The following is a 144,179-nucleotide window of genomic DNA, read 5'->3' on the forward strand; positions in this document are numbered from 1 at the left end:
CATTTGTTATATATGACATGTACAATGTGCTTTCTATACAGACATAAGAATAGAACATGTATCAAAATGTTTTGACAGAATAGGAAATTTCCCACATCTTAAATGTTCAAGCCTTATTTTTAATGTTGCAATAGTATCTTGTCACGTTGTTTAAGTGAACTTTACTTTGTTAAAATTCCAAAATGTAAAAACCCGATACAGCAACTCTCAAAACAAAAGAGAATATACAAAATTACATGACTGGAAAAGCACTTCATTCATTACTGCACGTGTATTTATCCTTTTACATAAAGGGGAGGTAATAAAAAAGAACGGACTAAGCAATGCGTTTTACTTTGTGAGTCATACTTAAAATACCTTTGAAAAATATGTTATTAATAAATTATCAAAAATAAGACTTAACTAGTTATTAATATATTTTATGTTCACAACAGTTCATGCGGCAGTCACATAATAAACAAAGACATTATGGCCCTTTAAGAAGTTAAAACAAATCGTTTTTATACATTATTTTTGCATGTAAATAGGTATTTCAGGAACAGTCGCTTGAATATTACAAATAACAATAGGCATTTAACAATTTATAGAATAAATAATGTCGAAAATCTTAAAAATCCCTCGGATTTAGCCAAAACAGCGGTTCTGAGATATATGATTTTTGCGACGGACGGACAGACAGACGAAACAAATAATAATATGCTTCATCCAAAAGTTGGTCAAACATATTGTTTTCCACTGCACCAATATATAATTAAAGTCAAGCTTCAAATTATGGGGCTAATCTAATAATTATAACCACAAGTATACTGTTCATAAACGGCATTTTTGACGTACAGACAGACGGATTTACAGACAGACGAACGTGAAAATTGACATTACTTCATGCAAATGCATCACTTGACTCTAATAAATCAGTTTACACATAAATATGTAATAAGAATAAGATAAAAACTAACTTCTACTAAAATAGATATTTGTTCTAATGGCGGCCATTTTGAATGTTCCAAAAATAGAATTCCAAAGAGCTGTGACCTTGGCCCTTACAGCCAAAAGTCTTGTATTGGTCCAAACTACCTTTGTTGAAAATTTGGTACTTTTGTCCGGTCTGTATAGATTTTTTCAAATTTTATGAAGAATTAGAACTAAGCTATACACCTAAAACATTCGTTTACTGTTAAATTGATCCTGACTAATGAAATTATTTGCTTCTTAGTAACATCCTTAACTTTTTGCCGGATATATTTCTTTGCCATTCTATGTGGAAACAGATAAATATGATGAACAATTGACTGTCATGTCAATCAGATACAATATTTTGTTTCAAAAAATGCATAAGTCAGAAATCTACTTACTTTCGGTTAATTTCGCAAGACATGGCCTCTGCCATCTTGTCTCTTCTCGGAGGCGAATGATGACTTTACAACGTGAGAATCTCGCTTTTTTTCCAAAATGTAATTACATCAATAACTGATAGGCCTATTTGCTTAAGGGTATGTCAAGCAAGTTATTATGGTCTTAAATTGACAAGAAGTTTTACTGGAAAATGATAGGACAGTTTTGAAATAAGCACCTCGTTATTTACACATCGAGGCCATGTTTTTCGCAGAGTTTAAGACGAAAAGGTCATTTTCAGAGCGTGAAAATCTTATCATTTTGAGTAGGTGTTGACGAACAACAGTCCCAGACACAATATTTAACACCTTTAGCAAGTTTTAAAACAATTTAATTCATGGACAAGACAGGTTACTGTGTTCTGCAAGTCATTTCAGCATAAAAGCCGGTAAAATACGTCATATCGGGCATATTCAAATCAATTTATTTAAACTTCTAGAGCACAAAATCAAAATAGAATTATTTAAGTTTTAAAAGCCATCATGCTACACCGAGACCTGTCTAAGAAAAAGTTCTGTTTACCCACAAGTTCATGTTTTGGAATCGCTTCATCTTTTTATCGTGCCCAATTATCCAATTGTTATGTACAACTACAACTCCTAAACGTTCTTCTTTTGAAAACTGACTGAAATATTGTTTTCCTGATGGGAACATTTTGCTGTTTAAGGCTTTTATGTTTACGGATGATTTTCTCACCAACCTGTTAAATATTGGTTGATTCCGATTAAGCTTATCTCTTAAGGCGTTCTCCCAGTTTTGTATAAGTTTCAAAGTTTCTTTATTACTTTTGATGGCCAAAAACCCTGTGCAGAAACTATTATTTAAATCCAACTGACTCTTTATATCAAAATTGCCTTCTAGGTATGGCAAAGGATTTTGTAACCAAACAGTGTCTAGGTCAGAGTAGATAATGTTAGTTCCATTCTTTAAATACATCAGAATATATCTTGGTCGTGCTGAGACCATCTTCTTATACAAAGTACTACCATAGTTGACGGATTTAGTGATTGATATATGTTCACTTCTATGCACTTTAAATGTGCTGTCACTTAAATTGGTTAGTTTTTCAAAGACGACATCATCTTCCGCAATAACTGATACTGGCAAGGAAATACCAAGCTTCTTAAAATGCCAACGCCAATTTTCGAAAAAGTCAAAGAAACCGTTGTTAACTGTAAGCAGTATGGTCCAGTTATTGGTCACATTACTGGCTATGTTCAGTCCTGGTGTAATCGCAATATCTGTCTTTGTTTCTTTACCTTGTTCCATTCTTGTTTGTTTATATAAATTGATAATGAAATGTGCTTGTTCATTCGCACGTGAAGCATTTGTAGTCCGTCTTTGTATTACCTCTACTGGTTTTCCAAAGACTTTTATGGAAAATTCATGTTCTACTTTACGTTCAAAGTCATCAACAAATACATGTGTACCTTTGCTTCCGAGTACCCTCGAAGTGTAGATTGACTGATATCGTCCTGGTCCCTTTTGACAGCAACCAAGAGGAGCATCAATGATTATCACGTGCCAGTGTGTTTGTGTTACAGAAGCTGGCAATTGATTACTCAAGTCCAGCTCGGACCATATTTCTGGACTGTTTATATATTTCATAAATGATTCGACTGTGTTTGTCGTATAATGTACACGATAGACTTCCAGAAATGAGTATTGTTTTACAATTTTATCGTACCACATTATACCTGCTTTCCGCTTAGGAATGTCATCTTCTATAAAAACGACTTTTCCTTTTGTACTGTTGTGCCAATATGGACTGTCGTTTCCAAGTCCCCAAACCAATAAATTCCCCTTTTCTGGTAGAGTCTCGGTTATGATTCTGATTTGTTCGCCACTCATTTGTATTCCATACGCTATTCGACGTTGTTCTGTGTCATTGGAGTAAGTTCTCTCTTGTGAGACGTTACCATTATATTCACGATTTTGCGAAGAAGCCTTTAAATGAATTTGATTATTAATGTTATAACCGTTCTGTGGTCGTTTAATAGTATCATTAAAGTTCCGAGCAATGAGAACAATACATGGCACAAAAAATAGATAAAACAAAACGTTTCGTTTTCCTAATTTCATTTTCACAGTTTTATATCCTAAACATCACTTGTTATCTGATGCAGGTACACAAGTAGGACTGTAAACTGATTTGTGAAACCAAAGCCCCACTTTAAAATGTCTGGCTTAAGATAGTTCATGTATTTATTTTATTGCGCAGTGGGCGTGTTCTATCAATGATACATGACTGAAATACTGCTAAAACGACGTTAAACCCAAAACAAACAAATATCAATGGTTAAAACACACCAACTGAGCAGTATGGACACTTTTCTTGCATTTATTGTGAATATTTGATTAATCATATACATCTAGAATAGCGCTTGTCAGGCAAATTTTTCTATGATGATTCAACGTAATTTCTTTTCATCGTCTGTTATTGTATTATCAAATGATACAGTCATGCAGTTTGCTAAGTGCTATTAAGTTTTAACCACCGCAGAGCCAGCTTAATATTAATAAAGTAACAAAACAATTATAACTGCTGGTATTCCAATTAATCCTTGAATAATCACTGAAATACCAAGTGTGTTATATACGCGACATAGTCAGACAAATATTGATCTATTTATGGAGTTATTAGATTTATGAGTAGTAGGCACCTGGAAAAAAGTACCATAAAACACGTAATTGTTCAGATGGATACATGTATACTATTTATTATTTTACTATTGTTATTATCATCGTTATTATTGTTATTATTGTTGTTGTTGTTGTTGCTGCTGCTGCTGCTGCTTAATATTAAAGATAGAAAAACTGAACATGAATGAAAAAGTTGCTTTCATTTTTGCAGTATCTACGTACTCGTTATTGTATAATGTACTTAAATAATGCTAGTAATGAAATACTTAAGCAAGACTGTTGCAGTTACCTCCCTTGACTTACATTAAATAGCTATGTTTTAATAAATTTTATTCGGTTTTAGTTAGTTTGTATTAAAGTAAAGATCTATAAATATTACACTTGATTACGTCTTGATTCATTATTTCAGTTCGAATGATAGCACATATATAATAGCACAAAACATGGTGTCAGAAACACCTAAATTTATTTTTTGGATAATTTTTAGCATCATTTAGTTGGACTAATTAGTGACAGTAGAACTTGTGTTGGATATACATAAAAGACATAACTTCCGAAAACAGATTTAAGCGTAGTACCCGTATCCACAATGGATTTGGATTGGAGCAACCCAGATAAAACTTGAACATTGCAGTTTGATATTTTGAGATCCCTTGAAAAAAGAGACTTGTGCTCATATAACCTATTTACTTCTCTAGATTTGAGTCAAAGGGCATGTCATCTATAGAACATTTACAGTAACAAAAGCTGAAAGTAAGGACATTAAGGAAATCTGTAATAAGATATAAGAACATTTACAGCCCCAAAACTATCATGCTTTTGCAAGATACAAATTCAAAAATGAAATTCAGGGAGAAAAAAACAATAGAGCAGTTTATTACCAAATTGAACAAAATCTTGCAAAAGACTGCAGTTTCGCACACAATGAGAGAACAGAAGAAATGATAAGAGATAGAATTATGTTTGGCGTCTCTTCAGACAAAACCCGAGAAAAGCTAAATAGTGCGTGAGAATAATGGTCGAAGCAATCAGAATATACCAGAACTATGAATATGCCGAAGAATAATCATATTCAATGAACATACTATTAGCAAGAAATGTAAAAAAGCAAAAAAGCAAAAAACCGAAATATCAACCACAGCGAAAAGAGGCAAGCCGAAAAAAAAAACAAATCGTGAAGGGGTGAGTCACAGTCATTCAAAGTGACAACGTGGGACAAATAACATAGAAGAACAAAAATGAGGGAACTATGGTAGAAAACATCCTGCAAAAAATGTCCAGCTTCTGGAAAACAATGTAACTATTGCAAAAAGTGAAGTCATTTTGCTAACATTTGCCGTGCTGTCAATGTGAATGACATAGAAAGTGCTGTTCTTGATATGGATGCATATGAGACAGATTTATTCATTAATAGTGTACAATGTGGGCCGGTGGTCTAGTGGTAACACGATTGACTGTCAATCTAGAAGTCCGGGGTTTGAATCCCGGTCCAGGCACTGGAAATTTCCGAGATACTCTTGAGTGTGTCCCACCTAACTTAGAGGCCTGTACTGGTTCTTCCCAGGAAAGACGGTTCCGCGTGTATTGGTGCTATTCACCGGGCACGTTCAAGAACCAGACTGTCTATTCGCAAAAAGCTAGGCTAAGTTAGCCTGACAGGTCTGAATCTAAAAAGTTCTCTGTGTCTGTTCTGGGGGCCCTATCTCACTCTGTCCCTCTGGTCAGATCGATCTGTGTCTGTGCTAGTAGAGGATAAATTTCGCGCCCTGTGTGGGTGCGTTTGCTATTTGTAAAGCGCCTTTGAACGTGTTTATCATGAAAAGGGCGCTATATAAATCTGGTATAATAATAATGATAATAACAGTAATATAATGTCATGTCATCTTAAACATGAAGAGCTTTATGCAGAGTACTGTATCAGAACAGCTAGAAGAAATAAATTTTAAAGCTGACACATGTTCTCAGGAGATCAAAGCTCCTTTAGAGAGTAGTGCATCTAGGCTAACTGCATACAATTGCCATAAGCTACATGTAAAAGGGTGCATTTTATTTCAGTGCAGACAAATTGGCCTTGGCTTAGCACAAAATGTAACATTTCATGTCGTAGATACCAGATCACCACCACTACTCGGTTGTCAGTCAAGTTTATATTTCAATAAGCCTGGCATGCTCAGTTGAAGAAGGGGTTTCAAATAAGACCACCCTTACTAAAAAATCTGTGCTTACAGATTATTCTCATGTATTTAAGTATATAGGATAACTGCCTATGAACTGTTCAATTAATTGATCCAAATGCTGCCCGGATGTGCATCCACCCCGTTAGTTAACCACAGCATTGCATGACAAAGCTAAGGCTGAGTTGCAGCGCATGGAAAAAACAGGGGTCATAGCTAAGGTCATTGAGCCTACTTCCCGGGTCAACTCCATGGTTGTTATGGAAATATCAGAATATTTTTAGACCATCAAGACCTTAATAAGCACATTATTAGGCCTCATTATCCCATGAAAACTTTAAATGATAGTTTACCAAAACTTGCCAATGCAAAAGTGTCACAAAACTAGATGTAAGGTCAAGAGTTTGGTCTGTCTGATTAACTGAGGAATCCTCATACTTCAAATTCAACACTATGAAAGGCAGGTTTAGAAATTTGCGCGTCCCATGTGGTCTTAAAAACTCCGGAGATGAGTTCATGAGGAAAATTGACCAATGCTTTGAAGGTCTAGAAGGCGTAGTCACAAATGTAAAAGATATACTGTGTTATGGTCGCTCTAGAGAAGAGCATGGCTGTTTTACAGCGAGCAGCTGAAAATAGCATACGCTTTAATGGGGAAAAATTGCAAGTTAGTGTGCCTGTGGTTACTTACTTTGGAAACGTGTTAAGTTCACAAGGTTTGAAATCGTGTCCAGGGGCCGTATTCATAAAGCATCTTAAGTATAAGTATAAGAAATTGATTATTTACTTAAGTATTATTTAGGTTAGAAATTTATTTTACTTAAGTATATTTGTTATTCATAAAACAATTTAATACGTAATTTTTGTTTTTTATTGTGGACGAAAACATTAAAAAAACAACATTAATTTCAGACAGATACAACATGCACAATTATGTTTAAAGTGCTTTTATCTGAAAACAACACTTTATCGTACTCACCACGCTTTTTTATTTTCTGACTTAAGTCATTTCTTACGTATCTTAAGTTTTAGATGTTTTATGACTAGAACTTAAGATTTTACTTAGACTTAAGTTGAAATCACCACAAACTTAAGTAAAATCTTAAACTTAAGTCAAAACTTATACTTAAGATGCTTTATGAATACGGACCCAGATAAGGTCAAGTGCATATTTTATTTATTAAGTGAATTACCACTGCATGTACAAAGCAGTATCCGGGATTTCGGTTGTAATAAAAGGCCTATATCCCCCTAGCATATGAAATGAATGTGGCAAATAACAATGCCTACAATATAATAAATCAATATTTAAATTAAAATAGAAAATAGAAATATTACACACGAAAAAGGCAACCTTCTTACCTTCTTCTGGCGCATTTATCAAACTAAAAACAAAAGGAATTTTCCACGCGATGTCCGAAACAAATTGCCTTATTTTCTGTTCTTTGAATTCTTTCCTGTTTGTTTTATTTTCTATTTTTCTAGTGAAACATAATTTTGCTTGTTTGTGTTTTTAAATTTGATGCCATTATTATGCGCCAGATCAGATATTAAAAATAAAAATTTGATATTTTGCAAATCAGAAGTTAAAAATCGTCATTTACGATACACACTGCACTCACAAGCGTGAGGGGGCAAGCCAGTGAGGACCGCTGAGGCATTGACCCCTACAATGGTGACGAATGTTGAAATTTTGTCAACAAAGATCACAGTATTACACAGTAAGTGCCTAATCAGTTAAGGATCGGTAAAACATTGGTACATCTGATTTTACACGCAAAATTACGTATGAGCAAAGTAAGTGCTAGGTAGGTGCCAAAACAGCTAATAGAAGACCAAAAAGGCGTCCCGGGTGACCATAGCAAAAGAACATTTGGGGCGATTTAACCGCGATGAAAACCGTTTTTGCATTGACACTGGGGATGAAGTGTGGGTTTCATTACCCTGAACCTAAAACAAAAGCTCAGTCAAAGCAAAGGAAACGAGCTGGTTCCCCACCTTCCAAGAAGTTTAAGCTGTCTCCCTCTGGTGGCAAGGTTTTCTTTTTGGGACTCATGTGGAATAAAACTTGCTCATATTATGCCACCAGGTCAAACTGTTACTTCTTTATACAATTCATAAGTATTTTTGAAACAACCAAAGAAAAACTGAAAAAGGTTGTGTCCCAGATAAAGCCCAGAAAATGTCTTTCTTTTTCATGACAATGACCCCTTACCCTTCCCCCCCCCCCCCCCCCCCCCCCCCACCACTCCGCCGCACTCATACTGTCTGATCTTTATTAACTTTCCAGCTCGCTAAAGTGGTGATTGTTTTCCCATTCTCCGTACAGTCCAGTCTTTCACCGTGTGACTTTTGTTTGTTTTCAGAACTGAAAAAGGCTCACTGGAAACGAAAATGAGACCAGGGCTTTTTTGATTTCAACTGTAAATCGGTACCTCAGCCGTACGTCTACTTCATGGTTTGTATATGAAATCAAAAGCTTCCACGAAAACGTGAAAGGTATAGACGTAGGTGGTTAATACTTTGAAAAAGAATAAAAGGGTTTTTTTGAAAAATATTGAACGGTTTTTGAGAAAGAGCAAAAGGTCCGGGTAATTTCCGAACGCCCCTCATAAAACCGAACAAAAGAGAAAGACATAAAAAATAATGAGTCATTTGCTTGCCGTCCTATACCCTACATTACCTTATAGGTAAATTTCCCCATCCTCAAGTTACAATAACAGAGATGGTACTGACGGTTATCAATCGATAACTGTTGACGTTATGAGGAAAAGACCGGACACCTGAACATACACAGTTACACTTTGATCATCACATAAACAGTTATAAAACATCATGAAAAAAAACAAAAACAAAAAAAAAACAAACAGAAACTACAAAAAATAAAATGAAAATGTTGCTGATTCGTTTTAATAGAGCCTTTCATGGATGGTATTGAAGATACAAGATCTGATGTTTTGGATCTTGGAGGATATGAGGTTTAGTCCGAATTACGGTTACTACATTTGTTTCGTATTCTTGCTTTAGGAACCTGAGAAGAAAGGTAAAAGGAAGGAATTCCAGGCGCTTGAAGTTCTGTTTAAAAATATATCTAATGGCTAATATATTGTGTCTACATTGCTGATGATTCAAAGGTTTGATATATGACGGTATTACCGATTTAGCCAGCGTACCATAAGTAATCTGCATTGTTTTTTCAAATTATAATTATTTGGTCCCTTATACAGTATTTGGATATTGCTCACCGAGAGAACTGTGTAATTCTCTGTGGCTTTATTTATCAATCAAAATTAAATATTGTGTATTAAATTAGACAGTCAAACCAGGTTTCCCGTTTCAATTTAACCTTGAATATCTTCACTGTGCCGAAACCTCTAACTGCTGATATATATTTTTTGGGGGTTTTGGGTTTAACGCCAGTTTTCAAACAGTATCTCAGTCATGTAACGGCGGGCAGTTAACCTAACCAGTGTTCCTGGATTCTGTACCAGTACAAACCTGTTCTTCGCAAGTAACTGCCAACTTCCCCACACATATGGGAAAATTAGACCCATCGTGAAAATCACCACAAAAGCCGATAATAAGTTCGGCCAGGTAAATCTGCTGTCGAGACTGTTCGGTAGTTTTCGGCCTATTCCGTATTTTAGGCCGATGTCTAACCCTTCTTCGCCAATGTACCGTTACATTAATACTTTTGATCATATGGATTTAAGGTAATTCACAGTGATTCCTAAGATGAATTAGAAAATAGAAACCTAAATGGTATTTGGTGGATTAATCAGAATACCATTTATAACGGTTTTCTCAACAAACACATTATTATAAAACCGAACAATCACTTTGCAAAAATAATTTCTACTATCTTACAATCAAACGGAAGCTCGCTTTTATAATACTTTGTCTGATGATCATGATAAGGTTTTAAATAGATTTTTGTGTAATCAAATAACTGCACATTTATTATTATGTCGTGAGCGGTGTCCAACTAGCTTAGAATCTTATGCCAGCTCGAAGATCGAAATTCAATTTCTTAACTTATTGAATTTTGATCCTAAGCTACACCTGAAGATCGAATAACGTCAAATTTTAAAATCGCTTTTAATTTCGGGCCAGCTCAATGATCAAAATTCATAATATTCCAAAAGCCAAATTTCGATCTTGTATTGAATGAACAGCCTGTTCAAAGATTGATGTTGAATTGACAAAAGCCAAATATCGAGCAAGCAATTAGTGTTGAGCCATCTCGAAAATCGTACTTCAAACTTTGAAAAGCTGAATTTCAGTATTATTCTGAAACAGCGATCTGCTCAAGATCATAATTCAAAGATTAAAAATCGTGCAAGATCGGATACATCGACATTCAAGTTTTTAAAATTCTAAATAGATTATTCCCGGTATTATATTTCAAGCCTTCTCGAATTTTCAAAGCAATCGAATTTAAAACTGGGATTGAATGTGAAACTAACTTTTGAAACAGCTGGATTTCGATCTTGCATTAATTTTATTTGCGAGCGGGCTCGACGTTTCGAAAATCTAGCACTGCATGTCGAACAAGTGAAATTTATAATCCGAATATCGAGCAGGTATTGAATTTAGAGCCAGTTTAAAGATCGCAATTATTTTTTTTAAAAGCCGATTGACTAGAAATTCATGCTAGCTCAAAATATTTAGTTTATTTTATACTAATTTGTTTTAGCTCGATTGTGATGAAAGCTTCAAGCTTATTGTAACCACTCTCGAGTTCGCTTCCTGGAAAATCCAGTACTGGTGTCATATGAGATGTCATGGTCGTGACCCCAGTGGGACTCGAGCCAACGACCTCTGGGTTGAGCAGCCGACACATTATTCACTAGAATACCGCTCCACTCAAAATATTTGAATTTCGATCTTCCTGCTGGCTCTTATTTCAATTCTGCCTCGAAATTCGACAATTTCTGTTGATTTTAATTTCGATTTCCGAGTTTGTGCGAAATTCAATGTAAGCGAAATTCAACGTCATCCTTTCGAAAATTTGAATTTTGATCTTATACTTCTAACTTGCCCAAAATATGCCGCCTCAAATATCAACGTTTTGAAACTTTTAAGTCTTTTTCCTCCTTACACGCTCGAAATTTAATTCAAGCTCGAAATCAGTTCAATTTTCGACAGACCCGATGTTCAATGACAGACATAAAGTATACTAAAAAAAGACCATTTTCTTTTAAATTCATTTTAAAAATAAAATATTCATAAGAAAGAAAATGCATTGAATATTTTCACATCGTTTGCAAAGCTAAAATACCTATAAGACTTTTCCCATAAATTTAAATAAAGTAAAGGGCTCCTTCTTTGCGCTATATTAAATATTTTCACTCGTGCGAAAAACCGATGGGTCTAATTTTCCCATATGGGAATCAGAGGTGGAGGACGAATGATTCCAGACACAATGTCTAACTGCTGATGAAGCTATATTAGAATTAATTTCGTGCAATGAGCCATCGTTGCTTAATGCAACGCCTAAGTATTTATAAACATAAGCTAAACGGGAGTTCTCAAAATAAAGTGCTGGCAAATACAGGTTTTGTTTCGCGTTGACTTTAACAAGCCATTGTTGCCTAATGTGATACGATATCTAGGTCTTCATTGACGTTTTCGTTATATGATTGATATTAAAAGAACTGATGATTTGAGACAAGATTACAAAGATTTAAGCTTATATGCAAAATGTTGTACCAGTACGAATGTGTGGTATTATTCAAAGCAGCATTGAAACTAATCTTATTGGGTTAGTGGACTTGCTGTGAAATATGCATGCTCAATTGTTCTGCTAGTCTCTTTTGCCGTTGCTGATCTGGTATATTGTGATGGTGAATAGTTCTATAAATTCTCTCTATTTATATAATGATTTATAATGCTATGCCAATTTGTTTTCTCGCAAATACCACGTATGGGAACATCAACTGTTCTGAATCTAATTGTTTCACTAAATGCAAACTATCTCTATAGATTCAGTGGATCCTCGAGATCCAGTTAATTTTCAGAGAGAGAAAATATAGCTTCTCTGGTCCCAATCGGTAAAAACGATTAAAATGTCATGCTGACATGTGAGGCATGATAACAGAGGTTTGAGTACATATACAAATGTTGAACCAGTGCGAATGTGCAGTATAATTCAGGTATGTATATAAAGCAGCATCGGAGGTAATCTTACTGGGTTGGTGAACTTGCTGTGAAGTAAACGCTCGTTTGTTCTGCTAGGCGCTTTGTCATAATTTGTCTGGTATACTGTGGTGGTGATTAGTTCGTATTAATTCTCTCTACTTGTATAATAATTTATAATGCGAACTTCCTCGCGGATCTCAAGTACGAGAAAGTCAACTGTCCTGAATCTAATTATATCCCTAAATGCAAACTAGCTCTATAGATTCAAAGGATCCTCGAGATCCAGTCAGCTTTCAGAGCTTCTCTGGTCCCAATCAGTAAAAACGACTGAAATGTCACTGCTAATTTGAAATAATTATACCGGAAATCAAAAAAGCAAGTTAATGAATGATAATTTTATAATGTATACAAGTTATATACCTTATCTCCTAATACCTTATCTCTTAAAGTTACCATTTGTAATATAATACAATGCTTATTATATGTTTACTAAACATATTAGCCTAGTTTGAGATTGGGATTTGATTGCTTATTTTACTAGAACTTCAAGATTAAACTTCAGTTGAGACTGACCATTAACAGTGACAATCAGTTGAAAATAGTCGTTAACTTGACATTTGATTTTAAACATGCACTTTGAGTATAAATGACAAATAAAGTTTCATATTTAAATTCAGCTAAGACGGAAAACATTGATGAATATGAGACCTGATGTGGTGTTAATTTTAGTTTGTACATCAAACTTGTTTATGTTTTTGTTCCTGAAAGGATTTCGAAGAAAAGCAGACTGTAGAAAATGTCTTTAAAAATCAGTAGCAGAATGTTTTGGAGGGACAGACATACAACGTAGATGTAAGTGAAATTAAACTCTTAATGAAATTTTGTTCGCAGAAAACTCTTAACCTATACGACCAAGGTGATGTAGAATGTAGATACTACATGTATTCTGTATACAGGAAACGCTGTAATACTGAGTTATTTTTCAGTATGTTTTTTAAGTCAAATCGTTTCTAGGGAAAAAAAAAATTTCGAAGAAAAAACACTTTTACAATATTGTAGCTTGTATTTTGTTCAAAATAAACAGAAAAAGCCGAAGCAAAGATCATTCTGGTCCAAGTATAAGTTTGGTCAGACAAACATTCTACAAAAGAAAGATTAATCTTATCCAAATGAAGTAGACGGCTGATAGAGTTATGTCCCCTGTATTGATTAAGATACTTTACAATAAATACAATATAGTATGTATATAATTGTGTTACATGCGTGAAACCATATATAAACTGGAAGTCGCATTATGAATACCGAAAGAGAATGACGTACGTTATACAAACTGAGTTTTTGTCAAACGTCAATTATTGCTGATTTTGGACATGATCTTATTGTATTGGTTTGTGTATGTGTCAATATTATGATTACTTTCAACTGATTATTATGACAATGTGAATTGAACTACATATAATTTATGTACATTTGTATCATTATGATAGGTTGAAAGAACTCACATTTGTTTTATTAGTAGTACAAATTCAAAGTTTAGCTAGCAGTACATTTATTGTATACTACAATGTTGTACCAAATTCAATACTGTTTATACACTCCAACCCGTTTATCTGTACGCTGTGAATGTGAAATTCAGGCATAATATCCCGTAAGCAAAAGTATTACACTAACTTACACTCAGTTTAACAAAAATCATGTCTAATGAAATAAAGATAAATTAGCAGTTATAAACTCATTTCTACAATACATTTATAAAAATAGATAAAAGAGTTACGAGTATTTAGAGAGTGTGTAGATCCTGCAAAAAAGGGTTATTTGCGATCTCTGGTATACAATAATAATAATAATAATAATAACAATAAATAATTACGTGTTTTATGGTATTTTCTCCACGTGCTTACTACTCATGAATTTTTATTGCCTCTTAAATAGATCCATAATTGTCTTATTAGGTCACTGATATAATATATATTTCAGTGAGTATACATGGAATAATTTGCGTACCAGCAGATATACTTGTTACGAGCGTTATTGGGATGTGTTGTAAAACCTTACGAGTTCGTATACAAATGATTAATTAAATATTCACGCTTGTCAATACTCTACTGCTCAGTGGGCGTGTTTTAAGCATTGATAAAACACACCTACTGCACAATATAAAAAATATGGAATTAAGAAAGAGAAAATAGAATACAGATGAGTGCCGAACAAATCAGAACCATTAGCGAGACTTTACCAGAAAAGGGAAATTTATTGGTTTGGGGACTTGGAAATGATAGTCCATATTGGCACAATAGTACCAAAGGAAAAGTCGTTTTTATAGAAGATAATATAATGTGGTACGATAAAATGGTAAAACAATACTCATTCCTGGAAGCCTACCGTGTACGTTATACGACAAACACAGTAAGATCATTCGGAAAATATAAAAACAGTCCAGAAATATGGTCCGAGCTAGACTTAAGAAGTCAATTACCAGCTTCTGTAACACAAACACACTGGCACGTGATTATCATTGATGCTCCTCTTGGTTGCTGTCAAAAGGGTCCAGGACGATATCAGTCAATCTACACTTCGAGGGTACTCGGAAGCAAAGGTACACATGTATTTGTTGATGACTTTGAACGAAAAGTAGAACATGAATTTTCCACAAAAGTCTTTGGAAAACCAGTAGAGGTAATACAAAGACGGACTACAAAAGCTTCACGTGCGAATGAACAAGCACATTTCATTATCAGTTAAAATAAACAAACAAGAATCCGACAAGGTAAAGAAACAAAGCCAGATATTGTGATCACACTGATATTGAACATAGCTTAGAATATGACCAATAACTACACCGTTTACAGTTAATAAAGGTTTCTTTGAGTTTTTCGAAAACTGGCGTTGGCATTGTAAGAAACTTGATATTTCGGTGCCAGTATCAGTTGTTGCAGAGGATAATATCGTGTTTGAAAAACTGACCATTTTAAGTGACAGCACATTAAATGTACATAGACGTGAACATATTTCCATCAATAAAGCCGCCAACTATGGCAGTTTGTAGTCTGAATTAGATGTATTTATAGAATGGAACTAACGTTATTTGGACGTAGACTATGTTTACTTACAAAATCCTTTCTCTTATCTAGTTGGCAATTTTGATATACGAAGTCAGCTGGATTCAAAGAATAACTTTTGCACAGGATTTTGGGCGTCACAAGTAAAAAAGACACTTTTAAATCTATACAAAAACGGGAGGACGCCTTAAGAGATACTCCTTTGCTGAATAAACCAATAGATGACTGGTCCCGTGAGGATAACAATATTTTCAAAAGAAGAACGTTTAGTAGTAACTGTTGTGGTTGTACACAACAATTGTATAATTGGGCACGATAAAGATTTATAGTGATTTCAAAACTTGTGGGTTAACGGAACTTTTTCTTGGACAGGTTTCAGTACAAAGAAATGTCTTCTATAATTATAATATTATTACAGGCAGTAAAATTGCATTTATACAATATATAATGTGTATAATTATAAATGTGTATCTTGAGCTATGTAGATATGGAGGGTTTCCGGGGGAGTGACGGTCTAGTAAATAAATGTGTAACCTTTTCAATATAAAGGTCGAGTGTCCAAGCTCTACAAGGAATAACTTCTCACAAAGTAAGAATAACAATACTACATTTAGTACACACCCCATTTTCATTGTTATAAAGGAGGCATTAGAAAGTCATTAATTGTCAGGAAAAAAATATTTCTACACTTAATGTGTATAAAAATGATTTATTACATCACCAGGAAAAAGATACCCCCATTACCAAATTGTAACGCCCGGAGTGAGGCTCGAACCCACAAGGCTGAGAGGCAAGTGACTCAAAGTCAGCAACCTTCACCACTCTACCACGGAGACCCCAAATTTGTAAGAATTACTCATATACTATTTTGACTGTAATGACAGAGACATTAAAACTTGGTTTTAAAACTACACATTAAGGTAAGAAATAGCAATTCTTGTGTTTTGAAACTTAAATGTTTGAATGCAGGAAGTAAACCTTAATAATTCTTTTTTTCTTTCAATGTATAAATATATATTATGTGTAAATACTGGACACTTTGCAATTCTAATCCATACACCATTTGAATGCAAATTGGCATGTATGATTATGTACAAGTATATGACTAAACGATGGAACTTTATGTCATTTACTACACCTAGTTAAATTTTATGAATACATGAAATGGGCCGTGGCATGAGAAAATCAACAAAGTGGCTTTGCGACCAGTATCCGCGCAGTCTGATCAGGATCCATGCTGTTCGCTTTCAAAGCCTTTGCAATTAGAGAAACCGTTAGCGAACAGCATGGATCATGACCAGACTGCGCGGATGCGCAGGCTGGTCTGGATCCATGCTGGTTGCAAAGCCAGTATGTTGGTTTTCTCATGGCACGGCTCAAATAGATTATTATGTTTACAAATTAGAATATACGTGTTTCTACAATATAATTTTACAGATTATATAGTCACAACTTAAAAGATAGTCATATAACTTTAATAATAAAAACATTTTGAAATCATAGCATAATATATAAAATGATTTTATTTTTATCTTTTCTGATAATTTTGATTTTATCTGGAAATAAATAACAAAGTTTAAATACCTTAATGTCTTTAACGTAACATATTGACACAGAAACAATACATCCAGTCTATTTGAGCCGTGCCATGAGAAAACCGACATAGTGGGTTTGCGACCAGCATGGATCCAGACCAGTCAGGATCCATGCTGTTCGCTTTCAAAGCCTACTGGAATTGGAGAAACTGTTAGCGAACAGCATGAATCCAGACCAGACTGCGCGGATGCGCAGGCTGGTCTGGATCCATGCTGGTCGCAAACCCACTATGTTGGTTTCTCATGGCACGGTTCATTTATGTATATTTGTGCTTATGTTCCTTCATTTTTTTCGTTTCGCAGAAGGAGCACCATTTCAGACTATAAAATAATACTCATTACATTTATATTGTATTATATAATGATGACCATCTATTTATTACATACAACTAATATTGAATAACTCTTTTTCGACACTAAGAATTACATTCTTCAACAATTCTTACACGCAGTATGCGTAGCACAGACATATTTAATGTACATCTATGGGGCGCCGTTTTACTATCTTCTAGGCATTTTTGATATCAAGAAATGATTTGATCTCTCAAAAATTCGATTTCTTGATATCAAGAATTATTCTTTTGATATCAAGAAATGATTCTTGATTTCAAGAAATCGAATTTTTGATATCAGGAAATCATTTTTTGATATCAAGAAATGAATTTTTGATATCAAATAATCGATTTCTTGATATCAGGAATTCGATTTCTTGATATCAAAAAAGTTACATTTTTGATATCAGGAAATCGAATTCTTGATATCAAGAGATCATTTCTTGATAATTAGAAATACGGGCTATTTTCTGATATCAACAATTCGATTTCTGGATATCAAGAAATCATTTTTAATTCGATTTCTTCATATCAAAACTTCGAATTCTTTATATCAAAAATGGTCAGTATTTCTTGATATCAAAAATTCCCGCCTTTCTAACAATAGACATGCAATTAGGGATAATCCCTAATTAATTTATTCAGTGCGGGGTATGGAACGCCTAGACTGTCTTGACATAATGATTATCAGTTTGTCATGTGCTTTTTCCAATATATTCGGTACAAATCATAATCTTTTTTGTGGATAAGGCAGTTTGTTATGTACATTTACTACTTTGTCCGGTACATTTCTTAGTTTATGCTGTGCATTCACTAGTTTGTGCTGTACAATTAATAGTTCGTCGTGTGCATTTTCCAATATATTTGGTAGAAATTATAATTTGTCTTGTAGACAAAACTGTTTGTTATGTACAGTTACTAGTTTGTCCGGTACATTTATTAGTTTGTGATGTCCATACATTAGTTTGTGCTGTCCAATTAATAGTACGTTATGTGCTTTTCCCAATATGTTTGGTACAAATCATAATTTGTTATGTAGATAAAACAGTTTTGTTAGGTACATTTACTAGTTTGTCCAGTACATTACTTAATTTGTGTTGTGCATTCGCCAGTTTGTGCTGTCCAGTTGATTGCTTAAAAATATCCGATTTCATATGAAATTAAACAACGTTTACCCTTACAATTTTTGCTTTTACAAGTGAATTCCATGCGCGGATTCAGACAGTCTAGGCGTTCCATAGTAGGGATTATACAATTCTATATGATCCTGTTCAATCCATCTATATTTAGATAGGGAAGTGCCGAATTTTTGATTTCAAAAAATAGGCTTGATTTTGATATCAAAAAATTGAATTCCTGATATCAAAAAATCGAATTTTTTGATATCAGAAAATCCATTTCTTGATATTAAAAAATCGAATTTTTGATATCAGAAAATCCATTTCTTGATATCAGAAAATGAATTCTTGATATCAAGAAATCGATTTTCTGATATGTAAAAATGTGACTATTTTTTGATATCAAGAAATGACTTTCTGATATCAAGAAATGGAATTCTTGATATCAAGAAATCGAATTTTTGATATCAAGACATGATTTTTCGATATCAAAAAAATGCCTATAAAATAGTAAAACGGCTCCCCATATACATCTCTATGTTTATAAATGTTTATCTAATCTCGCTATTTTTTACAGACGTAATCCTGTTTCATTCCGATTCTCTCTATATAAATAGTGCATTCTAACAAGCCATAATGATGAAATTCACAGAAATAATAGGTGCATTTTTTTCTTCCAATTTTCATCTTTTTAATACACAAAAATATTAGGGTCAAAAGGTACCTTTTCTGCGACTTAAACTATGGCGATACGTAAATGAAAATAAATGAGAAGAAATATTCATCAGAGATTGGTCAACATAGTCTAAGTCCAAAATCTGGTTCATCATTACATCCACGAATAACAATAATTCCATCACCACTACGTACTTATATTAAATGAATGCTGTACGCTTAAAGCCCTGCTCTGTGGCTATTCATATTTTATTGTGTGTATGTAGCCCATGATTACAATAGGTAACAGTTAACGGCCACGCGCCACACTTTATTTCATAGTTCATAGTCAGGATTATCATGCTTTTTCAGTGACCATTTAAGGTTAAAAGGTAGGACTGGAGCAGGTCTTTAAAATGTGCAATTGTGAGGCTGTATGGTCAGTAACGAATCAAAGATACAACAATATTGCTTTACAGTAATGGACCCGTAATAGTGTACCTCAGTTTGAAGAGTATTCAATTCCAATACCAGAAACCTATTTTGACTAATTTTTCAGGAGGGCGTAGGTTCAAGCCGCACTAGGACCAAACATTTTTTTTCTTTATATTTCTTTTTTTCTAGTAAAACGTTTTTCAAGACTTATTATAAATTTATTGTACAAAAGTGGAGATTTTTCATTTGATAAGCCTTTTCTGGCTGTTTAAAATGGAGTTTACCTCTGATACAGAAGGGTGCAAGGTTAGACGTCTTTGAAAATACTGAGTTACATGGGGTAAAAGTTCTTTATTTCACCTTTACTCTTTAGTTTACATATTGTGGAAGAAATGTACATGTAGGTAGGGTTTACTTCTGCCCCATGGTTAATTTTGAAAGTAGAGAGCAAAATTTAAAACAGTCTCACATGATTCGGCCATAATTTTTTTGTGCTGGAGTTAAATTTCTGTCCGATTAATACCTTTAACTTGAGGCTCCCTAGTAAAAATGTTCTCGACGGTTTCATTTTTGTGTTTTATATAATTGTTTACCAATACTTTGAGTTTTCTTTTATCAAAATTGTTGGTATAATGAACTCGCTGCGAATATTTTGTACAGTGGTTATTACTTTGAAATTTGTCTCTTTTTGAGCTAGAAATATCATAAATTATACAAACTTTAAAAAACGACACGTTAAAGTTGTTTAAAAGATGCAACACAGTGCGAAACAATGTTAACTTTAAGACTGTATCAAGTTAATGCAATGTTTTAAACATTACTATTACGGGTTCACTACTTTAAATACTGAATGACAAAATCTTCCAAACGATGAAACTTGAAAGCACTCGACAGAACATTAAACCAATCAGCGACCTTTAAAAACAGATCAATTGCAGTAAACTCACCAAAACTTGCTCTGGCGCTTGTCGGTCAAACCTGATTCATTTACATATCAATGACGCATTAAAATTTGAAGTTTCAATGTAAATAGTAAAGGTAATGCGTAGATGTTACAGTACTTCCTTTAAATCACGATTTCGCCACAATCTTTACAACAACGTTTTTAGATTTTGTTTATAATTCATTAACTGCTTCTATATTTTTAGAATATGGACGCTTCATTGAGGGTGTATAGTGTTCTACAATGCGTCTGTGCTACAGCATTGGGGCTCACACATAGAACAAAGCCTCTACCATTGTTATGAGAATGTTTTGCAGCAAAGCAAATTTAATACGCCATAAGTCATTTTTTTATTTTCTAACTTATAGTTACAAAATAATATATGGCATTGACTGAGATCCATATGCAAGTTAACGGACCGGACAGACGGACTAAAATATGGACCAAATGGAGCTAATAAGCTGTAAACTTTACATGGACCGTAATTGAATTTAGAGTGTTTATAATTTTACCATATAAAAGTAAAGTTGAAGAAATGATATCAAAACGGTGACTACCGAAATACTCACGCCCGGGACATACACAAAGCCTGATTTTATGGAATTTTGTTGATCGATATTATCAATTAGCATTTTATATCGAACTATACAGGCGGTTTTGATTACTGTTTTGATTTATGCTACCCTTGAAAACGGCTTTTTTTTTTAAAAAAAAAAAAGCCGAAAGCGCTCGGATTTATAATCAAACTTTTGACACTGTTTGAACTTATATTTTTTCATTATCTCTGTATATATATATCTACGACTGACGGATAGAGAATTAGATGCATTTGTAATCAGATAGCTCAATATGGTTCACGGCTGATCATACATATATGTATCAGATAGTATAAAATAACAATGCATTTTAATTATTGTGTTTTACATGTATACAGAAGCTTGTACATACATAAACACTCATATAGTAAATATCAAGAGTTTCTAAAAGAAATCCCGATGTTTTAGAAGTCACGGAAGAGGTAAGCGTGGATTGTGGTTGTCACATTTCTCCGGCGTAACCGCACTGTTTACCTTTGGGTAATAAAACATGAGCGATATTAAAATCATTTTGTCTGTGTAAAATTGACGAAATTAACAAGTGTAAATAGGTAAAACTGATTCGACAAATTATTATGATACCACTTCCTAGTATAAATGAAAAATTATCTTTCAAAGTTTTAAAAATTGGAGACTACATATGATGTTAAAATAAGCTCATACTAGTTCAAGTGGCTTAAAAGCAGGTTTTTGTTTTTTTAGATATCACTTAAACACAGAGGGAACGAATTGTAATGATTTTTGCTGCATTATATGTGATTATTACTTGGCCTTATATATACAATTTTAATTAAGTAATATAGAATTAGAAAGGTTCTCTTAAAATTAGTCACAAAACTGAAAACATAAAGCTTTGATTTATCAGTATAAAGTTGTTTTTTATAATTGATATGGAGTAATAAATATATGCATCAAAAAACTTCCTGATTCATAATGTGTCCAGATTTGGCTAAAAATAACCTTTCTTTCAAACTGAAGTTTGGTCATATTATAAATACTAAAATATGAGCTATTTGTTTCTAAAATATTTTTAAAATTCCAAATCAAGAAAAAAAGATGAACGCGTCGGGTATCGAACCCTTGGCTGCCGCGGCAATAAAGACATTTTCCAGTCATCGTAACCAATAGCGCTAAAGCGGAATTAGTGAATTATGACTTCAAAATATAAATACCTACAACCGAGACAGTTTACCTGGAGTAAAGCGTTACAAACGCTTTTTGATTTTCATCGTAAAAAGTAGTAAAAACAGCAAATTCTCATGTGTTTACGTAACATATAGTTTATCAGTAATTAAGTTTTAAAGCCTTCTAAAGAAATATAGCATTTATTTCCAAATATCTAAAAAAAAATTTTTTATTGTCGAACGATCTGGAGGTCAGTCCCTTTAAGTGGGATAACAATTATATGTTTTATGGCACAAATAATTTTACGTTTATTATTTCTTTCGGTCAAAAATTATAGACTTGAAACTGGTTCCTAAATAGGTTCCTAAAACAAAATGATCTATATATTAGATTATAATGTTACATTTACCACGCTGGTTCGTACAGGGGAAATAGCAATAAGTTGAAAGTCACACCTGTCACTGTTAAGGCAGGTTACTTCATGATTATTTACAGATGTTCTGAACCACGTTATGCGGTGTTTCCAATAGCTATTAACTTAAAATTTAGATCTAACGACATATTCTTAGTTATCTAAAAATATACTGAATAGAAACCACTATTATAATAATTCTGAGCTAGTTAAATGAATGGTTACCGACTTCTATCCGCCTGGCGCCTGGCATAGTGGTAGGAGTTGGGAGGTAATTGGTACGCGCAATAAAGGTGTCTCATAAGCCAAATTGGCTGGCCCTTTCAATAGGGGTGACACTATAATAAACAAGACCTTTACCTTTACGTTTACCTTATATATTGTTTGAATTTCTTGAAATGGACCGAAAATAAGTGACATAACGGGCTTTATAATCTTTGAAGCAGTTTTCTCAAAAAGTGAAAAAGGACAAAAATCACAATAACAATCAAGCGACAGTTTCTTGCATTTTATAAATTTTATATAGGGTGGTCCTTTTCGTATAAAGTGTTTTACAAACGTGTCTATTAGCCAATAAAATTGATTTCTCGTATCGATTAAATAACAGTATAATGGAAAACTGTGGCTACACAGTTTAATGCAAGTAGCAAATTGTGAAAATGATTTTAATAAAGAGAAAATATTCATTTAATTTTGTATTTTTAGCATTTACTATTTCAACAATTTGGTATCTTGCTGATACTACTTATCGGAAAAAAACAGACAGGTGATTTTGTTAATAGCAGTAGCTGTTTGCTAAAGCAAACTGTCGGTGGCACCATTTCTGATATTTACATGATAAAGAAAGTCCCGGACACCCGACGAAAGCCAACTTATAACGGGACTATTCTTACTGTCAACAATGGATTCTTTGACTTTTTTCAAAACTGGCGGTGGCATTTTAGGAAACTTGATATGTCTGTGCCAGTATCAGTTGTTGCAGAGGATGACATCGTGTTTAAAAAACTAACCAGTTTAAGTGACAGCTCAATTAAAGTGCATAGAAGTGAACATATATCCATTAATCAAACTGTAAGCTATGATAGTACGTTGTATAAGAAAATGGTTTCAGCACGACCAACATATAATATGATGTAATTGAAGAATGGAACTAACGTTATCTACTCTGATCTAGACACTGTTTGGTTACAAAATCCTATGCCTTACTTAAAGGGCAACTTTGATATATGGAGTCAGTTGGATGCAGAGAATTATTTGTGTACAGGTTTCTTGGCCATTAAAAGTAATAACGTTACTTTAAAATTTATGCAAAAGTGGGAAGACACCCTACAAGACACACCTATGCTAAATCAACCAGTATTTAACAGGTTGATGAAACAATCATCTAGTATAAAAATGAAAGCTTTATACAGTAAAAGGTTTCCGTCAGGAAAACAATATTTTGATCAGTTTTCAAATGAAGAACGTTCAGAAGTTGTGGTTGTACATAACAACTGGATAATTGGGCACGATGAAAAAGTCAAGAGATTTCAGAACGTGAACTTGTGGGTTAACGAAACTATTTCATAGTTTTTGATATGAAGATTTTTGTAATTTTGCTGCAGTCGGTTACATTCCGTTAAGTTAAACATAGATTAATCAGATTCTTGTTTTCCGTACGAAATTTTTTGTAATATTCTAGTGGTCAAACTGTAAGCTACGATAGCACGTTAAATGAGCCGTGTCATGAGAAACCAACATAGTGGCTTTGCGACCAGCGCAGGCTGGTCTGGATCCATGCTGGTCGCAAAGCCACTATGTTGGTTTTCTCATGGCACGGCTCAAATAAATGGTGGTTAATCAGGTTCTGATGAAATAACGAATTTGTTTTAAACTTAAAGATCTGCCTATATACTTCTTTGTGAGCACTTAGCGCTAAAAACATTTCTGGTGATGTTTTCATTTTTTTTTCTTTTCCTAAGTATCCTGGTTGCCCAACCAAGTCAGAGTTACTTTAGCACAAAAATGAATTTGATGAACATACTTTGCCATAGTACATTATTCAATACACATACGCCGAATATTGTATTTAAATTGTATTTTAAATACTTGATAAGATATTTTTCGACAATAAAACATATTCTAATATAATATATTTCAGATCGGTGTACTTAGCTTGGATCATTGACCGGAGGAATATTCTTCGGCATGAGTGATTAAATTTTAAGAAGGACATGTATATATCTAGCTGAAATTCAGAATCCGTGCAGACTGTACTTGGTCTGCATTGGTCGCAAAGGCAAAGTCACAAGCTGCGGCAAGTTAATGTGAACATAGTTAGAACATTTGAAATGGCATTGCATTAAGTTCGGCATTAACTGCCTTTTCAATGGATAATAACTCAACATTATTTTTCACCAAACTCCACCAGTCACCACCTGCTACCAAACCGTTGCAACAACACTGTTGATTCTTCTTGTTTATGAGTTGTTTTATGTTATTTGTCTTCACATTTCTTTCAGTTGTATTCAATGTTACTGTCTTGTAATGTTGAAATGTTCTTTTCTTCGGACGGTTTTGATTATTTTATTTTTGGTACTTGGTGTAAATTATCTTCACCTGTTTCCGCTTTTAAAATTACATCTTATAACTATATGATATTGTTTTCTTTATGTCATTTTCCCCATTTTCAGTTCGATGTTAAAGTTTCTTTGATCTATTTTTGAGGTAACGTAATATTTGTAATAACAAAATATATATGAGCCGTGCCATGGGAAAACCAACATAGTGGGTGTGCGACCAGCATGGATCCAGACCAGCCTGCGCATCCGCGCAGTCTGGTCAGGCTCCATGCTGTTCGCTTTTAAAGCCTATTGGAGTTGGAGAAACTGTTAGCGAACAGCATGGATCCTGACCAGACTGCGCGGATGCGCAGGCTGGTCTGGATCCATGCTGGTCGCACACCCACTATGTTGGTTTTCCCATGGCACTGTTCGCTAACAGTTTCTCCAACTCCAATAGGCTTTAAAAGCGAACAGCATGGAGCCTGACCAGACTGCGCGGATGCGCAGGCTGGTCTGGATCCATGCTGGTCGCACACCCACTATGTTGGTTTTCCCATGGCACGGCTCAATTATGTATTTCATATCATGTTGACAAGAATTCAGAAAGGTCCATCGCTTTTCAGTTGTTGTCATTTTAGCTACTTGTAAATACTTGTAACTTCTTTTTTTGGTTAGACAATAAATTAGTTTCAAAACACGTCAGTGTTTACAATAAATGTTATTTTCATGTCGGTAGGAATAAGTTTGATCAAATTAACGTTATTGCAATTCTTTTCTTTCATTTTGAAGTAGTATTACATATTCCTGGTTGCATTTAACTTTATTTCTGTCTATTTTAAATTTTATACATCACACTTTAGACAAATCTATAGCAAAAAAAAATAATATTAGTTTTAATGTTACCTAGGATCCCATTGGAAATAAGCCTTCTGGGTTTTATGGCTAACCAAGGTTATAGCACATTATTATTCAAGTTTCATGATGCTTTTGGATTTTCTCTTATCATCTTAAAAGGTATCACAGTTTTACAGATTTCGACAGATTTAGGCTATACCGGTTTTCCTAGATCCCTTACCAGTATTAATTGTTTTATGTTAGAACTACGAAACTAACAGACAACTTCCAAAGAGGAATCAGCGGGGGAATGTTCTCTGTCATTCGTCACAGAGAAAATACTCACCAACCAGTATTCGAACATTCGACCTGTAATTGAAAATATTTTGCTGAGCTGACTGAAGGGACAACTTTGGGATTGAACATCAACAGTTCAATGTTTTCTGCTTAAGTCGGTGCTAGTAGTCTCAAGGTGTGATGCAAGTTTCATTACCTCTCCTGAATACTCAAAAACGAACAGTCTTAGTCTGCAAATACTTTGTTTGGCTGCGTCGTACACTTTAACATGATGATATTCTTATATACTTTTTATACATCAGAGCACCAATATTTAAGTCCATGGCAGCAGCAAAAGCGTTTTCGTACTTGGACACAGTCTTATCATTATTTCCGCTCCTTTAAGAGCATGGAGTCTATTCGAATTTTCTATATAACAATGTGCCGCTTTAGTCGACGCAACGGGTCGATGGGGAGGGGGAGTGCTTGAGCGGTGTTTGTGCATTTCATTACCTCTTATAAATAGGCTCATTCAAACAGGGTCTGTTTTTATTTTGCTTGGTTGTCTTTTATTAAGATCTTGTTATGAATTTGGATACTACTTTGAAAATAGAATATAATTATAAAATTGTAGCTATGTTGCATGATTTACTCAGCGGTAAAAAAAAACAGAGACAAATATCAAACAGGGAATGCCACGTACCAAAAACGCAGCCTCCACAAAACGAAACCCACAGCACGCAGACGCGCACACCACAAACACACGCACACATACACATACACGAGCGCACACACAAAGCCAACACACCAGGACAAAACGAACGAACAAACAAAGGAACACAGTGGGGCACCGCCTTGGAACGGTCAGTGGCCAAAACACCACTGGGGAGCTTAAACCGGTTTATGGTGCGCACCCAACCTCACTCTTACCCCCACCATGTTCCAAAGACACGGGACAGTGTAAATAAAAGTAATCCCCTCCAGGTGAATCTCTAACACACGTAATGGAAACAAAAAGACATGGCATGTAAAACACAAAAATGCTCGTGTATAAATATATAAAAAGCAAACCTATAGAACCAAAAACGCATGTACTCAATGCCTTTTCATAAGACAGAGCAACAAGAGAAACACCCTTAAGGGCCCGACGAAACAGGCCAGAAGACAGATATCAAAAGTTCAGTCCTGGTAGAATTTAAAAACTGCTTATCATAGTGTCCTCCCCCCTCTTCCGTCAGACACAATCAAAGAGGGAAGCGTAGTGTACAACTGTAAACGGGTTGAACATTAAACATGCGGTATGTCTCAAAACAGTTGGGTCGTAACCACTTTTAATAAAACGTTTTATAATTTTACCAAATACATTTGGAAAATTACCATGACTCAAGATCATACGAAGTTTGTAAACAACATCCCCATAAAAAACGGGTTTAGAAATACCTTCTCGCAGAAGTGTCTTTAAATTACTATTGAATTTTAAAATTAAATAAGACTTTTATATGCTATATTTCTACATTCTACAAAATAGCGAACTGAGAGACTTTATTCCTACCTTATATTTTGCTATGTCGTGCTCTACCTTTAGATAATTGATTGAGCATATTAGTATACTGTTGCCCATTTATATTTCGGTAGCTTTGTTTCACGAAATATGTGGAAATGACGAGTCACAAAAGTGTTTAAATCCCCTGCACTTTTCCTATTCAGAGAATAGTACACGTAGTCTGCGTTCAATTTCAAAGCGGTGTCCCTATTTCAACTTGCTTTAAGTCCGTACATTTTACATGATAATTTTTATTTTTCTTTGCCTTTCTTGCTATTACCAACACCATCCCCGTGCTATATTGTTTATTCAATATAACAAGTTTATTTGTTATAAATGTAACTTGTAGACTGGTTTTCTGTTACAGACGTTACTTCATTTATGAAGTTTCTTCAATTACATAGAGTGAGTCTATTTGCATTAGAAGTGCTCAACTGTATTATATGCATACGGATATTTTCCTTACTTGTACGTAGACATAGCAACCACTGCAATATATTGTCTCCCACTAAAAGTGCCAATAGCACAAGAAGTTATTAAACATTAGTTAGCATGCGTATAAGATTACAAACCGTTTAAACGTGAAAGTTCAAACTTATTCATCATTAAAAACATTTCATGATATATTTACTACCAGTTTTAAATATCAATAAATCCATAAGGATCTTACATGCCTATCTGTTTAAGACTGGGTTATCCCTAACCGAGGGACAGTGCGGAATGGAAAACCGAGCGTTAGCGAGGTTTTTAATCCACACAGGCAGACATGTTAGATCATTTTTCTTGCCTATCACGTTCAAAATAGATCGTGAAGACAAATAAATCTGGATATTTCCTGACATTATTTATAAAGTTTATGATGTCACAATAGTACCAGTAGGCTACTATGTGACGTCACCTTAGTGCACGCTATTTTAGACAAGGTTTTTCTCTAATGAAAGACAGGAATATCTATCCCCGGCGCGTGCTCGGACAAATGTATACTTTCCCCGCTAGGTAGGCAAGAAAACCCCTGACCAGTAAAATATGTAATAGTTATAGTATGTGTGAGAGTGTGTTACCAGGATATATCAGAGCTAGGGGTACATCGAGGGTATTTTTCTTTGCACATATCGTCGAGGCCGGTAGGCCGAGACAGATATGTGCAGAGAAAAATACCGAGATGTACCCCTAGCTCTGATATATCCTCGTAACACACGAGCATTACATATTATAACTGTTTTATCGCATAGTTTTATCATTAAAATTTATATATTATTTTCATTTAAATTTGTTTATTATTATTTTTACTCTTTTGATTCCCTTTCTGCGCCTCGCTGACTGAAACACTAAAGCTTCTGTTTTAGAAAATGTGTTCCCCAGATAAAAGTATCCAACAGATTTCTGCATTGGTTTTAAATCTTTGCATTTCATCGGCCAAACATATTGTAAAACTTGTTGTTTTGTTTGTAAAAAAAAAATCAAAGAAAAAGAAACATTTGAAAAATCTCAGAATTTCATATATTTCATATGATTGTATTTCTGAATTTGGCGATAACTATCGAGTTTTTGAAATATTCTAGTTTATTTATTCTTTTACTTTATAAATGTAGGTGTTTGTGATAATTCTTTCTCTGTGAACTGTAAATTCGAGCTAAAGTCATCTTTTCCTTGAAAGGAAAAAATTAATATACTCCCTCGATAGGACCTCAATAGAGAAAAAGTGTTGCGATATATATCGGAACAGTTTTACTGTGCTGATATTTATCACAACAGTTTTTTTCTAATGCAACTCTATAGGGATTTCTGTGTTGATATATATCGTAACAGTTTTGTAAAATATCAGCACAGATTTTGTAGTATTAATGCGTGTTACCATGTTTAACATACTGCAAAGATCAATGGAAAACTGCCGCACTATGCGATAATTCTGAAATACAACTGGAAAACAATGTTTGGTTAAAACCTCCTTTAGTTATAAATTTCAACTTTATTATGGTATCGTCTGGTACAAACACACTTATTTGGGGAGGTTCCGTAGTTAAAATGGCGTATATTCACGAATTGGAATGCGTTTATAAATCAGAAATAAAATTTCTAATTGCTTTTTTAATTATGCTTGGATATTAGTAATAGTATTATAATTATATCTAGATCTATAAGGATCTGATTAAAATCATTACTTATTGCGGATACAGTCGATTGGTTTTTGATGGGTCGTGAACTGTTGAATTTTAAATCCTGTTTTTGAGATTCATGGAAGTTTTAACTAAGTGTTTAGTCTATGGAATTATACAGGATTTGTAGAGTTGTTATGGGGTTAGAATTAACCTGGAATTAAAGGAATTAATGACAAGTGAAAGTAACATAAATACGGAATAGAAAAGAAAAGCAAGTGACAGAACGGTAAATAATGATGCGGAAAGTAAATCTGGACGTTTTGCCCGAACACCTGAAGGAATTGCTGAAAGTAATATTTTACAAAAAACAAATTCTGTTCTGTTTGACGAAATTGATGAAAATACAGTCTTGAACTTGAACAATCCCTTTAACCTGGCTCCGGATGACTCTGGCGATTACTAGTGTATATTCGAGTCGTGATCTAATGTTACTGAAAATATGAGTAAATCATCAGAAAAAGATGTAGACTTAATGGAAGTTTTAAAGAAAATAGATAACTGTTTGGGTGCAGCTGACGAAAAGATCGGAGCATTAAAATCCCTTGAAATAAAATTAGATAACTGTGAGAAGGAATGTCAAAACTTTAGACACTAAGGCATGATGAAAAAAATCAAACCATAGACTTATTGAAGTGTAAGAAAGGATCGAAATTATAATATCAAAAATACAAAAATTAAAAAGCAATAGTAAGCAACTGAATGATGACCTAGTTTACGTCCAATCTCAATCTATGAGATAGAACAAAGTGTTTGGAAACGACGATGAGGACAATACGGGTGATACAGAAAATGCTGAATCAGTTGTCCGTAACTTTTAGTTACCTAAACGGAAATTGCTAGTGACTTAATAGCGGATATGAAATTTGTGACTGTACAAAGAATTATTGGCGAGAAGCGATCTGGAACACGCCAATTGTAGCCAAGTTTAATCTGTTTAAGGAACGCGAACTTGTAATGAAGGCAGGGAATTCTCTGAATGGAACGCATTACTTTATTCATAAACAGTTCACTAAGGAGGTGTCTGATATTAGAAAAAAGAGTCTTGTGCCAACGATGAAAGAGGCGCGGAGCAAGGGGTCGAGGGCTTGGGTCTCTTATGGCATCTTGTTCTTTGACGGGAAGCCATGCAAGGACTATTGGAAATAGCGGTAGACGGAGGCTAATCTGAGTGTGATGTCATGGAATGTGAATTGACTGACTAGTAATAAGAAGAATTACGCAGACTTTCTTAATGTTATAAAGAAATATAGTATTTTCATATGAAACATAAGCAAATCAAAATACAACAATGTAGTAACATTAATATAAATGGCTATGAATCTTTCAATTTCTATAGAAAGTTTCCGCATCGTAATGCTAAAAGTTCTAGTGGTGGCGTTGCTGTTTTTATAAAGAATCTCTAAAAGGAGGCATAAAGATTATGAGCACTCAATGTGATACTGTATTGTTGTTAAAACTAGATAAAAAATACAATGAATATTATTTTGAATCCGATGTTTATATTTGTGGCGTATATTTATGTTATGATAGCTGGTAAAGTCTTTTGTTACAGTTTATATGTTTGACAAATAGAAATGGCCTGACTTTTTGATAGCTTCTGATACTTCTTTTGTCAGCTGTATTCAATTTCCATAAATAGCAAGTTAGAACTCAACGCATTATTCATAGCAGCTAGAAAAAATGAGAATGTATATGCTACAATAAGTTACATTAGAATGAAAATATGTAATAGTGCTGCCTCAAGTTGAGTGCAGTTCCTATTTTTTTGATATTTCGTTTTGTTTGTAGATTAGAATTTTAAAAATCTTAATCATCATGTCTTTTAAAAAATGTTTTGAGCATGTCCCTGTATCATTCAGTATGCACTCAGTATCTTCCTGAAAGGTTTGAGCTCTCTCCTTTACTTTGCCTTAGTTTTCGTGGTACGCCTTTTCTACCCCTTATCACTTCCACCCCTCCATCTATATTTGGCATAAATTTATATGTACTCGATAGGTTTTTGAAGCAACCCGTCTGTAATATATTTCCATTACAGATTCATTTTATTGTGAGCCTACTTTGCAAATGTGTGGCTCTGAGGCTGTGTTTTGGTACTTTATGCTTCTACCCTTACCTATTATCTTTTGAGAGGTGTTGCACACTTTAATACTTCTCATGACCAGACTCAATCAAACCGACTTTGTTATTTTTCTTCTTGGTTTGCATTCTATGCTTCCAAAGGATCTTTTTACAGTTTTTATTAAACAGTATTTAGTATTTGCTTATTAATATTTCAGTTAATTCATATCATTGTAAAATATTTAATATGAATTAGAATATAATATTATTATCTCGAATATTCAAAATTAAGTATACTGACACATTTTTTTCTATCTCTTATAGACTTAGTACAGTGTAGCGATTAAATTTGATTCATCTGAATTAATTTGTTCTCACAACTTCATCTCAGTGTTGTTATATTTTCTGGTCCTTCGGGATCATTGATTTCAACTCATTTAGATTCGAAGACTGAATACTGCTTAAGCCGGTGCTAAGGGGCGTGGGCATTGTTGCATTTTCCATTACTGCTCATGAACAGACTCAGCCATACCGATTATTTGCAATTTTCACTATTTGCCTTGTTCTCGGTGATTCCGAGGGATCTACTTTTCCAAAACTCAGTACATTAAAACATACTGCAGTAATACTGAAACGATTTATTCCTCTGCTGTTGTGACGTGCACCTACTAGAATGTAAACAATGAATTATTTGACAGTATTTTGAGTTCAGTCAAAGAATTTGACAAGTCACATAAATATAGATACATTTGAATACTTTTATTATATTCTTAAAAGTTGTGACATAAATGTCAATTCGCGTGTAGGTTATGGCAAGCATTTGATTTACCAAGCGTTGCCAAGCGTGCCGCCATTTTATGATCACATGGTTTTTACCCATTGTCACGTATTTCGCTTGAAGGTGCATTAAGGTTGAAACAACCTATAAAGTCAGTTGTTAACGGTATTTTTAATCTCTAAAGCATAATACAGTCCAACTTTTTTCATTCAAACTTGAATAATTCGGACACAACCGATCACTCGAATTTATCGACAGGTCCCGGCATAATCACTACGCAATGCATACTTTTCAATGACTTGAACTACCGATAACTCGAACACATTTTGCCTGCCCCGACGAGTCCTAGTGAACGGACTTCGACTGTAACAAAATTGATCAAAGTGTTCATGGCTACATGAAAATATAGGATAAAGCTCAATAGAAGTATAGAACTGCCTTCGTCGTGACGTCGTCAATTTTTGAATAAAGCTTACAGCCTTGGGATGATCACTGTACTCACAAATTTGGTTGCATGTTATACAGCATTCAACCGTGTCACATAATACTGACACTTGTCTTAATTAATTTTACATCCTTATACATGTATGTGCAGTGATAGAATGTAATGCAACCTTAGCCATAGAAAATGTAATAGAATGAAAAAAGACATCCTTTCATTAAAAATTCTATTGACTTTGTTCCGTAAGGGAATAGTGTATAAGGTGCAAGACATCGGTCGTCTGACTGTCGGAAAGGGCCAAGACGGCGCTTGCTGAAATCGTCTCAGCAGTGACCTGTGAGTTGAGAAGCCAAGTCGTATTGCTCCTTCGGCTGGCTATACTTGATACATTTTTGGCTGTAATCGTTTTTTCCAATGATAACAAGTTACTAAGAACCTCGCAAATCTTAACATTCAGTATGTTTTAACATATCATAGTTGCATTTTGATATATATTTAATATATGCCTTTAGTGCATTAATTTGTAACAAAAAGATCTTCCTGTATACGAACTGCAACTTTCTCATATAAAGGACACGGCAAATTTTCAATTATATGTGCTCATATATTAGTGTATTCAAAACGAGGCGGGTTTATAATCCCATAAAAATTATAAATAGCAGTATTTCAAATAATGAAGAAAGCCACGAGCAATTCATTTATGAGAACATTATGAAAATGAAACTTCTAATGACCAAACCTATAGATTGTCTATACATTACATGTGCATTTTTAATTATTTGGTACGTGATTTAATTTCAAATTCATAACAGTGATTATGTAAAAGATGAAATTCGTTTAAATCATTCGTTGCGAAATATTTGAGAAGTAATGTATTGTCTTCATTTTGCTATCAGAAATATCTAAATTGCCTAGTATGTGGTAAGGCTATCTTGTTAAATATATATATGAAGGCCTCACACTTGTATGTACGCTGTTTTGTTAGGGCCAGAGTCTGTCCCTGTGAACGCAAAGCGCGAAGGTACAACGGTACGATTGCGAAGCTCGACAATACAATGGCAAAGCGCGACAGTACGATGGCGATAACATTTTTCCACAAAAAAAAAATCATAACTTATTCCTTACTTATCTCATTTTCATATGCCAGCCTAATGTAGGCATTTTTTATGAATGGGAAATTTTTTCCTAAAAACAAACTGTTGGTTTTTTTTCTTATTATCCAAATTCAACGATTTCTATCAATACGAATTTACTATAAAATTTTTACTGTTTTAACGTTTTATGTTCAATTTAGAAAATGTATTAGTTTCATGATATACCTATCAAACCTTAATAAAGAAGTTCTTTCGTTTTTAAGTTGAAAAAATATTTTTACCCAAAATATCTATATTTTTAGGCCACGTTTATTATTACTAACAAAATAAACTTATAACATCGCCGGAGTTTCCCAATTGGATTATTCTTCCTGATAAAAGTAATTTTCTATTATTGATTCAATTACGATTTTATCTATGCTGGTATATTAAGGTGTTTGTTACATCATTCTAAACAATATTCCATTTAATATTAGATGATTGTCACATGGCGGGAAAGTATACCTATTTTCTGATATGTAAAAAAGAAAGATAAGAATATCAATAAAACAATGAGACATAAAACAGGCAAGCAACGCCGTTTTATATTTATTGTTCTTTAACCCTTACCCCGATAAATTTATAAAATGAACTTGTCCATCTTTCAATTTGGACATTACCATTATCTGTCAATAGTACCGTCGATTTATATGACTGAAAGATTTTTGGCAAAGACGTTAAACCCGAACACACACGCACGCACACACGCACGCACGCACGCACGCACACACACACACACACACACACACTTATCTGTTAATAAAGGTGCTAACCAAAAGTATACTGACTGAATGGCGAACATTGCAGATCGTGATTAGACTGCACGGATGCGCAGGCTGATCATGATCTACACTGGTCGCAAAGGCAGATTCAATCGTGGCCAGCTTGATAAGAGTTAATTACCGTACTGCCAACAATATTAGTACTTTTCCTTGTTGTTAAAGCTTTAGTGAAATTGGACAATATGGACTGGGCCGTTTCTTTCTGTATGTCATAGATCGGAGAGGATGTACGGGGCATATATACGTCCCCCCGCCCCCCCAACACCCCCCGCCCCCCAAGAACTAGCTACATCACACAAAAAATGTCTTCTAAAAGTAATACTCTGTATTTTATCTTCAAAACGTACCTTACAATCAATATATTTAAAACCACTTAGTAAAAATAACTAAATGTCCCAAATTTAAACATAAACTTATACTTGACAAATCCGTTGCCAAGGTTTAAAAAAGTATAGATTTTCTCCAGATCATATCAACTAACTGGATATACTCATGATACTTGGCAATCCATTGTCAAGCTTTACTTGTTAAGTATTAAGTTTACACTAAGTATCAAATACTTTTTGTCAACTTGAAGTATGAAATGTTAAGTATTGAATTCATACTAATTCAGCTTTCCCTTAGATACAGATATTTTTATTTAATCTTATGTCAAAAAGATGGCGCATTTGTGGGCAGCTTTGGATGGTAAAATACTTTAATTTGTATATTTAGATTGTACTAGTCAATCTACAATCTAAAACATTTTTCCAAAGCATTGAATACAGATGCGCGATTAGTTTTTGGTGGATCAAGAATATTTCTAAGGCTGAAATCTAGGCCGGAATTATTTAAGATATCAATGAATGACTCAGTACTTCTCTACTATTAATGAACTGATAACAATCAACTATTTTTAAATGTGTTCTTGACTTTCTGGTAATAGTGCGTTTAAAGATATATAAAGAGGGAAGTGGTCATAGCCCACATGTCATTGACATGTCAAGTCAATTTAATGTTGTTTAATTTTATTTGAAATTGAAATAACATGCCAATCATCCTGGTGACAAATACCCGGAGGCAATGAATACCGACATCACAATACGGTCACCAGCTGTTTTCACCCCGGTCAATTCTTCCTCATGAAAGTAATGATTTCATTGTGAGTAGTGAACATTATGAAAATGAAAAGTCTAATCACCAAACCTTTATGTTATTTATGCGTTACATGCGTATTTTTTATCATTTCGTACGTTTTTTATACTATTTCTTTTCAAACGCATTATAGTGGTTATGTAGCTGATGAAATTCGTTTCAACCGTTTGTTGCAAAACCGTTCCTTTTCGCGGGAGAAAAATGTCGGTGACTACATGTATAAAAATTATTCCGTAATGGAAAGACTACAAATGCAGGGAAACAAAATACATAACTGGACTATTCTTCTAACTGTCAACAACGGATTCTACGATTTCTTCCTAAATTGGCGGTGGCATTTTAAGCAACTAAATATTTATTTGCCCATATCAGTAATTGCAGAAGATGATATTGTATTTGGTAGACTTACCAGCTTAAAGGACAGCTCAATGGAAGTGCAAAGAAGTGAGCGTGTATCCATTAACGAAACTGTCGCCTACAACAGTCCTTTGTATAGAAGCATGGTCTCTGAACGGCCTACATATATTTTGAAGTATTTAAAGAAAGGAACAGACATTATTTATTCAGACATGGACACTGTATGGTTACAAAATCCTTTGCCTTACTTAGAGGGCGACTATGACATATGGAGTCAGATGGATGGAAAAACAGTTTTCTGCACAGGATTTTTGGCTATTAAAAGTAACAATAATACAAAAAAATTTGTACAGAAATGGGAGGATTCATTTAGAGAGAAACCTACGCTGAACCAACCAATATTTAACAAGTTGGTGAAAAACTCAACTATAAATATAAAAGCATTAGACAGAGAAAGGTTTCCATCTGGAATACAATATTTTGAAAAGTTTTCAAAAGAAGAACGTTCTGGAGTTGTGGTTGTACACAATAATTGGATAGTTGGTCACAATAATAAGATTAAGCGATTCCAAGACATGAAATTATGGGCAAACTAGATTTTTGTTACATGTATAACATCGTTTTATGGTTTCGCCAAACATATTTTTCTGGTTAACTTTAATAAATCTTAAATGTCAATTTGAGTAACCTTTATTTATTTTACATTTTTATTGATAAAAAATGCGAATAATTGATTTTGTGGGGGGGAAAACGCCATCATTTTTTAGTTAATATTTTGCTTTTCATTAATAAAGAAATATTGTTAACATATACTTCCAATGAAATATTGATAAAATATTATGCATATTTTCATTACTGCAACGAATGATAATGTCTTTTAGCTTTATTTCACGGCTGCTAGACCCTAGATCCACCACCAAAATGGTAATTAGTGAAGAAGCGGTCGCAATTTCCATGGTGCATATGTAATATCTCTAGTAATAAATATTTATTTTTATGGGATGTTTTTATCCATAGATCTTACTTCGAAAACCAACCCCCTCCGCCGCTCCAATGCTCAAATCGACACTACGCCCCTGCTTCCCCTTCAGAACAGTAAACATGAATATTACCACTCTCGTATGAACTTTATCATTTTATATGTGTATGTATATGTTCGCATGTATTTACAGTATGTAAACTGTGACTCCGAATAAAAGTATTGACACTTGTAAGTACCATGATATCAAAGAACCACTGATACATTAATTTTACTTGAAAATGTTATTTTATCATTAAGATATTAAACACGCTTGGGGCCTAGACAGAAAATTACAGTTTGAAACGTACTGAAAGCTGAAACTCCCCGAGGGTGTAAACATCGATAACTCAAGCTCAATATCAGTAGCTTGCCTTGACTTTTAAAAGTGCATCACAAAACTGCACACTGGGGGTCATTTTTCTTTTGGTAAGATCATTTTTCAAAGAAATGTTTAAAGTGTGTTAGAACTCTATGTGCTGATGAATTCAAGCCCTCAGAAAAGCTGCTATATAAGTGTACTTGTATTGAGATAAAAACAACAACATTTGAAACTGAAACTGATTAATTTGATTAAACACCTATTTCTATACAATGACATATTCAATGGCGTTGTACATAATAACAATAATAATAGTAATTACAATAATAAAAAAAATAATAATAATAATGTGTTTTTGAAATGTCATGTTTTATTATACCGTTATAATTTGATTGGTAACCATATAATACATAATCCCTAATTTTGCGGTAGAAATTAATATAATCTGTCATAGTACACCTGTAATGGTCTGTGAATTCAATTATACATTATTGGTAGTATTAAACCCATGTATCATTAAATTTAAATATCATTTATATTTGTAAATATACGCTCTGATCTTTGCACATACCCGTATAGGCCACATATTGGTCCGCTGGCCCAGGTACCCAAGTTTATTTGGGTTTCTTTGAATATATTTTTATATATTGTTGATGCACATGCACCGTAATAAACTATTTACTAACTTACTTATACGAGACCAAACAAATACATAAAATATATAATATCTACTTGAAATACTATTTCTGTCCCGCAAACGACGCCGTAGTGCATGTATTTTTGTCTCGCAAACGACGCCGTAGTGCATGTATTTTTGTATCGCAAACGGCGCCGTAGTGCATGCATTTTTGTCTCACAAACGGCGCCGTAGTGCATGTATTTTTGTCAAGCAAACGACGCCGTAGTGCATGCATTTTTGTCTCGCAAACGGCGCCGTAGTGCATGCTTTTTTGTCTCGCAAACGGCGCCGTAGTGCATGTATTTTTGTCTCGCAAACGAAACAGTACATCCATGATGTTATAATGGAAGCCTATAGGAAACTAATTTGTTGTAGCTGAAAGATTGGCGGAGATGCTGGCTGATCACTAACAAATCAAATATGAGCAGCGCCATGAGAAAACCAACATAGTGCATTTGCGACCAGTCTGGTCAGGATCCATTCTGTTCGCTTTCAAAGCCTATTGCAATTAGAGAGAAACCGTTAGCGAACAGCATAGATCCTGAATCCATGCTGGTCGCAAATGCACTATGTTGGTTTTCTCATGGTGTGACTCAAGCTTACATGAGTCACATGCAGTCCAAACAGGACAACAGATAAGTTCCCGGAGTGACTGGGTATAACCTCATCACTTTCGTTTAAACCGGGCATCAGCTAAACTGCATAGAGTATTCCAAAACCCGTTACCGCATGATTTTTCACATAAATTGGATATTCATGTATTTCGGTGGGTGCTTATTAATTTTTCATGCTTTCATCACAGACGAAAATGTAGAACAAAGAAATAAACTAAACAGAGGATATTCGACTATTATGTGTATTTAGCTGAACTGTTTAACTACGTGTTGTACAAAAGACTTTAAGCGACCAAATTTAAATCAGCATGCCTCCAGATCGTTCGACAACAAAAAAATATAAAAAAATTCAGATATCTTGAAATAAATCCTATATTTCTTAAGAAGGCTTTTAAACTTAATTACTGACAAACTTTATGTTACGGAAACACATGAGAATTTGCTGTTTTTACTACTTTTTGTGATGAAAATCGAAAAGCGTTTGTCACGCTTTTACTCCAGGTAAACTGTCTCCATTATAAATATCTATATTTAAAAGACATTATTCACTACTTCAGCTATAGCGCTATTGGTTACGACGACGGGAGAATGTCTTTATTGCCGCGGCGGTCCGGGGTTCGATTCCCGACACGGTCATCTTTTTTTCTTGATTTGGAACTTTTAAAATATGTTAGAAACAAAAATTCATATTCTAATGTTCATAATATGAACAAACTTCAATTTGAAAGAAAGATTTTTAGGCAAATCTGGAGGTATGCTTACTTGTCCATTCACATAACCTTTATCCTGCTAGCGGCAAGTAATTTTGCCTTTGCGCCCAGTGCAGACCAAGATCAGCCTGCACTGATCATGGTCTGCACTGTTCGCTGTTCAGTCAGTAAATTTTCAGTGAACACCCCTTTGAATGATAAGTGGTACTGCCCAAATCGAACGACTGACCTGCCCGTTTTCGAAATGTAGCATCGTTGGACTGTGCAAATATCGTCTACATTCTTACTGCAGATTATACATTTTAGAATTCGTTATGTGATTCAAAATATATTTCACATCCTGTTCCCAAACCATGGCTAATTTTAACTATAAAGAAGTTAATAATATTAACAGAAGTTTGCTTTAAAACGTCGTGAATCCTCTTTCATCCCCATTTCGATGCTCCGTAGTGATTACAGATGCTTTATTTTAACCTTTAGCCTGCTGGCGGAAAGTGATTTTTCCTTTGCGACCAGTGCCAGTGCCTGCACTTCCTGCAGTCTGATCATAGTCTGCACTGTTTGCTTTTCAGCCAGAAAATTTTCAGTAAACACCCCTTTGAATAGTAAGTGGTACTTTCCAGATTGTCTGGTGTACCAGTCTAATTTAGAAATATAGCAGGGTAAAGGTTAAGGGCATTTTTAATATATATGAATAAATTTGGATATTTTTGGACTGTTACGAGCGAAAACCATTAAAGTCTACAAGCTATCAACCATCATACGCATGCATGGGGATGAGTACACGCGAGTTGTGATATCCACTATTAAAAAGACAATTTTGTTATTTAATTGGGTATTTACGCAAATACGCAACTTATCTGTTGCTCTGCTTGAAACTCCAAATATAAAAGAGTACAAAATTTTCTCCCTTTCCACGTGCATCATGTCTTCTTGTTCGCTGCTACATTTCGATATGTATTTATAGCATTCTGTCGGAATCTGCATGCCCATAACACATGCTAGATAAAAATAGTAGTAGCAGAATTTTGAAAATGGCAATGAAGGATTGTATGGCTCGAAATGAGACATTGAAAAAGGACGAAAAAGTATAAACTAACAGGGTTGTATTTAATGAAGCGTAACTTCGTTGGATAGTAATTCGCCGGATATGCCTCCGTGCTTCGCTCGAATTAATGTAGTCCATAACATTATATGAGCCGCGCCATGAGAAAACCAACATAGTGGGTGTGCGACCAGCATGGATCTGGACCAGCCTGCGCATCCGCGCAGTCTGGTCAGGCTCCATGCTGTTCGCTAACAGTTTCTCCAATTCCAATAGATTATAAAAGCGAACAGCATGGAGCCTGACCAGTCTGCGCGGATGCGCAGGCTGGTCTGGATATATGCTTGTCGCACATCCACTATGTTGGTTTTCTCATGGCACGGCTCATATAGTGCCATTTCCCGCCTAAGAAAAGCTAATTTTATGTCAGATATTACGTTATTGATGCTTGTTTTCAGGTCCTTTGAGATCGTGAAGTAAATTCAACATGTGTAATAGAGTTCCGCTTAAGCTAGTGCTAGGGGGCGTGAGAGGTATTGCATATTTCATTACCTCTCGTGAACAGACTCAATTAATCAAATCGAGTCTGCTATTATTCTTCTTGGTTGCATGGATCTTTTTACAGATTTTATTGTTCAAGTTGTAAAGAGGAATGTCTACGGATGATTTTAAGCTACGTTATATGCTTCCAAGTTTGTTCTGAGGCTGCTGGGTTCAATGAATTTCCTTATGTCTACGTACGCAATATTTTCATCACGTGTACCCATCAGGTGACCATGGTTGAGGTAAAGGACATTCTATTTAGCGTCGCTTTGTGAAACGATGAGCATAAGCTATGTAGTTCTTTTGACCGACCCTATTTTTAAGAACAGTTAAAAACAATTATACCAGCAAGTTCCTTGTACCCGTTGATAGCTGTGTCGGCTGAGGTAATCATGATCGATAAAGTGCCTTGCCCAAGAACACACCGTGCATGGGAGTAGCCAGGAATCGAACCCGAGACCATCCATCACCTTGATCTTGATCTTGATGGTTATACGGTGTTACATCTCATCGACATTTCTACAACGCGTTTGCGTCAAGTGTTGAGGACTATTATTCCAGTTTTATCATGTTAGTAATGAATGTATTCACTGGGTCTTCAGAATTTCTGTAGCACTGAATTAGTGCACGTGGTAATGAGTTCCAGTCGTGAAGCGTGTTGGGTATAAAACTATACTTAGAAACATCTGTCCGAGCATATATAAGGTTAAAATGTTCGACATGTTTGTTCTTGGTAGCACGTGTGGGTCTAACTCGATGATCGACAGGTACTGCATGGCGCGGTATAATTAAAATCTTTTATTTTATGCTCTTCTGTGAAATACTGAAATTTATCAGTGAATCTTTGCTGAACTTTTTTTTGTACAGCTTCATTTTTTCTAATAGATATAATTGATGGGGGTAAGGCATATTGATTTCTTTTTAATAATCCTAAGATTCTTGTTACACGTTTCCTCGATATGTTTATTCCAACTGAGATCGTTAGTTATATTAGCTCCCAAATATATAACTTACTTTAGAAATTCCAGTGATGTATTTATAAGAACGTATTGATATTATATGGTTGACATTTTATTATTGACGGGGACATCATATTACATTTTACTGGCAGGAATCTCATCCTCATATGACGTTGCCCATTTACTAGTTAATAAATGTATTTTTTGTAGTTCTATGCAGTCTTTATCCGTTAATTAATATGTCCCAACAGCATACAAAAAAATTACACTGACTTTACGTCAGTTCCGCAATTTATGTATTACTCTGATGAAGCCTTTCGGCGAAACGTCGGAATATTAAAATTGTAATAGTTTTTATCGTGTTTGGTGTTATTCTAACAGCGCACACAATCGTCTGCAGATAACTTAATATTTGATTTCATTAATATTTTCCGAGATGTCATAATTATATGTATTAAAAATAAAATAGGTCCTAGTGATGTTCGTTGTGAAACTCCTGATAGTTAGAAATACGGATAGAGAGAAATCCTTTTTAGATACCGACTTGTCCGGCTAACTTAATCTAGCTCTTTGCGAATAGACAGTATGGTTCTTTAACGTGTCCGGTGTATAGCACCGAAAAACGCGAAGTCGTCTTTCCTGAGAAGAACAAGTACAGACCTCTGAGTTAGGTGGGAGACACTCAAGAGCCTGGACCGGGATTTGAACCCCGGACCTCTGGATTGACAGTCAAGCGTGTTACCAGTAGACCACCGGTCTGATGATGCGTTATATGCTTCACCGTTGACTACTACTGTCACATTGACGACGATTTACTAAAAAGGAGTCAATCCAATTTGAAATGCTTGACCTTACACCGTATAGATGCATTTTGGATTTCAGAAGTTCATGTGACAGTATCAAAAGCCTTTTCAAAGTCAAGAAGGAAAATATCTACTTCTTTGTTCCGATCTATTGAATATGTCCATGCAGTTACTGATCACTGTTATTAGAACTTTGTGTTTCGCAGCTATGATGCTTCCTTAATGCATGTTGTCTATCATTAAGTATATCATGAACTTCAAAATGTTTTATCAAGTTTGAACAAATAATGTGCTCAAGCACTTTACAACATATAAGTCAACGATACCGGACGATATAGCTACTACGAAGGGATTTATCCTTCTGCTTATAAATGATAGGCAGATATTTGCATTCTTCCAGTCTTTGGGTATTTTGTCTACGTTAAAATTAAGCACTTTCAAAACATTCAGATGTAACGAATCAGGTCCCATTATTTTTTTGAGTTGCATTTAAACCTGTTAAAAGTTTTTCTACCCCTTCCAGTGTTTCGATTATGCTGTCCTTTTTAACAATACTATCTCTAAGCGAAACTGGTACAGGTGAATATTCAGTTTCTGTAAAGACACTTGTGAATTGTTTATTCAATACATTTGCTTTATCAATACCAAATTCTAATGTCCTACCGTGATCAGTTTTAAAGGGAGGAATTCTGGATTTTTCCGATGATTGACCATTAATATATTTTCAAAAAGGCTTAATTAGTGTCACTTTTGATATCCCCGATTAGGTTAATCATTTATATGTGTATCATGAGTGATTTTAACTTCCTTTTTCACTGTTTATCTATTTTTTTGTCATTTGTTTTAAAGTTTGACGGTACAAGTTTTCTTAAAGTTTGAATGCGCGTGGTTAAAGTGTTTTGATCTTACTGATGATCACTGCTGTAGGAAAGCGTCTTAGTCCACTCGGCCATTGCGTCCACGGTTTCATTGCATCATATGGTGAACCCCATATTTTTTGTACTTTTTTGATTGCTTAAAGGCAGACCTTCAAGAAAAGTGTTGTCTTGACGCAGATAGAAACAAGATACGCAGGGTTATTTTTACACAGAAATCGAAGCGGAGACATTTACTACCTTGTAACCTAAACAGCCTGATTTAGTGGAGTTCAACCTGGATTTTTGAAGCCAGAATAATACATAGAACTTTTGAGGTTGTAGGCAAAGTAATCACAATAGCATGGAATCGTATATTTTTATTAATAAGAGAAAAATCATAACGGCTGTCATGCCAATATAGACACTTCTTAATTTTAACATTCCGTTTTTTTTGTTCATTTACTGCGGCATGGTAACATGTCCGCGCCCTTGAAAAACAATTTTCCGCAGACATCAAGTTGTACATTTGTATACACAGCTTTCACATGTTTTGATATATATACAGAGAAAACAAATGCCGAGAAAGAAACCATTTAGCTCAAAACAGAAAAAGAAACAGTTACAAGAAAAGAGGCAAAGGAAACAAGGTAAACATTCTTTGATTGATAAGTTCAATTCGGATGGTATAATTTCGGATAGGAAAGGTAAAGGTATAGGTAAATTTTATGTACCGTCGCTTTGTGAAACAATTAACATAAGCTCAAAAGAGCTTTTGAGAGACCCTATTTTAAGAACGTATTGAAGAAACGTGTAATAAGGCATACAGAACATTGGGATTATTAAGACGGAATCTACAGGCTTGTCCTCAGGATGTCAAACTTCAAGCGTATAAAGGTTTAGTAAGACCAGTTTTAGAATATTCAAGTACTATTTGGGACCCACATCAACAATATTTACAAGAAAAAAATCGAAGCGGTACAAAAACGATCAGCAAGATTCATCACATCAAACTACAACTTCGAGCCAGGAAGCATGACCAGAATTTTAAATGACTTAAAGCTAAAACCTCTAAAGGAAAGAAGAAAACAGAGTCGTCTTATCTTATTTTGTAAAGGTTTAAATAACACTGCTTCAGTACCAGTGGACCATCTAGTTAAACCTATACGTGTCACTAAAAACAAACACGAGGAACATTTTAACCTTATATATGCCAGGACAGACGTTTATAAGTACAGTTTCATACCTAATACACTACGCGATTGGAATTCTCTACCACGCAAACTCATTCAGAGCTACAGAACCTCAGAAAAACCAGTGGATTTATTTATCAGTTGTATCAAAAAGTTGGACTAATTATAAGTTCCCAACACTTGGCGCAGGCGCGGTGAGAAAATGTCGATGAGATGTGTCACCGTAAAATATCAAGATCAAGATCAAGAAGAACAGTTAAAACCAATTATAACTTAGGAAGTGTCTAGGGGTAGGGATCCGTACCTCTAGAATCTGATTCTAGAGGTCCGGATCTGTACCTCTAGACAAGCCTGTTAGGGGTTTTCTAGGGGTACGGGCCTCCTTTTTGTAGAGATTTAGTGTTATTTATATCTTGAATTTTGTTGAAAATGAAATAACAAATAAGTCTTAACCAGTCTTCACTTAAATCTTGGACATTTAATTGGTTTACAGATACCAGCATTCACCCAATTGTTTACCTTCTCTTTCAAAAGCTAAATAAATTCTAGTCATAATCGCTAATGATTGTTGGAGGTATCATGTAGATGTAGATAACCGAGGAACTCCAAATGAATACACTGTTCTGTTCCGATTAGTTTGTTGTCAAATAAACTGTTGATAACAGCCAGATTAATGAATGAATTTATCCCTTAAATGAATTCTTTTTGAAATTCAGCCAAAAAAACCCCAAAAAACAGAAAATAAATAAATTAGGCATGATAATATGCACCAGTCTATTTTGTTATTTAACAAGGTATAATGATAATCGGCACGGAACTGATTGCTTAATAATCAATTAAGCGACATTAATTAAGTAAAAGAAACTGTGAAAACGTCCCATGTATCTAGTAAGGGCTACCAAATGTGTGAAAAACATAAATACACAAAGGGTTAATTATCAATTAAAAATAGTTTTTTTCCCAACAAATTTAACATTATTTTGTTTAATCTTTATATTTTTTTCTGCCAGTTCGAATCCTCGTGATTTATTTGGTGTTCCTCTGTTATTTACGTTCCGAAAGAAAATGTAATAAATCGGATGTACGTTGTTATCTGTAAACCATTTAGATTCAAGTTTAAGGTGAATTCTGATGAAATGTTCTTTGTTATTTCATTTTCAACAAAATTTGAAATGTAAATGACACTTAATCTCTAGAAAAACGGAGGTCATTACCCCTAGAAAACCCCTAACAGACTTGTCTAGAGGTACGGATCCGTACCTCTAGAATCAGATTCTAGAGGTATGGATCCGTACCCCTAGACACTTCCTATACCTTACCCCTAGCAATTTGCTGGTACCCATTTACAGCTGGGTCGACTGAGGCAATCATGATAAAGTGCCTTGCCCAAGGACACTACGCAATGGGAGTAGCCAGGATTCGAACCAGGGGCCTTCATCTCCGTAGGAAAGCGTCTTAGCCCTCTCGACCAATGCGTCCACTAGAAGTGTCTAGCCGTCCGGTAGTCAAAATAATTCGAAGTTCAGATTGTTTTATATTTGTGACAGGGCAATCTAAACGTCAAAACTTTGAAGGACCAAAGTAATGGAAGATAAATCACAGTACATGGTCGTGTAAAGTTATTGGTTTTATCGCTTGCACATATTGGCATACTGTACACTGTAAATGTTAATCGTGTACATTACATTAATATGTATAAATCACTAGAAAATTCGTGATATTATTTGATAATTTTTACCTAAATCAATGAGGAATTGAATCCCGGGCCCTTTCGATACATGTAAATTTTATTTGAATTTATGGCCAATTCGTGAAATAATCAGCATTTAAACCTATATCATGTAAAGCGTCGGCAGCGATGAAATCAGATGTAGCTTCAACTATTTTGGTCTTTCAAGTGTTTGAGTAGGGATATTGCCCATATGAACAAATTATCTCAAGGGAACAGAACAGAATAAACTTGATTTACCTTTTCCAGTTTTATCTGACATCTGCTCCGCTTCTTTTTTTGACTTTGGGAAGGAGGAAAAAGAAACAACATCAACCAATGGAAACTGTTCTTTGAAATAATATTGCCAGACATTTAAGTATCAAGTGCTTCTGCTTCAGTTTTTTCCAGAGGATGGAGGTTCTGAAGATTTTTTTAAAAAAATGATCACTATCCTTGGTATGCAAACTTAGAGAAAGGTTTGTAAACATGCTCAGTCAGATGTAGAGTATTGCTCAGAATAATTCAAGATTATAGTGTAAATTTTATGCTGTTTTGATGACACCAGTGTAAGGACCTTTTAGATTTGTCAAATTATTTTTTATACAAATGCAGCAAGTGGACCAAGCTATTTACATGATAGTGACAGTGATGAGGCAGAAGAGGGATTGAAGGTGGTATCTGCAGCTGGGAAGGACTCGAAACATGATTCAGAGGCTGGAAAGACGGAGGATGGGGCAGTAAGGGAGAAGCTAAATCTTGATAAACATGTAGAGAAGATAAATTCACAGCCAAATGTTCTGCCACAACATGGCAGATATGACCCAAACAGGTAGATATGGCATTTTTTGACCAATTAAAACCTTATCAATAACACAGTAAGCTCATTGCTATTTCATTCCCCAGCATGCAGTTGCTGTTAGCATGTAAATGTCTGGATAATTTTCTTAGATAACAGTGTGTTACCATTTTCTGTTATTTGGGTAAGCTTGTTATTTTATTCAACAGCATGAAGCTGTTACACTTGAGACAGTTTTCTCTAATAACATTATGTCACCACAATTTCTGTAGTTCCAATGGTAAGTCAATAGCTATTTTATTCAGCAGCACTTTAGACAATTTTACATAGTAAGACTGTGTCACCATATTCAATAGGTTTGTGAAATTTATAGCCTTTCCATTAAACAGCTTATAGATGTTACACTCTTGACAGTTTTCTCTGATAACATTGTGTCACCAGGTTTCTGTAATTTGGTAAAACTATAGGTAATTATTTCAACAGTATGCAACTGTTACATGCTAGACAGCGTTTTTTATCATGTCGCCTTTCTGTAGCTACTGAAAATAGTATAAAGTAGTGTCAGTTTTATATGATACATTGTGCTGCCACTGTAACTCGGAATTATCAAATACCAGCTAACATAGGTTTAGAGTATGGTCTCCAGGAAAGGCCTACACTTCAGAATTGTGCAAAATTAATTCATACCATATATTCTCTGCATTGCTTTTTAACCATGACCCTGCTAAATTTCTTTAATGAACTTGTCCATCTTTCAGTTTGGACAGTACCATTAACTGTGGAAAGAGGTGCTTACCAAAAAGATAATGACTCAATGGCAAACAGAGCAGATCTTAATCAGACGGATGTGCAGGCTGATCATGATCTACACTGGGCGTATAGGGAGACTGACTTGTGTCCAGCATGATAATGGTTCACAAGATGTATATGATATCTTGACCCTGTAAAACTTGGATTATTGCAAGAAATTTTGATTGCTATGAGGTCTGTTTATTGATCTTGTTTAGATATACAGTCAAACCTGTTTCAGGTGGCCAGCCAGTAGTGACACAAGCTGGCTGTTTAAGATGCTAAAGATTAAATTAAAATGAAAAATTGATTTGGGAAGTTAACTGACTGGCTGCTTTAAAGGAAGTGGCTGCTTACAGCAAGTTATTCTGCCTGTGCGATCAGTGCAGACCAAGATCAGCCTGCACATCCATGCAGTCTGATCATGGTCTGGCACTGTTTGCCATTCAGTCAGTGTCGTTTTATTAAGCACCCCTTTTAACAGTTGATGGTACTATCCATATTAAAAGATGGACAAGTTCATTATAGAAATTTAGCAGGGTTAGGGTTAAGGTAAGTGGCTGCTTGATACAGGTGGCAGCTAAAACAGGTTCATCTGTATTTCACATTGTTTACAGATATCGCCTGCACTTTTTCAAGGAAAGTAGAGATGATATGGCCAAAAGGAAGGAGAGAACAAGACAGCCATACACACCTTTACCAGAGGTTGGTTTTTCACTTTATTTTACAGGGATTAAAGCTTGATCAGGCGTTAAATTTTTATCCCCCCACCCCCCGGGCATCTACTGATGCGGGAGGCATATAGTGATTGTCCTGTTCGTCCGTCTGTCCGTACGAGGTTAACCAAATGGGACCGTTAGAATGACTTGATACTAGTGCAGATCTAACCTGTGATCATTCCTCATCTTCAGACATCACCTGACCTCAGTTTGACTTTGACCTTGAACTTGACCTCGTTTTGGACTTAGGTTGCTTTGTATCGACAAGGATGCCACCAGGGGCATCAAGGGTTTATTGAACGCAGCTACTTGTTTAATTTATGTTAAAAACAGATGAAACAGCTTTCCAATTAGATGTTATGCATAGTTATATGGTTAGAAAAGTGCAACTTATAATACTGCACATGAACTCATAAAAGGAGGTAATCAGATTATTTATTAATTCATCAATTTTCAAACCTTTGACAAATATGAGAGAACACAATATGGGAAATAGGATTTAACACAAAATTAATATATTCTATGTACATAATGGAAGATGTGGTAGCAGGCATTATGAGCCTTGAAAGTAAAGTAAAACACAAGGTAACAAGAGGATGACCAAAATGCTAGAATTTTCCAGGTTTTGAGTGATCCAGTCATAGAAATTTCAGGCTGTTTGATTCGAAACTGCTTCTTTCCTTTCCTTTGGTCTCGAAGCTTAACTGCAGTATTTTCCATATATCTTAAACCCTTATCTTTGGTCTCAATGCTGCTTGTTTGCTAGTGCTTTCTGTGTACATGATCAGTGAGCAGGTAAATCATGACTGAGAAAACAAAAAGTTATATGACTAATAAAACATTACCTTCTGTCAGTTCTTCTTCGTATCTTTTTTCCTGATTGATCTATAGTTTGTATACAAAGTCAGTTTGAATTTTCTAGGAATGCCTTGAAATGGACATGGATATTGGCGGTGGAAATTTTATCGACATACCAAAACGTCCACCATGGGATTATAAACACTCAAAGAAACAGTTAGAAAATAATGAAGAGAGATATTTTAAGGTATGTAAAATCATCATGATCATGTTCTGTTGGTAGGGCATCAAAATTTTATTAAAAGGTCCAAGGGCCAGGGGTCTAGTGCTGATTTGGTTGCACCAGTGACATCAGGTATACGTGATCTATTAAATATAAGTTAAAGGGAGAGGCAGTGTTGTTCTTATGCTAATTCAGTCTGCTAAGATTTCTTAAATCATTACAGAAGTGAAAGAATTTTCAAAACTGCCTTAAAAATGAGAAAGGTATGAGTATTTAGATATTTGATAAAAATGGTGGCCATTTTGTTTCCATGGCAACAAAAGACAAAATGGCGGATTTATTAAATTTCTAGATACATACTTGAAGGCCTGTACTGGTTCTTCCCAGGAAAGACGGCTTCTCGTGTATCGGTGCTATACACAAGGCACATTAAAGAACCAGACTGTCTATTCACAAAGAGCTAGGCTAAGTTAGCCGTACAGGCCTGTATCTGTGTCTGTACTAGTTAAGGATGAATTTTGCGCCATGTGTGGCTGCGATTGCTATATGTAAGGTGCCTTTGAACGTGTTTGTCATGAAAAGGGCGCTATATAAATCTGGTATAATAATAATATAAGTTAAAGGGAGAGGCAGTGTTGTTCTTATGTTAATTCTGTCTGCTAAGATTTCTGAAATCATTTATAGAAGCCCCTTATGGACTTAGAAAATAACAGATTTCTTGGTTAAGTTTTGCGTTTAGGTCAACTTTCCTCCTTAACAGTCAATGCTATTGCTTTAAAACTTGGAGTAGTTATATGTATTTGCCATTAAAAGCTGACCCTGCACAGCAAGTACTGTAACTCTACATTACTTTTTTGCAAGAGTTATGGCCCCTTTTGGACTTATAAAATCATGGGTATGACAGTATTTCTACAATATGTATTATACAGAGACAAAAGTCAGATGTGCATCTGCACCCCCAAGGCAGTGCTCTTGTTTGAAAATCCCTTTCTGTTACAGTAATTTCCAGGAGCATCACCTTGTCTTCTTTTATTAAAACATGTTAATCTTTGAATGTTGCATACAATTTTCATTGAAATTGTTTAGTATATTACATGTAAGAGGTGTTGTAAGAAAACAGTTGTGTTGTGTTATTGTTGAGTTCTATTTCTTTCAACTGAAATATGATTATTTTCCTTTTTCAGAGTTATTTAGATACCTTATTCAGTGAACATAACCCGGAGAAGCTGAGCTACATGGAGTTGAATCTAGAAACATGGCGACAACTGTGGAGGGTTCTTGAAATGTCGGATGTTTTCTTGATAATTACTGATATCAGGCATCCTGTGAGTATACACTTCTTCCAAAAGTACTTCGGCTTAATATCTGTTCTTAATGGCTGAAGAGGCCTTCATGGCCAAGTAGTTAAGTTTGCTGACATTGAATCACTTGCCCCTCACTGATGTTGGTTCGAGCCTGGCTAGGGATGTTTAATTCTTCATGTCAGGAAGCCATCCACCTGGCTTATGGAAGGTTGATGGTTCTACCCAGGTGCCTGCCTGTGATGAAAGTGCCCAAAGGAGCACTTGGTGTTTTCCTCCACTGTAAAAAGCTGGAAAGTTGTCAAATGACCAATAATTGTGTCGATGTGACGTTTAACACAACAAATAGAACAAACTCATTGACTAAATGATCTCTGAATTTAAATGATCAATTTCTCAGTCATTGCTGTTTAATGACAAAGGTGTCAAGCTGGCCTGAAGAAAGTTGGTCATTTTACGAAGATACCTTTCTCTACTTAAAATTATGCACAGAATGGCACCTACGTTCCCACCGCACAACTGAAAATAACAAATTACCTTGTCACTTCAGACTTGTGTCAGTGTGAATTTAGACCTTATAATCTACTAAGCATTAGTAAAAGAAAAAATATAAATGGGAATGACCATAGATGCACACCTTAGTTAAACATGAAATTAATCATTGATATGGAAAAATTTTGATGTTTAAGGTTCCTGTTGCATTTTGTTGAAAATGAGTATGAATTATTTAACCCTTACCCTGCCAAATTTCTATAATGAACTTGTCCATCTTTCAATCTGGACAGTACCATTAACTGTTAAAAGGGGTGTTTACCAAAACGATACTGACTGAATGGCGAACAGTGCAGACCATGATCAGACTGCACGGATGTGCAGGCTGATCTTGGTCTGCACTGGTCGCAAAGGCAGAATCACTTTCCGCCAGCAGGCTAAGGGTTAACAATATTACTGCTTCTTAATCGGTAGGTTTGATTTATAGATCCAGACATGGTGAATTCAATCCTCATGTAAACAATCATTCCAGAATGGTTATCAGACTGATTTCCCCAAACAAGTAATTTCCTTTATCATTGGTCATTTGGTGGTGGTGTTAATTTTAGAGAAGTTGTCATTTGAATATCTATTAAATATCTTTTATAGATTAATTTCAAATTGATTAAAAGTCCTATAGTGTGATGATCATTATTGGACTTTGAATATGCTTTTCATCTTTCCAGGCTATGCATTTCCCACCTGCACTGTATACATATATTACAGAGGAACTGAAGAAGTCGGTTATCATTGTACTGAATAAAGTTGACTTAGCTCCACCACCATTGGTTGTTGCCTGGCAACATTATTTCAAAGAACAATTTCCATTGGTTGATGTTGTTTGTTTTTCCTCCTTCCCAAAGTCAAAAGAAGAGGTGGAGCAGATGTCGGATAAAATTGGAAAAGGTAAATCAAGTTTATTAAGTTCTTTTCCAGTGGTTGTTGCCTAACATGATTATTGAAGAGATTGATTTACATTGGTAGCTGAAGTGGAGTAGATGTCTGTTTAGATTGGACATTATAACTCAATCAATTTGATTTAGCTCCACCTCCTTTTACAGTGTTTTGTTGCCAAGCCATATATCAAATTTTAGACAGAAAGTGGTTAATATATCAAACAAAAATATTGTTATGTATATGGTGTGACTGAAAACGTTAACATATTAATTTATACCTGTATCACATATTAAAGCAGTTTGCAATGTAGAAAAACAACTCATTCATTTTATAATTGAAGATATTTGTCAATTTGTTAATCATTTAAATATCTCAGTACTTACTGATATTTGGTAGTCCTTACAGATAGTTGAATTTCTGAAAATATAAATAAAATTTGTCGGATTTCGAATTTCACGGTTGGTAGTTAGCTAAATTACAACTGAGCACAACCTACATGTGCAAATGTAACAAAGGTCACACATTTAGAAGCAGTAAAAAAATGGATGTTGCTTTTTACTTTTATTGAGAGTCGATCATGTTTTGTGAACATTTGGTTAGATGTAATGTCTGAAGGAATTTACTGTAGGTATATTTCATATCCCCAAAAATAGTTGCTTTAGTAAAAATTAACAGCACTTTCAAAAGTTTTCAAAGCTCAAAATCAAAAATGATTTTCTTACAAATATATGTAGTTAAAGCACTTTCTTGTTGAGTCAGCATTTCAATTTGATTAGGGGCAAGGCATCTGTTACTTGTTGCCAAAAACTTTTCAGTTTGATTATGATTTATGAAATAACATTTTCTCGTTGCAACAAAGTTTCAGATTACTTACTGTCAAGGTAACAGTTTCATTTTGCTGCAAATTTTTAAAAAAATTATGGTCATTGTAACATTTTCTGTTTTATTGGATATCAGTACAATTTGAAGAACATTTTATTGTTTTTTGATACAAGTTTTTGATATTGATTTGTTTTATTCGCAGTTGTCTTCAAGAAAAGAAAACGTGGTACCTATAGAGCACTAGGACCTAAAGAATTACATAATGTGTGTAAAAACATAGTGCAGTCAGAAGGTAAGTTTAAGTCTTTGCACAAAAGTGCACAAGGTGAGTTTTTGTGATACTTCTAGGTCCATTGTCATGAACAATTTACTGTTGACACTAAAAAGCTCACAGATTATTGAAATTGAATGTTTTTATGCCCCCGAAGGGAGGCATATAGTTTTTGAACCGTATGTCTGTCAGTCTGTCGGTCTGTCCGCAATTTTCGTGTCCGGTCCATATCTTTGTCATCGATGGATGGATTTTCAAATAACTTGGCATGAATGTGTACCACAGTAAGACAACGTGTCGCACGCAAGACCCAGGTCCGTAGCTCAAAGGTCAAGGTCACACTTAGACATTAAAGGATAGTGCATTGATGGACGTGTCCGATCCATATCTTTGTCATCGATGAATGGATTTTCAAATAACTTGGCATGAATGTGTACCACAGTAAGACGACGTGTCGTGCGCAAGACCCAGGTCCGTAGCTCAAAGGTCAAGGTCACACTTAGACGTTAAAGGATAGTGCATTGATGGGCATGTCCGGCCCATATCTTTGTCATTGATGGATGGATTTTCAAATAACTTGGCATGAATGTGTACCACAGTAAGACGACGTGTCCCGCGCAAGACCAAGGTTCGTAGCTCAAAGGTCAAGGTCACACTTAGGCGTTAAAGGATAGTGCATTGATGGGCGTGTCCAGTCCATATCTTTGTCAACGATGGATGGATTTTCAAATAACTTGGCATGAATGTGTACCACAGTAAGACGACGTGTCACACGCAAGACCCAGGTCCATAGCTCAAAGGTCAAGGTCACACTTAGACGTTAAAGGTCATTTTTCATGATAGTGCATTGATGGGCATGTCCAGTCCATATCTTTGTCATTCATGCATGGATTTTAAAATAACTATACATGAATGTGTGACACAGTAAGATGACGTGTCGCGCGCAAGACCCAGCTCTGTAGGTCAAAGGTCCTAAACTCTAACATCGGCCATAACTATTCATTCAAAGTGCCATCGGGGGCATGTGTCATCCTATGGAGACAGCTCTTGTTCTCAATGAAATGTCAGGCGGTTCTACTACTGAGTCACCTGGCCACTAGGTCAGAATATCTAAAGCAACAGATTAGATGCAATATTTTCTACCTGATCTTCATGAAACTTTGTTAGAATTTTTAGCTCACCAGAGCATGAAGTGCTCAAGTGAGCTATTGTGGCCGGTCTTTGCCTGTCATACGTAGTCCATCAACATTTGCCTTGTCAACACTCTAGAGGCCATTTTTGTGACAATCTTTATGAAACTTGGTCAGAATGATAGTCTTGATGATCTCTAGGTCAAGTTTGAAACTGGGTCATGTGGAGTCAAAAACTAGGTCAGTAGGCCAGATCAAAGGAAAAGCTTCTGAACACTCTAGAGGCCACAGTTGTGACCCAATATTTATTAAACTTGGTCAGAATGTTTGTCTTGATGATTTCTAGGCCAAGTTCGAATCTGGGTCATTAGGAGACGAGTCAAAAACTAGGTCACCTTGTCAGATCAAAGGAAAAGCTTGTGAAAGCTTTAGAGGCCACAGTTGTGACTCAATCTTTATGAAACTTGGTCAGAATGTTTGTCTTGATGATTTCTAGGTTAGGTTTGAAACTGGGTCATGTGGGGTCAAAAACTAGGTCACTAGGCCAGATCAAAGGAAAATGTTGTCAACACTCTAGAGACCATAATTAAAGTTTGAAACTCATGAGACTTAGTCAGAATGTTTGTCTTGAAAATCTATAGGTCAAGTTCAAATCTGGGCCATGTGGGGTCAAAAACTAGGTCACCCATACAAATCAAAGGAAAATTGTCAATACTCATTTGTGACCCAATCTTTATGAAACTTGGTCAGAATGATAGTCTTGATGATTTCTAGGTCAATTTTGAAACTGGGTTATGTGGGGTCAAAAACTAGGTCACTAGGCCAGATCAAAGGAAAAGCTTCTGAACAGATTGGATAGGACACCTGACAGCCTTTACATGTTGGCTAAAGTGTTGTTGAAAGTTTTGTTTTCCTCCATTTTTCTACCTGTCAACAATTGCCTTGTGGATTTGATCATTTTTTTATTTGTCCTGGTGCCGATGCTATGAATCTTGATCAGTCTTTGAATACAACTTTGCCATTGGTTACTTTTAAATTTATGCTTGGAACCAGCCAATCAGAGGCTGTGTTTTAGTGGAGTTTAGAGTATGCTTTCTGACATCAGTTTTATAAGCTTGAACTCTCCAGTATTAATGAAACATCATCTTTTACAGGTTAGCATAAAGTTTTAAGAACACTGTAAGCATTGTAACAGTTGTTCATAAAAATTATCAAAGCAGATATTTTGGCACTCATAGTCAAAAGTACAACCATGATACTCTCCAGTGTTACACTGTGCCTATTTGATATTCTGTGCCTACTTGATACTCTACCCTATTGCATTGCACCTTGCATGACACTCCCCCCTATTGCAATGTACCTTTATGATGTTTTGCCCTGTTGGACTGTACCTGCATGATATTCTGTCTTGTTGCACTATACCTACATGATAATCCTTCATGTTGCACTGTACCTTGCACTGTACCTACATGATACTGTCCTGTTGCACTGTACCTGTATGATACTCTCCCTTATTGCACTGTACCTACATCATACTCTCCCCTGTTGCACTGTACCTGCATGATTCTCTGCCCTGTTGCACTGAACCTACATGATTCTCTCCCCTGTTGCACTGAACCTGCATGATTCTCTCCCCTGTTGCACTGAACCTGCATGATACTCTCCCCTGTTGCACTGTACCTGCATGATTCTCTGCCCTGTTGCACTGTACCTGCATGATTCTCTCCCCTGTTGCACTGAACCTACATGATTCACTCCCCATTTGCACTGTATCTACATTTGCTCTCTCCTGTTACACTGTACCTACATGATTCTCTCCCCTGTTACACTGTACCTACATGATTCTCTCCCCTGTTGCACTGTACCTACATGATTCTCTCCCCTGTTTCACTGTACTTACATAATATTCTCCCCTGTTTTCAGTGGATCTTTCAAGTTGGGAACATAAGATAGAAGTAGACCAGGGTGTTGAGGCAGATGACAGCAGTAGTGATGATTATTCTGATGACAATGATGAAGATGATGAAGACATTGATGAACATCTCAAGCACAAAAACAAAGACACTAGTCATGCAGATCATTCATTCGAAGAACATGATAGATACAGAGATGGAATTTTAACCATTGGATGTGTCGGTATGGATTATGATGATAAAAGTGTACATGTTACCTGTTGAACTACTCTTTCATCTTTTCACTAGTATGGCTATAAAAGACTTTCTTTACTTTGTAAGCTTAATTGTAGTTGCGCTGGTAACCCTTGTAGGATAGGCGACACCTCCAGAAGATTATTAGTAACTTTTGTACGAGGATAATGCAAGATACAGAAGCTGTCCTGGTTCTTCAGTTTACCAAGTGTTGAGCACCGTACACATTACTCTTAAATCGATGTTAGTTTTTCAGTTGGAGGAGTGATGGATTGAACTCGTTTTCCCTGGTTTCATAGCGAGACAATGTAACCACTGTACCACTGCACCTGCTCTTTAACCTTTAGCCTGCTAAATTTCTAAAATGGACTAGTCCATCATTCAATTTTGGCAATACCATTTATTAATCGAAGGGGTGTTCACTGAAAATTTACTGACTGAACAGGGAGCAGTGCAGTCTGTGCAGCCTGATCATGGTCTGCACTGGTTGCAAAGGCAGAATCTTTGACCGCCAGCAGACTGAAGGTTAAAAAAATTTTGCAATACATGTTATCTCATAATTTATACAATATCATAGCACTGTCAGATTACTGACAACAAAATATTAACTAAGTGCACCTGCTATTAAAGTAGGTCTGTAAGTTCAGCTGTTCTGATAAGATGTTTTTGACAAGTAGAATTTTGTATAAATCGGATAAAACAAAGTTTATCCCATACTATGCCGGACACGATTGATTTTGCCATTGCAACCGGTGTGGGTCATGATCAGCCTGCTCCTCATCCCTGCAGTCTGATCATGATCTACACTGTTCACTATTCAGCCTGTATCTTTTTGGTAAGCACCCTACTGGTACTGTCCAAACTTGAAGATGGACAAGTTCGTTATAGAAATTTAGCAGGGTAAGCAAGGAAAATAATGTTTTACTTACATTTTCAGGTTACCCGAATGTTGGTAAATCTTCAGTTATAAATGGACTGATGGGAAAAAAGGTACAAATACTGCTTTAGGTTGAAAAAATTGTTTCCGGTATCCTAAATTTTTGGCCCGACCATAAATGTTTTTATGGCCTTCAACTTTTATTTACAAAAAAAAAAAATGAATTACCAACCTACCTACCCTAATTTTTTGGGCATGTTACTGGAAACAATTTGTTATGCTTATGTAAAGTTTGAAATGTGTAAATGGCAGATATTATCTTAACAGTGACCTCCATGGGAGAACGTTTAAGGTTGGAAGAGTCAAATCACTTGCTCTCTGTTGTGGGTCTGAAACCTTGCTTGTGATGTAGAATTATTCATGTGATCATTAATGTTTGTATTTAAGGTTGTGTAAAGTTGCTTGCCTTACCCATATGTGACTCCTCCAGAAGCTTGTTGGTAAAATTAGTGAGAAGATACTGCATTACATGTCTGAAATGCTCCTATTCGAGAAGTGTGCCAGGTGTTAAGCTATATACTATATGCAGCACTTTTATCCTAAAGTTTGTGGTTTTTATAGGGCAAAGAGATGTTGAACTCATGACCCCTGTTGTTGTAGTCCAGCCTCTAACCATTTGACTATTTCATCCATTCTGTACTTGGTTTTAAATGCAGTTATTTCTTCTTATTCAGGTTGTTAGTGTATCTCGTACACCCGGTCATACCAAACATTTTCAAACAATTTACCTCACACCAACTGTCAAACTGTGTGACTGTCCAGGCCTAGTGTTCCCATCAAAGATAGATAGAAATTTACAGGTGAGTTTTAATTAACAGTAGATACACTTTGCCTTACTCATAATTTTAAAATGACACCAATAATACTAACTGACCAATCGGGGAACTGCATTTTCAACTACTTGACGACCTTTTCCACTTTGTAAATGGAAGCATTTTTACAATGAACATGTAAATTTTGAAAAAAAAGTAACACACTAATTCAGAAGTCATACTGAACATTTTTTTACCACTCGTGCCCTAGAGGATGCTACCAACAACAAAACAGTAAAGTTCCATTTTAGATTGAGAGGAAGTGCAAAGCGCAAATACAATAACTCACGAATCATAAATAACTTTCAAAACATCTTCCTTTTGTAATCCATTTCCTTGACCTTGGCATAAATCCTAAAGTATTGAAGTTCGGACCATAGATAGATAACAGTCAGAGAAAGTGCAGGTCACACGAAATGTAACCTTACTACAGTCAAACTTGTGCTAGCGACCACCTGTAGACAACGACCAGTCTCTGGCCCCACCCCCCGTTCATAAAAAGGCCGTGAATAGCGACTACCTGGCGACCACGACCAGCAACAGGCCTAATTCATTCCCAAGGGTCATATTTGCCCCCCAATAATGACCAAGCTGGACCGTTCCGGCATGAAAATATTTGAAATCCGCTGAATTTTCACAACTTTCGCATTACAGCAAACATAATAATTGCTGCTTGATTGAAAATTTGCAAGTTTGCACCGGCTGAATTAATACATAGAACATAAAGAAAGCAAGAAGCTATAAAAATACTTTTTATCAGCATGATAATGGCTAACTGAGAATGACCTCCCACCCCCCGAATAACGAATAAAGACCACCTGTGAACAAAGACCACTTTTGCTTGTTCTGAAGAGTGGTCTTTGTTCACAGGTATGACTGTACTTGTTTTTCAGTGATTTATTAAATATTAGAGTGAAATGTAGCTGGTATTTCTAAGTAGTTAGAAACTATAAAATCAGTAAATTAAGTCAAAACATGAAATAGAAAGAAGATTTATTTGTTTTACATGTAAGATCAAAAAAATGTTACACGCATGAACACCAGATCTTACATTTTCACTCCTGGCTAAGACACTTGTGATAATATTGCATCTAGTGTTCACTTTTGAAAGATATTTGAGCCGTGCCATGAGAAAACCAACATAGTGGGTTTGCGACCAGCATGGATCCAGACCAGCCTGCGCATCCGCGCAGTCTGGTCAGGATCCATGCTGTTCGCTTTCAAAGCCTATTGGAATTAGAGAAACTGTTAGCGAACAGCATGGATCCTGACCAGACGGCGCGGATGCGCAGGCTGGTCTGGATCCATGCTGGTCGCAAACCCACTATGTTGGTTTTCTCATGGCACGGCTCATTTCAGTTTTACACTGAAATAAGCAAAAATTTTAATCCTCTCTGTATTTTGAACTTTTGAAATATCTCGCTTTCATTTTTATTACTTGGAAAAAAAATTGTTGAAGGGAACTTAAAAGAATAGATAGATGGCAATGAGAGACGGTATATAATTTCAACCATTTCAAAAGTTATGAGAAAACACAATTCCATAACTAGGAAGGAATACAATGCTTCCTGATGAAAATTCTGTTGTTTTGAATTAGTACAACATTTAATCCTTTGTAGATTCTTGGTGGGATGTATCCAATTTCCCAAGTACAAGAGCCGTATTCCACCATTAATTATTTGGCTGAGAGACTAGACTTGCCAAAACTCCTCCGGATAAAACATCTGGATGAAGATGTTGATGAGAAAAGTTGCAAGTGGTCGGCAATTGACATCTGCGAAGGTTCATTAGTTATTGTTCTATTTAGCTCACCTGTCACATAGTGACAAGGTGAGCTTTTGTGATCACCCTTCGTCCGTCGTCAGTCCGTTCGTGCGTGCGTCCGTGCGTCAACAATTCCTTGTCTGCACGATAGTGGTTTCATTTATAATTTTATTTTAACCAAACTTGCACACAACTTGTATCACCATAAGGTCACGGTTCCTTTCTTGAACTGGCCAGATCCCATTATGGGTTCCAGAGTTATGGCCTCTGAAAGGGCCAAAATTAGCTATTTTGACCTTGTCTGCACAATAGCAGCTTTATTTATGATTTGATTTTTACCAAACTGGCACACAACTTGTATCACCACGAGATCTTGGTTCCTTTCTTGAACTGGCTAGATTCCATTATGGGTTCCAGAGTTATGGCCCCTTAAAGGGCCAGAATTAGCTATTTTGACCTTGTCTGCACAATAGCAGCTTCATTTATGATTTGAATTTAACCAAACTTGCACACAACTTGTATCACCATAAAATCTTGATTCCTTTCTTGAACTGGCGAGATTCCATTATTGGTTCCAGAGTAATGGCCCCTGAAAGGGCCAAAATTAGCTATTTTGACCTTGTCTGCACAATAGCAGCTTCATTTATGATTTGAATTTAATCAAACTTGCACAAAACTTGTGTCACCATAAGATCTCGATTCATTTCTTGTTCCGGCCAGATCCCAAAATGGGTTCCAGAGTTATGGCCCCTGAAAGGGCCAAAATCAGCTATTTTGACCTTGTCTGCACAATAGCAGCTTCATTTATGATTTTGATTTTAACCAAAGTTGCACACAACTTTATCACCACGAGATCTTTCTTCCTTTCTTCAACTGGCCAGATTCCATCATGGGTTCCAGAGTTATGGCCCCTTAAAGGTCCAAAATTGGCTATTTTGGCTTTTGCAGTCATATAGAGACTTCATTTATGGTTTTATTTGATACAAACGTCCAAAATATCTTCAACAACAATAAATCTTGGATTCCATGACAAATCAGATCCAATCGTAGGTTCCAGAGTTATTTTATATCTGATTACCTCCCCTGATTGTAATCGAAATGGATTTATATCAGTAAGTACTTATAGGACTTATTTGAAATTTCATTATTGTTATTAGTTGGACAGAGACAATTAGAGTAGATAACTATGGACTGGTTTTATGTCAAATTACCTCCCTTTATTTCAAATTAAAATGGGTATATCTCCATAACTAATGAAGATACTGATCTGAAATTTCATTTATGTCAACATATTTATTTGGCAGATCCTTCTTTTGTTCACTTACAATATTTATTTTTTTAATTACTTCCCTTTTACGTTACTATAAATAGCTTATTTTTAGTAACTTTTTTATTATTGGCTGTAGGGAAAAACTGAGACCACTTTTCTGTGGTACAACATGGATGGTACCTCCAATGTTTAGGTGTATTTTGACATATCTATACCTTGTAAGAATTTCTTTTTTCTTTTTGGTTAAATTTCTTCCCTTTGTTGTTCCTGTCCTTTGGACTTTGATATTTTGCTGAGGACCTTCTTGTCCTCAAGTGCAATGATAACAGGTGAGCGATATAGGGCCATCATGGCCCTCTTGTTTTTTTTAATGTTTTTCATGTTTAGACTTGAATATACTGCAGCCTCATTTACAAGTCTGTCTCGGTCACTAGGTAGATCACAAGAGCCCACCCGCTTAGCTCAAAAGGGAGAGCATTGATCTGCAGATCGCTGGGTCAGGAGTTTGATCCCCAGGCGAGCACATACAGAATCCAGGAACACTGTTTTAGGTTAACTGCCGTCGTTAGACGACTGAAATACTGTTGAGATAATGTTGTTAAACCCAAAACAAACAAAAACAAGATTTTGCTCTTAGAAGTGGTGAGTTTGTTAAATATCACCATGACAATTTGACAAGAGACATTTTATGTCTGAAGTCAGTCATCTACAGTGTGGTTACAGTTGTTGGCTTGGGATGTAGCATTATCCTCCACTATAAAAAGTTGGAAATATTTCACAGATGAACAAACTTGATGTGCAGATGACCATAAATAATGGACATTTTTCTGTGGCAGTTTTTTTTAGAATTATGGCCCTTTCTTAATTTCACAATTGGCCATAGTGAAGAAAAAAATCAACGCCGCATACACTTTTTGAAGGAATACATTTACACAACCTTATCTGAATACAATTATCTTCAAACATTTAGTGTAACATCATTTGAAAATGATCTATACTAAAACTTTGCTATTTAGAGGTAGGCGAAGTATTTGAGGGCATCCTTATGCTATGAACACATTTCTAGTTTTAGATCAGAAATTGTTTCAGGACTTGTTGTGTATTTAGGCTTTATTGACAAGTCATAAATCTGTTGAAAATAAAAACGGGATTCTGATTGGTTGTTTCCGAGCACAAATTTGAAATTGACTAATGGGAGGGCTGGTCTCCAAACTCACTTTTTTGGCCTTAAAACTAAAATGATTAACTTTAAAACTAATATTGCTCTCTTAATTTCTAGCATGGGCCGACAAGAGAGGGTTTCTGACAGCCAAAGCAGCTCGACTGGATACATATAGATCTGCAAACAATTTGTTACGAATGGCTCTTGAGGGAAGACTGTGTCTATGTCTGTACCCAAAAGGATTTGTGAAAAATAAAGGTAAATTTTGTTTAAGCAGTTTTAGTGTTGGGATTCATATACTAGGTTATGTAGAGAATTGTTAACATCTAGAAATTTATCGAAGATGAAATGATTTGTCAAAGATTACGTCATGTTTAATTCATTCTTGATTTATGAACACTGTATTTACATATCTTTTAAGGAAGATTGTTTCAAGTAATAAACATTAAATAATTGGCCTTCCATATTCTACAAATTTCTTAGGACTGCAATTTACACCTCAGACCATTTGGAAAAGTTATCAATTCCAAACCTACGTAATAACCAAAAGAAGTGCTGAAAAATCAGCAGCGAGACCCCAGATTGCTTGATAAAAGTTTCTCTGATGAATTCTAATGTGCAGTTTTAATGAATTAATGCTACCACATGATGTCAGCAAAAAAATGTATTGAAATTACTAGAAAAAAATAATGTTTAACTTATTCATGAATCAGTCATTTTTATATGTCGAAGGGACGTATTATGTTATACCCCTTATGTCCGTCCGTCCGTCCTTCCATACGTTAGCAATTTTATGTCCGCTGTGTAACTCTTGAAAGATTTCAAAGAAACTTGACACAAATGTTCACACCGAGACTACGTGCAGAGCGCATGTTTTGGATGTCGCTTCAAGGTCAAGGTCACACTTAGGGGGTCAAAGGTCATATATGACTTTGTTTTGTGTATATTGCTCTACATTGCAGTGCAGCTCTTGTTCTTATTTGGCAGATCTGTTTTTCGTTCACTTACAATAAATATTTTTTGAATTACTTCCCTTTTATTTTACTATAAATAGCTTATTTTGAAACTTTTTTTATTATTGGCCTTAGTGAAAAACCAAGACCACTTTTCTGTGGTACAACATGGATAGTACCTCCCATTTTTTAGGTGTTTTTTTGACATACCTGTACCTGGTAAGGATGTTTTGTGGACTTAGAATTTTTTTGTGGGGAATATCTTCCCTTTGTTCTTCCTGTCCTTTGGGCTTCAACAATCAAGTTCTTTAAATTTTGCTCCCATCCTCTGATGTAACCCTTCGGGCATATATTGCCCCGCTTGGTGGCGCTCATGTTAAGGATATAATTTATTCAATGTTTGAATACCACAGATGGCGGCATTTGTTTGTACTTTTATAAAGTGCGTGCAAAGCTTGTCAAAGCTAGTTGGATCTTTATGAAGAGCTCCTGTGTGAATATACTAGTTAGTCATGTGATCAGTTTCAAAGATAGGACTGCTTAAGATGATATAAATTTCCATTCAACTCTGTTTGGTTAGATGTACTGACCGCCATTATAATAATATTACTTAAATTAATAATGCCATTAAAACAAACAATAAGTATAATATGAAGTAGCACATATTTACTGTTTTGCTAGTTATTTTACTGATAAATGCATGAGTCATTAGCATGTTGCATTTTTTAGTGTACTATATGATTGCAGACTTCTGGGAGAATCATAGTGATACAGCAGCTTTCATTGACTTACAGAACATGTATAGACAGAAAGTACAAGCTTCTGCTAACTCTAATCAGGAATCAACTGACTCTTCAACCTCAGAGACAGAATTAGACCAAAAGAATGTTGAAGAATCATCACAAGGGAGACAGTCTGAGACATTTACATCTTCAAATCCATTTGCTTTGTTGGGGGAAGAGGGTTAGCGAATGCTTTCAGAAATGAGAATTTTGTGTTCAGAACATTGTGATATTGTTAAAGAGCCTTTTCTGCATAACAAGAAATAGATAAGGGAGCATGTGATATTCATGAAGAAGAAGTTTGAAATTTGAGGTAGTTCTGCTTGTGTGATAAACCGGAAGTTTCTGGCGTAATTTCATTTATCTGAATAATGTAGAACAAAGTCTGGTATAACCCACATAATTGAAAATCTGTTACTGAAATAAATGACAGTCCATGAGAGAATTTATTAAAATAACAATGTTAACTTCCCTTTCAAAGATAAAATATGATATTAAAACTTTTGACATGAAATAAGTTGAAAAAATATCTTCAAATCAGCTTGCAATGAGCAGACCTCTTTAATAATAGGCGAAGGTGTTAGAAGCTTGCAATGATGGATACAATTTGTTTCACTATATTATAGCTAGCATATGTCAATTATATCTGTCAGAAATTTCATTAACTTTAGCTTGCATAAATGTTGTCAAAATAATGATTTCCTCATAGACTTTCACTTAATTATTGTGTGAGGTTCAAATTTTTCAAATTGGTCTAGCACACAATCTGATGTTTTTTATGCCCCCGAAGGGAGGCATATAGTTCTCAACTGTCCGTCTGTTCTTTAGTTTGTTTGTTCGTCACAACGTAAACTTTTTGCATGAAGGCACTTTACTCGCAAACCACTGCACCCAGGACCTTCAAACTTCACATGCTGATAGTACTTATTGAGTACATGACCCCAACTGACCTTGGGGTCACTAGGTCAAAGGTCAAGGTAACCAGTCAAAGGTCAAGGCGCTGCGGGGGAATTTGTCACCATTAGTGACAGCTCTTGTTTATTTGCCGAGTTTTCTAAGTACTGGTTGAAAAACCAAGGTTTAATGAAAACCTACATTGTTGAAAAAAATTGATCCAAACATGCATAACTACCTTAATATGAGATGCAAACTAGGCAGATTTCTTCATGCTTTTAAAGATTTGAATATCAGAAATCATATTGTTTCAAAATAAAAAATATATATGCTTGTTTTTTTTTTTCGTTTCTTTGCCAATGCATGATTAATCCATGTCACAATTTTAGTTTTTATTTACAAAATTGACAATTTCCTAAGTCAAAATAAGGACCCCCTAAATGGCAAATAATACCCCCAAACAGGGATTTTCTGTCAAATCCCTTTTTATAATATCATCAGTTTAATGAAATAGGCATGCTACACTGCTATACTACATTCGGTGCTGAATTAAAACTGACTCGTTAGTATGACACGTAGGTTCTTTGATTCTTTTCCTTTCAACTTTATTCATTTGCCTAATCACTTCATTTGCTGAACTCTTGACTGGTACAATAATTTTAGGTTAATTTTACTACAAGATTTCCGTTTTTGGGGTCACTCCATCAAAGGTCAAGGACACAGGGGCCATCCATCCGTCACACTTCATTTTCGAGCAATAACAGAACAATTCGACCTAGAATCATCAAACTTCATAGGATGATAGGGCTTACATAGTAGATGACCTCTATTACTTTTGGGGCTACTAGATCAAAGGTCAAGGTCACAGGAGCCTGAACATGGAAAATCGCTTCTGATCAATAACCTGAGAACCACTTGACCAAGAATGTTGATAGGATGATTTGACATGCAGAGAATATGACCCCCTTTGATTTTTGGGTACTTTGATCAAAGGCCATGGTCGCAGGCACCAGAACATTCAGTAATCTTTAATCATTACTTCTTTTTAGCTCACCTGTCACAAAGTGACAAGGTGAGCCATTGTGACCCCTTGATGTCCGTCGTGCGTCATGCATCAACAATTTGTAAAAAAATCTTCTTGAAAACCAATGGGCAGAATTACACCAAACTTCACAGGAATGATCCTTGGATGCCCCCCTTTCAAAATTGTTCAAAGAATTGAATTCCATGCAGAACTCTGGTTGCCATGGCAACCAAAAGGAAAAACTTTAAAAATCTTCTTCTCAAAAACCAGAAGCCCTAGAGCTTAGATATTTGGTGTGAAGCATTGTCTAGTTGACCTCTACCAAGTTTGTTCAAATCATGACCCCGGGGTCAAAATTGACCCCACCCCAGGGGTCACTTGATTTTACATAGGAAAATCTTAAAAAATCTTCTTCTCAAAAACCAGAAGCCCTAGAGCTTAGATAATTGGTGTGAAGCATTGCCAAGTGGACCTCTACCGGGTTTGTTCAAATCATGACCCCGGGGCCAAAATTGATCCCGCCCCAGGGGTCACTTGATTTTACATAGGAAAATCTTCTAAAAATAAACCCCTAGAACTTAGATATTTCTCATGTAGCATTGCCTAGTGGACCTCTACAAAATTTGTACAAATCATGACCCCCGGGGTCAAAATCGACACCGCCCCAGGGGTCACTTGATTTTACATAGGAAAATTTTAAAAAATCTTCTTCTCAAAAACACGAAGCCCTAGAGCTTAGATATTTGACATGTAGCATTGCCTAGTGGACCTCTACTAAAGTTGTTCAAATCATGACTCCGGGGTCAAAATTGACCCCGCCCCAGGGGTCACTTGATTTTATTTAGGAAAATCTTCAAAAAAATTCTAAAAATAAACCAGAAAGCCTAGAGCTTAGATATTTCACATGTAGCATTGCCTAGTGGACCTCTACAACATTTGTTCAAATCATGACCCCCAGGGTCAAAATTGACCCCTTCCCAGGGGTCACTTGATTTTACATAGGAAAATCTTAAAAAAAAATTCTAAAAATAAACCAGATGGCCTAGAGTTTGGATATTTCACTTGCAGCATTGCCTAGTGGACCTCTACAAAATTTGTTCAAATCATGTCCCCCGGGGTCAAAATTGACCCCGCCCCAGGGGTCACTTGATTTTACATAGGAAAATCTTTAAAAAAATTCTAAAAATAAACCAGAAGGCCTAGATCTTAGATATTTGACATGTAGCATTGCCTAGTAGACTTCTACAAAATTTGTTCAAATCATGACCCCACCCCATGCGGTTACTTGATTGTACATAGAAAAATCTTAAAAATTTGTTAAAAATAAACCAGAAGGCCTAGAGCTTAGATATTTGACATGTTCCATTGCCTAGTGGACCTCTACAAAATTTGTTCAAATCTTGACCCCCCCCCCCCCCCACCAGGGTCAAATTGACCCAGCCCAGGGGTTACTTGGTTGTACATAGAGAAATCTTCATAAATTTGCTTAAAATAAACCAGAAGGCCTAGATCTTAGATATTTGATATGTAATATTGCCTAGTAGACTTCTACAAACTTGTTCAAATCATGACCCCCGGGGTAAAACTGACCCCGCCCCAGGGGTTACTTGATTGTACATCGGAAAATCTTCCCAAAAAAAATCTAAAAATCATCAGTTTGACATTTGAAACATGTAGCTCATATTACTCAGGTGAGCGATTCAGGGCCATCATGACCCTCTTGTTTAATATTATTAGGTCTACAGATTTCATAAAGGTAAATGGAACAATTATCAATGGTGACAGTAGTCCACCAGACCCCTCAATAACAGGGAAAACAGCATGTCTAGTCCTTAAAACCAGTTAATTTTATATTTCTTTATTATAATAGATTACATAAAAGGAGTAAAACATCACACAATTCACCAAATTTTGCATTTTCATCTAGTATGTTTACCTATTTATATACAAACATGACCTTCCACTACAGTTGTGACGTGGAGATTTTCTACTGATTGAGCAGAGGAAGCTATGTTTTAAAACTGTTATATAGCGGCTATAGCCCAATTTGTTTTAGTTTTTTGCAAGCTTTAAATGTACAGATTATATGAGTTGTTGAGGGTTTCTCTTGAAAGACGGAATGCAGCATTCTTGCATGAAAACTTTTTTTCCTGGATTCCAGCATGTGTTGACGGGAGAAAAATAGTGCATATGCAGTGTTATTAATTTGTACTGTTTGTTTGTATATACGTTTATTTATAGTCGTCATCGGTAACCGATATGGGCGACTCCTCAAGAAGACTGTTAGTAATGTCAGTAGGAGGATAGTGCAAGATACGCTCTTATCCCGATGTTAGTAATTTTTAGTTGGAGGAGCGGGGACTTGAACCCATGACCCCTGGTTTCCTAGTCAGACAGTGTTACCACTGCACCACTGCGTCCGCTCTGTTGATTTGTGCGCACCTGTTATGAATATTTAAAACATGTTGACCGTTTCCATTAGCAACAGAACGGTAATTAAAATTTGTACCAGAATCGTAAAGTCATCACGTATGAAAACAATACAATTAGTCGTCATGTGTTTATGGAAGCGACATAACACCTTTGATTGTGTATTAAAGTCTGCAGAAACCCTTGAGATAATGTTGGAGACCCAGGCAAAAACCAACAGTACTGCGGGTTTCTGCAGACGTTCACACACAAGAAAAGCCTGTATTATCCCTATATACCGGTAAAAAGAATAGCTTAGGTATAGGTAGACTCGATTCTTGACATAAGGTAATATGTCGTATCAAGGTAATAAACATTAACAATTATATAACACTTTCATAGACAATTAGGGCCTATGGTTCTACAGTATGTAAGATGCTGTAAAGGATGATACAGTGTTTCCCATACCTCGAAAGTCGAACTCGTGAAACTACGATGTTGAAAGTCGAAACCACGATGACGAAAGTCGAAATCACGATGGCGAAAACACGAAACTACTATGGTTACATTAGATTTCTTTATTCCCTCCAATAATCATCCGGGAGATAATACGATATTTCATCATCGTGGCTTCAACTTTCACCTTTTGACTTTCATCATCGTAATTTGGACTTTTCACCATAGTGGTTTCGATGAAGAAAACACGAAACCACGATAGTGAAAACGCGAAATGATATAGTGTTTTCATCATCATGGTTTTCGTGGTTTTGACTTTCACAGTCGTAGTTTCGAGTTTTCACAATCGTGATTTCGACTTTCACCATCGTGTTTTCAACTTTCAATCTTCGTAGTTTCGTGATTTCGACTCGCATAAGTTCGAGATATGGAGTTCAGAAGTAAAAAACGATCAAAACGGAACACTGTAAGATAAGCATTATCGATTCGCACATTTTCAAGAAAATTGTATCACTTTATTCGGCTGATCGACATAAAGATTTTGTTTCTTTAAAACGGCTAACATAATTTTGAGTTTTCAGCAACGATTATCTTTATAATTTTTTACCTGATTTGATTCCTTACGCAGCGCATGCAATATGAAGCACGTAATTGTAATATAGCTGTTCATATTAACATCGCAAATATTCTATTTCAAATCCAAATTGAATTTCTTTAAAATAAAAGAAATTTTCTCTGTATAATGATTCAAGGAAAATTGTTTTTATGACAACATTTCGTATTACTCATGCACAATTATGTTTTTTTATTTTTCCTTTCAGTGATTACAAAACAGTTGTTCAATGCATCGCCACAGTCACAACTCAATATCAGTTCATATTTTCAGGCCGAGTGTTTTTTCGCTTGAAAATTGCATTAAAGCCTTAACAGTTGGTCAGATTATCATCAACATAGAAGCATTTGATGATTTATAGTACTTACGCCGCTTGTAAAATGTTTGAGTCTCGTTTAGACCGAAAGTTTACCCCAAAATATTGAAATCTTACGCGCAGTCAAACTCCATTATATCACATATTACAAAGACAAAATTTAGTTCTTTTTGAAGTACAATATATATACTACAAACTCTTACGGAATTTTGTCGAAATTGTTCCTGGTTATTGCATTAGACATAAAAAAGACAACCCCATGTAAATTTAATTTAAAATGTTGTTTGTACATGCATTACTGACCACTGCTAGCTAGGTAAACCAGTACACATCGATGGTTCTACGCTAACTACCTTGAGCAAGCTATCGTACTAACTAGAAGTTAAATAGTGTGATTTCTTGGCTTTTTTAATCACTGCTTGAACAACTTGACAGCTGCACTTGAGCGTATTTTCATGAGCCTTGTGAATTCAGATTCAATATTCAATTAACATAGAAAGGGGAAATGCGGGACGACGAGTTGTCTTTCTTTCAGGCCAGAGCCCAAAGAAAATAATTTTTTAGAAAAGAATTTATCGAAAGAAAAAGAACAATTGCTCGTGCGCGGAATTTTTTTTATCGAAACGGAAGAAGAACAATTGCTCGTGCGCGGATCTGAGTGCGTAACGGGGCGTTGTTACACCTCAAAATGGTAGCAACGCATTTTGGTAGTCACTACCAAATTCGGCGAATTTTGGTAGCGACAAAATGCGTTGCAAGGGTACATAATTATGATGTGTTAAGGATCATGGAATGGAACGTATTTTGGTAGTTTTTTCTACACCAAAGGCTTTTTTTCCATTTTACATTACGCACAAGAGAGAGAGAGATAAATAAGGGAATGTCTCCTATAAAAATGGCGGGGGAGGGGGTTCGGTGTTCCCCTCCCGAGATACTGTTTTCGTATAAAAAAAACAACCAAAATGTATATTCCTGGGCGTGTGAAAGGGGCCTCAAAATATTGTATTGTTTTGTTGTTTAAATGTGCTGGTGTTGTTGGAGGAATAGTCCAACGAGATTTTTAAAGCACGAAAATGTTGAATTCTGTAAAACGGAGTATTTTGAGGATGGCACGTGGGTCCTCCGCCTAGATATTTTTAAAACGTCCCACATAAAATGGTGAATTCTGTGCATGTTTTAGGGGTCTTAGATAAATATTTCCGGCAAAAAATTCTCTTTAAAGGTGAGGGGTTTCGAGAGTCCACCACAGATATCTTTGAAACACAACGTAAAAGACGAGAAAGTTATGTCCGGAGTGCCTGATATTTTACTTGACCAACCACGGTAACTATCGGTGAATAAATTAACCCGGAATTAAATTCACTACCGGATTGGATTATTTATATTAAACAACATTGAAATATTTTTTTAAAAAATTGGTGGATAAAGGTTGCATGTCTACCTTCCATGTACTTCTAAAGGTATTATACAACCCGTCTTATGTGACCTTTTCTCATGAATCTCCTGAACTTTAATTTCAAACAGTTTATACTTACTTATGGACGTTTGTGAAACCTGTCCCAGGGTCATGCGACGGTTTCTTGAAATGTGCCATTTGAAACATATTTAGAGAGCTGCGTAGCATAACTTAAAACCAATGTATATAATTATAACAATGTATAATGAATTTATATTTTGCAAGCATCGACAGCTAACTTTAGTTATGAAGTTGTTGAAACGAAACTATTGACTAAGTTGTGTCCCCCTAACCGAAAAAAATACAAAAAGAAGTCCAGGATTTTATATAGTATATTTTTTTTAGATATTGGTTCCTATCATTTTGCTTTTAAAGCGCAATGATGTTGAAAATGTTCTTTTTTAAAACATGTTGAAATTATAATAAACGTTTTAGGATCGTCACATAGGCCTACGCTCAGTACGTGTTACAATACATTGGCTAGCACAAGTGTCTGTGCAAAACATTATTTTAAAATCGGAAGAGTGGTTTCAACGGAGAAGTGTATTATAGTGCTGCCACTGTGCAGCTGTGAAAGGACATCTGGAAAATTTGACTTTTGACTTCCTTAATGCACATATCTATGAAATATGTCTTATTATAAATAAGAGTAATGAGACTTTTTTGTCCTAAATGAAGCGTGACTACCGCTACCGGAAAGATCTTTTATGACTAGAAAAAATACAAGCACTTCACGTGTAAAAGATATTCAAACAAGATAATATATGCACACTTCTCAAGAGATACACCATAAGTTATTGTAATATAACAAGAGCATTCGAGCCGTGCCATGAGAAAACCAATATAGTGCGTTTGCAATCAGCATGGATCCAGACCAGACTGCGCGGATGCGCAGGCTGGTCTGGATCCAAGCTGGTCGCTTTCAAAGCCTATTGCAATTAGAGAAACCGTTAGCGAACAGCATGGATCCTAACCAGACTGCGCGGATGCGCAGGCTAGTCTGGATTCATGCTGGTTGCAAACACACTATGTTTGAATTTATCATGGCGTGGCTCATTTACTTTGAGGCAACAAAAGCAAATTTTAGAATTCTTGTCGTTGTTTTCGTTTATGATTAAATGAACGTACTTTCGGAAATTCGAGAAAAAATATAATTACATAACGAAACATCCTCCCTTGAAATAAATATAATTTGACTGCAAAACACACACACACACACACAACTATAATTACATGACTGTGCACTTTATATAAATTCATTATGAACTTTTATATCTATAGACAAGTGGGCGTTCGATCTTATTTCTATTCTAAAAAAAAAGCTTATGAAAAATTATAAATTCCGAATACAACTTATCTTTAACACCTGACCCTGCAATGTCATTAAATTAAAAAGTATTGGAATTACTTCATTACGACAAAAACTGTCTCGTTTACCTTGACACTCCCCTCGCCATCTAGCTGTAAGACCTATCATTTTTGACAGTTTCTGGCTACCCGGAAGTGACTGAAACAGGATGTCGTCGTAACAAACTTGGTATATATTCGCCGATTTTCATTTCAATGTCACTTCTGAATTGGAAAGTCAACTAAACCAGTAAGTACAGTTTACTTAAATATTCAGAAAATTAAATGATTTATCAGATAGATCTAGTCTTTTTTAAATAAACAACTTGCATTTCAAAAGTAATTGGTTAAAACTGTTCTTAATTAGAGATGAAGCCGGCAAATTTTAAGAAAATTGGCAGATCTAAAGTCATGATAAATAGCGTTTATTTCATTTAAAAAAATAACATCATTTTTTAGCTTTGCTATATACATAGAAGTATAAAATTTCTTTTTATATCTCTTTGCTATATATAACCATGGCTTTTTTTTAAACAAAAATCACTTTAAATATTTTTCATAAATGTTAAGAATCTAAAGATAATAAATAAGTAAACATTGTTAAATAAAAATATCTGTCAATTATTCATTTCTTTACTAGTACCAGAATTTCTTTACGACCGTTAATTTTTGTACCGGTGTCATAATATTTACACGATCGTTATTTACAGAAAACCACCACCAGCAGCCATGAAATCCGTCGCAATTGTCGCCCTTGCTCTCGCATGTGTGCTCGGTCTTGCCACAGCCCAGTTCGGGTATTACCCCGCTCAACAAAGCACAGGCGGATTCGGAAACGGTGGCTGTAAGTTTATTATCTTAACTCAACTTTACGGGAGCTTAAAGGGAACATCTAAGTTTTTATATGATGCACTAAAAAACTTACTTTAAAACCAACCAATATATCAATTAGGCTTATTTGTTGATTGGTACAAACACACTAATAAAACTGTAGTTTTCTCTGAAACGTTACAAAAGGATAAAACCTTTTAAAAATGTTATTATGTAACATCAGAGGCTCAGGCTAGATTTTCAATGATGTTAAGTTGTTTTGTTTTTCTTACTTTGTCTAGGAGAACGTTGAACTTGGGAGATTTTACCCGCTTGTTTATTCATTTTCCAATTTGTTGCAATGATGATTTTAAAACAAACATCTACCTATCGAAATTTTCAGCTTTAATATTCTTGAAATGTTTTATTTCTTTTTTAAATATGTATATGACAGTAATTGAGCATAAAATGGTCTGCCCGCTAGTTAATCCGAGCATAATAGAATCCTGTGCATTCCATATTTTGATATTATTTTTTCATTGTAAAACCAACACATAAGCAAGCATTTAAGTTAATATCTAAAGATTAGTTTTTTTTCTTTGCTTTTTTTATTGTTTTTTTTTTTTTTTTTTTTTTCACGGAAGACCTTTCCATTGTATCGGGACAACAAAATGGATACAATTCCGTTCAAATCATTCGGGAAAAAAGAAAGTTTTGTTTGTATTACAAGAATTAATTATCAAAATATATTTCATTCATAAACGACAGATATTAGAATTTCAATCGTGACAATGGCGCTTATGCGTGTATTGAATCTTACGTTTACTCAGGAGAAGATATTCTTCCAATGAGACATACGAATCCTCTTTTTCTCATTTTTCGCGTTTTCTGTTCCGTCACAATTGTTAGTTTTCGTATTTTTCACATTTTCAAAACTTTCACATTTTTCACATTGCAGTTTTGGCCCTCATTGGTATGCTAGTTCTCTTGTTCACCCTCTTTGGATTTAACAATTCCGACAACGGAGACACCACTATCATCTACGGAAATTTCTCTGGACCGTAAGTTGTCTCCCTTTATTACTCAGTTTCTATTTTTAACTTTGCAGTTTTGTACTTGATCGGACTTCTGGTACTACTTTTAGCACTTTTTGGCTCTGGCACATTTGGCTCAACAAATACTTTCATCTACGGAAACTTCTCAGGACCGTAAGTCAAAGCTTTTTTAAGCTTGAACCTATTTTGATTAGTATTCCGAACTGATAATTATTTCAAATCTTTAAAACCGACAGAAAAAAATGCACATACATTTTTTCTTTCTGATGCTTACATTTTTCTAAGGACAATCGGTATTTTCCGTGCAATTCTGGCATTCGTCGTCAGATACTGTTGCTACGAGCAAATTTCCGGAAACTGCCGAATCTACTACCATAAATTAAATTGACATATGCGTGAGTCAAGCATATTAGTTGTAACATCTATAATATAACACGACTGGCATTTTATTTTATAAGTTCATGAAATATCCTTGTCACTGTAATATGTAACACTATTTCTTCTCCATTCAGTTGTAATATAAACACTGTAGAAAGGTCTGACGTCTCATATTTGGCAGATATTTTGCAATTCAAACATATTTCTTTTTCTCCAATTTCAGAACTGGTGGCAAGTAAGCGCTAAACTCCAATACCAAGACATTTCTGAATACCGGACAAAGAAACACACGCCGATTGCGATATCAGAATTACCGTTATGTGATCATTATTTCATTTGTACTGCTGTGGTGGCATTATTTCATGGATATAGAAAAATAAAAACATCTGTCTAACCCCAAAAATGTGTCTGTTTTCATGTATACTAGTATTTGGTTACAGCCGATATAATATGGACTGTAGGCCCTACTCGCGCATAGCTTTTCTCTGATAGCAATGTTAAAATCTTGCTATAGCTAAGTGCCACAATCATAGCTGATTTCCTTTTTTCTATTCAAGTTGGTTTTTATTATCCGTAATTTAATTGCTCGATATTAACCTTTAACCTGCTGTCGGCAAGTGGATCAACCTTTGCGACAAGTGCAGTCAAAGATCAGCCTGCACATCCGCTATTCAGTCAGTAAATTTTCAATGAACACCCCTTTGAATAATAAGTGGTATTGCCCAAACTGAATGATGGACCAGTCCATTTAAGAAATTTAGCAGTGTAAGGGTTAAGGACTGTGCGTTTTTTTATGCATCGTTCAGGTTAAATATCAAAATTTACTATCGAAATTGCGGGTATGTTATGATCAAACGAAGTTGGAAAACTGACGTTGTACTGATATTAATCATATATAAACAGTATAAAACTTGATGAACTTTCAAGCAATGTCGAAATTCCCAAAGTTCTGTTATTTAATGGCATGTTTTGCATTATCGTGTTATGATTTTGACAATTTCATATTTCAATACTTTGAGAAAGATCTATTACTGCTTTACAATAGGAAGGAAGGTACGTAAGTCTATAGGAAAATGTGTATTATAAACTTTAAGCTCCTGTACTCTTGTATCAATCGGTGGTTATAAAGTGACCACGAAGTGACCAACAGCACGAGTATCTGACACTTCTGTTCTTGATCCACTATTATTGAACATTGGCTCAAAGATGTCTACGCCTCCTCGATCAGTATATAAACAAACCGCTGCCCGTCTCTTACCGTGCAATGATTTCTTCCCTTCCTATCGTACCTTTTAAATATTTATATCTTCAGCAAATTCAGATGTTCGCTTCAACAATGAAATTATGCCGATTTTCTTAAGAAAAAAAATAATTTGAATTCAGTAATTCAAAACCTTAAAAGAAAGCGAAGTATACCAACTATTCCAATATCTCTACGAGCAACATAAAAACATCTGCTCGATTATAAGAATGATTTGATACTGTAACAGTAATACATTTTTAAATATCTTTACAAACATATTCATCAATATAAGATTGCTTTAATAAAGGAATACAGTCTAGCATACATTAAGCAACCAGCCAACGAGAGCGATATCATCTGGCCATTGAGGTGGCCGCTCCGCAAGACAAGCTGAAATTAAACAGAAAGGTCAACTGGGAAAACTTGGTTAATGGCTGCTTAAGTCACGTGGTTTGTTAATACAACTGGTCGTGAAGACAGGTTCAAATGTAAAATAAAACAAAGAAATTCAATTGTTTTATTCTATACCTATTTTATCTATCCAATCGCAAACGTTCATTTGCAACACGTGACCGTACAATATATTACGGTATTTGGATGCACGTGCGTACAAAAATCCTGTATTTTCTGTATTTGGACGCACGCGCGTACAAAAAAATGCTGTATTTTCTGTATTTGGACGGTTCAACAGTCCTATGTTAAACATACGATAAAGCCCGAAACGCGTGAAAATGTTCCGAATGTAAATCGGATTAAGTAGGCGCTCTATGTACAGAGTTTGATTATGCGTCTTGAAATCTGGATTTAATTTGAGTTTGTTTTGTTTACAACACAAAAAAACGATTCAAGGGATAACAATGCCATCTGATTTAGATATTAAAACGTTCGTTAATAATCAAAAACTTCAAAATACAGTAAAAAGGATCATCAGATGTTGGAATATTTGAAAAGTCGCTTAAAGAAGCCGTTCCGGACGAAACCTAGAAATTGGTATCAGCCCTGTCTGTCTGAATAGCCTCAGCAGTTTTTATTTAACGGTTAAGAAACAAAATGGAGAAGATTATGAATGGCAACGGACGGGCGGTCAGCATCCAAAACATATCTGCTGTATAATTCAGTTTTCGTCGGATCTTCACTAACTTGCTGACAATGTTTGTGAGCATTACATCTCGGCCAGTTTCGATAACCAGCTAAATTGTACCAGGCACTCTTTGATTATAGTCCTTGAATTACTCGAAAAACGGGGAATTTAGCCTTGTCCGCTCTTTTAAGTCGAACAGTTTTCATCCGATCTTCACCAAACTCGCTGACATTGTTTGTGGGTATAATATCTCAGCCAAGTATTATTACCACCCAAATCGCCAAATGGCTGTTGTAGGGAGGTTGCACCATATACTTTTTTTAATGATGATACGCAGAAAAAACAACATTCAATGAATTACGTATATTACTTATGAGGTGAAATAAATATAGAATAAAAAGGTTATTTAAGGTCTAACATTGTTCTGTATAATATATATTTGCACTCATACCAAGCTGGGAAAAAAACTAGAAATGGCAGGAATACAATATTCAGTGAAACATTTTTAATTTAAACTATTATTATAGTAAGATAAAATAGATATAGAATAAAAGGGTTATTTAACATTGCACTGTACAATACGAGATATATTTGGACTCGTACCAAGCTGAGAAAACCATATTGAACTCGCCTAGCGGCTCGTCCAATATGGTTTTCTCAGCTGGGTACTCGTCCAAATATATCTCCGTATTGTACAGAACAATGTTAAATAACCTAATAATATTATATACCGATACAAATTCTGCCAAAAATACAGCTTATATGTCACGAGTAAATATGAACGGGTAGAAAAAAATCCGTATTGTACCTTTTGTATTGTATGTTGCCGGACTACAATCATTAATATGCATGACCTTACAATGTTATATATAAAAAGAAAAACTTCACTTATTTCTATTTTAACATCGACAAACTATTAAGATTTCGTTCGATAACAAAACAACAAACAAAAAGGCGGAGGTATATAATAAAAGAGTCATTACAACAATAGTTAGGTTTTGTATTAGGTTCTCGTGAATTTTGCAAGGAGCGGATCACACTCGGCGCTTGCGCGCCTCGTGAGATCCGATCTAGCAAAAGCCACTCGTCCCGATCAAGCTACTATTATAATAACCCTATATATCATCTGAAATAAAGATATTTGATTTTTCATAGATATTGGTGTCTAACAAATATGTTCAGCAGGCACATAACCTTTTGAGAAAAAGAGCAAGATAGAAAATAAGCAAACAGCTCAAAAATGATGAATGGTGTTTTGATGTAATTTTACATAAAAATCTGATTTCATCCGTATTGTTCATACAACGAAAAACATGTCAAGACTTGTGCATTGTGTGGTTAAAATGTATATATTCGAACACATATATATGCTAACAAAAACAAAATAACCATAATTTTGAAAGTTTACTTAATTTGATATGCCAATGCATAGGAAATTCCTTGGTATCCAATAAAAATGTCATTACGGCAAATTATGTTTCAACTTTCAATGTACTTGAAGCAGACTGAAAATACTTCTTTTCTGGCCGGAAATCGAACCCGGTACCTCTCACACCTAAGGCGGACACTCTACCACGTCGCTATGAAATCTAGCTCAATAGCAAGGAAGAATATAATTCACCGTTATACCCTACTACATACTCAAAAATCAACAACAAAAATATGAAATCCCAAACTTTTATTACAAGGAAAATTATAGCAAATTATTGATTAAAACTTATCAATGTATAAAAAAAGTATACGGGATCGAAAATTATCAAAGACTGAAATGTGTACGCGAACTTGAATGAATATCCGTGGATAAAAACAACGCGGATCTTATCTTTTTCAGTAATATTTAATGCAGACATGATGATAATCCAAAATTATTCCTACTTGTTAATGTAGACATAACCAGAAGTCTAAATAGTAAAGTCGAAACAAAGAAGTTACGAGTTTGGTTGTCGGATATTTCACAATGACAGAAAACATACATTTTTAAAACAGAAATTAATATAAATGATTTAGAGCATAAAATGATTAAAATATGCATATAACGATCAAAACCACTCCCATCAATTTTTGCCGGTGTAAAATAAAATCCTGAAGAAAGGAAGGTGATATTATCCAAACACAAATACACTAGACTGGCCCATTTTAACACAAAGGCCATTAATGAAACGTGCGAAAAAGTAGATTTATATGTAAATCCATAAATGTCGGTTAGATCTTTTGACGTCCGATTCACTGTCTGTTATCGCTGTTCCGCAGTCGCTGATATTCTCGCAACCTACAATTTATGACATTATATTATTTTCGTACAACTTCAAAAGGAAATGGATAAATTGAATAATTAAAAGACCCCCGTCCATAGTAAGTGCTATATGACTGGTCTATAATCAATACATATTTACTGAGCTTATATGTCAAAAATTCACTATCGACCGGCAAACAATCCAGTAAGTGTGTTATTTTCTCTTTGAAGTTTTTGTATTACACGACTCCTTATTATTTAAGGCAGCGGTCCATAGTTTGTGCTGTATTACCGATCTATATTCAGCTTGAAAAAAAAATCCGTGAAATGCTTTTTTCCGATCAGGCAAATAAGTCTGACCGTTCACTGGCAATTATTATGAAGTCAGATAAACAACGAAATATTAACAGTAGATAAAAGCACAAATTCATTCGAAGTGAGACAGTTGTCACTTAGAATTTCCCTTACACTTCCAAAAGTATGAATACAATTCATTTTAACGTTGAAATATATAAATAGACTACCTGAGAGCGTTTATTTTGATGAAACCTCCAGCGTCCATTGGTTCATAGTCGCCTTGTACGTTCATACTGGAATAGAATTGAACAATGTTTTACATTGAATAATATTTACACTAATATTATGACGTTTATGAAAGATCTGCTCGGTATCAGTTTTACGCAACCACTCGACAAAGATTTGGCCTAAAACTAACCGCTCGGCAGCGGTCTAGCCGTAATATATACCAGTCGGCAACCATGTCAACGGTTTAGCCGTAATCTATACCACCGGCAGCTATTTGTCCTTATTGTGAAAATGAATGTTGTTAAGCCAATTGTAGTGTTGAAAAATGGTTGTTTTCCAATGCTATTTTGTAAGTGAATACATTAAGACTTGAAGATAACTGTCAGTGAACAAAAAATGCTAAGAATATAGGTTATGCAGATGTCAAAACGCAATTAAGTGTGCCTCATGTGCTTTTGTAGTATGTAAACTTATGTCAACTCATAAACCCACGGGCCAAAGAAAAATTAAATCTGTTTTCAACTTACCTGACCAATTCCTCGTTATACAGGGAGTATGGGGATTTCCTGCCGATAATGTAAACGCCCCCTTTGTAGATTTTCAATGTCACAGAACCCTCTACAAAGGTCTGACTGCCAGATATACAACTGCGTGTAAACTCACACTCAGGACTGAACCAAAATCCTAAAAACCAATATTTCCTTAAATCATATAATATAAAAATGAAATTTATTTTTTATTATTTACTGTCTTTCCTGAGTTGAACAGTTTAAAAATCTGATATTCCTGTCAAAAAGTAGGACAATCATTTTCGTTACAGTGGGAACAAAAACTTACAAATGCTACGCCCCTCCCCTACAGAATTAAGTTCTTTATTTATTTTCTTGGGTTTAACGTCGCACCGACACAATTATAGGTCATACTGCGACTTTCCAGCTTTGATGGCCGAAGAGGACCACAGGTGCCAATCCGTACATTATTTCGTCATGAGCGGGAACCTGGATAGAACCACCGACCTTCCGTAAGCCAGCTGAATGGCTTCCTTTCATGAAGAATTCAACGCCCCGAGTGAGGCTCGAACCCACATCGATGAGGGGCAAGTGATTTGAAACTAGCGACCTTAACCACTCGGCCACTGAGGTCCCTTCCAGAATGAAAAATAAAATTAGTGGAAGCATAAACACACGTTCGCGCTCTTAATATATTTAGTTCACCTTAATTCTGAAATACTTAAATAATTAACGATCGATGATAGACATTTTAGAGGGAATGCTTGCTGCGAAAATAAACCACCGCAGTGACTTAAGTCGTGCTATTCCATGAAAAATAAAAACGCGTGATTTCGTTTAATTAAAACAGCATTAGTTTTTTTTTTATATCTAATAAAGTCTGCAGGAAACTAACAATAAAAGTACGTTGTTCAATTTCATTAAAGCCTTGTTATATTGCTCGTCAGTGCAATTGGCTAAACACGTTGTTCTGTTCTTACCCCTGTAAACCTGCTCAGCAAATCTTGTGTCCAGGTCGCGTTTGACTTTCCTCACTTCCTATTAATTAGATAAAAGAAAGTAAAATCAAAGGGTGAAAGAGGAAGAAATCCAAGTTGCTTATAAATCACATGGATCTACTTCGCATTAGTTTTTCAGAATGCATACTGCCAGAACGTAAACCGATAATTCCTCGTTTATACCGATGTTTTCCCGGAGTTGTCAGGCTTATTTTTCAAAATTATATACCTTTATTCTTGAAATATTCGTAAGACAGATTCTACAGTTTAGCAAACAGAACACTGTTTACTAAATAATTTCCAGTGAATTATTCAGAAATATTGATAGAATGTAATGCATACATATATCTTTCACTGTATTTATTTTTCACTGCAGTGTAACATTTTTTTACTATATTTATACTGCAGTGAAACCTATTTTCTGTATTCTCACTGGTTTTCTGGAACTCTAAGATTTTCTTTATGCAGTTACGTCAGTATTATTTGAAGAGAAAAATCGATATGAATTGTAATATTATGTAAAAGTCAAATAAGATCATTAAAAATGACTGCAGCCAACAACATCGATGGTACTGATATGGTACAGTTTTGCGTTCATTTCGAAAACAAGAGACTGAATATCGGCTGTGCAGTTAAGATATTATTGTTATGGTCGCCATTTCGAAATGTAAACAAGTAACTTTTCAACCAAATGAATACACAATAAACAACAAATTATTTTTTTGCATGGTATAAACAATAATATTTCATACTATCCGATGAAAATAATAATCTAGATGCCCACGGGCAACATGTCGAGCCCGCCAGCTGTCAAAAGGACTGGGAGTTGCACATGACACTCCTTGTCTCATTGAGGCAAACATTTATGCCAAATAAAAAGAGATTGCAAAAAGTTACAATATAAGTTATTCAAAGTAACAACAAAGGGACGTAAATCTTTAAAAAATGCTATGTCCACAAAAAAGTCCTCACCAGTAGAGATAGGTCAAAATACACCTGAAAATTGGATGTAACATGCGTGTTGTACTACAGAAAAGTGGTCTTGATTTTTCCCTACCACCAGTATTAAAAAAGTTACGAAAATAAGCTATTTATAGTAACAACAAAGGGAAGTAATTCTAGGATCTTGCGCATGACACTCCGTCTCATGATGATGAACAATTGTGCCAAGTTACATCAAAATCCCTCTATGCATCAAAAAAAAATGCTCCAGACAAAGTTATTCTTGTATCTGACATTTTACCTCTAAGTGTGACCTTGACCTTAGACTTAGGGACCTGGTTCTTGCGCATGACACTCCGTCTCATGGTGGTGAACATTTGTGCCAAGTTACATCAAAATCCCTCCATGCATGAAGAAGAAATTCTCTGGACAAAGTTGTCATTCTTGTATCCTTTGACCTCTAAGTGTGATCTTGACCTTAGACCTAGGGACCTGGTTCATGCGCATGACACTCCGTCTCGTGAAAGTGAACAATTGTGCCAAGTTATGTCAAAATCCCTATATGCATGAAGAAGAAATGCTCCGGACAGTCATTTTTGAATTTGACCTTTGACCTGTAAGTGTGACCTTGACCTTTGAGATAGGAACCTGGGGTTTGCGCATGACACTCCGTCTCACTGAGGTTAACATTCATGCCAAATATAAACAAGATTGCTTCATGCATGTCAAAGTTATGGTCCGGACAAATAAATCCGGACGGACGCACGCACGGACGCACGCATATACACCGAACAGCCATTTGGACAACTATGTCTTCGCTTCCGCAAGCAGGCTCGACAAAAAACCATATTCAGGAGAAAAAAACTTGAAAATCCTCCATATACATTTACCCTGTCCAAAGTGAAAACTTCAAGGTCCATATGTGCCGCTAGTAGAATATTTCCACCTGGTGTCTCATATATGCCTACAATTTATTACAACATCATAACACAAGACAGCTCAGTGTTCATCAACCACCAGGAATATTTATGTCAAAGCAAAAATTGCGTTCAAATCTTTTCAGCTTACTTCTCGCACATGTTGTCACACATAGCCAGACCAATACAAAAAATGTATTTAGATACATTATCAAATGAAAAAAAAAATAGTTAAGTAAACGTAGCCTTTTGTTTCACATACATGTATAAATAAATCAACATTTCTCTATTGTGATCTGGTATTACAAATACATTATCAAATACAACATCAGCCGAAACTGTCGGAAACATCTAAATTGTTTGTATAGAAATGTCTCATTCGGATACGTCTAATGCCATCGCAAGTGAACCACTATTTATTTCAACAGGTCCGCCACGTAATGGCCCCCGCCAGTTTCCTTTAGTAAAAACATAAGCATCATACAATCGATTGTTTGTTAGGAAAGTGGCATCTGTCGTAAAGAAAACTTGCAATTTCCATAAAAATTACGCAAAGTCGTATGCTAAACAATTGCTTTTCCATAACAGCTGTAGAATGCCGAAGTCGCATACGGAGAATTACGTAATCTTACGGAAATTGCCGATTGTCATAACGAGTTTACTACCTTCAAACAACGAGACCCGCTTTATTCTAATACATTAATATACTTACTGAATACATTATTCAGTCATTTACGGTCACCGACAGGCGACAAGTAATACAGAGTGAAAGGTATTGCTATGCTGTTGAATCAATTTACCTCTTGATTTCATTCCGATAAATCTGTTTTCCACAATGTCAATTCTTCCTACGCCATTCTGTCCTCTGTGGAAGCAATGATTAAGTTAACTATATACCAGGACACCAAGTGTATTTTTTAAGCAAACTGGTGAAAATAAAATCAATACAATTGTGATTTAATTAACACAGCCAAATATTGCAAAACAATTCAAATTTACGCGAACTATATTCCGCGAATTTAATCCGATTTATTCTATTTTAAGTATTCGCGAAATGCATCATTTTTTACGTTATATGAAACATGAAATGCATTGGAATATTACTGGCAAAATCTCTCACTAAAGTTCCTTCGCAAAAGAAAAAAAAACAACAAAAAAAAAGAAAAAAACACCCGGCCAAAATTGCCATTTTATACAGAATATAGAAAAGTTGCTGCTCCGTGACAATTTTGACTTTGGGAACTTTCTAAGAGATTATAATGAAGTCATCAAAATTAGTTTTCAAATTCTTACCCAATCCTATTGCAGTATAAAAATAGCTCCAGCGGCTCTGATTTTACTGTGCCATCACCCTCATTCCGTACTGAAACCGGTAGCCCTAAAAGATGTGTTTGTCAACACGTTAAATTAAAGTTTAGTTTGTTTCAATACGTTTACTCCCAATTAAATATGCTTTTCGGGAAAGGCAAATTACTAATGTTACATATACGAGTACAAAAGCGCTCTTGGTTTTAACTGATTTTTATTTAAACAGAACCTGATGTCTCTTTAAAACTTGACGACTCACTCCACACAAAAATAAGATAGATTTATGATACAAATCGAGGAGATTGTATGGTTGGTGAAGCCCGGGAGGCCCTGGACTTGAGACCCAGTCAAGCTTTACATTAATCTCAGTCTTTGATCGGCATTTTTACTCTCTTTTTAGCTCGCTCGACTATTCGAAGAATAGTCTAGCTTTTCTACTCACTTCACATGTGTCTTCGGGGTTACAAAACTAGTTGATAGCATCCAGTCCCATAACTCTGACTAGCATTTGGGCCAAATTATGCCCCCTTTGGACTTAGAAAATCATGGTTAAGGTTTTGCGTGCAAGTACATGCAGCTATTACTTGAAAGCATATAGATTTTAAACTTATTTTCTCATTTTCTAGATCAATTACCAAGGTCACTGGATCAAGTCCCATAACTCTGACATGTATTTTGGACAAATTATGCCCCCTTTTGGACTTAAATCTCTTATGATATTTTAACATTTAGGGTAATAGTTTCCTGCCTTTGGGACAATATTTCGAATAGTCGAGCATTGGCTGTCTTACGGACAGCTCTTGTTTTTTTAATAATTATGGTAATTCAAAGAGTGTTTCAATCTAACATTTAGAATCCACACCATTGTTTAATTTTTGCTAAAAGAGACAAATTATATTAAGACCCTACATTCTATAGGCAGTAGGGAACGGATGCTTGTTCAACAAAGTCAGACAGATTGCACACAATTTTATTGAAAAAATAAATTACAAAACGAACAAACAAGTACATTTCATCGCAAACAATATTTCACCAATTTATTATATTGCACGGACTACGCAAAAGGGATTTTTGGTTGCCAAAATGTCGTCAAACATTTACTGATATCAGTTTGACATCAGCAAGCGTTCGTCGGCCAAATTCTGACTGACGTCAGTTCCGATGTTTCAAAAAGCGGACCCGTAATGAATGTCAATCAATGCAGAGCTGGAGCGCCTGTATAAATTACAGACTCCGGTATATACCGGATTCAATCAATTTAATGAAAATCATCTTAGATGTATATATTTTGTTACCATGGTAATACTAACCCTAACCTTTAGTCAGTATATTATACAAATTATACACTAAATGCGTGCGGACATGCAATTATTTGCGTATTTTTTGCCGCGCGCTGCAATTGATAATCACTTCCGGTCTTGCACAGAAGACCTCTCTAGGTCTGCAATGAGCAACATCGCAATTTTATTGAAAAACTAGAGATGCTTTTGAGAAAAGCGCATGTCTCCCACAACCGCTCTTATAAATCCATCAGTAATTCAAGGGCCATAAATCAAAAGTGCCTGGGCGGATTTGACTAGTTATCAAACTTGGCTAAGGTCTTATGCCCAAACACATTTTGTTCAAGTTTGGTGAAGATCGGGTGAGAAATGTGCGACTTAGAGAGCGGACAAGAGTAAAATGGCGGATTTTTTGGTACTTCAAGGGCCGTAACTCCAAAATGCCTGGACCGATTTGGCTAGTTATCGAAGATGGCCGAGGTCTCATGGTCAAACACATTTTGTTCAAGTTTAGTGATCGGATGAGAAATGTGCGACTTAGAGTGCGGACAAGGGTAAAAAGGCGGATTTTTCGGTAATTCAAGGGCCGTAACTCCAAAATGCCTGGACCGATTTGGCTAGTTATCGAAGTTGGCCGAGGTCGCATGGTCAAACACATTTTGTTCAAGTTTAGTGCAGATCGGATGAGAAATGTGCGACTTAGAGAGCAGACAAGAGTAAAAAGGCGAATTTTTTGGTAATTCAAGGGCCATAACTCCAAAATGCCTGGACCGATTTGGCTAGTTATCGCACTTGGCCGAGGTCTTGTGGTCAAACACATTTTGTTCAAGTTTAGTGCAGATCGGATGAGAAATGTACGACTTAGAGTGCGGACAAGAGTAAAAAGGCGGATTTTTCAGTAATTCAAGGGTCGTAACTCCAAAATGCCTGGACCGATTTGGCTAGTTATCAAAGTTGGCCAAGGTCTTAATGTCAAACACATTTTGTTCAAGTTTGGTTAAGATCGGATGAGAAATGTTCGACTTAGAGTGCGGACAAGAGTAAAAAAAGGCCGATTTTTGGTAATTCAAGGGTCATAACTCCAATACGCCTGGACCGATTTGGCTAGTTATCGAACTTGGCCGAGGTCTTATGGTCAAACACATTTTGTTTAGGTTTGGTGAAAATCGGATGAGAAATGTTCGACTTTAGAGTGCGGATAAACTTTGTGACACACAGACAGACACATAGACAGACTGGAGTAAATCAATATGTCTCCCACACTACTGTGTGGTGGGAGACATAATAAATTACAAAACATAGCTGTATCAGCTGACTTGATAATAATATGAACATAATAAGCAAACAACTACACTTTATCGCGAACAATATTTCACCAATTTAACATTTTACACGGACTACGTATAAAGGATTTTTGGTTGCCCAAAATGTCGTCAAACATTTACTGATATCAGTTTGACGTCAGCAAGCGTTCGCCGGCTAAATTCTGACTGACGTCACTTCCGGTGTTTAAAAAAGTGGAACCGTAATGACATTCGGTAATTTCCGTTACAGATTACGTTTTTTTCGTATTTGATTTTGGCATTCTTCGGTTGTCACTGAATCCACTGCCTATGAATGCCGAATACGAAATCACACGGAAAATGGCGAACGCTATTACAGGTCTACTGCTGCTCGTAAGGGACATTTAAACAAGTCTCATGCTTTGCAGTCAATTATTGAAATATTACAGTGAAATATATGTAGCTATACGGAACATCAACTTATATTTAATGTCATTGTGAAAAACATCATCTAACAATTTCTTAAATTTTATCATTATTTAGATGAAAATGGATTAAACAATCATGCAAAAGTTATAGATCTACCAATGTGATGTCATACACAAGTGAAGTTTATAACACCGAGTCAGTTAACAAAATCGCAAGTTTTTGTTGTCGCTGTCTTTTCTTCTTTTTTTTTATTCACAAATTACAATTACACTACAAGTTGTCAGATGACTACTTAAAAATAATCCCCGTAACACTAGGTTTTCCAACGGGGATGATGATTCGTCCTATGGACCGTATGCGAAAGTTACCACAGAACTGTTGTGTGGTTAGCATCGAAATAATGAACTGTTCCTATATTTTTATCAGTGAATAAAATACATGTACAGGCAATCACGAATAATTAAATCTCTCGTATTCTGAAATAACGTTTTATTCACTGGTAAAATATAGGCGCGCGGTTATAATTTCTTATGTTTATAATTGAGCCGTGCCATGAGAAAACCAACATAGTGGCTTTGCGACCAGCATGAATCCAGACTAGCCTGCGCATCCGCGCAGTCTGGTCAGGATCCATGCTGTTCGCTAACAGATTCTCTAACTGTAATAGGGTTTGAAAGCGAACAGCATGGATCCTGACCAGACTGCGCGGATGCGCAGGCTGGTCTCGATCCATGCTGGTCGCAAACCCACTATGTTGGTTTTCTCGCGGCACGGCTCGAATATATTACACATGTTCTTTCTTTATGTTTCACCTGGTCAACTTCAATTCGTTTTTGTTGGTAACCAGACGATTTCACTGACATTCACAGAGAGGAAAAAAGTCGTTAAGCGGGTCTACTGGCGTGCAGATGTAATCATCCAGACAGTTTAAACCAGAATGTGGAATGATAAAGACACAGTATGTTTGTGGAAATGTTCCATCATTTGCCAATACCGAAGGCTCGTATGGGCACCAAAGCGGAGGACCAGTCGGTAGTTCAGTGTTATCGTCTGACCACAAAAAATTTACAGCGGTAAGCGAATATTTTGCTGCTACCCAGAATCCAATATTAAGCAGATTATGTCCTTTACGACTAGTCAGGACTGACAGAATGTCCCCAACAGCTTTGAGAGTGAGTTCGTCTTTCGGAAGTGCAAGACGTCCTCCAATATTTCTACACTGACGTTCAGCATCATCCAAACTTGTCGTATCACGCGCAATGTAGGTATATGATTTGTTTACAGCGGAGGAAAATTCGAATCCACTGCACGTCATATCAGGTGTCGCCGATGACAAATGTGGCGTTGACGAAACATGCGAAGCCACAGGTGACGTCAACGTGTTTACTGTTGTTGTCTGCTGTTTAAATGGATTTTTGTTGGTATTGTAATAAACTCTGGTTCCAGGACTGTCATGAAGCTGAGACATAACGTCTATGGGATTGACGTTCATAAATTCATTTGAAGTGAATTGGCACGATTTCGAGAAATTCGTGTAGAAGAACATCAAACAATCACTCCGCCGGTCACAAAGTGTAGCGCAGCGTATCATGCTTATATTTTCTATCTTTTCCAAAACGTGCATATCAACAATTAAGCCTTTCCACGAGTCGTCACTTTGCCATACGTTCGTATGCCGTATCGCGCAACAAATCATGACGGATGCCGTAACAATAGCCGCTAAAATATATCTCATCTTTAACTGTTCACTGTTGTTTTAGTGCGTTCAAGTCGAAATTTCTAATATCTCTATATTTCTAATATAAAATCTTCATCTCGTCGACATGATTGTTTAATTTTAAAATACGTCTTTTTGCACGAAAGGTATCATATCTAATGAGTTTGAAACAGATTGACATTTTCATAAATACGAAGGCGTTATTTGGTTTAGAATTTATCAAGCAGGAAATTATAACTTCATTAGAAATATAAATAAAACACAACCCAAACATTTTAGTCCGACAAAGCAATAAAATTTATGCAATATCCTGCAGCTGCCGCCTGACAGATTCAATATGTTGCCAAGTCAAAACTGGCAAAGATAAACAATTCATAAAAATCCGCGCTTTCCTCTCAGGAATCAAGCCCCAATCCCAGCACCAAACACACATTAAGCCATAACATATTGTCAGTTTTAAATACGTTGTTTCGAGATACATATGTACAAATGCCCATTTCAATAAAAATTAACATTTTATGTGTTTTTTAACTCATTTTTCTTCTTTTGGAGTGAGAGAAAATTATCTTTAGAAAGTTCAAATCGTTTTTAGGAAAAAAATAAATTAAGGAGATGACCCTCTTGTCGCAAAATAGTGTCGTGTTTAATTAATGCAGATCGATGATTATACATATTTGGAATCACTTGCATGTACATTTATTAATCATTTAGGACAATGTGAGGTACGTGCAGACTATACATCCTATTTGTTTTTTGTATTTGAAATTGTGAGACAGCTATTTCTCCTACAATTTTTGTTAGTTTTGAATATAAATTGTAGCCGCTAATATAATTATTTTTATATTTTTCTTTACAAGAAAATAAATGGTTCATCCGTATCAAATAATAAACTTGTTTTTATCGACATCTTCAACTGATATGTCATCGTAAATGGTTAGTACATATTTACCCTTTTTGAACTCAATGACAAGTATAGTCGGTACATCTGGAGCCTTCTGTGGGTCGACTGTCATCTGGTACAAATCCTCTGGTGCCTGTGTCATTGGGTCTTCTAATATACCAGACTCGTAACTTAAAAGACGAAATTATACAATTACTTATATTACACACATGTGTAGCTCGAAAAAAGTATGTGCAAGAACTTTGATAAATCTTAAGTATTTTTCACTGCAGAGGAAAATTTAAGTGAGACAAATTACCCTGGAAATAACGTTCCACGTTCACATTTTTCAAAAAATTATAGAAGTGAAAAAAAAAAACAACAACAAAAAAACAGAACCTTATGTGCATCAAGTTTGCGTCCATACTCCAGGGACTTTTTGGTGTCACCGGAAGTGGAATACCCTTTTCCTGAAAACGAATACACACTTTCGTATATAAAATTAAATACAGTAAAATTAATGAATTTCCACGACATCAGTTTTCTTGGAAATGCCGACCGATCAGTACCTCGCGGCGACTGTTGATAATCTATTTACTTGAAAGAGCCGATTATCGACTCTATTTCTTGTTATCGTGCACTCATGGTTGACTGATTTTTAAAAGCACTCGTATTTAAAAGGCCGCTTGCACTTATATTTCTGTCCTCTAGCAGACGTTCCACTGGTAACACTGTCTGACTACGAAACCAGGGGTCGTGAGTTCGAACCCTCGCTCCTCAAAAACTAAAAATCACTAAAACCTGGGATAAGAGTCCTGTGTACACCTGGCACGCTAAAGAAGCAGAGAAGCTTCTGGAGTTGGGGCGGCTTCTGGATATTGCACTATCCACACACTTACATTACAAACAGCCTATTGAGGATATGGGTTACCGGTGGCGACTAAAGTAACTCTACATACAAGCATACATTTCTGTCCTCCTAGGTAGCTATTATGTTGGTGGTTTTTCCTCAAGTGCCCACTCGTGCCTAAATAATGGCAGAATGGGCGCCTGAAATCTTCTTCAACCATTTACAGCTGGAAAGTGCTTATATGATCTAACCGTTTTGTCGGCGGAGCTTTAGTCCAGAAAGCATTTTTGACAGCACTAGAGTGACAACTCGACTCTTGATCTTAATTAACTTCAAGCTTAGTGTTGTAAATATTTGCGCTACTTTTAGATACTAAATTATATTTTACACTGCGGGATAAATATTGACAAATGATTACAATATTTATTATAACCACAACCAAGTGCTCTGCAAATTGACAGAAAATAATAAACTTATTTTTGATACCCTGGCGTACTGAAAAAGATCGTTTCTTCCTGGAAATCGATTGTAAAACTCGGGTAGCCGCCACGGCGCAATGACCTGCAAGATAACAGGGTGTGCATATTGTATTGTTTGCTCAACGTAACAAATCTACAGTTCATACACCCTGAACTGTCCTAACGAGATTAAGTGCAAATAGTGGAGAATAAAATTTTTGTTATATACTATATGATTAAATACATTTCATTGAATATTGTAGGTCTTATTTTAGCACGTATTTTTAAGCTGGTAACTTCTGGATGCAGGATGGGATATTTTAAAAGTCCTTGTTCATCGCCGTTTATTCCCGACATGAAAGTTACCAGTAACTTGCAGAGAAAAAATAGTGCAAAGGGAATAGTAGATTTACTTAAGCATCGTGTATGAATATCAAAAAAAAAGAGAAGAAAAAAGGGTAGAAAATGGCATTAAATCGGTTGAAAAGCGTTAGACATATCAGAATAGAAATTTGATCATGTCACTCACTTCTATTGAAGCATGTAAGGCGTACGCCGATAGTTCGAACCTAATTTGGTCATTGCCCTTTCCTGTTGCACCATGGGAAACATATCTTGCCCCTTCATCCTTGGATACTTTAATCATAGCTCTAAAATATAATTTAATGATATAAAGGCACTGTTATATCAAAAATATACTGGTTTATTCTCTACATTGACATTCTTTCAAATTTCGATGAGATAAGCTCTTTATCGAAACAGTTTCTTCTTCTCAACCTAACCAACTGTATTTAGACACTTGACATTCTTTCGATAAACAAACTCCTTAGAAACAGTTCTTTCTCTCGATGAAACCAATTGTATTTATATCCTACAAACAGAACAGAACAGAACGGGTCTTTTATTTGGAAAACATGGATTACAAAACATACAAAACAAATTTTGTAATAACATGTGAACAAATATACAAATATGTATACACAAAGGTGGACATGGATCAATGTGAATTTGGGGTTGTGGGGATGGTTATCACACATTTGAAATCAGTAGAAATGAAAATATCTATGTTAAGTCAATTTAGAAGTTCTCTAGGAATGCCTTTACATTCTTTTCTAATGATATCAGTGGGTCAGTGCACTTACTTTTTGAGTTGCTATATTATTATTATTATTATTATTATTATTATTATTATTATGATTATAGACAGGAGAAAAGAGAACTTTCGTTGATACAGGTCAGAACAAAACGAACTTAATTTTTTTACTCCTCGTCACCAATAATCAACTCAAAATATATTTGTTTTTTCAAGACTACTTTAAATGAGATAAGATCAGGGCCAAGCTGTATGAATCAGATCAATAACAGAAATGATTAAAAAAACAAATTTCTGGTCAGTAGCCAGACTTTGGCGTTAACTTTGCTTCAAAGCTTTAAGCTAATCAGACGGCAGATTTGCAGTCCGGACCTTAATTTACGGGTCTGTCTCATTTGTAATTTTTACTCGGAATTTCAGAATACTGAATACCAAGGTAGGCAATTAGTGCGGCAAAATATAACTAGACTAGTAACATACTTTGCAAGAGCAGCGGAAGGCACATCTGTCTGGACTTAGTCTACAATCTCATCTGGCTATATACATGGGCGGGAAAGAGCCTTTCCTACGTGGGAGCTATACACGGGCGGGCGAAAGCAGATCCAGTCTGGTCTGCAGACTCACCGAGCTATAAATGGGTATGCGAGGACCGTTTATATTTTGACTACAGACTCACTGAGCAACAAATTGGCAGGTGAGTGTTAGCTCTATCAGAAGTACAGACTCGATGTACTATGCATTGGCAAGCGTGCTATTCATATCCAAGTTAAATACTCATCTAGCTATACATGGACGGGCGAGAGTCTTTCCTATCTGGACTACAGACTAACCGAGCTATGGTTGGACGAGGTCTGCCTATCTGAACTACAGAGTAACCGAGCTATATATAGACGGGCAAGGGTCTTTCCTATCTGAACTACAGACTAACCGAGCTATACATGGGCGGGTGAGGGTCTTTCCTATCTGAACTATAGACTGACCGAACTATACATGGACGGGCGAGGATCTTTCCTATCTGAACTACAGACTAATCGAGCTATACATGGGCGGGCGAGGGTCTTTTCTATCTGAACTATAGACTAACCGAACTATATAGGACGGGTGAGGGTCTTTCCTATCCGGACTACAGACTAACCGAGCTATACATGGACGGGCGAGGTCTACCTACCTGAACTACCGACTGACCGAACTATACATGGGCGGACGAGGTCTGTCTACCTTAACTACAGACTGACTGAACTATACATGGGCGGGCGAGGTCTGCCTATCTTATCTACAGACTGACCGAACTATACGTGGGCGGGCGAGGTCTGCCTATCTGAACTAGCGACTGACCGAACTGTACATGGGCGGGCTACAGACTGACCGAACTATACATGGGCGGGCGAGGTCTGCCTGTCTGAACTACCGACTGACCGAGCTATACATGGACGGGCGAGGTATGCCTATCTCAACTAGCGACTGACCGAACTATACATGGGCGGGCGAGAGCCGTTCCTACCAGGACTACAGATCGTCCTTATCTGTGCCACATACCCACCTGGCTATACAGGGGCGGGCGAGGGCGGTTCCCATCGGGTATCTATCCTCATAAAGACCATTGGCTTGGATTGAAGGCCATATAAACTCCTCAACGAACTCTCTACGTACGTCTGGTATAACCATCTGTAACAAGATAATTTGTGAATTTAGTTCTTTGAGACAGTTTATATAACTAAAATATGTATATATGGTAAAAAAGGTTACAAGTATACGTCTTCCAAATAGTCTTAATCATCGTCATCGTCACCATTGACATCATCGTCGTTGTCGTCGGCATCATCTTTATCAACCGAAGCCGCAGCATTATAATCATCACATTTATTATTAGCAGCAACAGCTTCAAATTAATCATCATCTTCATTATTACTATATTATGTCATAGTGATGATGTTGTTTCTATTTTTATTTCTTTAAATATCAGAAAAATATATTTAAGCTGTAATTTTATATTTCTCCAATAATTTTCAATTTTCCTTGTAAACATTATTTCAGTCGTACCTTGACCGCCCCGAGTTTTAAAGCTTTTTTCCTGGCTTCCTCGAAATTCTCATCTTGACCCACGTCAGCCTTAATAGAAAATAGATAAAAGACTTTTAGGCTTAATAATTCAAATAGAGTCGATCTCAAATATTAATAAGAGTGACAAATAAAATGGTTAAGAATGATTATCAATTTTTTTATTGTTTTAATTCCAAATTTACGAACAGTGATGGCATTTTCAAGTTTTGTTAACCTTTAGTCTGCTGGCGGAAAGTGATTCTATGCGACCAGTGGAGACCAAGATCAGCCTGCACATCCTTAAAAAAATTGCAGGCTAATCATGGTCTCCACTTTTCGTTATTCTGACAGTAAATTTTCAGTTAACACCCCTTCCAAAAATAAAAGGTATTGCCTAAATTTAATAATGGACCACTCCATTTTAGTAATTTAGCAGGCTTAAGGTTAGGCAACAGGTTTTGGTAACTAACCACCTAGCAACTAACGTGACACAAAAGGACATAACCATCATTTAACCACAACCAACGCAAGGGTCCTGATCAGTGAATCAGGACACAGTTATCATGAAAATTATTTTTGGTTAGAATTGCGATAATTTTCTCTTTACCTCAGCAGCAAAATAAATATTGAAAACTCTCAGTTATTTCACTTGTGAGACATTCTTTAAAATCAAACAGTGTTTACAGCAGTTAGAGGTTTATAATTGTAAGAAAATACTTACCAGAAAAGCTACCACTTCAAAGCCCTGCTCTATAAGCCACACTAAGATACATGACGTATCCAGACCGCCACTATAAGCCAGCACAACTCTTTTCTTTTCACCGGAAGTACTCATTGTGATTTTACCGGAAGTACACTTTCTGCTGCTCATTTACGTAAAACCAAACAATACACACTTTCCTTCGGTCAGAACTTCCGGTTTTTGCTTTCGTAAGAACTAATATATTCGCTTTCCTAGCCTCGAAATTTCACCTTTCCTTGAAGCGTAACTACTTGTTGCCTGACTTTGAAGCGACTTCGCAGCACAGATTGTTTTCCTATTGTTAGAACTACTTGTCTCTCTTACACTGGAACTACATAGAATTCTTCGTTTTTCTTCCGCAAAATTTAGATATTTTATATCCAGTCGGATTTTCGTTTCATATTTATCTTTCTGCACAATTTGTGATAAGTTTGCGATTTCAACTGTTTAAATAGCACTTAGATTAACGCACTGTTTATTAGTGTCATATAAATGAGAAAACGGCAGATTGTAAAACAGGTGAACGCCACGACGAAACTATGCCTATTTTAGAACATCTTGATAAATATGGCACAATAATGAATGAACGATTATCAAGAACCCGAATAATCGCCGTAAGATAAGTAAACAGATCCAAATTACCACTGTAAGGTAATTTTTATTTTTACTGCTTTTAAATCAAACGTGTGTTTTTTTGTTGTTGTTGTTTTTTTATTTTTGTTTTTTTTTTTTTTTTGACTGACAAAAAGCATTTCTGTCCCCCAAACTCAACATGATACATATGTGCTTCTCATGTTGGACAAACACATTCGTAACACATTTTACCTGTTACGAATGCGATCGCATACGCACGAAATCAATATATATTAATTATAAATTCAAAATCCGGTGACCATCCAACATAATTGATGAAATCGGCATCCTGTTTTATTTTATTTTATGTTTTTAAATGAACAAACATAGCCAAACGGTTAATCATAAATTCAAAATCCGGTAACCATCCAACACAATGGATATATTCAGCAACTTTTTTTTTTTTTTTTTTGTAATCAAACATAGCCAAAATGGGCGAAACACAGTTCATCAATATACATTAATCATAAATTCAAAATCCGGTTACCATCTAACACAATGATATAATCGACATCATATTTTTATTTTTTTTATTTTTTTTTATTTTTTATTTTATTATTTTTTTTTTTTTTGAAATGATCGAACATAGCCAAATGGGCGAAACTTGGTTCATCAATATACATTAATCATAAATTCAAAATCAGGTTACTATCCAGCACAATGGATATAATCGGTAACCTATTAATTTTCTTTTCTTCTTTTTTATTTTTATTTATTTATTTTTTTTTTTTTTTTTTAAATGATCGAACATAGCCAAATGGGTTAAACACAGTTCATCAATGTACAATAATCATAAATTCAAAATCTAGTTACCATCCAACACAATGGATATAATGGGCATCCAAATATTTTTTTTTAATGATCGAACATAGCCAAATTGGCTAAACACAATTCATCAATATACATTAATTATAAATTCAAATTCCGGTTACCATCCAACACAATGGATATAATCAGCAACCTATTATTTTGTTTTTGAAATGATTAAACATAGCCAAATTGGGCGAAACACAGTCCATCAATGTACAATAATCATAAATTCAAAATCTGCTGGTTACCATCCAACACAATGGATATAATCGGCAACCTATTTCCTTTTTTTTTTTTTTTTTTTTTTTTTGAAATATCGAACATAGCCAAATGGGCTGACGCAGTTCATGAATGTACAATAATAATAAATTCAAAATCTGGTTACCATCCAACACAATGGATATGTGGGCAACCTGTTGTTTTTAGCTCATCTGATTTTTTGAAAAAAAATGATGAGTTATTGTCATCACTTGAGCGGTTGTCGGCGTCGGCGTCGGCGTCGGCGTTGCCTGGTTAAGTTTTATGTTTAGGTCAGCTTTTCTCCTAAACTATCAAAGCTATTGCTTTGAAACTTGGAATACTTGTTCACCATCATAAGCTGACCCTGTATAGCAAGAAACATAACTCCATCTTGCTTTTTGCAAGATTTATGGCCCCTTTTGTACTTAGAAAATATCAGATTTCTTGGTTAAGTTTTATGTTTAGGTCAACTTTTCTCCTAAACTATCAAAGCTTTTGCTTTTAAACTTGGAATACTTGTTCACCATCATTAGCAGACCCTGTACATCAAGAAACATAACTCCATCTTGCTTTTTGCAAGAATTATTGCCCCTTTTGGACTTAGAAAATCAGTTTTCTTGGTTAAGTTTTATGTTTAGGTCAGCTTTTATCCTAAACTATCAAAGCTATTCCTTTAAAACTTGCAACTCTTGTTCACCATCATAAGCTGACCCTGTACAGCAAGAAACATAACTCCATCCTGCTTTTTGCAAGATTTATGGCCCCTTTTGGACTTAGAAAATATCAGATTTCTTGGTTAAGTTTTATGTTTAGGTCAACTTTTTCTCTTAAACTATCAAAGCTAATGCTTTAAAACTTGCAACTCTTGTTCACCATCATAAGCTGACCCTGTACAGCAAGTAACATAACTCCATCCTGCTTTTTGCAATAATTATTGCCCCTTTTGGACTTAGAAAAATCATTTTCTTGATTGAATATTATGTTTAAGTCAACTTTTCTCATAAACTATCAAAGCTATTGCTTTAAAACTTGCAACAGTTTTTCACCATCATAAGTGGACACTGTACATCAAGAAACATAACTCTATTCTGCTTTTTGCAAGAGTGATGGCCCTTTTTAGACTTAGAAAATCATGGGTAGGACAATATTTCTATTATACAAAAAAAATCAGATGAGCGTCAGCACCCGCAAGGCGGTGCTCTTGTTTTGTTTTTGTTTTTTGTTGTTGTTTTTTAATGACCAAACATAGCCAGTTCATCAATGTACAGTAATCATAAATTCAAAATCTGGTTACCATCCAACACAATGGATACAATCGGCAACCTATCTTTTTTTCTTTTTTCTTTTTGAAAGATCGAACATAGCCAAATGGGCTGACACAGTTCATCAATGTACAGCAATCATAAATTCAAAATCTGGTTACAACAATCATAAATTCAAAATCTGGTTACTATCCAACACAATGGAGATAATTGGCAACCTATTTTTTTTTTTTTTTTTTTTTTTTTTTTTTTTTTTTTTTTGGAAATGATCGAACATAGCAAAATGGGTCTAAACACAGATCATCAATGTACAATAATCATAATTTCAAAATCTGGTTACCATCCAACACAATGGATATAATTGGCAACCTATTATTTATTTATGATCGAACATAGCCAAATGGGCTAAACACAGTTCATCAATATACATTAAGCATAAATTCAAAATCAGGTTTCCATCCAACACAAGGGATATAATCGGCAACCATTTTTTTTTTTTTTTTTTTAAATGATCGAACATAGTCAAATGGGCGAAACACAGTCAATATACATTAATGTTAATTCAAAAATCAAGTTACCATTCAACACAATGAATATAATAGTAACTTTCTTAACTTTCTTTTTCATTTATTAGAAACGACCGAACATAGCCAAATGGACTAAAAAAAAACAGTTCAGCATTAAGCAGTAATCATAAATTCAAAATCCAGTTACCATCCACTACAATGGATAATGATGGCACCCTTTTTTCTAAGCCAATACGGGCTGATACAATCAGACATTACCAATTGGGCTAACAACAGATTATGAACTGAAAACAATCATCCTTCTACAAATGACAACTTGCTTTATATTTATTCAAACATTCGATTGTTTTATTAGCAATATTATTCCATATTTACAAACCATATACATAAGCCAACAGGACTGAAAACAAACATACTGCAAGAACGGCGGTATATTGAAAAGCGAACCTACTTAGTTAACTCCCACATGCGCACTTAATTACATGATCCGTGCTCATGAAAATTTAACTTTGCCGACTTGTTAAATATATGTGAAATGGAAATATAATTACTTCATTTTATAAGAAAATGCTTTTCAGCGAGATAAAGTCTGATAAAGTTGCTTAAACCCTCTGTTTGTAAGCAGGTATCATCACACCCTATAAACGACTGTAGCCCCCCTCTTCCTCTTGCGAGTGATCAAAACAATAAACAAACACGCAAAAGGTAAGAATCGTCTTCAAATTCATTATTTTGCTTTACACTGTATGTGTATTAAAGTTTAACGATAAGTCTAACATAAATATGTGTATATGGTGATATAATAGATGAAACTGACAGGTAATGTTTACAAAATGTTGACTGATCACACTCATTGCATGAAAATTCACTCGACCAAGTCACGAAACTGATGAATATCACGCCAAATTGATTTGTAATCCAATTATCCATGATGCTTTCTGTAATATGTATGCATACTCCATAAATATATGTAAATAAAATTTTTCGTATTTATTGCGTTTTTGAATGAAATTGATTTTTATCTAGTCTGTGTAAAAACATTAACTGTATGCGATTGCCAATTTTGATATTTGATCTGAACGCGTATTTGCGAGTGGATACTGTATCCCATCTTGCGAGTACAGTAGGCGGATTTAGGTCCTTTAAAGGCGTAAATGAAATTTTAAAAAATGCATACAAATTGTCTCTTTTATCAGTCGACAGTTTATAATGTCATGTATTGTCGAACCCCTCGTGCGATGCTTGTACTAATCATTGGAGGCGGAGGATGGTGTGTCTGTGACTCGCTATCCTACTTAATTAAATAATTAATTGAATGCTTCGCGTCGTTTACATGCAAGTACTCAAGTGTTGGTTTTACACACATTATGTCACATAATTGACCAGACGGGCCTTCAATGTATCAGTAGTGTAAATACAGGTATTGCATCATCTTCGGCAAATTTTTTGAGATTATTGAGGGTAAATTGTCTGATTTTACGCATAAAATACCTCTCATGTTTTTCTGTATTTCATTAAGTTATAAAATCGGTCGTAACAAGAAAGGGTGGTATTTTATAAACTTTAATCTAATTCATGTTTTTAATCCCCAAAACCACTATAAGGGCTTAAATTGTAAATTTAATCCGCCGCAATGTAGTCAGATTTCCGGCTATATCGTGATTCCCGTGAAATGCTCAAAATGTCAAGAGTACACGCATAAGCGTAAGTCCCATGGAAATTTAGTATTTGCGGGACAATTACCCTACAAATAGCTGGATAGATAATGCTAGTGCACACACTTTCGACATTAGACGAGTTTACGTCAAATGGATATTATATTCATGCTAACTTTTGTATAACGTTTATTTCGCATTGCATCGTATTAATTTGTGATTGTATATAATAGCTGCAGTTTATCATTTCCTTTCTATAATTTTTCCATCATAACTTTCATATCTTTTCAATACTTTAACTTTAGACTTGTTAGTAATTTTAGAAATGTGGAAGTAAGAAGTGACGTTTTTAAATAGCGTGACGTATGAACTTAGTAGCCACATATTTTTGTATACGTAGCACGTATCTTTTATGGGAGCCAATGGAGTTATGGGTACCCAAAGGAGCAGTTTTATGCCGTTACTTATTTGTTTTGCTATGGAATGCGTTCCATATGTTATTATATACATGTAGTTTAGCTTCTTCCACCAGACAGACTTTTCCTGATGATGCTGTCACGACCGGAGTACAATACCCGAGGTTCATTGGTCTTCACTCGCTGGATGTGATTTTCACAGCGCAGAGCTTTTTTCCATGGTGTGCCAAAAACCGTGTTGTCAGTTTTTCAGGATGCAAAGCACCTACCATCACTAGGGGAGGCCAAAACGGAGTCAACGTATTCACGGTTTAAAGGGACTTTGCTGAAGATATGTTGTATTTTTTTTTGTGCTACTTAAAGTTCAAAATTAACGGAAAATCTGTGTCACGAACAGTCAGTGTTTGAACTTTATACTTTTAAAAGAGTTACTGAGCTCAGATTTTTTTTCTTTCTTTCTTATAATAAGATTTTTTTCACTTTATTTATCTTTGTACATAATCCATTTTCTGTAAATAAATTTTTATAATTATTGTAATGGGTGTGGATTTATTCTGTTAGTGATTGTCTCCGGTACGCCATCCTGTCACAACCTATATTTAACATAAAATTAGAATTAGAAACGGAAAGTATCAAACAGGTCCCTACTATTTTCATGCCAGAAATTAACGTCGAATTCCTACGGAAATCACGGTTACTGACGATTTTAAAATAAATTGAGATGAAAACAGAAGGGGACTATAGGTTGACCCCGTCTGTCTGTTCCTAGTCCATCTGCAACAAAATGATCCTTGACATTCAAAAGAAATAACTATTTCACCACAAGTATCTGCGTATGAAGTATAATAGAAAAGGATAAAAACGAAACATTACCGGAAAAGTCGATTAGTCCTTATTAGTAATTCAGAAGTTTACTTCATGGTAAACCAGTCATAATGATTCAGAGTAGTACAAACTATTTTGTCCGAATGGCCTAATGGCTGAATCTACCTGATTCCCCCTTCCTCAATAATAACATAAACATGTTATCGTTACAATACCGTGCAGAGTAGTACAGCCGTCATGATTACTACCTGCCAAGATTTACTGCTATTTCTCAGGTTAGAAAAATAATTTACATTTGGAAGTGATAAACACGTTTCAGGAATCTGTCCTTGCGGATTTACCTTGTGACTGTTTTTGAAGCCCAGATGACCAATATCAAACTCGTCCAAGGTTCTTTGATGGTACATTATGAACCAAGTTTCATTAAGATTGGACCAAAATGTGCCTCTGTGTGTTAACAGTCAAATTGTTGAAGACGGACAAGGACGACGGGACGTCGGACACAGGTGATCACAAAGCCTCACATTGGGGAGCCACTTCTGCTGGGGGAGGGAATAAACCCTCAATTTTTTCCTCTAAATGGCATTCTGCCTTGTAAATGGGTAACTTAATTCATTCGCTGAATGTATTCACAGTAAATTAAGACAAGTTTCATGTTAAAGTTCGTGTTGTTTATGGGCAAAATACAATGACAAACTAATAATAAATGTGTTTACTCTGCGCGCTGTCAAGAGACGATCCACTAAGATTAGTGGATTCAGTCTGCGCCGTTTCACTCCAAATCACCCCATTCACTGTTCATATTTTCACAACGTTATTAATTTAGTTGCAATTATATACTTATATACTATAATGGTTTGAAATTACTAGAAAGTATAGAATGGTATGCGATCATCGTCTAATTATGGTCTCTTGATGGCGAAGTTAATGCAAGATATTTCAAAATCCCTTAATGCATAAATAAGTTGCGGCACTGACAACAAACAAAGAGACATGTTTCTCCTTTAAGTGTTTCTTTAAAAGAAAAAGGAAAATAATATGCATGGACATGAAGTATTTATTGGCCGATGTTTCGTCGTAATCTTGAGTGAGGTAGGTGTAAAAGCATTGAAGTAATTGCAACAATCAATTATATGAGGATCACATATATAAACAGACAGAACAGACAAAACGCATGTTGCCGATATATTTCACGCCCTCCTTCAACTTTGTTTGCGGGTTATAATTTGAAGAACTACTACATGGAGATAGGAAACGACGATATTTTATAAAGAAATCACTCACAAACAGGCATACAGTCTTTTTACGAACTCGCAGGACTTGTATTGTATTCAAGCAAGCATGCATACAGTCAGGAAATAAACACCAAATCTTCTTTCATTGGTCGGTTATAAACAAATTGGAGAATTTATCAATGATTTTAAATATACATACCTTCAAAGCAAATTAGTCACTTTAAAATGTTATTTTTTAACTTTTAGCTGACAGTTTATTTGTTTTGATCACTCGCAAGAGGAAGCAGGGGCTACAGTCGTTTATAGTGGTGGGATCATGAGTAATAGCCACTTCCACGTGTTTTTACTACATATTATGTGTATATAGTGTAACAGGGACTGCATCAACATTCGCCGCTTTGATGCAGAATCGTCTGCTACACTGCTTATCATGGCATGTTTACACATGTCTATTTTAACCCTGCATTACAAAGGGGATGCATGGTTATCCAAAACTCGCTGGAAACCAATAATCCTGCAGGAATTTGCAAGACATATTACCAATTTAATAATTTCATATTACTTCGAATATCGACTTGCCTCTTTTACCTATACCTTCTAGACATTCCAGTTAATACACAAATAAGCACCTCAATACTCCAGGATTAATTGTAGCAGATCACACAAACAAATTAGTCATTATGATAACTGCAAAGTATAACAGAAAAGCTATTAATCAATTTAATGATTAAGTCATTCGGTAATTTATCAGATATATTCGTACAATAAAATACAAACTATATCAAAAGTAAGCAAATTTATATCAGCTACCTCCCTGCTATATAAATAAACTGCATAATGATAATTCAATTAACAAAAATCTAAAAATACTGTATAAGTATTCCATCAAATTTCTACATTGCGCATAGATTTATTACGTCCATCTATCAGGTTATATTAAAACATCAGCAAGTATAACAACGAGGATTCCTTCGGATTAGAAGCAAAAACAACCCTGGCATTTATTTGAAACGACGTCTTCTTCCATGTGCAGAAACTGAAATGACCCAAAGGAGATTAAATCGCAACGAGGTATATTAATTATACAACAAGACATGAGCTAAAAAGGCCTTACAAACAGGGTCGGAGGCTCCTTCAATAAACCGGTTTTGAATGGTAATCATTAAAAAACATTACAAATGCGATCTGTTATGAATGTGGTCCTACACACCCATATCAAAAAAATAATAAGCATCTACCAAAAACAATAAAAAACGATAAATAAACCAACTCAGTATTCGAGGGTTTTACGCGGTACCGTCTTACGTCCATCTTTATCTAAATATTAGTTATGATATTAATGTTTTCTACACATGACATTTTAATTTCCGGATTTTTAACTGATAATCTATATCACCGTGAAATGAAGCATATGTTTAACAAGAAATATCTTTAAAAATGATGGTCGGCGAATTGTAATAAGGAAAGAAGTTTATGAATTTTTATCTAACATTCATCATTCATTCAACATTTTGCAAAACCTAAAACACCGCACTTTATCATTTAATGGTTCTCTTTTAATTTTTCGCAAAGGTTTGTTGGGTTGAATTTTGTTTCGTGTATCCTTAGACGAAGAATTACAGCCTAGTAGTTTGATGAAGATCCATGGAAGCGGTTCTTTGAGAGAAGGTCATTAACTTGTTTATATTTTAGCTAAATTGGCCCCTATCCCCATTTTGTAACAAAATAGCAGGAGACCTTACGATCTAGTTATCGATTTTGATAAAATCCTTACATTTTAGCGTTTAATGCGAAGAAAGGCATATCTACTTGTAGACATAGTGGTCCCTAATAGGGCCCAAGTCTATATAAATAATTTGGAAGAGGGACTTATAATGTTGCTTCAGACTATGTATGCCAAAGATCCGCCAAGCTGTTCGTGAGACGCTGTATAAAAGGCGTTTCTAGTTGTAGCTCTAGAGCCCCTAAAGGCTCAAACGTCCCAGCTGAACAAAGTTGGCTGCGGGCCTAATAAAGATGCTACAAATCAAGTTTGATTTGATACATAGAGAAAAAATCAATTAAAGGTATTTATTTATTATTTTTATTTATTTCTAAAATAGGCAACTGATCTCGCTTTAACAAATAGCATATTCGCTATTCATGTATCTTTGGCCAATGATAGTCACACCTATAAAAAAGTGAAGGTCAAGCAAAACATACATAGTACCTATTTCAATATTTCTTTTTATAAGCAAAGTTTGACCGTAGTCAGATCACATAGATAAACTGTATGCAGCGTACCTTCGTTTCAATGTAAGAGATTCAGTCATTATTAGCTTATATATAATAAAACAGATTTCAGCCTGTGTTCAATATTTGCAGACCATACTTAGAATAATATTCATATATAATAAATCAGTTAAATAATTATTAACAAAATATATTAAAGCAAACAAGTATCATTTTAATATTGCAATCTGAGTAAGTCACAAAAGCAAGAAACCTTTTCAAATACAGACGACAACTGAAACAAGGAAAATCTTTTAAAAAAGCACTTCTCTACCATAAAAGACTCTTATCACACCTTATTCATGTGATACGCAGACGTATTCAGTCTTTCTTTAATCTGATATTTGTTGGTATTTGAACGGTTTTTATATATTTATTAACTTACTTATCATTTTGATATATATCAATATTCTTGCTAATATACTGAACCAAATTTGGCTTTAAAACTGTTGAACAAGCAGGTCGTTTAGGATAAACGCTTTGTCTACATTTCACCAGCGTAGCACAATCAACAGAGTGAAAGAAACTGACACTCTCGTTCCAATCAGGCTGTGTGTTGCATAAATCTTCCATTTTGATTAATTATCGATAATGCGTTATCAAGTAGTTTGATTTGCAAAACTGAGGTCACGTGGCATAGGTAACGAAAACGAATTTAGACGGCGTCGCCGAAAAATTGAGTGTAAATACTACTGACTCACTTTTATCTTACATTATCAGTTAAGTGCTGTACACAAGTGCTCAGTCTGGCGGATCCAAGTGTCACTTAATATTGTTAACTGAAAACGAAATGGGGAAAAACTAATTATTATGAAATAAATAAAAAGTGAGACCGTGAGGAATTTTATAAAAAAAAAATCCCAGGAATATACACACATTAAAAAGGTTGAGCGTCGGAATATAAACATAGGCTTCCAGTATGATCGTAAATGCTTATGTGTCATATATGATTTTAGGCAAAATTATTAAGTTTGAAATTGGTCCTTAACAATTGCCGCAACTTTTTCGTTCAATTATGTATAGCGTACAGATATTTCCCACCAGTTCACATTCAAGTACATGTAGATCTTTTGTGTTGTAATAATTATTATTGTATATATCGTAACAGTAACTTAATCTGTGAATTTGTATCCGGTTGCAGTGGGTTTTGGCAGGCCTTGATCAAACGAGGCGCGCAAGCCTTTATTTTTATTAAGAAAGTCAGCACTATGCAAGCACATGCACATATACATGCCGATTTACATATAAATGATTAGGAGACATGTATGTAAAATTTAACGATTTGAAACAGCTGACGTCGTGGATTAGTATTGGTGTTAAAGTTAATTAAAACAGTGAATGAAAGTATTGCCCTGCAATACAAAGCCTACTGGAAGGCACACTTATTGTTTCTACTGCCAGTATTAATAATGATTTGATATACATTGTATGTTAGTGATGTATAAACAATTTACAATATGTTATAACAAAACACTTGGGATTAAAAGTTTGTATACATGAAAAACTATAGTTTCTATGTATTTTATTTTGGCCAATTATGAAAATATTAAATAGTTATCATATTAGTTATCTATAGTAACAAACATCAAAAAAGTAATAAAAAAGAAATTAAAAAAAATCTATTTTCAGAAAAAAAATATATTACAAATCCCACGAAAACTCTTTACCAGGTAGAGATAGGTCATAATACATCTAAAAATTCAATGTAACATGCATGTCGTACCACAGAAAAGTGGTCTCGATTTTTCCCTACGGCCAGTAATAAAAAAAGTAAAAAATATACTATTTATAGTAACAACAGAGGGAGGTTAATTCTTAAAAAAGGGTGCCTCATGGCAATGAAATTTGTGCAAGTTACATCAAAATCTGTCCATGCGTGGAGAAGAAACTGCTCTGGGACAAGTCATCATGAATATAACCTTGACCTCTAAGTATGGACTGGACCTTAAACCCCCTAGAGACCTTGTCCTTGCGCACGGACAATCGTCTCATGTGGGGAACATTTGTGCCAAGTTTCATCAAAATCCCTTCATGCATGAAGAAGAAATGCTCCTGACATAGTCATTTTTGTATCTGACCTTTGGCCTCTAAGTGTGACCTTGATCTTAGACTTAGGACCCGGATTTTGCGCACGACATGTTGTCTCATCCAGAGAAATATTTGTGTCAATGATATTTAAAGCATGCCTTGCATGACAAAAGTTATAGAACGGACCCACCCCCCCCCCCGGAATAAAAATTTCTATTGACCTCTTGATCTCAAAGATGTCATCACTTGACCTTTTAAGCCAGGGTGCTGGGTGTTGCGCAGGACCTCGGCAGCTCTTCTAGGATCATTTGTGCCAGTAATATTAAAATCCCTTTCACTGGATGGCAGAGTTTTGAAATGGACAGAAAAAGCCCTGTTGACATTTGACCTCCAATTGTGACCTTGACCTTTGAGCTAGGGGTCTGGGTCTTACACATGGACACGTCGACTCCTATGGGGAACTTTTGTGCCAAGTGATATTAAATCCTTTAAATGAATGACAGATTATGGACGGACACGAAGCAGACCCCTGTTATTGCCTTGGTTACATTGGACCTTCTAATGTGACCTTGGATCTTTGAGCTAGGGGCTGAAAGTTGGGCATGGGATATTGTCTTATGATGAGGTGCATTTGTGCCAAGTAATATTAAAATCCCTTCATGATTAGGAGGTTATTGACCAGAAGGAGAAAAGCCCTGTTGACATTTGACCTCCAATTGTGACATCTTGACCTTTTGAGCAGGGACCGGTCTTGGCGCATGACACGTCGTCTCCTCATGGGAACATTTGTGCCAAGTGATATTAATATCCCTTACTGAATGACTGAGTTATGGACCGGCACGAAGCAGACCATGTTCATGCCATGCTAACTTTGACGGCTAAGTGTGACCTTGTACTTTGGCTAGGGGTCTGAAAATTTGGGCATGACACATCGTCTTATTATTGAGGTGCATTTGTGCCAAGAAATATTATAATTCCCTTCATGGATGGGAGAGTTATGGACCGGACAGGGAGAAAGCCTGTTGACCTATTACCTCCAAGGGTGCCTTGACCTTTGAGGTAGGTGGTCGGGTCTTTGCGCATGACACGTCGTCTCATCTGGGGAACATTTGTGACACGCTAATATTAAAATCCTTCATGGATGACGAGTTTATGGATCGGACAAGAATTGCGGACGGACGGACGGACGGGATGGAAGGATGGAAGGGACGGAAAAAGCGCATTCCGAATAGTCCCCGAAAAACGTTTTCAACCAGTAGGGGACTAATATGTAGACAATGCATGCTAAATAATTCATTTTCTGAACGTATTTATAGTATCATAATGTTGCTGGAAATTTACACAATATTATCCTCTACTTCGCTAGAATAGTTACCATGTGATAAAAAGCTAATGCTGACTCGTCAATGGCTTGTTAAATGAAAAATATTGGTTTATATCCCGCTATATAGGTACCTGCTGCCAATCAATGCCCCCTCCCCCACAAAAGATTAAAAGATTGATTATTTGTAAAGGAAAGCTCTATGATAAGGTCACCCTCTTTTAAAAAGAATCATACGTGTTCACATTCTCGTGATATACTATAAACATGTTCAAATGTCTACACTTTTTGTGTATGTGTCAGCCATACGCACAAAGATCATTATTGTATATTACCATCATGTTAAATTAAAAAAATATATATCATTATTTGGTCGAGTCCTTGGAAAAGATTACAAGAATTTGTGATTTATGACTTCCGTCGGGCTTGAACCTAACATCACATGGTTAAGCGTTGATTAATTTACTGTTGAAGATTCAATTTTAATTACATTAAATAAAGATTAAAAGGGGTGAACGACAAATGAATTGTTGTATACTTAATTCTGAATAGGCTGTTCGACAATCAGCGATAGAGGCAGATGGTTTTAGACATTTATAGATGGCGCCATCTTGTGGCATTTAAAGTTGGTGCCATAATGGCACGATAACAAATTAACAATTACCAAGAACCCGAAATAGCATCTCTGGGCTTACTGCTTCCAAATTAAAAGCGTTTAGTTTTTCTTGACTGTTTGTCTAAAAATATTCATTCCCCCACGTTTTTTTTCTGCAAATTGGGAAAATATATCACATACCCTATTGTCCGGCCTATATCCAAAAATATATTCATATATCCAGAATAATAAAGTATCCTCACTATACAGTATTTCGAGGACTGACTGCAATACTTTCGCAAATCATTCTTTGTTTAATATGAATACTATGTAATCCTCGATTTGTTCATTTCTAAGAATTACCTAGTATGTTCTATATTGCCGTGGAAATTAAGCATATGGTGAAAATTGAGTGTAAATAACATGGTTGACTCTCTTTAATCAAACGTTATCAGTTAAGGGCTTTACACAGTATTTGCAAGAGCATCGGCGGATCCAAGTGGAATTTCTTGTGTGTCACCCAATACTGTTTACAATTCAAAAAGAGATCTATTGAGAATACAATGAAACGAAAAGTGCGGCCGTAAGCAAAAAAATGTGTTTTTCTTTCCCAGGCAACGTTACGCAAAGACAACTCGTGCTGACATGTTTGGGGTTAATGTATCCGTCGTTATAGCTGATAGTCACAGGTTCAAAACCAGCTGAAGTTCTGAGCGATAAATAGTGATATTTTCAGGAATGCTTAAACTCAGCCTCTTTTCTCCTTTCTTCTTGATAGAGCTAAAATTAGTATTAAATTCAGCTAAAATAAGTATTAACTTAAGCTGAAATAAGTATCAACTTAAACTAAAATAAGTTTTAACTTAAGCTGAAATAACTATTCACCTAATGTCTCAAGTATTAATTTCAGCTAAATAGACAGAAATAAGTATGAACTTTAGCTAAGATAAGTATCAAGTTAAGCTAAAACAAGTGTTAATTTAAGCAGTGAAAACTTTCACTATGTCCTCTGTGTGATTACCGTACTGAATCTAATAAAAAAAAACACCTCAAATGAATGCACTAAGATTGTGTACAAATGGATATTAAGCTAAAATTTGTGAACACTTTTATCTGATTTTGCAATTCACCGATAAAGTGCTATTTTTCCAATTGGTTATACTTTCTGCCAGTTTTTGAAGTGAGGACTCTAAGAAACATAGATTATTATACACTTGAAGCAGCTCTCCTAAGTTCAAGTATTTCTATTTAAAGCAAGTCACGATAACAATAATATGGAGAAAATATTCAATAAGATTTAATCTGATTTATATTGAAATGAACATGTATATAGTAATACATGTATAGCAGAAAAGAGGTTCAGATGTATCTAACTTATTATCAAAAGTAAAATATTACAGCAGTTACTGTCTTTATGTTTTAGACATCTGTGCACAGTTATTGTTTTTTAAGTAGTTTGTATTCAAACTTCTTAAAGTATTTATCAGAAATAAAATTGCACTGATACCTTCACCACATGTTAACACACTATAATGGTACGCCCGTGTACTTTGTATAATTTTACTAGTTAGCTTAAGAACCGCTCCGTGTATTTGCATAACACTTCGTGTATTTGCATATATTAATAAAATTGTATTCAACATATGGTCATTCTGTATTTGTACGTTATCAAACTCTTTACCCTTTTCATGCTGGACATGATTGATTATGCCTTTGCGACCAGTGTAGATCATGATCAGCCTGCACAGTCGTGCAGTCTGATCAAGGTCTCCACTGTTCGCAATTCAGCCTGTATCTTTTTGGTAAGCTCTCTCTTTTAACAATCAATGGTACTGTCCAAATTGAAAGATGGACAAGTTCATAAGAGAAATTTAGCAGGGTAATGGATAAGAACGCTAGAGCTTGGTTATCAAAATCTCACGATAAAGAATGAGTGTCGGGTGCGTGTTGTTTATTTGCTCGGGACACTAACTCAAATTTCAACTTACTTTTTTGAAATGTTAGCCATTCTGTTTCACCATTCAAAGGACAACCTTTTTCTTACAAATATTAAAGTTCCAGTCTACTCTTTCAGCGGCCGGTGGTATTTAACAACCAGATACATTAACACACTGGGCAACGTTTTAAATGTCCGCAACATACGCCGCTTAAATGTCGCAAACACGTTTAAAGGTCGCAAGGTTGACGTTAATGTCCGCAACCTCCGCTAAATGTCGGCCAAATTGGTTCTGCGCTAAATGTCGCACCTTTAACGATAAATGTCGCAAAAATTACACACCGTTATATGTCGCAACACCAACGTAAATGTCGCACTGCAAAATAGGTAAGTTAAACAGTTCTTTACAACTTAGGAGATAAGATGGTGTAAGGCATGTTTGATTTGGGAAGGTCCTGATTGACCTTTCACTCTAATCGGCCACGTTGGCTATTAGTGGTTTCGCACCCATACATACGTTATATATTTTTCATCTCTAAGGGTTTGAGCACTAACGTGGGTACCGCCACAGCACTAGTTAATTTCAGGTCTGAACTATGTAATTTATGGAGTCCTAGTTTAGCTCATGAGGACATTAAGTTCGCGCGCCGTTTTGTCGTGTGTTGTATCGACATGCCTTTAGTCGACCCGGAAGTTCGTTACACAAAGGCGGGGCAGGAATTGTTTTTTGGAGGATGGGCTGGGTGGGGAGGGGGGGGGGGGGGGGCGGCACCATTTTAAAACAAAAGCATTACGGCGAACGTGCGGTAGGTACGGGGTTCCGCTGTCGTATTTCGTGGGAAAGTTTTTTTCATATACAAGCGTATGAAATGTTGGCCTCTGTGGTGCATTTTTGTCTATTTTTAGGTTACGTTATTAGAGGAGGCCACTCCCCTTATTTTAGGTTGGTTAGGGTCTTTCCCCATTGACATTTGAAAATACAGTATGCAATGCTGGACCTTCTATGCACGTGTTTTGTTCAACTTTCGTGTTATAGGAGGGTTTCCCTATCATTTTCGAGGGCTCAGAGCCTCTCCCCCGGGAAAGTTTGTGAAAAAGATGTAAAATGGTTGCCTTGGTGCATTTTCTTTTTTCTCTTAATTTTAAGTACGCGAGGGTACCCCCCCCCCCCATTTTAAGGGGTCAAGGGTTCTTCCCCTGGGGATTTGAATATAAGTATAAAATGTTCGCCCTGGGGCGTTTTGGGTCTACATTTTGAGAAAATATTATTTCTTGATGAGTTTACAGTCACTAGTAAACCAACAGGGTGGGGTTTGGAGTGGGGGAATCGGCTCGGGGGCACGATCCAGGCCTGTTACACAACAGGATGTTTCAAACTACGCGGACACGAAGACTGTGTTTTGTACCAGCTGTAGAAAACGAAGTTTTTCTATTAATCAGCTAGGGTTCTATTTTCTTTGTTGGAGGTTTACATTTAAAAGTCATAAGGTAACTATCAGTTCAATGGCGGATAAAGATCCTATGTGGCCTTCTGTACACATTCTTTCAGCGTAAAGTGGGAATTTGATATTTTTTTTACTTTTAGTCCTCTTAAAAGTGTTTGTTTAGTCTCATTTCCCTCATTTTCCGACTTTCCCGCCTACCCAACATAACCCCACCCCCCCTCTCTCTCTCTCTCTCTCTCTCTCTCTCTCTCTCTCTCTCTCTCTCTCTCTCTCTCTTCCCACCCCCACCCCCTCCCCCTTCAAAAATGTAAATATTTATATTTTCTATTAAATGTCTTGGTGTGCTGTGTGTTTGTGTCTTAGATTTCTGTGTGGCGTTATTCACCCGTTTCCCACCCTTTCCATACCCCAACAAATACAACACTATTACCAAATCGTTATTTAAAATAATAGGTAGAAGAAACTCGAATATTTCAGTCTTAAACATGGCCCTAATTACAAATAATTTCACAAAATTTTCTTGCGTGACTGTTCAAGCAAGGTGTGGAACCTCAGGTGAGCGATCTAGGGCCAACAAAGCCTTTGTTGCTATACGTAACAGCACCTTATCATTAAGAATATTATTTTTTATTACATAAACCTGTAATTTTGCTTCCCTCAAAAAAGTAATTACACACAAGAAATTGTAAGTCTAGTGTCAATAGAAGTGTGACCATTTAGCGTTGGTGTTGCGACATATAACGGTGGGCAACTTTTTGCGACATTTAACGTTAAAGGTGCATCACCTCTTTGGTCAAGCGGACTAGCACTTTTTGTTTGCAATGTGTATAAAATTATTATGACAAAATACGCAAATTTCGTAAAATGAAGTCTCGTTTCTCTATTTGTCATCATCCTTTTCATCATTTTTATTGTCATCACCATCGTCATTATCATTACCATCATCTTCATCATCATCATCATCATCGTCATTCGCGTTCTTGTCGTCATCCCCAACATCATCGTCATCATCATTATTGGAAACATCAGCACCAACACCTTCGTCGCATCTGCGACATATTACTCTTTCGAAACCATTTTTTTTTTACTTCACAGTTTTGCTATGGAAAAAATGCTCCTGACATGAAATCCCCCACCCACTTTATCATATTAAATCTGACGAATTGAATTTGCTAATTTATCAATATAACTTAATTCTGAGCAAACACTGAAATGCTAAAATCGAGATGTCTATATCATGTACGGTTTTTTTTTTTCTACTGAATTGTGGCTTTATGTGTTACTTGACAAAAGAATGAAATAAAAAATGACAAGTTATGAAAAATTTCGCTGTCATTGTTGCTGCCTATATTGTATCAGAATTACTATATCAAAATAAATAAAGGATTAATTTCACAGAAAAGAACACCAGTAGGATTTGAATAAAATTTGATCCTTTATCAATATGCGGGAATGGGAAGATTTTTATAACGCTCTTTGCAATCATCTGGCAAAATGTTTTATAAAGGATTAAAGGCATGCATTCAAGAAATTAAACTAAGAAAAAAATGGATGTTTTTTTTTGGGGAGTTCGAGCGAAATGAATGACAGAAGTATGGTATGCAAAGTCAATTGCTGATCATATCCTGGCGTTCATTTCGCCATGAATTCGAAATAATATATTTCTTAATTTACATTAATTATTTTTCCATTTGGTTTTTTCCCGTAAGTTGTACATATTTTGTCGTTTTATACATTAGAATCAGATTCCCGCTCTTTCAGATCACCGACAACGTCATCTAAGGAACGTTCTTTCAATAGATATAAAAACGACTGTGTGACGTTACTACAAAACTAAACTCGGCCAGATAATATTATAATTTTCGGGTTTGGAGTTTTAAAAATAAATCTTAGTTTCTACTGTTTGATATTTTCCGTTTAAGGAAATATATTTTTTCATATGTACTCTCACGTTATTTCAACTGAAAATGGCATATTAAAATAGAGTTATGAATGACATTTCTCATTAAGTTAGTCAAAATTTCGTTTAACTTTTCAATACACAATATGTCAGCTTAAGGCGTTACAATATAGTTTTAGCAGACGATACCTCACGCCTTTCCCATCACAGTGACAGATAATTAAATAACACAGAAAAAAAAACTGTCTTGTTGTTCCGCATTGCCTGCAGCGCCGTCTACCCGGAAATGAAAAGAGAACTATGGTAGGGTATAAATACTTCCCAAATATTATTATCGTCACTTCTAGCATTTGAAAGTCAACACAAAGTAAGTACATAGAAATCTTAAATGAATTTTCAATTCAAAGTAATTATTAATCAGTTGAAAAGAAAACATTTACTAGTATACATTTTACATACATTTTTTTCATATTTAGTCAGGAAGTATCTGATCTAAACAATACTTTTTAAATAATTACTCAGAAAAGAAAAGATAAAAAAAAAAAACGTTCATCTTGAAAATTCATTTAATTTTTCTCTTGATGTTGATAATACAGTACGCATGTATCAATTCAAGTATTAATAAGCGTGGGATATTTTCGTAAAATTTGAACATTATTTAGAGTTACTAGGGGGCGAAGGGATTTACCATTTATATATTGTTCAATGTGTTTCAGTATTGGCTCATATTTTTCAGAAATCTACAAAAATGAAGGTCACCATTGTTGCAGTTCTCGCCCTTGCTTGTGTGCTCGGTGTAGCCACAGCTCAGTTATACGGACAGAGTTATCTCTCCCAGGGACAATCTGGCGGCCTCTTCTCTTCCAGTAAGTAGCAAAACGTTTATATTTGTGAATCGTTCTGTGAAACAGGGCTCTTCTCTTCCAGTAAGTGGCAAAACGTTTATATTTTTGAATGAAGCATATTCTAAAATACGACAATTTTTCTGTTTACAAAATATATATATTTATGTAAATGTGTCGTTTAATTTTGACATGAAAATGTCAAAAAGACATCAAGGAAGGTTACAGGGCGTATTATCTAAAAATAGATCTAAATACAGTGTAATACGTAAAACAGAAAACTTACAACGCACATTTGGGAAAAATTGATACTTATAATTCTTCCATATATTCTAAAACCACCCGACACTGTATTCAAGAAACGATGGAAATGACAATTCGCAAAAAATACTTATCGCGAAGTCTGCGCATGCGTATAACAGTACGCATGCATTAATCTTAAATATATCCTACTAGATGGTCTTTTTTCACAATTTTAAATCTTTGTATATCAAAGTAGCATGTTTTTTTTTTTGTAAATTACGTTATACGCAACAGTTTGCCTTTTTATTGTTACTAAAACTATTAAATCTAGCGTGTTGAAGGGAGAATAGCTAAAAAATTTAAAAAAGGAAAAAAAGAAATTACCAAATAGTTTTGCGTTTCACCATTTCCTATTCAGACATGAAGTAAATAGCGTAAATAATATAATGAAGAAATGAAGTAAATTTTCTGATCGGATTTAAAAATATTTCACAATGTTCTGTATAAAAACGGAATAAATAATTTCACAAAATTCGGATTAAAGTTTTGCAAAATTTGCATTCATATAGCTAGCAGTTATTCTGATGCTTGCATATCTTTCTGCAAAAGTACTCGATATTCTGTTTGGCGCAGTTTCCTCAAAACTAACTGACTTCTTTTTCATGGAAGCTGAACTATACGGAGAAAGAACATTTACGTGAAATTGATTAGGCGTAAAAAATTGTTTGGTTCCGGTATCCCGACCTACCCTAAGTTTTTGGCCCGACCCTTAATGTTTTTATGGCCTTAGAGTGTTCTTTTTGTCAACTTTTAAACAAAAAGTTGCAAAACTGCACTTTTTATACTTTAAACATGGTCAGAGATGTTCGACATCAACTTACTGCTGCTCTAAAGGCATTGCCCCTTTATTTGTATTCATTTTTTGACACAAAAATAATTTCCTAAAAGTCCAGCTTAATAAGAAAAAATTCCAAAAATAAAAATGTACCGACCTACTTACCCTATTTTTTAGCATGTTACCGGAAATAAACATTTTTTACGCCTTACATAATTACTGGCTTGTTAGCTCTTTTGATCAATCTTAGTATGTTCGTTCTTTTCATTCATTTCATATTTATAGTATTTTTTGTTTGTTTTATTTTCAGTATTACCACTGTTGTTGTTGTTGCTCGTGTTCCCATTCTTGTTCAGCGGTTCAAACAGCTTGTTCGGTTCAAGCGGCAGCGGTGACACCACCATCATCTACGGAAACTTTTCTGGCCCGTAAGTATACTTTATCATGCTGTACTGTTCAATAAAATCTTTCAGTATAATTCAACAGCTAATCAGATTTCGTTTTACAAATAAAGGTCATTAGGATAACTTTTAAACTTTGACATACAGTATTAAAACCCATAGAATTTAATTCAAATGTTATTCACTCAGTGACCATTGGATTGTTTTGGGTTTGTTTTTTTTTTAATTTTTTTTGGGGAATTTTATTGACGCTCATGCTCCACCAGAACCGTCTTTTTTTGAACATTTTCTGAATTTCTTTTTATTCTATTTAATTTTATTATAAAATCTTTTTGCACAGACTTATTAAAATATTCTTTACACATTTCTAAAGATAATGAACACGTTTACTAAAGCCCTGGGATGAAAACTTATCTAATAGGATTTTTAAAAAATCTAGACGGCCAGTCTTTATGATTTTCAACCAAAATGTTTAAAAAAACGATAGAAAAACATTTTATGATACTTATCCTTAATGCTATTCTTTATTCAATGAAATATCGCAAAGTGTTCGTATTCTAAAATCTAAATATAGCAACAACACATCATTTTTCTTTTTCTTTTTTTTTTGAAATTAATTCCGAAAACTTGGCTTAATTGTTGATCTCATTTAAAACCGACGACAACACTGAACTCTTGATTTGATAATCCGCGTAGTTCAAATAGCAAATAATCCTACCTTTTTATGTACTTGATAGTGTGCGTTTATTCGACCTGGTGGGGCGGAGTTAATCTCTGACTTATGAACTAATGTAATCTCTAAACGAGCCAATATATAGTTAGAGCAATATAATTGTTTAATCCGTAATCTTTCGGTAAACAACGACTAACATTCAACGCTACATGGGTTACAATGTAAGGTAGCGTGGTCCACTGAATTAAGAAGATCAGGTTGCCGGAATATACTACAGAACCCGCCCAATATTTGCAGTGGACCGTTCGGCGAAACCCCGCCACGCCAGGTCGATTAAAAGCACAATAAAAGCGGGGAAGGTACATAATCTTATAGTATGTTTTTGACCGCTTTGAATCGGGTTTAAATACAAACATGATGCGATTACATTTGATCTCTAATACAATGCCTTCTAAATTAATCCTTGATCAGTATATTTTTGTAAACATATCAACATCTTCATATGTTGTCTACTACCGATAACAAAAGCTTAATACTTTGTAATCTTTTAATTTCAGAACCGGCGGCAAGTAATATGTAGCCTTTATCATCGACGGGGAACATGTCTCGTGCAGTATGGAACGAAAATCTCGAATTTCCTCGCACATTACGTCAACAAGCCACGTGACAATTATTACGCGTGTTCACATATTCAAATTGCACTCAGTTTGTTCGAGAATGTTTCTCATCCGTTATTTATTGAAAATAAATTATTAAGTTTGACTGAAATATGTTTTTATCATTATCTTTATATTATAATATTGTAAACTCAGCTTCTACATGTGTTTTAAAGGACTTCTTTAAATACTGTATATATCGAGAGGTGAATGGGAAAACAAAACCAAATCTGTGCTTCTTCATTTATATGCACTAAGGGACACATCATCCTCGATATTATTATACATTTCTCATTAATGGCAGATCTTTGGCCATATTCATCACCGATCTAACCCCTTGGGTCCTATTTGGTTCTATATTGAAACTGTTCATCTTTCAATTTAGACAGTCCATTAACTGATAAAAAGGAGGTGCATAAAAAGATATATTGACGAATGAAAATTGCTTTAGATATCTATGATGAAAACGCGAGGAATAGAAACGGTATTTATTTTGATATTTACCAATTAATGCTTTCTGGTGTGAGATGGTAAGTGTGGATTTATCGACACGATGAAAGCGATATCGACCGAGGGCACAGCCCGAAGATTGATAACGCTATTATCAGGTCTATAAATTCCCATATCGACGAACCTAAAAGGCAAACATTGTTTTTGTTGTTAGTCCAGTTCTACCTATAGAGTAAAAATTAAATAAAAAATATCTGCCAGTCTTTGATCTTTTTTCGTACTATATAGTGTAAGCCGTCGGATTGTTTTGACGTCAAACCGTGTGACGTCACAGCTAGAGGTCAATGCATGTTTGGCTCCACCTTTGAGTCAGTTCGGCTTTTTATCATTGTTCATGTGAATACGTCTTAGACCAAAGGAAAGGACTTTTAAATATAGATTGTTATAATATTAATGATAATAAATCTAATGGAATATGGCTGATCATTTTCCCAGTAGTTGATTTTCTCAAAGACTACCTATATATACTCGTTTTCGCGGAGTAGAATTTTCGCTTCAATGTTTGTTGTTGTTTGTTTTGGGGTTCACGCCGTTTTACAGTTATTTCAGTCATGTAACGGCGGGCAGTTAACTAACCAGTGTTCCTGGTATTAATGTACCAGTAACTGTCTACGCAAATAACTGCCAACTTCCCCACCATGGAATTATCAGGAGGTGGAGGGACTATTGATTTCAGAACAATGTCGTTTATCAGATAGTCACGGAGAACAGAGCCCGCCCGAGGATCGAATCAACGACCCTGCGATCCGTAGACCGACGCTTCTAACCTACTGAGAGAAGGCGGGGGGCTTTTCGCTACAATGTTGATTAATGAAACTTCGCACAGTTGTAAATTAACATGTTGCCTTTAACATGGTGAAATAAAATGTGTAGGTCCGGGTGTGCTTATTTGTAAGATATTTGGACATGAGTAGTGAACCGCCAATTTTTCCCGCCTGATTTTAAGACATTATTTGAATTATCTAAACGTCGTCAGGTGTCTAAAATATCATATTTCAAACTTTAGAAAAGATCGTAACAGTGCATTGTAATAAATTTAACCTTTACATGTTTGCCATGTTGTAATAAAATGATTTTCATTTCCGTACGCCGAAGCGTGGCTTTTTTCTCGTTTTCCTTATAATAGACGTTACGCCTCACTCCTGATTATCAAACGTGCAGAACTACCTTACAGTCGAAGTGGTAAAATGCTTCAAAGAAAGCTGGACCATTGAGCAAATATTCAATAGTAGGACACGGTATTATCATATGTTATTTCAATCATTTTAAATTCTTCAGACGCAATATTACTATATTAATTTTAATCATATAAATATTTGATGTGATGTGGTGGAAATATAAATTTCACTTAAGGGTTGAAAAATGTATCACCTCTTAATCAGAAAAGTTAGACATATCAAAAGTGAAGTCGCGGAATGAGAAAAATGATCTCTCTAAGTGCGCGACAGGACACTCTTTATGGTTATTAATGTACTTCAACGTCAGTGAGCTCGAAAAATCGAAATTTACGTCCTGAACACATTTTTGTGCATAAAACATATTAAACACTGGGATGGACGTAGCTGCTTTGGATCGTTTATATGAGCCGTGCCATGAGAAAACCAACATATGGGTTTGTGACCAGCGTGATCCAGACAGCCTGCCCATCCGCGCAGGTCTGGTCAGGATCCATGCTGTTCGCTAACAGTTTCTCCAATTCAATAGGCTTTTAAAGCGAACAGCATGGAAGCCCTGACCAGGATCTGCGCGGATGCGCAGGCTGGTCTGGATCCATGCTGGTCGCAAACCCACTATGTTGGTTTTTCCTGCACGGCTCCATATTTGTTTATCAGTGACACAAAGTCCAACAAGGATGGAATGTACATGGTATATATGCATATCGGACCCATCTCTGTGGAAAATGAGAAAAACGTAGATCCTCTCTGTTCCGGCACAGGACACTCTTTGTGGTAAAAATGAACTTTAACGTTTCAGTGAGCTCGGAAATCGATATGTTCGTCCTGAAACAATTTGGTTTGTGCATGAAAAAGCATCGTGAACTCACGGACTGACGTAGCTATATTAACCTTTTTACAGAGAGTATTTTTCCTTAGCCAACGGGCAGACAATTTGTCGCGCATGCGCACTCTATGTAGGGCAAAAAGACTGGCCGCACATATAATTACGTTAGATTTATATTGCATTTCAATCTATGGATCAATAATTAGTTTGTTTTATAATAAAAATATCCACGCAAGACAAAGGAAAAATATTATGTAGATCTTTGCAAATGCACAGCTTGATTACTTTAAACTATGCGCATTATCATTGGTAAAACTATTTTTCAGGCAATTTTGATCTCGACAAATTTAGGTTATGAAAAATGAAAAAAAAAATTTCATGAATAATTAAATAAATAATTAAAGTTTTTGTTTTTTTTCCTAACATGATCTCCTCTCTCCCCACAGAACTTACCACTGTCGCAATTAGCCTTACATCAAACTTCTAATTAAATAAAGTCCCTTATGGTAGCCGGAAAGAGTAATGTTCTAATGGTAGCCGGAAGAGATTCCATAACTTCGGCGCAGTGATGAAAAACTACGATCACCGTTACCTCACAGTTTTGCTTTTTGAACAATAGTTGTTTTGAGTTTTCTTGGATCTCAAAGTTCTTGCTGGCTGATAGAGTTCTAGCAAGGCTTTACATAGATCGGTGCACTTGGTCAGGCAATGCTTTGTATGTGTGAACTAGAATCTTAATGTCCACTTTGTGAGTAACTGGTATTCCTATGCAATTTCTTTAAGACCGGTTGTAATGTGATCATAACGCGATATTCTCTTATGATTCGATGAGTGTTGTGAAGATTTTGAAAGTTTATCAGCAAGGACTTCGGAACACCATAAAGGGCGCTTGCTATAAGAAAGGCGCTGAAGTGACGAGTGAATTTTACTTGCGTTTTTGTTGCATCTTTATTAGACATTTCCTGATTGGTCTATTTGACGTAGCTATCAGTATCTGATCTAACAAAACTGAGTTTGTGTTTTTTCCATGCTCATTTTGGAGTCTGAGAAAAAGCTCCAAGATCTCTTACACATTTAGATGGTTTAATGTTCTCAGTTTCACAGGAAACCAATTCATATGTTTTCGTTTCTTTGAGGGTAAATACAATGACTTCAGTTTTTTCTCGGCATTGATTTTCAACAGGTTGCTGTTATCCAAGATAATCTTTTACCAGACAATATTTCAACACACGTAAAGCCTCATTCTGATAGACCGGGTTTGTTGGTTTGAAAGACAAATAAAGTTGCCCACGTCGGCGTAAAAATTGTGATTTTGGTCCATTGTTTCTTTGCATTATTGTACCAAATGGTTTTAAGTGTACATTGTGAAAATTTTGGTCGAGAACGGACTATTGTGGGACACTGTATGTATTTGCACTGGTATTGACAATTCACTATCTATGGTCTCAGTTTGGTAGCGGTCGCTCAGATATGAAGTTATCCATTCGAGTGGTTTCCCTGCGTTACCAAAGTGGGGCCGTGGAGCGGTGCTGCAATAGTGTTTGTGGTCTGCTGGTTAACGAAAGCAGTTGATAGGTCAAGGACATACTAACTTGTTAATCATTTTGGTCAAGGGGTAGTTGAGAATGTCATTTTTGAACCATCAGTAATTGAGTCTCAGTGGTGGGAAAATTTTCTGTATGCAGACTGGTGTTCGTGACGCGGAGATGTTCAAGTGGCTTTCCAAACGAGCATCGATACCTTTTCAAGTATATTAGACACGTACTGTAATTTAGAGTCAGGTCTATAGTTCTTCAAGAACGCATTTGCATATAGATCTGGACTTTTTGATAAGTGGTCTTATCAAAGAACGTTTGAAGGATTTCGGGTTCATATGTCTTTCTCCAAAGAATAAATTGATTATTGTAGTGAGAGATGGTAGCAGTTCTTCAAGCATTCTTTCAAAAGCCATATCGGAAGTGGATTTTAGCCACACGATTTACTTGCAGATTTTTGAATAACCTTTTTCTCATCCTGTGAGACTGGAGTAAATTCAAAAAGTTTATCTATTTGCATGTTCGAAATTTCCTCGGTGGTAACGGACACTTGTTTGGTATTAGTTTCTGGCCAATTTTATTTCTTATTACTATCAATTTAATCGATAGATAAGAAAATCGCTGGAATTTTGCGCTAGTTCTTTAGAAGAGGGCAGAGGATGTTGGCAGGGCGGCCTTTCGGCTGTGTACCAGAAGATTCTTTGTCACTTTGAAATAATGTTTTCTGATCGCGTCCCGCAGGACTCTATCTTTTCAGAGTAGAATTTAACACGTGTTTGTTTCAAAAAATTTATACACGAAGCATATTGATTTCTGTATATCCCAATGATCTAGTGTCAGATTTGTTTTTCTCCATGTGCGTTCAAGTTTTCGTTTCATTGTTTGGCTTCATGTAATTTTCATTATACCATGGGACATGTCGGGTCTCTAAGCACTATTGTTTTTGTAAGCCAAGGGGCGTTGCTGGGTTCAACGAGTGATACCCAAACTTTTGTTTAATGTTTCCACGTGCTCGCCAACATCAGAAAATTAACGTGTTCGTGTCGAGAATATCCAAAGCTTTTTATTTCGTTTTTAAACAACGGATCTCAACTCGAAAGGTCACGGTTTTATTGGAGCAGGTTTTTCTGCGAGAATATGAAATGTTCACAGCGAAATGGTTACGAGATATCTTCCCATCGAATAGATATCCTGGGTCAGTAACTTCTATACTTGATACAATATTTTTCAGTGTCTTTGTGATTAAGAACATCCAAAGTATGTCCTTCAACATGTGTTTTTTATGTTTATTTTTTGATTCACGAAACAAGCTCCGCCATGTGATTATTAATCGGAATGCGTATCTTATTATGGCATTGATGACCCGAATTCATTAAAAGCATATACAATCAAAGCCATTCTTATATGCTTCAGTTACTTTCATGATTACACGCTCTAATTAGGACACACCTCGAAATTAAGTTAGGGTCTTATTACCTAGGTATACCTATGTTTTATCTCATGGGGTTTCATTTGCCATTATAGTCTGGAATAATTTCCGGTGTATTACTTAAAAACTGCAACTTCATGTGAAATGAGTTGCGACCCCTAAAGTATGTAGATGTCATTCCAAATCGGAGAAAAATATATAAACAATTATTTGAAGTTGAGGGAGAAAAAAGATAAAATGAAAGAAATATGACATTTTTAAATGTAAAGAACAGTTTTATATTGTTATGATGTGTGGGAATAGACTTGAAATGCTGTTCTTTTTTGACGCAATTAAGAAGAAAGAAAAGCAGGCTTTTCAGTAAGATATGATTAAACATACATAATTGAGCGTGCATGAGAAAACCAACCCCATTTTTTTAGTGGGTATGCGACCAGCATGGATCCAGACCAGCCTGCGCATCCGCGCAGTCTGGTCAGGCTCCATGCTGTTCGCTTTTAAAGCCTATTGGAATTGGAGAAACTATTAGCGAACAGCATGGATCCTGACCAGACTGCGCGGATTAGCAGGCTGGTCTGGATCCATGCTGGTCGCATACCCACTATGTTGGTTTTCCCATGGCACGGCTCATATCTTTAATCAAATCATACTGTATAATAAATTACTTGACTGAAATAATTTTTATAGCGGCAAAACAATTCGTCATTTAATGATAATTTTATATAGGTTTTCCCATCGTTGAGTGTTATTTTGCCACACGTAAAGAGCGCATGCGTGTTAAAATCAAAACATCAGTGAAATAGAATAGCAACCGATAGCTTTTGTAAAACGGTCTATACAGAAAGACGGTGAAAATAAAAGATTCACATTACACACAATGTTTAATAAGGCAAATGTCAGCCACAGTTAAGGTTATAACACACTAAATAGCCACCACTATATAGGCCTAACTAAACTAAAGGAACCAGCGTGGGAGCCATCTGGTCTAGTCGCGTAATGGCTGCCAGGTATTTGAACACTAATTTTTCACTTGGCATGGCAACAGAGATCTAAATTGAGGCTAGTTTTGTTTAAATTTCATTGTGGATGTATTGTTGACATTTTGGTAGGAAAATGGAGGCAGGCTGTATTGGTGAAGTCAGCTCCATTTTAGTATGAGTATACTTCCAGGTCACAGCAGTGTGATTTGATGTCAGTTTACAGTAATAAATGTGACAGAGAAATCTTTCTTAGAAGATACATGACCCCTACTTTCTTCATTTATATCAGTTTTACATAACTCTTTAAAATGAGTAAGGATTTGTTCTCTGAAATGGGTCTAGCTATGTTTGGTAGCTCTTTGAAAAAGGTCAGTTTTATATAGAATATATAGGGAAACTATTTAGGCTATTGTGACCTATAGAAATGTGGCAAAAATGAGATTTGTCCATATTGATATAAATGAACTAGTTTGGTCAGATTTTGGTAAAAAATGAGCATTTCATTGAAATTTTGCTGCAAAAATTGGTAAAACCCAAAAAATCACATTTCACTGTCTTGGGGGTATTTTTTTTTTTAAATGCAAATTGCTCTCTAAATTATGCCATCTATACCTTTCAGAGGGACATTTGGTATATTTCAAAGTGTTAATGTTAATTTGCTTGCAATTATGGTGAAAATTTATGAAATAGGGCAAAAACCAGCTCTGGCTACAAGAACTGGTTAAAAATTATGTCGCGACACAGTTGAAGGAAAATTGGCGCAGGGACACGCGTTACTGAAAATGCCATAAAACCTGGAAAACTGATTTAATCAAGCTGAAACTTGGTATTTTTCATGCAGATGTGTTACTGGTACTATTACAAAATGAAATTGAGACTATTACAGAAAAACGTTTTTCTTATAGGCCTAACTAAACTAAAGGAACCAGCGTGGAGCCATCTGGTCAGTCGCGTAATGGCTGCCAGGTATTTGAACACTAATTTTTCACTTGGCATGGCAACAGAGATCTAAATTGAGGCTAGTTTTTGTTTAAATTTCATTGTGGATGTATTGTTGACATTTTGGTAGGAAAAATGGGAGAGCAGGCTGTATTTGGTGAAGTCAAGCTCCATTTTAGTATGAGTAGTACTTCCAGGTCACAGCAGTGTGATTTTGATGTCAGTTTACAGTAAGTAAATGTGACCAGAGAAATCTTTCTTAGAAGATACATGACCCCTACTTTTCTCTTCATTTTATATCAGTTTTATCATAACTCTTTAAAATGAGGTAAGGATTTGTTCTCTGAAATGGGTCTAGCTATGTTTGGTAGCTCTTTGAAAAAGGTCAGTTTTATATAGAATATATAGGGGAAACTATTTAGGCTATTGTGACCTATTAAAAAAATTTGGGCAAAACAATGAGAATTTTCAATATTTTAAACTTACTTTTGTAGGCACATTTTGGTAAAAACAATGAGCATTTCATGAATTTGTGCAGAAAAAATTGGTAAAAACACCAACAAATAAATCACATTTTCACTGTGTTGGGGTTTTTTTGATAATTTAAATGCAAATTTGCTCTCTATATTACATGCAATGCTAATACTTTCAAGTGGGACATTTGATTCAATATTTCAAGTGTTAATGTGATAATCTTGCTTGCAAAATATGTGAAAAATTAATGAAATAGGCAACAAACCAGCTCTGGCTACATTAGTACTGTGTTAAAAATTATGTCGCGACTAATTTTGAAGAAATTGGCGCAGAGGGAACGACAATACTGAAGCAATTAATCCCTCAAAACTGGAAAACTGATTTGAATAAAGCTAAAACTTGTCCATCAATTTCATGCATCTTTCGTCATTTGGTACTGATACAAATGAAATTGGACTATTCAGAACAACATTTTCTTAAGGATAAACTAAAGAACCACGTGAATCATATGTCTTATCCGCGAATAAGTGCCAGTATTCTGAAACACACAAATTTTATATCACTTCACGGCAACAGAATCTAAATTGAGTGTAATGGTTTTTTGTTTAAATTATCATTTGGATTATGTTGAACTTTTGGTAGATATAAATGAGAGAAGGCAGCTGCTTTTGTGAGTCAAGCTCCTTATTTTTAGTATGAGTATACCTTCCCGGTCACGCAGTTGTGATTTTGTTGTCAGTTTACAGTAAGTAAATGTGACCAGAAATCTTTCTTAGAAGATACTGACCCCTACTTTTCTCTTCATTTTATATCAGTTTTATCATAACTCTTTAAAGAGTAAGGATTTTGTTCTCTGAAATGGTCTAGCTATGTTTGGTAGCTCTTTGAAAAAGGTCAGTTTATATATAGAATATATAGGGAAACTATTTAGGCTATTGTGACCTATATTCTATATAAAATGGAACACGTGTTTTCACAATGCTGCAATAACACACCTAACCCATTTTAAATTTCTTTAAACTTTTTAAATATTTTCTTGCTAGAGCAACATTTCATACTGTAAAAATATTCAAAGAAAAGTAGGGGTCATGTTTGATGCAAGAAAAATATTTCTGGTCAAACGGAACACCGTAAATTTTTACACTGAAATACAATCACAATTAGGGTAGGGTGTTGAATAATTTCACATGTTAAATCAGTTTGGATGTCTTTTTTTCAAAAGCAAATGTACCAGTATGTCAAAAGTATAAATATGCAAATTGATTTCAACCAATATATAGCAATGATTTCAAGGAAAAATCCTTCTTACAGCAAAAAAAAAAAAAAAAAACAAACTGAGAACTATTTGAATCCGCCATTTTTTCAGGCTATTTAGTGTCTGTATGCCTTAAACTGATGAGCGCTACGCTACGCTAAATTTCTAACTGGCCAGAAGGTGTAACGATACAATATCTGAAGCAATTTAATCCCCTTCCTCAATACGAAAATATTGATTTGATAAAAGCTTTAAAAATGCGTTGTCCAAAATCAAATGTTCATAGCTTCTTTCGTCATTTTTGGTTGATAAAAATTTGATATTCGAGACACACATTTAAAAGATTAAATCATATAATTTCTTATGTTATTTCCGCGAATTATGCCAATATAATCTGAAACACACAAAATATTTATGAAAATACTTACGGAACTTTTAGAAATATAAATACTGAAAAAAAAGTGATAATGTGACATAATTATGCATATATAAGTTATGATATAATAAGTCATTTGGAATAATACGATTCCCGAGACTGCCTCTTTAACAATATAACATTATGATAGACCGAAGGCATAAACTCGCTTTCGACTCCAAGCTGCTTTAATGACTTTTTAACGCTGAGATGAGCATCAATACCATTATCGCTCGTGCACTATTTGAATCTATTGTTTGTTTTTGCGACTTGCAAATTCTTCAAAGATGTTTCTCTGTTACGCCTCGGCTATTATTCTCGGCTATTATTTTCTTTTGTTGCGTACTGTGTTTCAAAGGATATTCTAAAGATTTCGTGTAAAGTATGGGAGTGTCATGAAATACGCTTAGCATATACGTATAAGTTAGATAATACATAAAAGTGTGTTACCGGCTGGTATCATCATGCGCGGGGGAATCTCAGGGAACGTAATTTGGGTAGCAAACGAGCCTCGTAGAGGCGAGTTTGCTATCAAATTACGTTCCCTGAGATTCTCCCAAGCATGATGATACTCGCCGGTAACACACGCGTATGTATTGTCTAACTGATTTATTGCATGATTAAAAACAGTAAACTGAACACATTTTTTAAATATCTTAAATTTAAAATATTTAAAAATATTTCCCCTCTTGAGCCTCCCTTAGAAACATTCCATGGTAAACCCCCAACTACCATATAAAAGCCAGAAGATGGCGCTGGGCAGGTTTTTTTACATAAATTATGCATGCTTCACATCAGAGATCCCTTTTTCAAAATTTTAAATAAACTACTAAAAAAAAAGGTATAAAAAGTGTATAAATACGCATTGAAACATTCTTTATCAATTGGTGTAATTGTTTTTCAAAACAAAAAGTTGTGAAATAGAGTTTCAAAAATAATTTAAACTTAAACTGCTAAAAATTTGAATTTGCTGGGAGGTGGGCGGGGGTGGGGGGGGGGGGGGGGGGGGGAAAGCGCTACGGAGGTCATGAACCCTGGAGAAATAGGGAATGTAAACAAACCCCACGTGGCTAATTTTATCAACAAACGTTTCATGTATCTATGAAATTAACACCTAGAGCATATTGTAAAACTTTGCCAGAAACGTAATTTGAATTTTTAAACTGAATAGAATGTCATAGGTCATAAAATAAGAATTGTCAAAGGTCTATAGTATCAATACAATTTATATATTATATTCTAATATTTTATGATGCATTCTCCTCTACGACCTATACATCCCAATACAATAATCTAATGACGGATGCCGTACCATACTAATCCTATAACGTCAGTAGATTATTGTATTGGGATGTTCTATTTCCTTCAACTTCAATTTCGTTTTCATTACAAGATCCTACTATTCTTTCATACAATTCATTCCTAGGGCTTTGTTCATGGGAGTCTCTGGTCTGCCCTGCGACAGAGACATCTACCCGTTTAAAGGTTTGTCCTTCTTGTCGGTCTCTTTGTCTTTCTTATCAGACTTTTCAGATTTCTGTTCAGACTTCTCTTTCGGGGTTCTTTCATTTTCTGATTGAAGTTTGTTTCTATTTCTATTTTGATGCGATGGACTTCGATATCCTCTACCTCTGTACCGTGCACTATAACCAGCATTTCCTCTGAATCTGGCTCTACCTCTTGACTGCGAGAAACCACTATTGTATCTTTTCTCCTCTGAATTCTGGCGTCTTTTCAACTCCTTTACCTCCTCTTCCAATGCTTTCATTTTCTCCAGTATCATGTCTAATTTCGAGTCTGTTTCTGAAGTCCTTATCGGTTGGTGTATTTTCGGCTGTGTTGTTTTATCTTCTGTTATTTCACCTGGACTTGCTTCTTTCCTATTTTCTTTTCCTGTATCTATTTCAACTTCCTCCAATCTTGCCTTTTTCCTTAACTTCTCGAAAGAATCGCTAGACTCATAAGTCACTCTTGTCGCATTCTTCAATCTTTCTGAAAATAATCCTCTCCAAAATCTCTCTTTTAGTTTGCCATCTTTTCTAGATTCATCAACTTCTCCTTTATCAACGGCTTGATAGAAAAGTGTTTCAATTCTGATTCCCCAATCTGTACAAGATTCATTTGATGACTGTTTTGCTGAATAGAAATCATAAATAAGAGAATCTCCACTTTTTACATTTCCATATACGGATTCTATTTTTCTTAGAATTTCTCTTGCAGAAGCACCAGGCTGTAAGGTAAGTAAAACTCTTCTAGTCTTTCCTTTGAGAGAATTCCGAACTAACTGGGCTATCAGGTAATCTGGGTATAATCCTGATTTCAATAAACAAGATACTTCTAACTTCCATTCCTCGAACTGATTGCCTTCAAACGATGGTAAGTATGGCTTTCCGAGGATAGTCTTCTCAAGCTTTGCGAACACATCTGTTTCACTTGGAATCTTGTTTTCTTTCTCAACACTGGGGGTTTTATCTTTCTCTTCTTTTTCGTGTATTCTCTTTTGTATCTCCTCTTCTTCTTTGTTCAGTTCTCTCAATCTTTCCTTCATCCGCTGATCTTCTAATTCTTCACAACTCTTTATCTATTATCAAGCCATTATCTAATAGATAGATTGATAGGCATTGTACTGTAATAAATATATTATATATATATTCCAGGTACGTTCCATATAATATTTAATACACACTATATATGTAATGTCTTAGTTAAGTCATACATTGTTTTATACTGCGATTGTAATATGCTTTTAATGAGAAATCGTATGTAATGTTTTACGTGGACCCTTTTGTTATTGTTGTCCGCCATTATCTAATAGATAGATTGATAGGCATTGTACTGTAATAAATATATTATATATATATTCCAGACTTCCTCATACAGAACCCATTGCACATAAAAGTCCCCCGTGACAAGAATATCATAATCATTTTTGCAGTTATATTTTTATGTTACTTAAAAAATCAAGTTTTAAATCAAGATGTAGAGAACTAAACTACAGAAATACAGTAATAAATTATTTCAAATAGCTGATCATTTTCAACACATTATCACAGCAACACTTGCTAATTTCTGTGTATTGTTCTACACCCCAGACAGAGAAAACTGTGAGCGATACCTGTGTGCAACGGAATTTAGAGCACGGCTAACCGTGGCGATACCAGAATTTAGAAAACACAAAATTTCAAAGGAAATTGCCGCAGTCATGCAATAAATTTAGATAGAGAATAATAGGTTAGTGCCGTAGATGAGAAAGTTTATCTGGCGAGGTGGAGGAGGTTATCGGGTGAGCCGAAGGCAAACCTGATAACGTTCGGAACCGAGTCAGATAAACTTTCTCCATCTTAGGCACTAACCTATTATTCTATTTATCTTGTCATTACTTCATTTTCCGATGTCTCGCAATTTATTTTACAAAAATAAGTGTGCGACAACCGCTTTAATGACATCATATTGTAATGACGTCACTTATATAATGACGTGATTACCGGCAAAATCGCAATAACTTCTTCGTTTTTGAATAAAAACTCATTATTTGACCACTCATTTTCTTAGTTCGGACATTTCCAACACAATGATGATGGTTTCGTTGCAAACTTTCTTATGACAACAATATCGATCATAAGGTCACATGATCAACTGACCGTATATCACTGGTCACATGATCAACTGACGGTATATCAAGAAAGATATACGGCACCCTGATATCGGGTCGAAAATACATCAAGTGACAGGATAAATATGAAACTTATCAAACGTTCGTATATTGAAGACACACAAATGAACTTGACACATATGAGTCGCGCCATGAGAAAACCAAACTTTGTATTTTTTATTTGCTGGTTCTTTTTTCCTGGTAGTCTTTATTAATATCAGTAAGAAAGATGTCCATTTCAATATTTGCAACTAAAGTGCGTTAAACATTTGAGCCGTACCATAGGAAAACCAACATAGTGCATTTGCGACCAGCATGGATCCAAACCATCCTGCGCATCCACGCGGTCTGGTCAGGATCCATGCTGTTCGCTAACGGTTTTTTAATTACAGTAGGAGTTAAAAGCGAACAGCATGGATCCTGACATGACCGCGCGGATGCGCAAGCTGGTCTTGATCCATGCTGATCGCAAGTGAACTATGTTGGTTTTCTCATGGCGCGGCTCATAGTCTGTTTTATATAAATCATTGGAGACCTTTTGCTTCAGCTTGAATGTTTCATATGGCATCGTCTCTCGCTAATCAGTTTTGTTTTAAAACATTTTAAATAGTTTATCGAAACATGTGCATAAATAAGTCATTTAATATTTTGTTGTATTTATACCCAATATTTCGAGTTCGTATCGGAAAAAATTAAGATATGGTCGTCTCTGATAATATTTCCTTGGAGAACTACATTAATGTTTGAGCTTAGCAAGTTACAAGAATTTTCGATGTACTTTGTGAATCAACATTTGATCGAATACTTTCATCATTCGATTCATTTTGTTTCGATGGAAAGTTTTCCTCTGACAAATAAATTTTTCTAAAGCTACAACATTTGTACACGACTGAACCAAACAAACAGTTTTAATAGTCCGTCAAAAGATATACATAATCAACCTACGCGTGTCATGTATATATGACAAGATACCCGATTTATTGAATTTAATCAAACGTTTCACTATTCTGTAAACTAATACGGTATTTCGAGTTTAACTTTCCATTTGAATCAACTCAGTTTTGAAAAACAAAACAAAACACAATAACAACGTTCACCGCTAAGTAAGTATTTATTTCTTGTGATATTTTTTATGCAAAGTAGACCAACTCCAATGAGTCCAATTACTATTTATGAAGTTTGTCTATGGATTAATATCCTTATACAATATACTAACGGTCAGAGGTAAAAGATTTATATTTCAAACGCAGATTAACTTAGTCTTTAACAAAATTTATGCTCATTTTAGCAAATGATGATATGTAATAGTTATAGTATGTGTGAGAGTGTGTTACCAGGATATATCAGAGCTAGGGGTACATCGAGGGTATTTTTCTCTGCACATATCGTCGAGGCCGGTAGGCCGAGTCAGATATGTGAAGAGAAAAATAACGAAATGTACCCCTAGCTCTGATATATCCTGGTAACACACGAGCATTACATATTATAACTGTTTTATCGCATAGTTTATCATTAAAATTTATATATTATTTTCATTTAAATTTGTTTATTATTATTTTTACTATTTTGATTCCCTTTCTGCGCCTCGCTGACTGAAACACTAAAACTTCTGTTTTAGAAAATGTGTTCCCCAGATAAAAGTACCCAACAAATTTCTGCATTGGTTTTAAATCTTTGCATTTCATTGGCCAGACATATTGTAAAACTTGTTGTTGTTTTTTTGTAAAAAAAATCAAAGAAAAAGAAACATTTGAGAAATCTCAGAATTTCTTATATTTCATGTATTTCTGAATTTGGCAATAACTATCAAGTTTTTGAAATACTCTAGTTTATTTATTCTTTTACTTTATAAATGTAGGTGTTTGTGACAATTCTTTCTCTGTGAACTGTAAATTGGAGCTAAAATCATCTTTTCTTTGAAAGGAAAAAATTATACTCCCTTGATAGGACCTAAATAGAGAAAAAGTGTTCCGATATATATCGGATCAGTTTTACTGTGCTGATATATATCGGAACACTTTTTTTCTTATGAAACTCCATAGAGATTTCCGTGTTGATATATATCGCAACAGTTTTGTAAGATATCAGCACAGTTTTGTAGTAATAATGTGTGTTACTATGTATAACATGCTGCAAAGATCAAAGGAAAATTGCCGCACTATGCGATAAAGAGAATAATAGGTTAGTGCCGTAGATGAGAAAGTTTATCTGGCGAGGTGGAGGAGGTTATCGGGTGAGCCGAAGGCGAACCTGATAACGTTCGGAACCGAGCCAGATAAACTTTCTCCATCTTAGGCACTAACCTATTATTCTATTTATCTTGTCATTACTTCATTTTCCGATATCTGGCAATTTATTTTACAAAAATAAGTGTGCGACAACCGCTTTAATGACGTCATATTCGTAATGACGTCACTTATATAATGACGTGATTACCGACAAAATCGCAATAACTTCTTCGTTTTTGAATAAAAACTCATTATTTGACCACTCATTTTCTTAGTTCGGACATTTCCAACACAATGATCACTGGTCACATGATCAACTGACGGTATATCAAGAAAGATATACGGCACCCTGATATCGGGTCGAAAATACTGCAAGTGACAGGATAAATGTGTTTATATAACTAATTGTACTAGACAGAACAAATCAGAAAGGACGAAACCCATAATTTCATGTTGACGAGATGGTATCTCGAACCTTCGCTATGTCGTCCATTCTACAGGTAGAGAAGCAACTTGGACAGTAAAAATGTGCCCACATCTGATGTTCCCAAATGTAATCAGATTTGTATTCATTTAGTAGTTTCATGCCATTGGAGTACACCAATTAAATATTTTAGTTAACTATCGACGACTTTTCGTTATTTCGTTGATTTTGCAAAGATAGCTGTAAATCAATGACAAATACGTTACGCTGCGAATTTTCCTTCAAAAATATTTAGATATAACTCGTAGCAATATTTGTGTCCGTTATTTACGAACTAGAAGAAGAAGACGACGATTCGAGCGTGTTATTGAATTATATCGATTTAAAGTTAAGTCTATAAATGGCATCTGGTGACAATTAAATTTTAACATTCTTCCTGTAGAGATGCTTTATTTATTGTACATATCTGGTGCTGCATATTTCCGTTCTGAGATACCGACCAAAGGCTGCATCCGCTTTGTAACCTATACAGTCACGGATGATAATTTTATCCTTGCATAAAACTTTATGTAAATTTAATCAGTTTAAACAGTTTTAAAGGTCCTAGACATTGATCGCGGTGAGACGGGGTGCAAAGCACGTTAAGTTGCAAAATGAATCATAGGGCTTAACATTTCATTTGTATAAAGAGTATCGGGTATCGATTTTTTTACATGATAATGTTTGCAATTTTAGAAAAAGGCGTAAGGGACTGAGTGAACCAGGCAGAATTGTGTTCTGTCGGCACCTCACTACATTTTCACGTTGTGAATGACAGGGTGCCGTGTAAGGCTTAAGTTTTCATTGTACATATATATATCGATTATATTGAAGAAAGGGTGAGTTACGCTTATTTCACATATATTCAATATTAAAGAAATTACCACATGTCGAGAAATGCAACAATTGTAAATGTATAAAATATTCACCGTTACTGTAGGCACTGGAAATATATAAATAAAACATGTGTAACAGCCGACCTCGGTTAAAATCAGCTGAACAGTCTTGCTTCTTCCTATATTTCCAGCATTTTAATGGTGTTTTATGTAAGAATAGCGATAGCACACGCTTGTTTCGCGAAACAGCATCTGAAGAATCTCTCTGGCCATGTTGGTGCACAAACCATTCACTCGGGATTCTGCAGATGTTGTTACACGAAAAAGCCATACATTCAGTACGTAATTACTCAAGACAGGTTTAAAACGAACGTGTTCGCCCAGATTCATTATTCTTAGAGTTTTTTCTTTGGTATAAATTGCAATACTGCGCACTACGTCATGTCGCCACTACCTAAATGCTGACTCAGCGAATGAAGGAGTGAGAGCACTTTTCGGGTAGTCATTGAACACCCCTCGCATTGATCTTGTTGATAGTTACTACATCCATGTCTTTATTAAAGTATTATTGTTGCCGTCTTATTTATAAAAGAATATTGAGCGAATTGAAAATTGTTCATAAAGGTCCTAAAATAAACTTGAGGATTAACTTTAACCCTTTACCTTGCTAAATTTCTATAATGAACTTGTCCATCTTTTAATTTGGACAGTACCATTAACTGTTAAAAGGTGTGCATACCATAAAGATACTGACCGAATGGCTATGAGTGCAGATAATGATCAGCACGGATGAGCAGGCTGATCTTGATCTGCACTAGTCGCAAAGGCAGAATCATTCGTGTCCAGCACGATAAGGGTTAACTTCTCTGCCACAGGAAAGTTTTTATATACATCTACTTGTATTCTAAGTGTGTCAAGAAATGCAATATATAAAAACAACAGCAAGAACAGATCAGATATCAGTACATTTATCTATTGTCGTGTTTTATCTCACAACAGAAAGAAAATTAAGAAAAAACAAATAAACGTACCAACAAAACGCATAAACAATCTTTAGAATGTATTTTGGTGTTACAACGTGATTTAATCGTTATCTTTTCATTTATCGCTTAAAGTTGATAAAGTGAGAGAGGAATAACATTATTTAGTTTGTCTATGAAAACGTATCATACAATAATAAATCGATATATAGGGTTTCAATTTTAAGACTTTGGAATACGATTTCCTTAACGAATGTTACTTTTTCTGTCTTCTTAAGTTTTGTATTGTATCAATAAGGCATGATAATTTAATTTCAAAGGTCTTCTCTTATCCTTCATTTAATACTTGCTGAATAAGGCGATGAAGAGGAGAAATTGGTAATTTCTTTGACATTTTCATGTAGCATGTAAACAAAACCTGACATGCAGGAAAAGTCACTGCGCAGAGGTAACCTCGAAACTTGTGCGTATTGCAGGACAAACAGAGACATTTCTTGAAACATTTCTCTAGTGTATGTACTGAGAGATGGGCTGTTTCAAAGAAGATGGTAAAAATAACTCAATAAACGACCAACTAGAGTTCGTAGCGGTATAAAATCGATGAAAACATGATCCACACAGCAGGTGCGCGTGACGTATATACCTATCATTGGTTAGTTAAGCAAACTTTAGTTTCAGAATTACAATATTCAAACTAATAAATAACAAGCTGAAGTGGAAGAAGTGACAGTGTTGCATTAAAGAAGGCATGGGAAAGGGCGCGGAATGTAAAAATTAAATATATTCGATCAGAATGCAGTACTTATTTGTGGGTTTAGTTTGCCGAAACTATAGGACTTTAATTTTTAAAGTAGGTGATTTTTATGTGTTAAAGGAGAAAAGTTATTCATGCAAGTATTTGTTATTTTGATTCCGGTACATTTTTAATTACCATTCTATTGTTCTTGGAAACGGTAAACATGTATTAAATATCCATAACCAGGGCCCAGAAATCAACAATATTACTAAAAGCACATACTGAAGATTTTTAAACGATTTTTTATCTCTCGTTGTTACAACCATGAAATTACCAAAAATGTTCATATAACTTTAACATTTGGAAAACAGGAGCACAGTTTCAAGAATAATAACTTTACGTTCGGGTTATTTTGAGTACAGGTCCACACATTTGGAGTACGGATGAGTACGAACGTAGTGTCAAGATTTCAAGCTGTTTATATATATTCGTCCAGAAATTAGATAAGTTTTAAAACATAGCGGCTGATGCTTACCAAAATCATAAATATGATTCCTAAAAGCAAACAATTGCACAAGTTACACGCGATTCTTGAACATTCACGGCTGTCTACAAAACCTGAAACGACGCTGAGTTCTAAAGTGGAGTATACAAGGGAAGAAGCGACGTTAGTAACTGATACAGAAAAACATTCTATGATTTAGATTGCATCTTTTATCTATGCTACAAGAAGAGGTTTTTATGAACAAGACGCACAAACCAGATGTCAGTCTGCGCAGAAATACATATACGTCCCTATGAAAGCATTTAAAAAAAAACGGGTATTAACAGCACGTAAATTGCCCTGTTTGCACACTATACTTCTCCCGTTAATACATGGGCGGATCCAGTGAAAAAAGTAGTTTTTATGCAAGAATGTTTTTAAATACGTTTTGCCATGACATGCACCACACAATATCCATATCCTTAATGACGAAATCGGGACTAATGTTCGAGGAATCGTCAGTCTGTTCGGCGTTATATGACATACATGTATTTATTTTTTAATGTCTAGATGCCCTTGACTGAAAATAATACTTCCAAAATTGTATTTTGTTGAATCAGTGCTATATATTTTATCAACAATAACCACATTCCGCTTGTTAATATTAGAGATTTTCAGCTTACTTCGACGCGTACTGCGGACCACAGACTGCGAACTTACTATAGGGGTTTTCTCAAATTGTATGTAAGTGTTTGTTGCAAAACTGAACAGTGGCATATTTAGCATCCGGTTCTAATGCCGTAATACTGTTTCCATTTAAAGTATCCGAGAAAAGACAGTTATGAGATTTATTAATATCCGTTGTATTGTATATATGAATTACCGATATACATATATTTTGTCTTACAAGCATTCGTAACAGCGTGGGCGCATTAAAAAAAACACTTTTACCTTTTATACCTTTTTTATTAACGTATCTATTATATTCAAATCTTTTGACTACCGTATTTATAAACAGGACATCGCAAGCTTATTCTTTTTTATCTGAAGTGTAGCAACTTATTTAAACGCTTGTAGTCAATTTCGTGAGGTTCTATACGGAATTCCGTTAGGGCCATCGCCTTTGTATGTGTTGATCGTTGAAACGCGATACTCGATAGTACGATGATGAAAACGCGAAATCACGAAACTACGATAACGAAAACGCGACAACACGATGATGATAACGCGATACTACGATAACGAAAACGCGATAATACGATAGTACGATGATGATAATGCGATACACTATCGCGTTTTCATCATCGTACTGTCGCGTTTTCACCATCGTACTGTCGTATTATCGCGTTTTCGTTATCGTAGTATCGTGATTTCGCAATATCATTATCGTACTATCGCGTTATCACCATCGTACTGTCGCGTTATCACCATCGTACTGTCGCGTTATCACCATCGTACTGTCGCATTATCATCATCGTACTGTCGCGTTATCACCATCGTACTATCGCGTTATCACCATCGTACTGTCGCGTTATCATTATCGCACCATCGCCTTCCGGTGCGCATGTGCATGCTAAAAATGAGAAGATTAGAAGTTACACTTTTAGAACTACAGCTCCTGCTCTAGCGATAGGGCGATATGCAGATTCGAACGCGGATGCTAGTGTGTGAAAATCTTGATTTGTATTGATGATCCTCATATAGCTACAGCTGCTAGTAAGTCAAAAGCCAAAAAATAATTAACATTTTTCCATGCTTTTTTAGCTTTCGTCAATTTAAGAGTCATTTACAGAAAACGAATTTAGGGAGACAAAGCGTGTTGGATGTTGAACAGGTTCAGAATGCTGTGCAGATATAATTTCACTGCATTTCTCATTCCTGTAAAAACATAAATAAAATGTCTGAGTAAGGGGGCGTTAACTCACTTTTGGTTGTAAACTGCTTTACTTTTTATTTTATTTTTGCAGAAAATTGCCAGACTTTGATGCATTAAAAGAAACTATGTGCCATGAAAACTGCAAACAATATTCTTCGAATATTTGCGATGCTCTGATTTCAGTGTTGTTATGCGTCTTACGGAATTCAACGACCTGAGCTTTACAAGACATGCATTTGCTTTTCAGTGTTGAAATATAAACCATCATATTTGTGAAAATATTCATCATCATATTTGTGAAAATATTCATGTCAGACCAAAATAAAAACAAACAAAAAACGCCCTGATCATGGTACAATATAACATTCTTTTTTTTCTTGTTATCATATACTATATTGAAAACTCAAACCGATTGACCTGCAGAGTTTTTGCCTAAGTACATATTTGGTTTTAGCTGAAAAACTTTTTACAACCCATTAGCAAGCAATAGAAATCATTTTTAATTTCAACAGAGCTTAAATAACAAGATAATTAGAAACCAGAACACTGGAGAGGAAATTCTTCTGTGCGCATGGGCACCGGAAGGCGATAGTACGATGATGATAACGCGACAGTACGATGGTGATAACGCGACAGTACGATGACGATAATGCGACAGTACGATGATGATAACGCGACAGTACGATGGTGATAACGCGATAGTACGATAATGATATTGCGAAATCACGATACTACAATAACGAAAATGCGATAATACGATAGTACGATGGTGAAAACGCGACAGTACGATGATGAAAACGCGATAGAGTATCGCATTATCATCATCGTACTATCGTATTATCGCGTTTTCGTTATCGTAGTATCGCGTTATCATCTTTTCGTTATCGTGGTTTCGTGATTTCGCGTTTTCATCATCGTACTATCGAGTATCGCGTTTCAGATCAATACATTCAAAGGCGATGGCCCTAACGGAATTCCGTAATTCTAACCAGTATTTGCTAGCAGTGAAAACGGCTGTTCATTCAACATACCTTTTAATCAATGGTTTGAACTAATGACCACCTAGTAAGGAGACAGACACTCTTCCCCTGGGCCGCAAGAGGTTCGCCTATTTAAGATCAGGGAATCAAAACAACATTATGTTACAAGTTAGTTGAATATTTGGTATCAAAGAATGTGTATAGTGATTTTGGAAACATAGTTTCGTACTAATGCACTCGGGTTGCTGAAATGCTATTGTACGACGCACAATTTTGAAAATGCACGATACGATGCGTGCCAGTTTAATGCACCGCGGTAAAAATGTCTTACTTGATATTATACATGTATATTCTGAACTATTTCAAACCCTACAAATTCATTTTTATACGGTACTGAATTTATTTAGTTTTCCCGATCACGTTATCTTATCAGGATATAAAAGATGGCTACATTATATATTTTTAAACCAATATATACCGTGAGTTTTCATGAGCTTAAATCTTTGTCCAAGTTCCCAAAAGCCGAGTATCTACACATACCATGTGTATGCATGTGTTCGAAAAGGTACCGGACTAAAAAGGCTGTGTCAATAATAAAGGCTAGTCTCGACTACTAAGCTGATTGTATCAAATGACCACACAGAATTGCTCAATAATTGATAATAACTGATAATTCATATTGAGTAGTCACTTCAAGATAATAAATTTAAAACAACTTTTAACATGCAATTCTGTTATCAGATTATGAAAATACGAAGTGGCTATTTCCTTTTTTATCTCCAAACATGCTGATACAGAACTAATTCAGGATGTTTTAGCTAAAATATGGTAATGTATCGGATCTTGTTTCGACGGGGTTGAAAGATACATGTATTTAGTTTTAGTTTAATCATATTTTATTTGCTCTATACATATTTAAAATAACAGAACATATACACAGCATAAAGAAGTAAAGCAAAAAGGGTTGGGCAACAAGTTCTTGCAACATGAATGCCCTCCCATAACAAAAAAGCATTGTATTGTATACTATTTGACCGTCAATAGTATACTCTCTCATAAACAATGATGGGTATACCATTAGTATACTATTATATGTTGTACCCTGCTTGTGTACATCATTAGTATACCATTATACTTTGTAAAATATTGAGTATACCATTAGTATACCATTATACTTTACCCTGCAAGACTTTAGAAGAATCTGATCTTTTTCATACATATTCCTGGTAGATTATGTCACGGGAACAATTGTGTAGGAATAAACAATTATTTTTGGTCATCTCTGCTTTGTTTTATTACAGACAGAAACTATTTACAGCCTTCTGTAACTAAAGGGTTGATAGGATATTTATTATTAATGTGGGGTCTGAGTGCATTCTCTGAAGTTTTATAAAGATTAAGATGTTAAACTGTGGTGATTCAAATGGATTTTAAAGAAAACTCAGGCAGGTTTGATTTGTTATCTTTTTTAAATTGTTATTATTAATCTTCTAATTATCTGATTTATCACATTTATGCAACATTTTTGTTGTTGTTGTTGTTGTTGTTGTTTTTAATATTAACCATGTTTAAATGTACAAGCAGCAGATCTCGAAATCTGACACCAGCTGGCGTCGAGGTAAACACCCCGGGATACCTGTAGGCTGTAGCCTATGTAAAATCATCAAATTACACTAAAATCAAAACAAAATATTCATGTTTGAAAAGCTAATACAAATATTTACAATATGTATTTTATTTGTTATTTTATTGCCATATTACCGGATTTATAATCTTGTTATCCAACAGCAAATTGCGAGTACATTCCTGCAGAATGACTGGTAATAAAGTATAAACAATCGAGCTATAAATGTTAATGACTTCTTGTCCAATCAGAAAAGGGGAATTTGAATGCCTTATAACTTGTGGCAATACGATACTTCTACGCAAAGAAGTAGTCCCCCTAAGTGCCACCTTTTTTCTCAAAAAATACGAAATTTTCAGACATGCCTCACATATCAATACAAAATATACTTTCTTAACTTTAATTTGGTTCAAAACCTTTGTTTTGGAAACACTATTTACCGGGTCGCGTCTGTTTCTGAAAATAGCAACTTTCGGAAAAACCCAAAGGTCACGCACGTTTTCAGGTCGGCCGCCATTTTGAAATTTGTGAAAACAATAGGATACACAATATCGTCAAAAATCAATATAACTGTTGATTCAAAAGCATGGAAACTATTAAAAATGAAATGATTGTTTAATCACAACATGTGGTGAGTGTTTTAAGTTATTTATTATCATTCAGAATTAAAAACCTTAGCGAGAAGTTTACAAATCTTTTGTAGCTTAACAGAGGTTGTCAGACTATTCCCCCCCAAGATGATTCCCCCTCAAGACAATTCCCCCCCAAGACAATTCACTCCCGGACAATTCCCCCCACAATGTTATGTAAGGGTGACAGTTCCCCCTCTCCATATTATAATATGTTTAAAGGGTTGTAAAGTTTATTTAATATGGAAAAATCCTATACTCCAATACTGTATATTTAAAAATAAATAGAAAAACTTATATTTGATACATTAATTTGGTACCCAAAATAAGGAATTTTTTTATGTGAAGTAGTAGCATTTTGGATAAGTAGCCATGGCTGAGAACTTAATTATTTTTAAAGCAATTTATTTATTTGTTAACGGTATCTATAATGGAACCTCTATGCAAAGATGTATGTAAAAAAATAGAAAATATTTACATTTAATAAGGTAATCTGATCGTCAAAATAGCATATTTTTCTATGTGAAAATGTGGCATTTTCGGGAACGTGGAAATCATAAAAGTGCTTAGAACTTAAATACACTTAAAGCAATTAAGCATGTTGAACAATTCTCCTCTTTGGCGATCTTATCAGTACATCTACGGCACATATTCTGATAAGCCATCAGACAGCGCAACTGATAAATCCTATTCCTATACTTACATTGATTTATATAGGAAGATGATACAATTACCATAGAAAATGTCAAAAATTACACATTCCTATTTAATCTTTATACCATCCCGGATATTTCCTTAAAAAACAATTCAATACCTTGACGATGGTATATTTTCCTTCAAAATAAGTCAATATTTGGTTGCTTCAAAATTCATTTGAAAAACGTCTCTTAAATTTATTATACTCT

At 35.3% G+C, this 144,179-nt stretch overlaps 4 protein-coding genes and 1 long non-coding RNA gene across 6 annotated transcripts; 4 read left to right on the top strand and 1 right to left on the bottom strand.

Annotated features, from left to right (window-relative positions):
• Nucleotides 1-14,699: 14,699 nt before the first annotated feature.
• LOC128548818 (uncharacterized) lies at nucleotides 14,700-20,790 on the top strand. The gene is made up of 2 exons (XM_053524307.1): nucleotides 14,700-15,026; nucleotides 20,692-20,790. Exons 1-2 carry the CDS (start codon nucleotides 14,700-14,702, stop codon nucleotides 20,788-20,790), a joined length of 426 nt encoding a protein of 141 aa, XP_053380282.1.
• A 15,747-nt stretch (nucleotides 20,791-36,537) lies between these two features.
• Nucleotides 36,538-37,254, top strand: LOC128548819 (uncharacterized). The gene has a single exon (XM_053524308.1). It carries the CDS (start codon nucleotides 36,538-36,540, stop codon nucleotides 37,252-37,254), a length of 717 nt encoding a protein of 238 aa, XP_053380283.1.
• Nucleotides 37,255-44,670: 7,416 nt separating this feature from the next.
• Nucleotides 44,671-66,441, top strand: LOC123557211 (guanine nucleotide-binding protein-like 1). The gene is made up of 13 exons (XM_053525512.1): nucleotides 44,671-44,855; nucleotides 47,722-47,938; nucleotides 49,312-49,399; nucleotides 50,336-50,458; nucleotides 51,619-51,759; nucleotides 52,953-53,172; nucleotides 54,188-54,277; nucleotides 57,310-57,522; nucleotides 58,471-58,523; nucleotides 59,145-59,270; nucleotides 60,902-61,064; nucleotides 63,596-63,736; nucleotides 65,179-66,441. The coding sequence occupies exons 1-13, from the start codon at nucleotides 44,783-44,785 to the stop codon at nucleotides 65,397-65,399; spliced, it is 1,869 nt and encodes a 622-aa protein (XP_053381487.1). The 5' UTR covers nucleotides 44,671-44,782; the 3' UTR covers nucleotides 65,400-66,441.
• A 1,726-nt stretch (nucleotides 66,442-68,167) lies between these two features.
• LOC128549146 (uncharacterized) lies at nucleotides 68,168-76,363 on the top strand. The gene is made up of 3 exons (XR_008367485.1): nucleotides 68,168-74,572; nucleotides 75,497-75,599; nucleotides 76,195-76,363. It is a non-coding gene; the product is annotated as an uncharacterized LOC128549146 (long non-coding RNA).
• A 3,596-nt stretch (nucleotides 76,364-79,959) lies between these two features.
• Nucleotides 79,960-110,733, bottom strand: LOC123557221 (argininosuccinate synthase-like). 2 transcript variants are annotated; one of them, XM_045348586.2, is made up of 15 exons: nucleotides 110,519-110,733; nucleotides 96,479-96,970; nucleotides 95,758-95,826; nucleotides 95,258-95,382; nucleotides 93,154-93,274; nucleotides 92,653-92,727; nucleotides 91,716-91,786; nucleotides 91,386-91,507; nucleotides 85,713-85,797; nucleotides 85,220-85,284; nucleotides 84,393-84,466; nucleotides 82,543-82,600; nucleotides 81,581-81,737; nucleotides 81,053-81,118; nucleotides 79,960-80,564 (listed from the first exon to the last, which is right to left on the bottom strand). In XM_045348586.2, the coding sequence occupies exons 2-15, from the start codon at nucleotides 96,626-96,628 to the stop codon at nucleotides 80,519-80,521; spliced, it is 1,284 nt and encodes a 427-aa protein (XP_045204521.2). In that variant the 5' UTR covers nucleotides 96,629-96,970; nucleotides 110,519-110,733; the 3' UTR covers nucleotides 79,960-80,518. The 2 variants fall into 2 exon arrangements, with proteins under 2 accessions (XP_045204521.2, XP_045204505.2); XM_045348570.2 differs by having other exon boundaries at nucleotides 96,479-97,042.
• Between the last annotated feature and the right edge of the window lie 33,446 nt (nucleotides 110,734-144,179).

The sequence above is a fragment of the Mercenaria mercenaria genome, chromosome 15 (assembly GCF_021730395.1).
Source record: "Mercenaria mercenaria strain notata chromosome 15, MADL_Memer_1, whole genome shotgun sequence".
Taxonomy (NCBI): Eukaryota; Metazoa; Mollusca; class Bivalvia; order Venerida; family Veneridae; genus Mercenaria; species Mercenaria mercenaria.

Excerpts from the sequence above, each read along its gene's own strand:
- LOC128548818 (XM_053524307.1), top strand. The coding sequence starts at position 14,700 with ATGGTAAAACAATACTCATTCCTGGAAGCCTACCGTGTACGTTATACG. Across the intron at positions 15,027-20,691 it reads TCTTTGGAAAACCAGTAGAG|AATATGGACGCTTCATTGAG; the intron begins GTAATACAAAGA and ends CTATATTTTTAG.
- LOC123557211 (XM_053525512.1), top strand. The coding sequence starts at position 44,783 with ATGCCGAGAAAGAAACCATTTAGCTCAAAACAGAAAAAGAAACAGTTA. Across the intron at positions 44,856-47,721 it reads AAAGAGGCAAAGGAAACAAG|CAAGTGGACCAAGCTATTTA; the intron begins GTAAACATTCTT and ends ATACAAATGCAG. Across the intron at positions 59,271-60,901 it reads AGATAGATAGAAATTTACAG|ATTCTTGGTGGGATGTATCC; the intron begins GTGAGTTTTAAT and ends AATCCTTTGTAG.
- LOC123557221 (XM_045348586.2), bottom strand. The coding sequence starts at position 96,628 with ATGAGCAGCAGAAAGTGTACTTCCGGTAAAATCACAATGAGTACTTCC. Across the intron at positions 95,383-95,757 it reads TAAAACTCGGGGCGGTCAAG|ATGGTTATACCAGACGTACG; the intron begins GTACGACTGAAA and ends ATCTTGTTACAG. Across the intron at positions 80,565-81,052 it reads ATCAAAATAAACGCTCTCAG|GTTGCGAGAATATCAGCGAC; the intron begins GTAGTCTATTTA and ends CATAAATTGTAG.
- LOC128548819 (XM_053524308.1), top strand. The coding sequence starts at position 36,538 with ATGGAAAGACTACAAATGCAGGGAAACAAAATACATAACTGGACTATT.